The sequence below is a fragment of the Cavia porcellus genome, unplaced genomic scaffold (assembly GCF_034190915.1).
Source record: "Cavia porcellus strain 051 isolate PalLab524CR breed Dunkin Hartley unplaced genomic scaffold, mCavPor4.1 scaffold_28, whole genome shotgun sequence".
In the NCBI taxonomy this organism is placed as follows: domain Eukaryota; kingdom Metazoa; phylum Chordata; class Mammalia; order Rodentia; family Caviidae; genus Cavia; species Cavia porcellus.
Genome location: NW_026947511.1, coordinates 36,629,099 through 36,773,277, shown reverse-complemented (window position 1 = coordinate 36,773,277; position 144,179 = coordinate 36,629,099). Strand labels below are relative to the sequence as shown.

At 37.3% G+C, this 144,179-nt stretch overlaps 1 long non-coding RNA gene and 1 other non-coding gene across 3 annotated transcripts; one reads left to right on the top strand and one right to left on the bottom strand.

The window, feature by feature from the left end:
- Nucleotides 1–6,291: 6,291 nt before the first annotated feature.
- LOC111758039 (small nucleolar RNA SNORA2/SNORA34 family) lies at nt 6,292–6,428 on the top strand. The gene has a single exon (XR_002792280.1). It is a non-coding gene; the product is annotated as a small nucleolar RNA SNORA2/SNORA34 family (small nucleolar RNA).
- A 17,277-nt stretch (nt 6,429–23,705) lies between these two features.
- LOC134473670 (uncharacterized) lies at nt 23,706–138,160 on the bottom strand. Of its 2 annotated transcripts, XR_010044039.1 has the most exons (6): nt 137,955–138,160; nt 124,939–125,122; nt 82,967–83,106; nt 50,874–50,959; nt 27,963–28,051; nt 23,706–24,875 (listed from the first exon to the last, which is right to left on the bottom strand). It is a non-coding gene; the product is annotated as an uncharacterized LOC134473670 (long non-coding RNA). The 2 variants fall into 2 exon arrangements; XR_010044040.1 differs by lacking the exon at nt 27,963–28,051.
- Nucleotides 138,161–144,179: the final 6,019 nt, after the last annotated feature.

Here is a 144,179-nt window from a genome sequence, read left to right as displayed (position 1 = left end):
TCCCTGTCCTGTCGTCAACAGTCTTCATCCTGCTCTGTGACTGTTACAGCCCCTTTGACCATCTTGATGGTCATCTTAGCAGTGACCAAGAGGATGCAGGATTTCTACATTTCTAGCCCACAAGTCAGGGCACAGAGGCTTGGACAGATACTATGTCAATTTAGCATTAGTGGTCTCCAACAAAACTATCCTACTTAATCAGGCATGAAATTAATTACTTCTTTATATTCTAAATGAGGTACTCCTCTCAAGCCTTTTTGGTAATTCATCACAGTCAGAAAAATCACAGAGAAAAGGAAGAACACCTGGGGAAAGTGACTTAATACTTAGATGTTTGGGATGCCCACTTTTTGGCATGAAAGTAATCAAACCTCATGAGAAACCAGTCCTCTAACAGTGTCTAACAATCCTGGATGCAAGAAAATATAATAAATATTTTCTATGCACCAGAGGAAATAGTAAGTAATCCACAAGAACTGAAAGCAATCACACCAGCTTGGAATTCAATGCTGTAGTCTAAAAGTAATTATCATTTATAGAATGTTTTCAGGATAGAAAATTAATATCCAAAGTCAGCCACTTTTCTATTTATCAGCAATGAATGGTTGAAGTTTGATAGTAAATTCACAATGCTATTTATAATTCATCAAAAATGAAATACATATGAATGTAACAACTATGCATGACATCTGTATGAGACTGCCACAAAATTCTTAAAAGAAAATTTCAAAATAATAAAAATTAATCTATGTTCACATGCAGAAAACAGCATACTGTTGAGATATGAGTTCCTAGCAACTTTTATATTCAGTTCATTGTCAGTCAAAGTCCTAGAAATATATTGGGAGGATATACACAAAATGATTCTAAACTTCACATGGAAGGGTAAAAGATCCAGAACAGATAACATAAGATTGGAGAGATATCTTACAAAACTTGGTTCAAAACAGATCACAGACCTAAACACAAAATATAGAGCTCTAAAACTCCCAGTTGTTTGCTTAAGAGAAAAGTTTAGATTTCATCATGCCTTCTTGGACATAACACCAAAAGCACAGCTTGTCTCAAAAAAAGAAAAAGAGAAACCCTATTATCTCAAACTTCATTAAAATAAACTTTGTGTTCTGTGAAAAACATATCAGGAGAATGAAAAGACAAGTTGTAAGAAAATATCGGCAGGCACCCATTTGATAAGATCGTGTGTCCAAAATATTCAGGAGAAAAAGTTTTAAAATTCAGCAAGAAAACTAGAGAAATCTGAATACTCATTCATACATATGACAATAACATTCACATTATGTATAATATGGCAAATACATACATGAAAATGTCCTACATCATTAAAGTACTACAATTGAAACAAGAGTGAGATACAAGCACAGACTGCTTAGAATGACCAAAATACAGAGCACTGCCACAAACGCTGGTGAGAACACGGAGCCCCAGAAACTCTCTTCCACACTGGTGGGAATGCAACATAGTACAGCCACTTGAAAACAGCTTGGTAGAAATATTATCTTATCATACTGTCCTCATTATCTATTCAAGAGGAGTTGAAAACTTACGTTTACACAAATGTCTTCAGACAAATATTTATGGCAGCTTTGTTAATAATTGCTAAAATTTAGATGCAATCTTGATGTCCTTCAACAGGTGAACTGGTAAGCTATGCTCCATCCATACAGTGGAATATTAATCACTGATAAACAGAAATGTTATTGAGTTACAAAAGACATAGAAAAACATTGATAATGGGTATTGGGAAGTAAAAGAAGCCAGTCTGCAAAGACTGCATAGTGTATGGTTGCAACTTGAAATACAAAATTTTACAAAAGGCAAAACAGGAAGCAATAGAAATAGCAGTGGTTGCCAGGTAATCAAGAAAGAGAAAAATGACATGAACAGGTAGAGCGCAACGTGTTGCAAGGCTAATTAAACTACTGTGCAAGACCTTGGAGTGGTGGTTCTGTGGCATTATGCATTTCTCAAAACCTATGGAATTGTACAACTTAAAAAGCAAATTATAATGTAAACTGTGAACTTTTAAAATAATGCATCTATATTGGGTGACCTTTCATAACAATTGAACCTCACTATCGTATAAATGTAGTGGTATGAATACACCTATTCTCTTAAAAATTGGAAAAAGACAACATATAGATATATGCCTTACATATACAGACATGCACACGCAGATTTGAACTTTATTAGGAAAAGATAATAATTAGCTCAAAAAAGTGACACGCAAAACATAGTGTATATCATTTAATGTGAATGGACTTACAGCTTCAATGAAGCATTGCACCCAGAAAGTTCATTCTACAACAAAAACCTCACAATCTAAACAATATGATTCATGAAGATTGAAAAGTAAAAGAGGCAAGTGATTTCCAAGAAAATACATATTACGGTAGATATTGCAATCTAATATCAGAGCAAATGGAATAAATAATTTAGTTCTGAATTAGAATGACAATGTGGTAGGAAATCTCTATCATATAAGAAAATTTACAGCAGTTGGGATAAAGTGCTTTGGCACAAAGATAAACAACCAAAGTAATTTAATATAATATATAGCCTAGAAGCAGATGCATGCATATATTAAAGCTTAATTCATAACTGAGCTGCTGCAGAGGTTTATTGAGGACATGACTGCCTCTCCAATAAATTTTTCTGGGAAGTTCTACTACCTACTCAGAAAAAAAATAACAACTCTTTTGTAAGGCATAAATACCCAAATGTAAGATGTAAATTCACAAATCACATAAGAAAACATAAAAGAATATACTGATAAAATGCATCTAGAACATGTGTTCTTTCACTGAGCGGAAAGAGCTTAAACAATAAAAACAAATTCATAAATTTGATTGTATTAAAAATATAGAATTTCTATTAGCAAAAAGGAAATACGAAAGCATGCCAAAAACTATAATAAGATATTTGAAAAATAAAGATGTATCCAAAGAGTAGTATTCAGAATAAAAGTCAAATGCTTGCTATTCATGAGAACATAATTTCCATGTTTCTAAAGCAAGGGAAACATTTCACCAACACTTTCTAGAATAAAATATTAATTGATAATAAAACTGAAGAACAGTCGGTCTCTGTAGTGTAGTGAGGATTTTGTGTCTTACGTAGAGAGAAAGTAGGCAGCAGCAATTTCTACAAATACTTCACTGTACCACGCTAAATGTTTACATTTGTTTCCTATCTGCCAAAAGAGGACATTGGATGATCTTAAGGATGACGTAACTCCAAATAAAATACATTGCAAGGTGATGGCTTGGATATCTATGTCCCTAAACTCATAGAAATACTTATAAAATACTACATATAATATGTACTGTAGCGAATGTTCTACTGGCACCTACAAAGCCATACTTCTCTTTTCAGTAGTAATTTACCATAGCTGTAGGAAATGGAGAAATTGGTAATTTGAACAATCGTCAAAAAGAAAATCCTTACCAAATTTAACTTGTGGAAAAAAATCATCTTAAGCTAGTCTGATTATGGCAAAGAAATATCACTGAAACAGCATTGAAGCACACTAGAATGTGCTCCATGTTTGTGCAGAACCATTGATGTGTTGCCAGGGATACAAAGAAGCCCTAATGTACATGGAGGATGATGATATCTCACGCTCTGGAAGGTGTAATCTTTCAACATCACAGTGTGCATCGTGCCATTTGTTTACATGGCTTTATGTTTCCACCTTTCAAATATAAATGTTTAGCACCATTTTCAGACTATAATGAAGGAGTCACTGAAATATCTTCTGAAATAATTTCCTTAAGAAATGTGTTCTTAAGCTGCTCCATGAACCATTATGTTGGACTATTCTTCTCAAGCAAATCACCACATAGGTATTTGTCACTCTCAGAACATTTGGATAGGCAGAGCATGATTTTATCACACAGCATTTCACCTATCATGTTATTTTTATATCATATACTTGGAGTTTTTATTATTAAGAATGCTTTATGTGATATTTTCCTTCTTAATAAATGTTCAGGTAAAAATTAGGGTATTAACTATAGGCACTATGAAATACAGCAGATCTCAGGAACTCAGTCATGTCACATGATTGAAACTTTATACACTTACTGAACAATATCTGCCCTTTCCCCCTATCTCTGGTCTCTGATCACCCCCATTCTCCTCTCTACACCTGTGAGTCTATTTCAGACACTTTGTATAATCAGAACAATGCAGCATTTGTTCTATAAACGGCTTACTTCGTGTAGCATATCTTCAGGATCTATATCTGTTTTCTCACATTACAAAACAATGTTCACTTCATAGCTGAATAATATCTCATTGCATTATATATCACATTTTCTTTGTCCAGTGATCTGCCCATGAATTTTCAGGTGGTTTCCACACCTCCAAGATTATGGATTGTGCTGCAGCTAACACTGTGGTACCTTGACCTCTTCAGGCCTTTGCTTCCATGCTTCTGCATAAATACCAGGATGGACACTGCGGCATCACGTGGTCATTCCTCATCCCATTTTTTCAGGAGCCACCACACCAGTTCTCTTACAGAATACATTATTCTATATTCCCACTGCCAATGTACAAGAGTTACAGTTTCTCAATCTTCACCAATGGTTTTATTTGTTAGTTTGTATTTTTGTAATTACCATTTTACCAGACATACTGTAGTTTTCATTTGCATTTCCTGGTGGTTGGTGACATTGAACAGCTTTCCTTATGTCTGTTGGCCATTTCTATGTCATCTTGAAGAAATATGTATTCAACTCTGGCTCATTTTTCAATCAGGCAATAAATTATTTATGTATTTTTGAAATTTGCTTCTTACTTGATATATGGTTTGCTAAAGTTTCCACCATTCCATAAGCTGTCTTTCATTTGTTGTTTCATTTGTTCTGCTGATTCGTTTTGGCTTGATGTATCCCCACTTGTCTATCTTTTAGGGTTTTTAAAAATCTACTTCGATGTCATATCCATAAAATAATTTCTAAGTTATAGTGCAAGAAGGTTTTCCTCTATGTTTTCTTCCAAGAGTTTATAGTTTAAGATCTAGGGTGTCAGGGTTTAGTCCATTTTGAGTTGATTCTTCAAAGACATAGGGGTTAATGGAGCCTCTAGTGGAAGGGGCGTGGAGAGAGAAGGCTGGTGGTCCAGGCAGCAGGAGAAGTGGTGACCCGGAAGTGAAGCAAGAACCGCGGACAGGAAGTAATCAGCTGCAAAAGGGGCTGGAAGTGACAGTGGAGACAGAAGAGAGAGGAAAACTGTGACTCTGTGGTTTTTCCATACTGACAACATTGTTCAAAATATGAAGTATTTTTACAAGCATGTGCACACTGCCAGCTGGTGCCTGGTATGATTGGAATAAGTCCAGGGTGAGCAAAGCTGTTAGGATTGAAGATTAAGCTTGTGACCTCAGCATGAGCTAAGGCAGTAGCACATTTTACAGTCTAGAATACAAATAAAATCATGGCTAATGGACCATATAGCAGAGAAACCCAAAATATAAATAAAGAGTAAAATAAAAGGAAACGGGGAGATCTTTTTCAAATGGGATGATGGACAAGAGATGGGAGAGGGAAGAAGGAAAAGGATTTGGAAAGATTTTTTAAAAATGAAAGTACAGGGGCTGGGGATTTAGCTCAGCGGCATAAGCGCCTGCCTTGCAAGCAGGCAGTCTTGAGTTCGATCCCCAGTACCAATAAAAAAAAATTTTTTTAAAATGGAAGTACAGCATTTTCAAATGGGAATGGGATTAAGATTTGGAGGAAGCAGGAAGGGATGGGAGGGAAGAGGAACAAAGAAAGAATTAAAATGTGTTGTGTACATGTACACATTCCCCATGAGAAATATAATCATTATGTATTACAAACTTGTACAAATAAAAGTACATTAATTAAAAATAAAAAATTAAACACAAACAAGGAATGTCCCTATATTTTTTACTCATGCTGCCGTGCCTTGGAAGTTTTGTTGCATAATGTGTGAATTTCCCAATTAAACATGTTATTGTTTGTTTCTTGAATGTTTGTTCTTTGTCTTTACTTCTATAGGGAGAGTGTAATAATACCAAAAATATGAGAAAAATATATATATTGAGTACTTGTGACATGCATGCACCATTTCCAGTTACATATGAATACACTATCTTTATAAAACATTATCAAGTAAGTTGCTATTATCCATATTTCATTGATGAGGAAACAGATATGGAAATATTGCATAACTGATAAATTAGGTCACACATTTAATAAGTGACAGAAATATAATTCATAACCCTTTATGAAATTTGCTACTAGTCTAGCCCTAAATCAAGGCTGGCAACTTCCTGATGCTGTTGGTTTCAAGCAAGAGCTTAAAGAGATGTCTTTCTACGGTCTGTTGGCCATTTCAGAACTTGGGCAATGAAATGGTCAGTTCACTAGAAAGAAACAGCTTGAAGCAACCCCTCCCAACCATGGTGAGCGGCTGTGAGCATGGTAGGCTGTGTCAGCCCAGGACGCGAGCCAACGCATTTACTGGGACCCACGCCATGCTGGAATCTGGAGTGCCGGGAAACCAAGCAACCTCTCCACCCCCTTGGTGAGTGGCTGTGACAGTGGCAGGCTCCAGTGGCCCAGGAAGGGAGTCACCAGCGTTTACTGAGATCTGTGCCATGCTGGGACCTGAAGCACCAGGAAACCAAGCAACGACCCCCTGCCTGTTTTGTTTCGTTGAACTTCAATATACATGAAAGTATGGACAGCTATTTTACAGAGAACAAGAGACTCTATGACAGCCATTAGTGACTTCCCTATTGTCTGGTTTTAAAGACCTAAAACGCCTTCCTCATTATGTTCAGATCAGTTTTATACTATGTTATTTTGTATGAATTCTCTGTATGCAAAGACATGGACAACTATTTGGAAGAAAACAAGAGACAATATGATAGATAGTGAAGATCTCAGGTTGTCTAGCTTTGAAATTTATATCAATTACATTGCTTTTTTATGTCCTATTTTGTTCTGTTTTGTTGTGTTTAATTTTACCCCCTTTAAAATAAAAATAAAAATCTATTCAGCTATAAAGGATAATCTTGAGGCTCTTGTAGGTAAATGGATGCAACTTGTGATCATGCTTTTGGGTGAAGTGGTTTGGACTCATATGGGTGAACATTGTGTTGTCTCCTTAGTACAAAAACCTAAATTAGTGGGATCCAAAATGTACAACAGATAATGTGAAAGTGAAAGGGGAGGAAATGTATAAGAAGGGAAAGTGGTAGCCATTATTAACTTCCTCTTGTTTTGAAGTCCTGTGTTGTTTTTATTATTTGGGTTTTTTTTGTTTGATTTTATTATGTCTGATAGTGTGGGAAGCTATTTTGAAGAAAATGAGATCTATTACGGTACCATGTTTGATTTCCTATTGTCTTGTTTAATGTCCTGTATCACTTTGTTTTGTTTTCATTGGTTTTATTCTGTTGTTTTGATTTTAGAATATTTGATGATATGGACAGGTATTGTGAAGATAACAAAAGGCATTATGGTAGCCATTGTTGATTTTCAGTTATCTTGTTTTGAAGTCCTGTATTGCTTTCATTATTTTGTATTGATTGGCTTTATTGTGTTATTTTATTTGATTTTATTCTCTTTAAAATAAAAAAATTTTAAAAGGCTTCAATAAAAAAAGAACTTTGCTACTAGTGGAAAAAGAAAACCTGTATTATAGTCAGGGTGAAGCCATACAGAAAAATCTAAATATCACAGTGTTCTTGTTACTTGCTGAAAGTTCTCACCAAAGCCCATTGCAATATAGTGGCTTCCTGTGTGATGCAATGTTAGCGCACGTACTACAAATTAATGAGGTAAACATTTGGAAGTGCCAGAAATATGTTCTATATAGAAATAATGCAAAGTGGGTGCAGGTAATTTGATATGCCATGCATGTAAAAGGCATACACATGTATGTGACATGGCATGGCATGTCACATGAACTGAGATGGACATGAGGAAGCTTAGGATAGCAACAGGACCAGGCTGTTGCCAGAGAAAATCCACTTAAAACGTACATTTGGGCTTCCAGTTTCAGCCAGGTTGGTTAGTTGCTTTGCTCTGTAGCCTGTTGTGAGGCAGCATCGCAGCAGGAGTATGTGACAGAGAAAGCCATTCCTCTCATGGAGCAGGGAAGCAGCAGAGAGGAAGAGATCTACATCCCACATCCCCCGTAGTGGAAACACCCTCAAGGACTTACAGCCTCTACTGGCCTCGCCTTTTCAGGGTTTCTATTACCTTCCAAGAGAGCCTAGCTGAAGACCACACTTTCAGCTTGTGGGCTTTCGCGTGACATTCCAGATGCAATATATTAGCACCTTTTATCAGCTGAAAAATGTTTGCTGGTCACTTTCTTCCTGCCCTATGACACATACCTCAACCTGATAGCCATGACATTTTCCTCTGCTTGAATGACTTTTTCTTCTTTAGGCTTTTCCTGCCCTACTTATTTTTTTCATGTCTCAGCTTAACTGTCACTGGAGCTAATCCCAGATTATTAGGTTGAATATTTATAAGCAGATACAGTTTACCTGCCACAGTGTGGTTGCTATGTTAGAGTACAAACTATTTTACCTACAACTAAAAGTGGTCACTACTGGGTGATAGATGAAGGTGGTATCTGGATGAAAAGAGCTTCTAGAAATGAACATTACACAATCTTCACTTTGTTACTGTTCTGTACTGAGCTAAAATTCTGTGCTGGGATAAGTCAAACTGCAGTGCATTTTGATCATAGAACTGTCAACCTAAATTAAGCACAGGAAAGGCATAAAGCATAGAATGTTAAGTATGTTTATGATTATTTGTGAGGATGCATTTGCATGTGGAGAAGATCTGGGACATTTCTATTGAAATATCTGGACCATACCCAAAAAAATGAAGAATTAGGAATAGTACAAATGTTAAAGTAAAGGAAAACCCAGGAGTGAAAATCAGGTGGCATTATATATAGTAAAGCCAGTAGGAATGGCAATAGAATCAGGAGCAAAATTTGCTGAAAAACTATTCTATTCCAAACACTGAATGACCTATAAAACACTCTCAGAAATGAGGTATTTACATTAGGAGATTAAAAGTTATCAGAATCAGAAACAATTGCAAAGTTCAAGAAAACACATGCAGTTTAAGAAACACAAACAACTTCATTGTGTGTGACAGAGAGAAATCGATAAAAAAATAAGATATTCCAGAAAAAGCTGTTATAAACAAACAGAAAAAAGATGCTCCAGAGTCTACATTTTACCTCTATGTCTATGCCTAGATAAATAAGGAGCTATGTGATGTACACAATGTGTACCAGGAAGATGAACAATGTATTCCTGAGATAACATTATTCTAGGATAAAAATTAGTATATACTGAGCAAAAATCTAAATGTACTGTGCTATAAAAGATATCATATCTTACAAGAGGATTATTTGGAAGAATGGAATGTGAGAATATTGAAAATGGAATGGCTTATTAAGCCAGTACTAAATCATTATCTCTTATAGAGCTCTATAGTTTTTGTTCAGCTTTGACTGAAGATAAAACGTTTTAAAGACCTTGAATACATTTTTATATTCTGGATGAAAGCAGGAAAATAAATTATTCAAAGCAAATATTAATGTCAACCTCTAGCTGCCTTGAGGGTATCCTGTTTTCCCACTAGGTAATTTCTGCTTTATTTGCCTTGTCTTTATGAAATATTTAACAGATGTATGATAGCTATTCTCAGCTTCTCAGTAATGAGTTCACTATATTTGCAAGCAACTGGAGTATTCTCTCACTATTTTGGAAGGAGCTGGGATGTATCAGTGGCATATAGATCTTAATAATATATCTATCACTTGTCACACTTGACCAAACCTGAGAACATTTTTGAAAGACAAGATTCTTAATTCCTTGCCCTTCTTGACATGAAACTCAAGATATTTAGAATTGTAGAATAATGAGGATTTCAGGAGATACCAAGATTACCTGTCTACCAAACCAGGGAGGTATTAAGACAGTTTGGAATATTTGGGAAAAGTAAGTAATTACATGAAATTGAAAATTGCATATGCACACACGTGATGGTCATTTACACCTACAGTGAGCTGGGAGAGAGGGAGGTTTTTAGCTAATCTAGATTAATTTTTTTAAATACTTTTCGATAAACTCACCATTAACCTGTTCCTGTCCTCCTGTGATGACAGCACTCTGGGACTTGCTTTTGCTATGCTGGATAAAAATTAACAAGTAAAATCTTCTCTTATATTTTCGTTCAAATGTAGCAGAGATTTATTTAACTTTAGCTTATCAAAGCCTCCAGTGGGTCTCACTTGTGCAAAACAGAGGGAAGGTAAAATGTCTCACTGTAATTCTCACATTCTTCCTTTTCCCCGTAAAGCGGTCAATTTAGCTTTCAAAGTTTTAAAACAACACAGGGAAAATCCACCATTTGCTTTTTCTCTATCGTTCATTATATCAGCCGACCCTGAGGAGTGTGGCTGTCCCTCAGAGGAGTCTGTCCCTAAACAAACGAACTCCCCTATGTCTTCAGCTTCTTTTGTTAGTATTTTATGGTTGTTAGCATATCTTGCACTTCCTGGGTTAAGTTTATCCCTAAGTATTTTTTCCCACATACTATTCCAGTGCTGGAGTGTGTAGAACAACTACTGATTTCTCAAATGTAAATTTTGTATATGGAAATTTCTCTAAAATTTTTGTTGGTTTTAACAGCTTTTGATAAGTCATATTTCAGAAAATCAGGACATTCGCAAACAGAAACCATTTAACTAATGCTTTGCTGATTTAGATGTCAAATTCTTTCCTCCTTTCTTCTTCCTCCCTCTCTCTCCATCTCTGCCTCTGTCTCTGTTTCTGCCTGTCTGTCTGCCTCTCTCTCTCTCTCTCTCTCTCTCTCTCTCTCTCTCTCTCTCTCTCTCTCTCTGCCTAATTGCTGTAGCTAAACTTTTCAGGACTATCTTGAATAAAAGTGGGGAAAGTAAGCAGCCCTGTTTTTGCTCCTGGTCCGAAGGAAAAGCTTTCAGCTCTTCACTGTTAGGTGTAACATTCTCTGCAACATCTTTTATGCATTCACCACAGTATGGTCACTTTATCTATTCACAGAAGTAAGTCTGCTCTGAACACGGTTAAGAAGTAATGCAGTTATCAACATTGTTTGTAAATGTTTCCTTAAAAGCTTGACTATATGCATTGCTGCGTGGACATCCTACACTCAGAAAAATAAAAGCAAGAAAACTGAGCTCATCAAACAACAGTTTTTAAAACATAATAGATTTTGTGTTTTTGAGCAGCTTCACCCTATGAAATTTGTGTCTGAACTTAAGGAATTACATAACAGGTGAATTAGTAGAAATTCAGTCTGAGGAAAGTTGTGAAGTATATTTCAGAGCATCAGTTAACACTAGCTGTATCTTAATTAAGCTGAGTGGGGGATTTTAACAGAGCAATGTCTGTGTTTCTGGACCTTTCTTTTTACTGTCTGTGCATCCTGAAGCACCACCTCATTCATCACTTGACTAAGTCTTTGTAACTCACGCTCCAACCTCAAAAAGCTAGTTTACTCAAAGCAATTGGACCCCTTTTCTAAAGAATTACCTAGTATTTCTTTCTCCAGATTTCTCTGGTTTCCTGGTCAACATTCCAGACCTTTATATCATCACACTCTTACTAGTTTTAAGTTTTTACCATCTATTTTTTTTGCAATTATATATCTCAGTGGGTTTTTTTTTTTCCTCTCTCGATTTGAAAGACAAACAATTCAGCTCTGGATATCCAGCACCTGACACAGCAGCCAGTATGTAGGAAACACTTACTAAATTGTACGTGAATTAGTGTACTATGTGTGAGTGAAGCGTATACCCTGGCCAGTTTCAGGGCTCTCCTGCTGGTGTTTAGCATGGATTATCTTGCCTCATGCTTCATTGCAGTCTCTGAAATACACTGTATTATTTCAGATGAGAAATTATCTGAAAACTGAAAATGTTGAATTATTTTTAGTATACTTGTGTCTTTTTTTAGAGGATGAGCTGAAGAAGCACTTGCACAATGATTTCTGCTCTCTTTGGTCAGGCACTCTATGAAGAGTAAACTGGAGTTTAAATACAATAGGTACCATGTTCTATACATCACACATCAGTCTACAAACCTCCAAAATTAGCACATTTACTTATGAAAATAATGACACATGGTAGAAACTGCTCTTATAAAGAAGGCACCCAGGGACGAGGAGGCCAGTGGACTTGTTCTCAGCACGGGCTCCTCAGTGTTAAGCAGGCCAGGGAACCACACACTGACCCACAGCCCACACTCTGTCTGCTAGGCTGTGTTTGCACGAGCAGATGTGGTGCACATACGCATTGCAAAAAGCAAAGCACAGCCTAATGAAATAGGAGCGAAACAGAAGTGTAACAAATTCAGGAAAAGGTCACATGATGGCATGACCTATTTTGACTAAGGAATCAGACATGGTTTTACTGAGAAGGCTGCAGACTAACACCCTGAGCAGAATTCCCACTTCCACCCCTTAAAGCAGATATCACCTCACTATTCATTCTATGCTTATTTTCCTGGAATCTAACAGCTCCCTCTGCCTTCTGGTCTGCTGATTCACAGTATCTTAGCCCTCTTCCCACTCCTCTGGTGCAGCTTAGGGAAGACATAGACCCCTCAGCTTCAGAGCAAAATGTTATTTACCTTGCATTTCTGAACTCAGCACGTCACCAACAAGTCATTGAAGAATAAACCAGTATCCTAATCTTTTATGAAGTTACATAGCAACCCTGACTCTCACTCCCAAAAAAATGTTTTGTGTTTTGCTGCTCATGATTTTGTAAACAAATGTGAGCATTTACTACAATTGCTTAATTCTAAACCTTCTGAAACATTTTACTTTAACTCTGATACACAATAAGAAATGGCACTCAAACCACACACACACACACACACGCACACACACTTGCTTTTTCCTTTATTTTAACTACAATCTAAATAGGCTTCCTCTTCATTAATCATTTTTCCAAAAATTACTAACCCTTGCCTTCCTCTGACGACTGTTACACATTATTTGACAGTCCTTTAAGATTCTCAAGGGGAGGGAATGCTTAAATGAGTGCTAGCTTCTTAGACAAGGGAGACAGAAAGAAAAATACTACAAGAATTGACTCAGGTTTGAAGGGTTACCAAGGTGGAAGTTTATGAAAGTGTTTATGTATATATGGACATAGAGATTTGTGCATACTTTTAATGGTCAACACAATGTGTCAACCTGATTGGAACACAGGATAGCCAGGTAACTGGTTGAAGGTTATCACTAGGTGTATCAGTGAAGGTGCTGGAAAAAAAAAAAAAACTAGCATTTAAACTGATGGACTGAATGAAGCAAGTGGCATCCCTCGTGCAGGTGAGCTTCCTCCAGTACATGGAGAGCTCAAACAGAATGGAGGAGCACTGAATTAACTCTTACTGCTAGGGCTCGATGTGACCTCCTTTCTCAGTGCTCCTGATTCTGCTGAGCATAGTAGTACACCTCCGTAACTCCCAGTACTCAGAGGCTGAGACAAAAGGATCACTGCAAATTCAAGGCCAGCCTGAGTTACATAATGAGTTCAAGGCCAATCTGAACTACATAGCGAGATCCTGCCTCAAGACAACAAGATGGCTGTGGGATTCAATACCTTTATAGCTAGAATACAATCCATACTCCATCATCTCTCTAGCTATGAAGGTTTCAAATTACACCACTAGTTTCCTTGGGACTCTAGCTTACAGAATGTAGATTGTGAAAGTTCTCAGCTCCCATGATTATATAAGCTAAAACTTTAAAATCTCTTCCTAAATAACGTGAAAATCATATCATCATTATCATTCTCCTTCTCTCTCTCCAACACAATATTGGCATAACTGGACATTGGATATGTGTGTGCTTTGTTGCTCTGAAGAAGTCCGAATAATGAGATGTCTTTTAAAATTTTTTTGATGCAATAAAAATGTACAGTGCAGTGTTTCTTGTGTTTCCCTTTTCAGTACTTGGGAATATAATTAATGTCTGAACTGTAAGTCAAATGGTAAATCTTTTATATTTCTGCCTTTTCTGTGTGCTTAGTTGTATATAATTTTGTAAGGAGATATCTACTCAGGCTCCGTTCAAGCTCAGTAACAAAGGGAGCAAATACTCTGATAATACCTCTACTCCTTAGAATTATACATCAGGAGAGATTCTTAGAACTAAATGGACAGAACGCAAATGAAATCAATTCCAGCAACGTGGGCAAGACAAGCAGAGTAAAACATTTAAACCCCACTGACATGCCTAGCTTCATTTCAGGCCAAGACAAAACAAAACAAAAAAATCAAAGTTAATATGAATGCTGAAGTCTCAGGAAGAATAGAATCAGACATCAGAAGTAATCATGGTACTCAATCCAGAGAAAAGTGTTTCTATAGCATGCATCGATCTGCCTGCATACCCTTTTCAAAAGATAGCCAGTTACAAGCCACCTTTGCCACACTCTTTGTCAACTGCAAGGTCCAGTGCCAAGGTCCAGTGGGTAGAGGTTTTATGCAGCTTGGGAATGAGTGACATTCTAAAGCATAGGTTTCAAGGCTTTACAGTAATATGATTAAAGTCTTACATTTTCATGCTGTCTACATAATGGTTAATTTCTTTGTTAACTCTCTTCAGTATCTCTTTACATTCAGTAAAGCATCTATTGACATGAATTTAGGTATTATACTTTATTTTAAAATTCACTTTGACATATAAAACGTTACCAAACGTTGTAACAATCCTCTAAAATATCAAAATCAAGTATTTACCACCCTGCATTCAGCTGGATGATTGAAATTCAGACTGATAATAAGTTCATAACTTGGCTAATACTTGACATCTTCATTCTGACCTTGTGTTCTTTCCAAGCACTTTCTGTCCTCAGCATCACCCTAAGGAAATATTCTACCTGTCACAGCCACCTTCCTTCTCCATTCTTACTTGCTATACTTAAAATGTATAACTTTCACCAAACCTTAAAGATAGCTGCTTCTTCTACAGAACAATTAGTTCTCAAACATATTGGAACAAACATTACACTGTCCTCAATTTTCAGTGATATCGTGTATCCATTTGTGCATAGTGCTACCTCGAATCATGAAGAGAATTCATTCCATGACTCTAGAAAAAAAGGCCACGTTCATGTGCAAAAGATGGCCATGATGGTGTTTGTCATCTGACGCAGACATCACAAACAACACAAAATCTTGCAAAATGTTTCTGTTTGTGAACCACATTGTTTGTGAAACAAAGTATTTGTGAACCAAAGTGTTTGTGAATTGAGGTACCACTGTATTCGTATCTTTTACTTCCATTGTAATGAAGTACACATCCTTCTGATTAACCTATTATTTTGTCTGTGTTTTTAATTTTATACCTTTGTACCAATTTTGTTCCCTTGTACCAATTGCCATTCCTACACAAAAATCACCTAAAAGTGGAGCAGAGTGAAACGTAAAACCTGAAACTAAAGAACTCCTGACGTTAGGCTGAGTAATGTTTTTGGATGTGACACCATACACGCAACAATGGTAAAAATAAACAAGATTACATCAAATTCAAAAGCTCTTGTACTGTCCAAGGACATAACAACTGAGTGAAAGAGGCTACAGAATGAGAAGAAACATTTCTAACTCAATGACTATAAATTTTGATTACCTGAAATTTATAAAAATCTACAAAAACTCAGTAGCAAAAACTAAGGACCTGCACACAAGAGTGACAAGGAACAACATGAATTTCATAAGGTGCTCAACCGCACTAATCTTGAAGGAAATGCAAACCTGTGGCACAATGAGATGTTGCTAAGCCCTGCTAGGATACCTCTTGTCCTGAGGGACATGATAACCAGTGATGGTGAGAATGTGCACAAGTGGGAACACTTGTCTGCTGTTGGGAGGAATACACGTTGGTACAGCCATTATGGAAGCATGGAAATTACTCAAAATATTAAAATCATGCTAATAAATTTTTACTGCTGTTTGTTTTAGAATAGTCAGTTTTTTAAAAAATTGATCCCTGGTGATTGCTAAGATATTTGTTTTTATTATCCACTCTTTATATGTATGCCTGAAAGGACAATATTTATAACCGTAATCTATCATGAATATACTCCTCACAAAATCCATTCTCAGATATGTGGAAAAGGGACCCAGTGACCATAAGCTACACCATCACTGTTTCTGTGACCTTTGCTTTAAACAAAAATTAGAATGTATGTGAGACCAAGTCAGAAACTGACTTGTAAACAGGGCCTAAATTTATATGGATATTTTCACAACTAGACAGTGTAATTCCTAGATAACTTATCTCTTTAGTAATGTTAATCTCACATGTGTGAAGACTTTCCAGATGACTGGGCAGAAGTCCAATAAACCTCCATGTCAAGTAGGATTTGTTTTGCCTTTTGTCTCATAGCTTGGTCATAAATGCTTATAAATTCTGTTGCTTTTAGACAAAAAATTATTTATTGTAGCAGCTTCATGAATATTCAAATACATTTATGATCTCTGCAGATGTGGTCTCAATATGAAAATGTAACTCTCTTATGTTTTATTATTCATTAATGAACACTTACAGATCATATCAGTTTACACATTTTATGCATATGTATATATACCTATACATACTATTTTCCATGACTGAACATTAGTTTACAGAATAATGGGCTTCATTTTGGCATACACCTATATGCATAAACATACTTCCATCATCGTTATACATATTCTTAGTGTAATAACCTTTGGCCTTTATAGTAAGAAACTAGAAAGGCAAGTTTTGAGCAGTGAGTCTGCTGTCCAGTATTGTAGATCTAATAAACACTGAAAAACTGAATTGTATGCCAACTTGGGCTTCATTGTGCAAATATTGTCAGTTGAGATTATGAATAACAAATTTTAGTAACTATCAAAAATATAAATCTCAGTAAAATTAGTAACTTATTAACGTCATGTGCTCTTAAATTATTCCATTATGAAGAGCCATCTCTCACATCACCTTGACCGGGACTTTCTGCTGACACTGCAGTGGTTTGTGCCTGGAACCTCTGGAACTATTTCCTTGTTGTTCCAGTCCATTTTATGTTGATAATTTTATACTTGCATCTTAAAACACATGCACATTAAAACACATCATTTAGTATAATGTTCAAAATCACATCTTTCTCTTCAGATTCTCTTGGATTAATTCATCTCATGCAGTCTCTCTTTCTCCCTCTCTCTCTTTACCTCCCTCCTTCTTTCCCTCCTTCTTCTCTCCCTTGATCATATACTGGTTGCATTTTCACTGTGTATAACATCTTTTATGCTCCTGCCTATAATATATTGCCCTTCACAGTATTTTTTCCTGTGAATCATTTCTGAAGATTACATATTGAAATTTTTGTTTCATGTGGAGCACATGCAGCTCATTTAAAAACCTTAGTTGGCTATTATACAGTCTCTTTGCAACTTCTGAGAGCAAGTAATATTGATCGTGTCTTTTAATTTGTAAGAATATATTAACCGGCCTAGTAAAAATGTACAGACAAACAACATGTAGCAAATGCAAGATTGATTTCTTCCAAGATCTTCAAAGCATTTTTCAGTCTCATTGATTCTCATGTCACTCCTAAGGTTATCTCTACAGGCAAAATCAATTTAACTGCAATGATAATCAATCAGAAATGAAACTATTCATTAAGCAAATTTGAAAAAGAATCTGTTTTCCTGTTCTGATCTTTTATGTCTAATGCTAGACATAAAATTTAAGGCACATATACTGCCTTTAAACAACAGTTAAGAAACCCGGAAATCAGAGAATCAGTAAGCAGTTCAGTTCCCTATGTCATGCAGCAGTGAGTTATACAAGACTCTGCCTTCTTTTCTTGTTTGCTCTAACTCTCTATTTTGACATGCTACAGATGGATGGCAACCCTCCGTATCAGCACCAGGACTGGGTCTGGTATCCTTCTTCCAATCCTGCTTGGTCTCTGTTTGTGTCTTTGTTGCTCTTGTTTTTGAGGCACGATCTCACTAAATTGCCCAGGCTGGTCTCAAATGTGTGATCTTGCGTCTCGGTCTCCAGAGTAGCTAGGGTTTCAGGCATAGGTCATTGGCCCAGTTCTCTCTCCAGTTCTGAATAAAGATGCAGCTTTGGAGAATATTTAAATCCAACCAAGAAAAGGACAAGGTAGAAACCACTACTTACACTTTGCCTTTTTCTTAAGCTTTACTATTGACTTCTTCCTTATTCCAAAATATGTCATTCTGCCTGATTAGAAATATGATGATTTACTGCATTGAGAGTATCGAAATGCATTTTTCCTTCCCCAAAGTAAAATTTTCTTAACATTTTATTGCAATGAGTAATGATGTTTACCTCACAAAACAATTTTTACTATGAAAATATACTCATTATTTATCTACAGAAGCAGTGTTTTTTAGAAGCAAAAATATTAAGAAACATGAGAGAATACCAAGTTTAAATTCTACCTCCCCAAATTGCAAGATTTCTTTAGACATTTTATTTTTATTCTCATCATATTCCTCACTGCTTTATTTAAAATAACAGTAATTTCAAAAGGTATAGGGTTTAGGGGAAATACAATACATAATAAGTATATCAGTAGCACTGTGAATATTTTTTATAAATATTAATTATCATCCATTCCTTGTGCTCTTTATGGGCTATTGTCCTATCCACTCTACAAGTAGTGCTTACTGATTGTTTTTTATTTTTAATCAAATGCACCACATCTGAAAACACCACTGGGCCTTGCATACAACTTGCCTAAGAGAACTGGTACCACACATAGAAACTTTCAATCTCAGTTTATTAAAACAGGACAGCCTACTTCTGTCAACTCTGTGGGATGAGCCTTCTGCTGTGCCTCCAATTGTATAAACTCAGAGGAATCTTTAATGTATGCTTGATGTCTCCAGCTCTCTGAGGTTCTCTTCTGAGGAAGCCAGTGCAGGGCATTCATCCAGGCACAAAGGAGGGAGTATGGTTCCAGAGGAAGCCACTGTTACAGGCATCTGATTCATAATCGAGTCTTTTCTCAGATGCAGTCAAAAGTTCTGACGTTTTAATATTGTTACAGGTCGGTACTATCCTTTATGATCAAGGAAATTATCCCATTAATAATGAGGATCCCCATAAATTCCAAGGGTAATGGCACTTTAACATGCATACCATTTTCTCAGAATTTATTTTTTCTTGTCCTTAACTTAGGACCACAGTGATACAGGTATTTATCATTTCCTTATTTAATCACTTCCAACTTAATTGATGGGTGATGCAAAACTCGGTATGTGTATTTATTATAGTGAGAATGACTCAGAATATTTCACTGTCCTTTCCACTGGCATTAATTGATTGAAATAACCTTGAACAGGAATCAGTTTCATTACAGTCTGATGATTCAGTTTGCATGACATTTAATTCTCTACTTAAAAGAAGCCTTCAGAGCCATATGTTCTAGAAGGCACACTTAGCCATCCTTTAATATTACTGTGTCTTCTTCATTTTTAAAATATTTTTCTGCGACTTTTAGGTAGTATTTCACTTGCTTTTTCATTTCACACATCTTTCTCCACCGACAGAGGGGCTGGAGATCCAAACCATCTAAAGGAGTTCCTTGCAGCTCAGTGCTAATGAAACTTACTTCATTGGTTTGCCCTCTTATAGAATCTTGGAAATAAAATAGCCATGTTCCAAATTCACTGACTGCAGATATGACACAGGTAATCCTTGGCTATGGCAGCTGGTGATGCAGTGAAAACTCTCCACCTTCACCTGAAGACCACGGTGAAGATCCATGCTGGATCTAGGATCCATTTTGTACAGAGTAGACCCCTCAAAAGAGGAGTGATGCCCCCATTATAGGGTAAGATGCCTCCTCAAAATGATAGTTAAAATCTCTTTTGTAAGGCAGAAAGGCATTTGTTAGAGACTTAAAGATAAAATTAAGTGGTGTGTTTCTTCAGAAGTACAGTGATCAAGTCATCTCAAAGGTCCACCAATTTAGACATTTAAACAGTCGTAGGGCTCAGAGGCACAGATCCATCACAGGGAAGCAGTTCAAAGCATAGTTCAGGAGAATATTTTAATTAAAGTGGTGGTTAGCATTTTTATTGATACCCCTAAAAGCACAGTCCGTCTACTGAAAAGTAACTTGTCTTGGAAGTACAGTCTCATAAAGTGCTAATAAAAGTGTAAAAATCTGTTTGACGGGGGCTGGGGATTTAGCTCAGTGGCTTAAGCACCTGCTTGGCAAGCGCGAGGTCATGAGTTTAATCCCTGGCACCAAAAAAAAATCTATAAAGAAAAATCTGTTTGATGTTGTCAACTAATCATTAAGTTGATTTGCATACTTCTGTATTCCCAGGGATAAATCCACTGAAAATGTCTATGTATCCTCACTTGGAAAGAAAGAAGAATATTCCATGTTAACACAACAACATCGCAATCCCCAATACCTCATAACCACTAACAGGTCCTTTAGACATAGGAAGGCATATTTATAAAATGTGATCCTTTAAACAATGAAAACTACATGCAAGTAGTTTAAGAAACCGGCAAAATGTCCCATATGCTGACATTCCATCAAAGAAAGAACCAGACACAAGTTATGTTTGCATACAACTGTAAATATCTAAAACTGCCCTACATTATTGAATGCTGAATGCTTATTAGACAAAGCTCAGGAAAAATGCTGGTGAACACTTTTTGTTTAATTATACAAATACATAAAAGTCAGATCGGTGGTAATCTTTGTGAGAGGACAAGGCAGGGATGTAAAAGAGACAACGAAGGATTCTGAGATATAGATAATAGTCCATTTTCCTAAATTTGGTTGTGTCCATATAACACTCACTTGATGCTTTTTCACTAAGCTGGATTTTTTTAACTTGGAAATTTCATAGATGTGTGATATATTTCTGGTACCCAAAGTTGGATAGTCTATATTTTTTTTCAAAAATGACTCAAAACCGAAAACTGGCTTATGAATGGTTTACATGCAAATGGGGAATATAAAAGTAAGTAAACAAGCAGGACATGTTGGTGCATAGCTATCATCATTTTGCAAGTCTGAAGCAGGAGGTTCTAGTCCAAGCTGGTCAACTTAGTGACTTAGGATGACCCTGCCTCAAAATAAAATAAAGACAGAGGATGCAGCTCAGTCTTAAAACTTAGATTCAGTCCCCAATGCTGGCATAAAGCAAAAACATACTTCATAGAGGGAAAGGTTACTAATTAAAATTTGCTTTCTCTTTTATGCTATTTAATTGGCATTCCAGTATTTCAAATTAACCCTAAATGTATGTGTGTGTATATACATATGTGTGTGCATGTAAAGAGAACTAGGTACTCTGAAACCCAAATAATTTCTACTGCACTGCCAAACATGAAATTAGGAACTCTGTACTAACCCCACTATGTGACAACAATCCCTGTGACCTGCTTTGAAACAGTCAGATAAACATTTCACAAAAAACTTTCCCATGAAGTAATTTTCATGCATATGTTATTTAAACTGAGACGGAGTTGGGATGATTTGGTTTTGTCAGTGAAACCTGCTAAACTTTGCCGGTGTCCCCCATCTAGAGTTGATATGTATTGCGTTTCTTGGGTGTTTTTTTTTTTTTTTTACTTTTATTCATTGAAAAGTTTTTATAGCTCAAAATAGAAAAAGCAATACCTTAGAAACTTAGAGCTAGCCCGGCAGGATGTTTCCTAGGATAAGGGCAAGGTCTGAGGTACACCCTCCTGATAGCCACTGCACCCTCACCTCCCTCTGGCTATCAGCCACATCTGTCCATGTTTATGCTTTGGCTTTGCTTCCTCAGGGGCAGCTGGTCCATCTGTATGCCTGGCCTCTCTATCTCAGCATCTCTTATTGACTTTTCCTAATCTTATTATTTCTGTTGATATTTGCTCTGCATCTCATGCCTGCTTTCCCAGCAATATTCATTGACATTTGTCCCTGAGGAATCTTTACATCATCAGCTTAAACAAATGAAATTAGGGTATCTGGGTGGTCAGGTCTAGACTCTGATCCAACAAAAGAGCAAATGTCTCCTTGGAGGACGCAGGAAAAGTTTGAACTGAGATTGACATCAAAAGATAAGCCTCCTGGAAAAAATTCAAGACCCATTTGGGGGGCTGGGGATTCAGCTCAGTGACATAAGTGCTTGCCTGGCAAGGTTGAGAGTTCCATTCCTGGTACCAAAAAAAGAAAAAGACCCATTTTGTTGCTGTTGTTGTTTTGTTTTGTGTAAACGTTTCTAGCTTAAATTTTGAGAGAAATCATAAAACAAAAATTTATCTTGTAATACAATCAGAAATGTAAGTTTTATCTTTTGTTTTGTTTTTGTCTTGTTTCGTTTTGTTTTTAAAAAGACATGGAAGAAATACTGTAATCTCTGGGTTCAAACAGAATGGGAATGGGTTGCAAACTTCTCTATTTAATAGGAGTATTGTCTAGCATTCCAAGTCCTACTGCATTTATATATGAAGCAGAAGTAGTCATCTTTGTGGGTTTATCTTATGAGTTAAATAAGATTTTAGATGCAAAATATATCTTTTGACATAATTCACACTGATCACTTGTTTCTAAGAGACTACTTTTTGCCATCAACTGTTATTATTGCCTCTACAGCCTCAGTCTTTGACACATTCCCCCTCTGTTTCTGGTCTTACATCACCATGTCCCCACAAGAAAATAAATCATAGGAATTTCCAGTTTCTTTGCCCAGAGTTCAGAAAAGATGTTGGCTTCCCAAGAGTCTCCATAAATTAATAGGAGAGGGAGAGGAAAGAAGTCAGGGATGGAAGTAAGGTTGGGAGGATGAAGGGTGTTAAAACTGGAAGATAGGTAGATACACAGACAGCAAAAATGATGCAGTTCGAGTCCATATCAGGAGGCTGAAAGGTCTGCAGTGGAAGCCAGGGATGGACTTGAAGGCAAAGGCAAAGACTGCAGCTCCTCTAAGGAAACAGCAAGGAGACTTCCTCTCTCCCCTTTTTATACCATTCTATTCCAGCACTATCGGCTGGTGTCACCCATACCCAACGTGGGTCTTCTGTCTTCAATGATACATCCAGCCACCCCCAGAGCTATGCTACTACAAAAGGTTGGGTGTTTCTTACTCAAGTTAACACATCGGTAGGTTAGTTATCACAACTACGGTCCACATTCCAAGTAGTAGCTCGTGAAAGGACTTTGCCCTAAATGGGAGGCTGCAGCAGTGGGAGGCTAGAAGGCGGGACCAAGGGGCTCTATCTTGAGGTCATCTCCTCCCCTAGGCAATTTACCTGTGGCACGAAATGAATTCCAATGGGCTGCTTGTGCATCAGTAATGCCCCTTAGGCACTGCCCCAAACCTAAGCTATATATATATATATACTCCATACCATGTGTCTGGCAGAGAGAAAAGCCAGACCTCAGTGGTCATGAGTGTTATACTAAGATGCTAAAAATTAAAATAATTGATCAAAAGATAATTAACAAAAGTAGTTACTTAAAAAGATAGTTATTAATAATATTGTCATTCTGTACTGAGCTCATTACCCTAATAACCAAGCACCAACCACATAGTTAACTGACCACGTTGTTCTGCTGTTCTGTAATGTGTCACCTCCCCCCCTTAGTGCCCTGTGTGCTATATCAACTTTTGTTCCCCTTGTAAGAGACAAATGATGCTGTGTCAACCATTGTTCCCTTTATGAGAGACAAATGTTCTTGGAATTGGCAGACCAAAGGCTATGAATTGGCTAACCACCCACTGTGAAATGCCTCTTACCTCAAGCAAAGGGGAACAAGGCCCACCTTATTTCTGTTTCTCATCACTATGTACTTAATGATCAATGAGCTAATCATAAATGAACTATAAAAATCAGTCAAAACTCTAACTCAGTTGCACAGCTTTGCAATTCCATCTGTACTGTGTCGCTGGGCCAGCTAAAATAAAAGCGCTTCTTTTAAAAAAGACATCTTGCCCCGTTTGTCATCTTGGGGTCTTGCCCCATTTTTCAGCATGGGGCCCTGTTTTTTGAGTAGAGTACAACAATGGGATTCTCTCTCTGCATTCTTAAAATAAAGGCCACTTTTATTTCATATTTCTATCTTTTTAGCCATGCCAAAAATTCTATCAGCTCATAATGTTTGTGAATTCATAAAATGCTTCTAAGTGATTACACTATCTCTCCCCACCACACACACACAGCGTTATTGCTCTTATATTTCAAATGGATAAAGTCTTAGGAAACATATATGAACCCCACTTCCCCACTCCCCCAAATTCAAATAATTTGAATCAAGAGATCACCATCAAGGTATTCACTCTTCTGTATATTGACCAGCCAATAAATAACAAATTCATATAGATGCTTAGGTCTGCATGAGCCTGTGGAGCTATGTGGTGAGCCAGAAAGACAGATTTCACCTTCCTGGATTCTAACAAGAGCAACAGGCTGTGAGCACATAACTGAGAAGGTATAGAAAATCCATCATCGTCCTTGTATGAAAAACACTGATTCCTGTTCAGAGATGGAAGCACAGAGACATTTTTGTCCCAGCATAATTACAAACAGACCACACGCTGCCTTCAGTTGGTAAAGAGGGAGCGTCCCAGGGGTCTCAGAGCAGAGGGCACCCAAGTAAGGTAAAGCGATGCCCAACTTGTGCTGGGCCTGAAGGGGAAGCAGAGCTGGAATCCAGCTGGTGTATAAGTCATGGTCCTCAATTTTTCCATGACGGTGTACAATTTGCCTGGGAGTTGAGCTCCAATGGCTTTGGGCAGCACTCTCAAGCTCTCTGTTCCTCAGTTCCTTAATCTGTAAAATAGAAGTAGCAGTGTGTAAGCCATAAAATGCATATTTATATAATTATATTTCAAATTATACACAGGCACATGTGTTTTTGTTCACAGTTTTAATGAAATTGGCCGGTTTCCTAGACATATCCTGCCTCTCTTCCCTCATCAAAGATTATTCTCTATAAAGTATTTTTAGTAAAAATATCAACTGATAATTACATTTAGCAAAATATGTTCCACTCCAAATTTGTTAAAACAAATTCTATTTGAATTTTTTTGGTTAATTCTAGTGCTATAAATAAAGCATGGGCAAGGTAGCAAGAAAAAAAAAACAGACTGAATACTTAAAATTAAAATTTGAGAGGGTTCTAGCATGTCTCTTCTTTCCATTTGATTAAAAACCAATAACATAGTTTAGACATTTTGAAATGCAAATTGTAAAAATAAAGATTAACATACATTTCTTTCAATTCATTTCTCCCATAGCAAAATATATCTCTAATTGGGCACTGTTTTTGCACTTTGTACATGACAAAGACATAACTCATTGCTATTTTCATTATCCAGAAATAATCCACTAAAATGATAAAGATTGTAAGATGTTTATATCACATACCCTCTAGCAAAGCTCTTAAAATAGGCCTGCTTATCTCCAAAATTCTCTAGTCCCCAGAGGACTATCTAGAGGATTAATCTCCTTCTCTTTATCCTATGCAGCTCCTCCCCAACCACATCTCAGCCCCCATTTCTTTTCTCCTGTTCTCAGAACTTCAATCCTTTCCTCAGTTTATTATGCACAAGGAACAATACTCAGTGTTAAGAATCATTTCTCCCTAAATTACCACGTGATAATGGTAGTGAGACATGTGTGTGTGTGTGTGTGTGTGTGTGTGTGTGTGTGTGTGTGTGTACAGTGGAGGAGGTTACTCTCTGTTTTAATGGAACTTATAATGTGAACCAGACAATGGAAGGGCAAACATTCCCTTCTAAGAAATGTCTAAGAAAACATTTTGCATCTCTACTTCAGCTTAAGTTTTTGACTTCTATTCCATAACTAATATTTACAGAATTTTAGCTCCTTGTATCCACTACGTTGAAGAAATAGGAAAGTATACCACTTGGACACTGAAATTTTTTCAGCTCAGCAGAGACCGTTCTTCTCTATCTTGTGTCCGGGCTCCTGACTAAAAATAATCTGTTTTCCCTATATCTGCATTGTCTCAGCTGCTTATTGGCTGCATTATATTGCTTTGACAACACAAAGCTATAGCAGAAATTCTCGCAGGGTTCAGGATTATTGCTACAATACATATTTCAAATTATTGTTACTAATGGCCTCTAGGGAAGACCGTGAACTGACTGGCAGCTGAGCACCCTCCTGACTGCACTCTGATGATTAGAGGACCTCACACATCCTATAGGACTTCCCTTCCTAAACCAGAGAGGGGTTTGTCATGCTGATTTTCCAACCTCCTGCTCCCTCTTTCCCTAAGAAACAGATGCAAGCTGGGCACCTGTAACCCCAGCACTTAGGAGGCTGCGGCATAAGTATCACTGCAAGTTCAAGACCAGCCTGGGCTACAAAGTGAGCTCAAGGTCAGCCTGAACTGCAATAGTGAGACATTGTCTCAAAAAGTCAAAAAAGAAAAAAATGGAATAATCAATGTTTAATGTGTTTGAATTTTGGTTTTACCTCACATTTGGAATTCAGATATTTTGCCTTCTGAGGTCACTTCTGTCCCTCTGAGTCTTGCTCAGTGTGATAGTGGCAGAACAGAAATTTATTCTCATACAACAGGATTTCACCAAGAGGACATTATCAGCCTAATGGAAAAGTCCTATCTGGCATGGGTAATCCATCTTCATGAAGAATCACAGAAGCGTGTCATACTGCATAACATTTCACTTCTAAAACTTCTGACACCAGGAGAAGACACAGTTTATCAGAACATTAGTAGACTGAATCTGTAATATTGGATTTGACTAAATTCTCTAAATTGTCTTCTGAAAACAAAATAAAATAATGTGAGTTGGGATTCATATGTTTCAAAACTGGGAAGACCAACCCATTAGTCGGTTTTCATTTTAGCAAAAGTTATTCCTGGGGCACACTGTTTCTGTGTTATTCACAGTAAACATTTTAAGTCCTTTACAGGAAAGACATTCTGTGAGGCAGTTTTGGAGAAAAAATTGAAAAAGAAGAATTGAAAACAAAACATAGTCATTTCCAACCTAACAAGCAGAAAAAACCTGAATAATATATAATCTCATAAATTTTCTTGAAGTCTTAGGAGAGTTGAAGTCACAAAACTAAGAAAATTGAATTCTAAAAGAAATAAGCACCTCCAAGATAATGCTTGTTACTCATAGGCTGTTTTGTATTTCTTGGAGCATCAGGGAGGAATGAGACAGTTTATGTAGCAGGAAAGATACAGACACAATGGCATATTCCCATCAAACCAGTAACCAGGGATGCTAAGTCAGGAGAGACCTGGAGTCCGAGGAGAGCCTGGGCTCCATAGTAAGTGCAAAGACTATGTAGCAAAACCAGAAACAAACAAACACACACACACACACACATACACACAGTGAGAGAGAGACAGAGAGACAGAGAGAGACAGAGACAGAGAAACATAGAGAGCAACTAAAATTTCAGCAGACCACATGGGGCTACTGTGACCCTGGAGAAAAACTTAATCCAGAGTTTATATAAAGGATGAAAGAACTGCCATTTAGGGCAGGGCTGCTAAGGATGCTAGGAACCAGGACCAGGACAACAGAGCACAGCACCTTGTCCTGTTAGGAGTCAGGTACTGACTGGCAGGAAGAGGCAAAGCCTGGGACAGAGGAGCTCCTCCATGGCAGGGATGGTGGGAGACTGAAGGGAGATCACACACAGAGGAGGACCTCTCAGTCCCCAGCTTGAACATAAAGTACAGGGAATGTTGTCAGTGTGTCCTGTGTCACTGACAACCACAGAGCAGTTACAGAACAGCAACTGAGTCAAGCCAACTGCACAGTTCAAGACTCACAAAGAAGCCTAAGGAAAGAGGAGACTTTTCCATTCAAAATGTAAAGACTGAGCACTGCAATGTCCACTACTCACCAATGTCCACTACTCATCAAGGATTACATAAAAAGAAGAGTGTGGGTCCACACTCTGTGCTTCCTCCGTTGTCCTCGGGATGATGGTGCCTGCAAGCGGAACATAAGGACACATGCCTTTGGCAGGTGGACACTCCGGAAACCCAAGACCCAGGACAACAGCTGGCCAGAGCACACTGGTGCACACAAGCCTTTGGAGGGTAGAGTAAGCAAGACCAGCAATGTGGAAGTGTCTGAAGCAGCAGCGAGGAGCCAGCACTTGGACTCTGGAGAACTCCACCAACAGGAGGTCAGTCCCAGTCCCACATCCAGAGACCAAGATCAACTCCCACCCAGTACATTTCTGGGATCTAACATGTTCACTATCACAGAACTGTACATACCAGAGTATTTTACTACTTTTGTTCCCCCTTGTTTGTCTGATTGACTACTCTTTCCTGTCTGGTTGGATGTCATCTTGTTTTATTCCGTTTTGTATTATATGGTTATTTTTGTATTTGGGATTTTTTTTCTCCCTCTTCACTGTCTCTGATCTCTTTTTCCTTTCTTCTCTTTTCTTTTGGTTGTCTTTCTTCCTTTTTTTCTTGCTGTTTAGATTTCTTTCTTTTCTCTTTTAATTTCCTTCTACTGATCCTTTTTCTCTCTTTCCTCAACTACTTGCTGACTTTAAGCTTTCAAGTGAATAATCGTTGTCTCTGTCCTTTCTGAATATTCCTCCACATTCTGTTCGATTCTTTCCTTCCTGTGTCCTCCAGTTTCCCAAATCTGGGTGATCACCTTTTGACTGCCAGCCTTCACTCTCCTTTATTTGAACTCATTCATCATTTTAGCCTGTCCCATACACACCTTAACTCCCCTGGCCCCACAGAAGGGTAAAATCACTCCACTAAGGGGAAAATCGCTGCACGCAAGTGTATGGCATATGTCAAATTTTATTATATAAACAGAGTTTGCTCCTGTGATCACAGATAACAGGTCAATGGTTTGTCACTAGTTAAGCTATACTTGAAACTATTGCTATCACTAACTGTACTACTTTAGCCAAGATGTCATACATGTCACAAACGGTTTTTCTTCCCTGTATGATAATATTCTGATTGTATGGGGTCATAATCATCACCACACCCCAGTACCAAAGGACTGGGAGCTGAGTCAAATAGTAATTTTGCATCCTTTACAAATTGGGAAGATAGGTTCTTGAGATAGCTATTAAAAAAAAAAAAACCTACATCTAGAGGGCTTCTCACACAGCCAGGAGTGGTATCTCACACTTGTAATTCCAACACTCAGAAGGCTGAGACAAAAAGACTGCTGTTAGTTTGAGGCCAGCCAGTGACACAAAGTGAGCTGAAGGCCAGCCTGAACTGCATAATGGGACCCTGTCTCAAAAAGACAAAATATAAAATGAAATAAAGGATATCTCTGAAGAACAGACATCTAGGAAGACCCCAATGCCAGTGATAAAGCTATATATCACAAGAAATCAGCAAGTATCAACACAGAAACAAAATAAAATTAAAAAGAGAAAATATAAAATGACAAGACATAAAACACAATTCCAGATCCCCAGCCCACACAGAATCAGCCCAGAACTGAGTGAGATAGACGAAATTGAAGTCAAACACTGGAACTTTCTGAATTTATAGAAACAGAAGTAGAAAAAAAAGAAATTGAAAAGGCTATTCAGAAAATAATCTTTCAGTCTATGGCCATACCACCCTGAACGCACTCGATCTCATCTGTCAAAAAATAATCTTTCAGATACAAAAAGACATGATGCTTACAATCAAAGATATGAGCCAGGGATTTACCTCAGTGGTAATAAGCACCTGCCCGGCAAGCACAAGGTTGTGAATTCAGTCATTGGTACCAAAACAAACAAAAAAATCAATAATACTATAAACTAAAATCACAGATATTAGAGAAGACACAAATAAAAGAATAGATGAGTTTAGAAAAATGATGGAAACAAAAAATATTGAACAAAGGAAAGAAATAGAATCCATGAAACCGATTCAAACTGAAATCCAAGAGATTAAAACGTTCATACAATCAGAAACGTTCATTGAAAGTATATGCAACAGATTGAATGAAGGAGAGGATAAAATTTCAGGTCTTAAAGACAGAATTGCAACTAGTGATCATGAAAATAAATATGTCTTAAAAATAGGAAGAGCCCATGAAAATCAATCCAACAACTACAGGAAGAAGCAAAAAAGAACAAAATAGGATTATTAGAGATCAATGAAAAAGCTACACCAAGATATATAATAATCAAGATTCCAGAAATTCAGCACAAAAACAGAATATTAAAGTTGGTAGAGGAATGAAACAGGTTACTTATAAAGGAAAGCTGGTCAGAATCATGGCAGATTTCTCAACGCAAACCCTCAAGTCAAGAAAAGCTTGGAATGAAATATTTCATGCCCTAACAGGAAACAATTTCCAACTCAGATTGATGTACCCTGCAAAACTGTCTTTCAAAATTAATAGAAAATCAAGGTACTTCCATGTCAAACAACTGAAAATATTCATGAATACCAAATCTACCATACAAAGTATACTAAAAGATATTCTAGATAGAGATAAAGATGATCACAATTCTAAAAACAACTGAACGAAACCACCAGGCAGGGCAGCCAATTAAACAGGGAAAAAGCAGGGAACCAATAGCAGGAAAATAACATGATAAAGATAAGCCAATATATATCCGTTATAATCATCAATGTAAATGGCATCAACTCACCAATAAAATGAAACATATTGGCAGAATGAATCAATAAACAAGACCCAACAATATGCTATATACAAGAAAAACATTTAACTCAAAAAGAAATTCATAGACTGAAAATCAGAAGATGGAAAACAATACTCCAAAGAAACAGGAACTCAGAAAAAAAGCAGGAGCTATTCTGTTTGCAGTCAGTGTGGACAGGAAACCAAGAATAATCAAAAAAGATAAATCAGGTAATTACATACTTGTTAGAGGAAAACTTAAAGAGAAAGAGATAATATCATAAATATATATGCACCAAAAATGGGAGCATCCAACTATAGCTGACAATTATTAATAGACATGAAAAATCAAATAACAACATAATTGTAATGAGAGACCTTAATACCCCATTGTCACAAAGAGATAGATCAACTCGACAAAATAGCAGCAAGGAAGTATCAGAACTGAACCAAAACTGTGAATAAGTGGACTAAGTAGATGTTTTCAGAGTGTTCCACCCAACATCATCAGAATACAAATTCTTCTTGGCTGCACATGAGTATAGACCATATACTAGCCCATGAAACATGATTAAGTAAATGCAAAGGAATTGAAATTATCCTATGCATATTATCTAACCATAGTGCAATGAAAATGGAAATTAATGATGAAATAAAAACTCAGTATACACATGGAAATTAAATAACACCCTTCTAAATGAGCAGTAAGTCACAGATGAAATAAAGGAAAAAACTTAAACAATATCTATAACTAAATGAGAATGCAGATATAAGAACTTATGGGATTTGATCAAAGCAGTCCTAAGAGAAAAAAATTACAGTAGTGAATTGTCATATCAGAAAAACAGAACAAGCACAAATAAACTGCCCAATGTTCCATCAAAAGCTTCTGAAAAAGAAGAGCAAGCCAAACACAAAGCCTATATGAGGGAGGAAATTATAAAGATCAGATCAAACATTAACACAGTGGAGACGAAAAAAACATGAGAAACACTGAATTGAAGAGTTGGTTCTATGAAAGAATAAATAAAATTGATAAATCATTAGCTGATCCTTCCTAAAAAGTAAAGACTCAATTTACACATGGAGAAATGATAAGATCCTGTATAAATTCAGAAGATCATCAATATCTACTTTGAAAATATTTACTCTCCGCAAATAGAAAACACAAAAGGACAGCTTCCTATGTATGTATGAATTGCCAACACTAAATCAGGAAGATATAAAAATTCTGAACAACCCAATGTCAGTTAATGAGATCGAAAACATAATTAAAAATTTACCAACAAGAAAACATGGAAAGCAATAATTTCTAACTCATTCTTGGAGGCAAGCATTACCCTGATACCAAAACCAGAGAAAGACCCAATCAAAAAAGAGAACAATAGGCCAATCTCCATAATGAACATAAATGCAAAAATCCTCCATAAAATCCTACCAAGCAGAATACAACAAATCATTGAGAAGATTATAAACAGTGACCAAGTGGAATTCATCCTATGAATGCAGGAGTGGCTCGACATATGCAAATCAATAAATGTAATGCGTCGTATCAGTAGAACTAAAGACAAAAGTCACATGATCATCTCAGTAGACAGAAAAATCTTTTTATGAAGTCCAGCATTCAATAATAACTTAAAAAACTGGAATAGATGCTCTTTACCTCAATTTGAAAAAAACCATCTATGACAAACCAACAGCCAACATCATATTAAACATATAAAAACTGAAAGCTTTCACTCTGACACCAGAAACAAGACAAGGATGTCCACTATCACCACTCCTATTCAATATAGTTCTGGAACCACTAGCCAGAGTAATTAAACAAGAGAGACATAAAAGGAATAAAGATAAGAAAGGAAGAGGTTAAACTATCATTACTTGCAGATGAGATGATACTACACATAGAAGACCTCAAAAACTCCACCAAAAGATTCCTAGAGTTCGTAACCAAATTCAGTAGCATAGCTGTATACAAAAATCAATAGTACTCTTGTACACAAACAACAAACTCAAGAGAAATTAGGGAAACCACACCCTTCACAATAGTATCCCCTGAAATTGAAATACTTAAGAGTCAATCTAACAAAAGAAGTGAAGCATCTATACATTGATAATAACAGCAAAAGAGATCAAAGAAGACATCAGAAAATGGAAAGATATTCCTTGCGGATGGATAGAAAGAACCAACATAACGAAAATGGCCATTCTCCCAAAGTTGTTATATAGATTTAATGCAATTTTGATCAAAATATCATTAGCATACCCCACTCCCAAAATTCATCTGTAAGCAAAAGAGAGCTAGAATACAAAAGATAATGCCTGGTAACAAAAACAAAGCACAAAGCATTTTAATTCCTGACTTGAAATTACACTACAAAGTTACTGTAATAAAAACAACATGCTATTGGCAAAAACAGGCCTGAGGATCAGTAAGGCACAATGAAACATGCATACATATCCCAAAACATACTCAGCCACATTGTCTTTGACAAAGGAGCCAAATATGTTCACTGGCAGAAAGATGACCTCTTTAACAAATGGTGCTAAAAAAAAACTGGCTCTCTTTACATCGAAGACTAAAACTAGACCCATGTCTATCATCATACACTAAACTAAAGTCAAAGTGGTCAAAGATCTAAGTACTAAAACAGAAACATTAAATCTATTGAAAAAATAGTAGATAAAGATCTGGAAGACATAGGAATAGGCAGAGACTTCATGAACAAAACCCAAACAGCACAGGAATAATCATAGATAGATAGATCTAATCAACAGGATATTATCCCTCCCCCTTTCCATTAGAATATTCAATATTTCACTCTGATTCTTCTCCTTTCTCTCTAATGAGGTTTATGCAAAAAGTCTAAGATCTTTGAACTCTAGAAATATTCAGGTTATACATTATCTATGTCCACCATTTCCAATCTAAAGTGTTTTACATTAAATTAGAATTTAGTTGCTACTTCAGAATTAGGATATGCTTCATAATTTGGCTATTTGTTAATAAACAGCCAAACAAAATACATATGTATAAATGATAAAAGTCATTTGTATGCTATTTTTAGTCTACCTAATACATTGTTTACTCATTACATGTTTGTTCTGAACCTTGGAAAGTGTATGTAGTGATGGAGGAAAGCAAAGAGCTATACTTTAGGATGTCAAAAGTATCTGCCTGTCTCTGTAGGTCAGTTAAACTAATGTTTGGTACAATCAAAAAGAAAAGCAAGCTCAGCATGGTAGTGCCTTCTTATAACCTCAGCATGCCAGAAGCTAAGGCTAGAAGACTGCAAGCCTGGACCACATAGTGAGACCTTGTCTCAAGCAAACGAAAAATGAACAATGCAGAGTGAGCTGCAGATGTAGCTCAGTAGAAGAGAACCTGTCTACCATGTCCCATGCAGAAAGCTGTTGGCTCTATCTCCAGCAATGTACAAAAAAAGCATAAAAATTAAAACAGAAACGATACCATTTGGAAGAGTGACCAAGCACAATGGATAAGCTTAAATAAGGGCACCTAAAAAGGGTTAAATTAAAAGAAGAAAAAGCAGGAGGAAGAGGAGAAGGAGGAGGAAGAAGAAGAGGAAAAAGAAGAGGAAAAGGAGAAAGAGAAGAAGAGATGAATATATGAGAGGAAATGGAGGAATGACAAAGCATTAATTAAGAATTTTGGCCAGATGTGGTGGTGCACGCCTGTAATGCCAGCACTCAGAAGGCTGAGGCAGGAGGAGTATCAGGAGTTTGAGGTCAGCCTGGGCTACATAGTGAGTTCAAAGTCAGCCTGAACTGAGACCCTCAGCCATACTGAGACCCTGTCTCAAACCAACAAACAAATAAAAATTAAGAATTGCCAAGAACATGCCAAGAACATGATTAGTCTCCCTGAGACTCAGTTTCTCATTTTTTATTTTAAAAATAATAAAACCCAACAAAACAAAACAGAATAAAACCAATCAAAACAAAGCAGCAAAATTGGTACAGAACTTCAAAGCAGGATACTAGGAAAACAACAGTAGCTACCATAGTATACATCTTGTTATCATCACGTGAGTTGTCCATTCTGTCAGGCATAGCAAAATCAAACAAAACAAAACAGAATAAAACCAATCAAAGCAAAACATTGAATAAAAGAAAACAACTAATCAATACAAAACAAAACAGTGAGAACAATATTGGACTTCAAAGACAGACAGAAAAATATCCCCCATATTTGTCATCCTCCCAACAGATGTTCAGACTGCTGGCCCTAAGTCTGCAAAATCAACCAAACAATTCAAGTATTTAGTTGCTTTTTGTACCTCAGTTGCTATCAACTCAGCCTGGCCTCTGAGCCAGCCAGTTGCTTACGGCAGGTAAAGGAGTGGGGCTGGGAGTTGATTCTCAGCCTGCAAGCCAGCAGGCTCACAGAAAGTGCTATCTGACTTTTCTCTTCCTGAGCCCCACGTGGCTTGTGCGGCTTACCAGAAAGGCTGGCTAGTTGGCTTCTTGGTGGGCTCCTCCCAGTTCCTGCAAGTTTCTTGTTTTTTAAATCTTGAATTGAAGATAATTCATGTATAATAAGACACTAACCTAAAATTAAGTGGTAAAAATGTAAAGAAAGGAATGTCAATTAAGAAGTGTTGATGGGCTTTTTACTGTGTAAACTTCTGTCTAGGGAAACTAGTCTAGTTATCAAAGGTTCTTTCTCCCCCATGAGATTCACTATGCTCCTAAGAGTTCAGATGCAAGAGTGTACGGGAATAAAGGCTTGAGGTATTTTCTATATGCTATTATTATTAAAAGCACTATTTTAACTTTGGAGCGACTGAAGGTATTACAGTATAGATAGAAGAAGAGTTTAATAACCACTTATTGCATTATTTTAAAATAAACTATCACATCCTAGCTCCATGGATCACAGGGTCAACATTCAATGTCTCTAATCTATTTTAGAAGTGTTTTCTAAGGAAGAGTAAGTTTTATTAAAGTAAAAGTCTACCAGGAACTGTTTAAATACTTGACACATAAAAACTAGAAATGCAGTTTTGACTACTGCATTTCTGAATGCAGTTTTGGAAAATATATTAACCTACATTTGTTTCATAAAAAAACAGCATTTGAAATAGTTTTCCTGATATTACCTGTCATTATCCTGATGAGTATTAGTACTTCATTTCATAAACAAGGAGAATGAAGCTCTGATGATCCCTAGGACTGCCTACATGTCACTCACAAGTCACAGAAATGGCATTTGGACCTGCTAAATGTGAAGTGCAAATCCTCTATAGAGAACACTTTCCTGTCCTTCATGGTTCAAGAAGGTTTATTATGATATTTCAAAGAAGTTATTGGAATTCTAGTAAGTTAGTTCTAATCTACCACTACCAGTGCAACCCATGATGAGAAAAGGCACTGAGACATATATACAGTTGTGGGGTCCTAAGTCCAGTCAAGATGGTGGTTCACCAGAACAAGGGCCTCCACCCAGAGCCCTCTCAGGTTTTATTAATTCCCCATGAGGGAAGTGGCTCAGGGATGAATGACTGGGAGAGTGGCGGGAAATACATGACTGCAGTGAGCTGGGCTAAGTAGGAGGTCTGAGATTACCCCAGCAATAAGCAGAGAGCAAGAAATGCAGAGCAACATGGTCTCGAGTCACATCCATTTACCTATGAAAGCCTCAGTGTGATCCTTCTTTATAGATGAGCAAATACCATATTATTTCCCTAGTATAAGAAACTGAAACATTAAGTAAGCTACAAAATCTTTAATAAGTACTGTGAAAGGGTAAGAAACTGCTCAAAAGAGGAAAAATAACTCAGGGAAAAGGGAAAAAGAAAAAAGATAAATTTGTGTATACACACTTAAGATAGCTACTAATTCTATTAGTTCTTGGAACAAAACAGTTAACATTCATAGGATTAGATCACTTTTGAATGTTTATATCTAGTAATCTGTGTAACTTTTTTGAAGATAACTATGCAAAATAACAATCTTAGTTATGTTCCTACTACCTTGATTTGAAAACCTATATTGTCATTGTTTTGGGATCTTTTGTTATTGATATTTATTTGTTTCTTGTTTTTCTTGTAATTTGTTTTGTTTTTCCCTCTAAGACAGAAAGGATAGATATACCTTGAATTAGAACTTTTAGAACTTCTCCTAAAGAGATTAAAGGAACTGATTTTATTACATGTGATGATATTAACAGCTACTTTGAAGAAATGAGACATTATGGTAGCCATTGCTGATTTCCTATCATCTTTTGTGAAAACCAGTAATGCTTTTATTGCTTGTTTAAAGTGGTTTTAGTCTGTTTTGTATTACTTAATTTCAATATATGTGAAGGTATGGACAGCTATTTTGAGGAGAACAAGAGACATTATGGTAGCCATTGTTGATTTTCCTATTGTCTAGTTTTGAAGGCTTGTAATGCTTTCATTCTTTTGTTTTGAATGATTTTATACATTTTTGTCTTGTTTGAATTCATTTTGTGTGAAGATATAGACAACTATCTCAAAGAAAACAAGAAACATTATGGTAACCACTGTTTATTTCCTGTTGTCTTGTTTTGAAATATGTATTGATTGTTTTATTTTGATCTGCTTTGTTCTGTTTTGTTTTGTTCTCTTTAAAATAAAAAAATTAAAAAATTAAAAGACATGCAGAGTGAGCAATCTGCTTAACACAGCAGAAGCAGTATCTAATAATTTGTCATTGGTGCTTCAGTTCTGATGCACAATCCTGTTTGCCACAGGAAGTCATAGCATCTTTCTCAAGGCTCAGTCTCAGCTGATAGTGTGGAGCATGGCTCTCCATCCCACCTGGCTCAACCACGGATTTGGGGAGTCATTAGGTGGGGTAACACTGACCTATCACCTTGCTTTAGAGATTATACGTCAGCTCCTCAGCCAGCCCAATTTACATTGCTTAAAGCCAATGTAAGGGACAAAGAAATAACCCAGCCAGCTCTGTACATAACAATGCATGGAGATAGGGCCACGTTTATCCAAAATGGAGATAGGTGCTCCTCTTTTCAAGGAGAGTCTTCTCTATGGTCCCCCAGAGTCCACAGTCAGCAGGCTTCTGTGAGACCCAGATAAGAAGGAGCCAATATTCCCATGGAACCAATGCTCTCATAAGACATTTCTTACCAAGTCATCACACTGTCCCCTTTCAGAAGCATTTGTGCCCTGGGCACTCCAGGGCAGGTCTTGAAGCCACACATATTCTACTCCTTTTGAGCCTTGTAATTTAATCCCTTACTTTAAAATTTTTAATTAATACCTAAAAACATAAAAATTGTATATACCAATGGGATATCATGTTATGTTTTGGTAAATGTATATACTGCATAATGTTTACATCAGGTTACACATTTATCATTTCAAACATTTATCATTCCTTTAGGCTGGCAACTTTAAAAATCCTTTTTTCTAGCTATTTGCAATGTACAGTACTTTGTGTTCATTTATGCTTACTCTACTGTGTAATAGCACACCAGAACAAATCTTAATTTTAAATTTTTAGACTAGTACTTGCTTACTGTTTAAAATAGAGCAGTTATAGATTGGAATGTGAGCTTCAGTTATAGATTTATTCCATGTCAAGTTAAGACCTTGGGAGACAGAGTGTGAGGAGGGATTATACAAGAAAGAATGAGGCTGAGATTGCAGAAAAGTAGCATCTTCCAAGAAAAGTGCAAAATCTAGAGCACAGATGGTCAGCCTCTTGAAGATAAATATTATGCACAGGGAAATGCTACCAGTAATTCTATTTTCTCTGGCTCGTGGGTTAGAAAACAAAAAGTACAAATGACAGCAGAGGAAATCATACACAAGGATTTCACTGTGGTAAAATTTTACAGATCCAGAAGTTAGTCTTTAAAAATAGGCTTCAAAGATCCAGGTTCTGAGAATGGTAAAAGTAGCCAGATTATTTACTAAATACATGCTATAGAATAATACGCTTTAGGTAAAAAATCACAAGACATCATATTGACTTGTGAGCAAAGTCATTCAGTGAGACTGTTCTGTGAATGTGGAAACTTTAGCTCAGGTAAATAAAGTTTTGGTCTGTGGTCCTTAAACTGGTAGGTGGGAGGAGACTGGAGTTTAGCCCCCATGTCATGATTCCAGAATCCTTTTCTTTAATGAAGAACTAATTAAGTACTTGGAACTATCTGGAGTAAAAATTTGAACTGGAGAGGTAGAAAATAATAACAATAATACTGACAGTATATAGCACTATTAGAATAATAATTATTATGGCAATGAATTGAGGTCTTTCCATTATTTTACTGTTCTAACAGTAACATTTATGCAAAGTATATCATATAATTTTTCTACTAATGAAGAAAATGTGATACACTTACATTAATAACATTCACAAACTCAAACAGCTAGAGCTGGTACAACTTGGGTTCAAACTAATGAAGTTTGACTCGGGCATTGTAACACTGAGCCTCGTTCTCCCCAAACAGCTTGCTCAGTGCATCAGCCAGTATGCCTGAGATGGCCAAGAATTTCGCTTATGTCAAGAAAAAAATGCATAATCATCATGTGTGTGTGTGTAGCTTGTAAAATACTAAAAATTGTGACTACAGATTACTCTAGAAAGAGTGAGGCAACATCAGTGACATCAAGACAGATCTATCATCTATAAATCCATTTCCGTTTTTCTTCACTCATGAAGGCAGAGTTAGTTTTTATTGTAAGAAACAGAATCTTGAAGCTGTTGATTATGTTGTAATTTTGCAGCTGGAAGTCCCTTGGTCCCTTGGGTACTTCCCATCTTTCATATTTACTTACATGGCTTTCATTCCAGAGCTGAAACCTTCAGGAGCATACAGCATTGCTCTAGCAGAGACCTTCGTAAGACTGGATTCCTACCAAGCTCTCCTCCGTGCCAGCACATTTTCCTCTGTTACAGATTCGGATGACAGGATGACAGCCAGGCTCTGCCAGGCTGCCCATCCCATGAATCACCCTGATGTTGGGGTTTCCCTGTCTTCACTTCTCTTGATCATTTTGTTAGTTATGCTACAATTTTCCAAGGAGAGAGACATTCTGGAATGTTGCAAGTTACTGAAAAGTTTTTGTGTGTGCTCTGAATAAGAAGAATCCATCTACAAAATTAGTCCAAGATTAAAGCGTCAAATTCTCTTCAAATTGGAGGTTGTATTTGTAGAAATGGGAGAGAAAGTTGACCACAGGAGACTGGTCACAGGACTCATGGCAGCAAGATGCCCATCAAGTCCATGCTGATCTGAAGTAACTGCACCTGACAATCAGATGCTTTGAAATGAACCCAGCACTTCCCATCTTCCATATTTACTTACTATTAAATGCATCCTTCTTCTAATTAATTATATTACAAAGCAAAAAGAGTTCTTAATTATTCTTTCCTTGCATATAATGATTTTAAGCATTTTGACTCTGCTGTATGAAAACTGAGCTTTTATTATGTAAATACATAAGAACTCCAAGGTGGGATTCTGGCAAAGTCACTCATATGAGTCAGCTCAGATACCTTTACCTCCTTCTTTTGCCAGAGACCTAATTGCTTCATAATGAATAAACAAGAGAAGGAGTCAGCAATTCTAAGTGAACTATGACAAATTAAATGCATTGATTTAATCTGCATTTGGAGAGGCATTTTCTGACTGTTTGCCAGAATATGCTCAAGTTTCAAATGGAGCTCCTCATGATTGAGTGAAACTAAATAGCTGTTATCAGAGAGTGGGAAGTGTATGGACCTTAGACAAAGACAGACACACTGTGATTTATTTAATCAACCCTCATTGCCATTTTGTCATCTTTAAATCTGGAATTTTAAACCTCCCTTGGAATTGTGTTAGAATTAATTATAGGATATGTAATTTATCCCTTACATTGGCTGACAGGTAACAGATGGTCAACAAATATTGTTATTAAAACTGAAAACGTTGAAAAATGAGCTAAATGTAATACCTATTTAGGGCTTTTATGTATCCACAAGCAGATTAAACAGGGGCCAAGAGAGACTTTGCTCTCTCAGTTGTTTCTATATCTCTAATTTTTATACAAATGTGTGCTACAAGGGTGATGAACTTAAACATCGAGTTGAATCTAATAAAAGTATTACTATAAGAGATAAAGCCTAATTCTAATGATTCATACAACACTTCTGAATTTTTTTCTGCAACCCTAAGTTTTAGTTTCATTTCTGCTGGGATCTTGGTGATCTATCTGTAAGTAAGTTCTTGCCCCACACAGAGTTTTCTGGACTGTTGCTATTTATGAATCCTCCTGCTTTTCAACAATCCCTGGAGTTTTACAATACTTCAGCCATTGAATTTTCGCTCACTGGGTACTAGGGGGAAAAGAATGATATCTAAAGTGATAGCACTAAACAACAATACCAAGAAACCAGAAGAAACCAGAGATTTTACTGAGAAGTGAACATTAAAGCCCAACAAAGGGGATATTAAAAGGGCAGCTCACATTATCTGATGCGATGTCAGCGCTTCATGGAGGAGCCTTAAAGACTAAATTAATCTGAAAGCTAAAAGCCAAATTAATCAACTAAGACAGACCCTTTTTTAAAAGTATGTGAAGATGCAGTGTTTCATTCTTCAGTTTCATTTGAATTCACTTCAGAAAGTCATACAGTTCATTGATGGATTTGGGAAAATCACCGTCATTTATGTGAAGTCCCTATGTGCAAACACCTAGAAAGCAAGTTAACATTTGAGCATTCTGAACTCTGAGAGCCAGGCAAACTGCTAGCAACACTAAGCGTGAGATCTACAGGATCAGTTTCCCAGTGCCAGTGTCTGGTGGATCCTTCTCCCCGTGGGTAAACTTGGGCACAAGAAAGAATCCTTCACTGAGATTCCCTATTATATACCATACATAAATATTAATTCCTCATACCATTATTATTAAATAATGTTTAATAACTATATAATGTTATATATGTTGCTTTGTATGTATTATATATAAAGAATAATCAATATACACAGAATGCTTAAATTTTTAAAAATTTATTATGGTAAAAGACATATTGCCATTAATCTCCCTCAAAAAATGTATCACTTCAAATACATTTATCCCAGCATTCTTGATACTTTATCAAGTAGTTCTGGAAGCCCTGTTTTGTGAATGTCCTCGTGAGGTGTGGCCCACGCCACCCAATGGGAAGGCAGGCTGGAAAAACATCACACTCATTCACTTATTCACTGGATCTGACACTATCTGACTTCTGGCTCTTTGTCAAGATCAAAACAACTAAGAATTGTGAGCCTTGACTCACTTGAGGACAGAAAGCAGAACGAGAACACAGCTAAAGGTGCTCATGAAAGAGTACTTCAGAACTGCTCCAGAAAATGGCGGGAATGATGGGATAAGTATGTTCAAAGGAAAGAGGAATATTTTAAGGAGGGTGAATGGCAATATGTCTTTTTTACTGTAATAAATTTTTAACACCGCATTTTTGATCCCACCTCATGTATACATTATGAAGTCTTTGAAAATCAACTCCAATAGCAGGAATTATAAAATTTACTAGAACTTTAACTTCAAATCTCTTTAAGTTTTTAAAATTCTCCTTCATTTTTCTTGACATATCATCCAATTAATATTCAAAATTACTGAGCACTGTTGCTGGATGTAGAAATAATTTATCTTGGTTGTTGCTGTCTTTTTTCCATCTCCAAATGTGTGCCGTCTTTTTTGCTAGTTCTGATGTTATTACTAACAAATTCTCTAGTGCTTTCTGCGATGGCTCATTTATCTGCTAGTACAGCTAGTTATTTATCAAGGATGAAATAGTTACTATTTCCAAACTTCTGATGATATTCTCTTTGAATTCAGGGGCACTTTCTCTTGACATAGCATCCCTCATCAGATACTTTGTTTGTGGAATATTTTTATTTTACAACCACAATCCCCTCCCTTGAGAGTTGAATCCATTCATATATTTTCTGCTCCTACAAAAACATTCTGAAAAAAAGTTTTCAAAATGATTTATGGGGGCTGGGGATTTAGCTCAGTGGCATAAGCATCAATTAAAAAAATGATTTCTGTGCATTCAGTATTTGCAGGAAGGAATACTGAAAAGCATGACATGGAACTAGAGACTTATAAAAAATAACACAAGCATTTGAGATCATACAAGATGTGTAACTGTCAACCATAAAGCTGATTATGAAGCTGAAATTGTCTTGAATGGAAACAATAGACCAAAAGAAACAGATTCAGGAGTTTAAATTTTTCCTCAAATGTATAGGAAAATATTTTTAAATGTTTAATCTTTGTTAATATATATTATATATATACATATATCTTTATATTAAAGAAAAGTTTCAGCTGAGAAAAATTATGAAAGCAGGCAAAATTACCAAAGCTTTTCTTTTAGTTTTGTTTTTTCAGTTTAAATTAAATGCCCTCATTTTGATACCTTCTTAGAGTACAGTTAGAAATTTAATGAAAGAGATAGGAAAAACATATTCTTTCTTTATGTTACTCTGAAATATGATAATAAAGCAATGAGATTGAATATATAAAATTCAAAATTAGGTATATTGTATATGTACTCAACACTTTCCTTACCAGGATGTGATACCAGAGCCCCTCTGTTCCACATCCTCCAAAATTATTCAAATTAACAACTTAACTAAGATTCCTCAAAGTCCACGTTATCACACTCTGACCCCTCTATAACCTTTCCTGCAGTATTAATTTGTCCAATTGGACAATTGTGAGTGCAATACCTGTGGGACACCCCAAGCTCCTGCAGGCATCCTGGGAACCTGAGCGCCATCCAGGGAAACCACAAGGCATCCAAGGCCCTTGTGGTCATCCAGAGGGAAATGTCCAATGCACAGCTATATTACCAGTTCTATATGTTAAGGAGCAGCTACCAGAAAGAAAATATGGTTCTCATACAGCAATTTGAAACACGGGAGTAGGCACAAGTATTTAGGAAATAAAGGTACAGTGGAAAGAAGATAGACCTGAATCTTGCAAGGGAATATTAAAAACTGGCAATATGCTAGGTAAATACCATGTTCACAGAAACTTACACAGCTCTTATCAGGAACAAACAAGGAAAAGACTGGGAGCTCTTATCACAATGTGTGTGTGTGTGTACCTTTGTATCAATATGAAGGATTTAGAAAAACAGCGAGAGATCACACATCTATTCCAACTTGCAGAAGTTTCACTAAAATGTACAGTTAGCATATAGTAAGATGGGTGCAGTATGGAATTTGTCAGCCTCCAGAATTGAACAAGCCAATTTCCTTTAAAGATTTATTTCATATATCTTTTCATGGGTGTATCCCATAAGGTCTGTCTCATTGGAGAAGCCTGACTAATATATAGTCTATTCTCTAATCTATGTTTTAACACTGAGAAAGGTGACCTGGGTACCTCTCCCTGAATGCAGAACAATTGCTGCAACAATAGTTAAATCAAGTCTTATTTCCATACACTGATATATACAGAGTGGGTTATGCTATTCTCTTCTTTGTTTAATTGGCTCTAAGCGATGCAAATAAGGCTAGCTAAAGTACTGATATGTAATCCTTGAAGCCAACCTGACAATTTCCTGTTTCCTCACATAGTGCTCTCTTGAGCACTCTTGAAAAGGATTGAGCAGAGCAGAAAGGCAGAGTAAATCAGCTCCAGGAATGTCAGTTGGGCACAAGCCTCAAAATAAGAGGCTATGACTCCCCAAGACACAAAACTTTGCATATCAAAAACTGAAGCAACAGCTTCCTAAAATCATTCAAATGTTACCCTAAGTGAGTTGTGCAGACTGATTGCTCTGTGTATCATTCTCCCTGCATATTACAAAGATGCTTTTCTCTCCACCTGGCTAGCCAGCTCAAGTTACTCAGATAGATCCTGCCATCCTCTGTCACTCATCCTTAAACCAAGCCCTTCTGGCCTTTGTCCATATATCCTCACTTGGACAGGACTTAGGGCCCCTTGGCTTGTCCATAACTTTGAATATGTCTTAGTGTCTTTACTCTCAACATGGGTTACATTGGAGGTGATAGATTGAACTTAACTCTTTGGAATTCCAATAACATTTCTATGAGATTACAAATATAACTTTCCAAATTACAAGGTGAACTGGAAAAAAGATTACAATATTTGAATTACAATATATGATATTGGGACTTCAATATAACACTATTATGTGAGATCTGGTGAGAAAAAGAGAAAACAGGTCTTTATCCACCCATATATTTTCCCCATACTGCTTGTTAAGTATCTTCTAATCATGTTAATTCCAAATTTCTATGGTCAAAAGAAACTGCCAGCCACTACCCTGGATCCATCTATGCGTGGATCCAGCACTACTGCAGCGTGGGAGGTGGTGGTGGCCAGGGTGAGGAGCACCATCCTTTATTCTGGCCACAAGAACACTACTCTGCTGCTTCCTTGCTGTGCATAAAAAAAAGCAGCAAAAGAGAAATGAGCGTTTGCAAGAAAGTGCAATTTTTAAAAGTATGCAATGTAAATGGTGCATGAAAGGATTTATGTAATCTTTATATTGCACCTGTCCAAATATGAGGACTAAAAACTGGACTGGTGGGCAGAGTGGAAGTATAAGGGTTTTCCCCCCTTTTACTATTTCTAAACAGGAACACAAGTATAACTGATGTCAGGCACAGTCCAAAACCCAGCTGTTTGTACTGTGTAGTTTGATAAATTCTTACCATGAATATCGGTCACAGTACATTTCACAGTGCGTAATGAAGCATTTTGAGATTTCTTGTTTTATAACTAAACACTTCAGAATAATCTCCAGATTGGTAAAAGAAGAGAATCACAGAGGCAAAGACCATTTTCCAAAAGGAATTGTCATGAAGTGAAAGCAATGGATGAAGGACTAGGGAATTTGGTTCCTTCTGATCCTGAAATCCTCTCATTCTAATGCATGAAAACACAGAATATATAAAGTTTGCATGCTAAATGTTGTTACACTACAGTTTCAGAATGCATTTAATGCCTTCTGTCTGGCATAGCCTACTTTTTCTTATCTTACTCCGACAATAATAATCTAAATTAGCATTTTAAAACCTGATGTGCACTGTGGTGTGTTGAATTTTCAGAATTTACTCTTTCAAATGCTTCTGAAACACATATAGCATTATTTTCAATACACAATTGTAGAAAAAAAAAAACTAAACTAGAGAATTTGATCCCTTTGTCCAAGATAACAGAATGCTAGAATAAACATGGCACTGGGATGTGACCCCTGGTTTATTCCTCTCACATGCTGCCAACCCTGAGAGCAAGTGGATCAAAGGACATTTATCTGACATGGATTTGGTGAGACATTGTAGTCTTGTGAAATCAAGCATTGTCAGTTTCAATCATGGCCCCGCCATCAACTACTTATAAAAAAAAAACACAATATGACCAGTTGCTACAATTCCTCAATTTTAAAATATCACTGGAAAAGGTGTGACATTAAAGGACCTGGCCTAGATCCCCAAAGTCCCAAATGAGTATGTAGAAAAGGTTTAAATAAGTGAGACACGTAGCATTATATTAGGGCTCCAAGATCAAAACTCTCTGCAGTTTGAGACTCTGGGGGCTAAGGCAAGGAATGTCTCTAGGTGGCCTGTATTTACTTAGTTTTCAAACAAGGAAGAGGTTACTCCGGAAACTGAACAGACGTTGGGAGTGGTTCAAGTGGTTCAAGTTACTCTCCCAAGTAACAGCTTATGTTTAATTTAGGAGAACTATCTTATATTGATTTAGGAGAAGTATCTTAGGAGAAGCTCTGCATATTGCATTTCACTGCAAGAGTGAAATGCCTGAAGCTACAGGCTTTATTTAGTTAACTGGAGTTGGGACCAGGTGTCCTCAGCTGTGACCTTATCTTGCCCTTTGAGGCATCTCTTCCTTCCCAGGTCAGCCATGCCCCCTGGCCATGCCACAGCCCTGCACGTGTATTCAGTTTCCAGTTTCAATGGCTCCCAATACTGTGAGAATTCAGAGACAGCAACTATGTATTGACACTAATGCTATATGTGTTTCACAAAGCTATTTGCTCCCTTACCAGCTTACCTTACCATCACTTATGCTTTTCTAGCCACTTTCTAAACTTCCTGTGCATTTTTACCCCACTTTTATATCTGTGTGTAGAAGGGCAGCTATGGGGAATACTATATGACAGTAATAAGTGGATGAGTAATAAATATTAAATCAAAGTACATATGAGTTTATTTGAAAATTGCCTCTGTGAGATTCCAACCTATTTGTTCCAATAGCTAAATATAATCCTTTATGTTTAGCTCTTTTTGAGCATAGATTGGACTTTAAGCATCAATATCTCTATCAATGTTTGACTGGCTTGAAGCCATATACCTTCATTCGGCTGTCTCCGGCCACAGCTTGCAGGGAGAGTAGGCATTGGGTAAACCTAGGTCAGGTAAAGCTGTACTGCCCTTGAACAGAAGTGCTAGTTCAGCACATATCCTTTAGTGGAGAGGGGGAATTCAGGACAATGGAGATCAGCTCATTGCATAATATTTTGTTGTTTTCCCTGCAAGCAAATCTGATTGGTGTCCTGACCTTATTTGAGTCACTAATACTCATATAATACAAATTTAAGAGTCTTCATTATACAAAGTAATTGTTAGATGATTCTCTGTATTTTCCATGAGTCAAAGAAAACTAACTTAATAAGAGCAACATCTATCAGCCCACTCAATCACACATCAGCAAATATACAAATTATCACCATCAATTCTTACTGGTGCTAAATTATACATATCACAATTCATTCATCATAATCTGTGTTTCCTGGAACTAATAAAATTATGTCACAAGCAGAATCACATTTGTTACTATAAAATAATCATAGAGAATTTCTTTCTTTGCAGTGACCCATCTACAGGTCCCATTTTACACTATAAAACTGACAATTTAATATCAAGTTCCTAGACTCATTGTGTTGAATTCAAAGACTTTTTAGAGCTCCCAAAATATCCATAAGTTTTCTGTATTGGTGCTAGCATATTTACATAAATAAGGTGTATACTTTCCATAAGATTTCTAGAACATCCTGTGATTATGCAAAATTCACAAACATAGATGCATTCCTACACTAGTGCCTTGCAAACAAACTATGGTATTATAACTAAGATTCAGATCTTGACCTCATTCCCCTCTCAATACACTTATTTTACCTATTCCTATTGTTCTTGCTAACCTGTTAACACTTACAGACTTCTTGTTTTATAATATCTCTATGGTCATGGATCTCATGGCTTTCTTATTCGAAATTTAAAAACACCTTCTAAATGCTAATCAATGAATTCAACAAGTATTTATTGAATACATAGAATATAGCACTATGCTAAGCCCTGTCAATGCAAATGGAAATGTGGAAACAGAAACACACGTTCTTAGGATGAGTTAGCAATCACTTGTGAAGTCTGGAGTCTCACCTAATTTTACAAGAGAGGATTCAGAATTTAAATTTTTGAAGAGCCAGAAGAGGCAACATATTAAGCCATCAACACTCTTACTTTAACTTGTATCATCTAGTAAAATATTTTTTCTTTACATAGCACATCAAGAACCAAGTTTTATGAATAAACTGAAAGAATAACAAATCAGATGAGGCATGTGATAGGAGTAAAATAGGAAATTTTAAGCAGAATATCAGCTAGGAGTGTAACAGGTATGATATTGCTAACCCACATACTATAGAAAATCTCTTAGGTACTGAAACAGGAGGAGTAGGAAGAGAAGAAATATTATAGAAAGTGAAATCTAGACCTTGAGAGTTTTGCAAAGACCATCAGAATATGAATGGGAGAAGTGCATCTTTAGCAATGGGCTTTCGTATTTTAGAGGTGATTCTACTAAAGGATTGTACAACCTCCCACAGTGTCATCATCCCAAGGGGTGTGTATCTTTACCATTGATAAATCTGCATTGGCTAATTGCAATCACCCATTGTTCATGGCTTATATGAGAATTCACTTGAGATTGTACATTTTATGGGTTTGGATGAGTACGTGAGTCTATAAGGACAGACTAGCAAGTTTTATAAGCTTAATGAAGCTCAACTTGTCAGTTATTGCTTCTATGAATTTTGTCTGTAGTATTGTTTCAAAGAAATCATCATGATGCTTGTGGTCACCTACAATGCCTGTATTTCTTTGCAAAGATCAGCTTACTATATTTATGGAGTCTGATAGAACTGTGGGGGACCGGCGGCGGCTGAAAAGATAAGAAGTATGAAATATAAATGACCTTTATTTGAGAGCTACCTCCAATCCCCTGGGGTGCGGCATCTCCCCCTGGGGTCGGCGATCTCTCTGTGGAACAGGTGGAGTGGAGGCATACATGTAGCTTAGGTTGGGGGTGGTGCCTGAGGGGCATTAAGGATGCACAGGTAGCCCATTGGCACTCATTTGGCGCCAGGGACAAATTCCTAGGGGTGGGGGAGATGGAGCTCCTTGGTTCTGCCTGAGGCTTTACCAGCTACAGTGTCCTGTCTGGGCCAAAACTCTTTCAGAGTCTATTTCTGGGATATTTATTCTGTGACACTCATCTGTTAGCCTATCCTTTTGCTAGTGATCACTGCCCCAATACTGCAGCTTTATGTTGTATCTTGAAGTTAGGAACATCAGTCCTTTAACCCTTGTCTCTTTTAATATAGCACTGGCTCCTTCTTATCTTTTACTATACCATGTAAAAATTTACAGTCAGCTTTCAAGAAATAATTTTCTGGTTTTTTTAATGGAGCTTGCAGTAAATCCACTGGTAAGTTGAAAAGAAGAGACACTTTGACAACATTAAGTAACCCTATCATGAATATGGAATCTCTTTCCACTTCGTCAGATCTCTGATTCTGTTTGTAAGAGTCTGTAGTTTTCCTAGTATAGATTTTGTACACATTTTTTCATTTATCCCTTTCATCTGTAAGCTGCTGATATAAAGCAGTATTATATTTTTAGTTTCAAATTCTACTTGTTCATTTCTCAGTAAGCCATGACTTCTCTTATTCCTCTGTCTCTCCACTCGGTTGAGTGATTTATTCTCTGATTTTATCTTTCTCAGATCTAAAATGTACTCATTTCTTTCTATATTTCAAAATCTTACTTGTTAAAATGGAGTAGTGATATCAAAAGTCTTCATACACAGAAACGGGACAGAAACTGGAAGTCTGAGCAATAGTTTCAAGCTAAGCACTGTGAATTTCTCTGTGGTCTTACTCAAAAGAAAGCATGCCAGAGAAGCATTACATACAGTTAAAGCCAAGCACAGGATCCTGAGGTTGTAAGTTTGACAGGAAAGTGATTCTATTTTGATATGTTTTATGTACTGTTCCCTAACTTTAAAAAACTGAGCCCCTATATAAAGAAAGAGAATGAAAAGGAGGAGGGAGAGGTGAAGAGGAAGCACATGACCAGCAGGAGGAAGGAAAAGAGAAAGAGGAGGAGGAGAAGTAGAAAGTATAAGTGAATAACAGGAAGCAGGAGAAGGAGACAGAGAAGAAAAGGAGGAAAGGCTCACAGAAAGAGGTCATTTCTGGGTAGATAGTAAAGGGATGTGTGGATGGAAATAGGGATGATGTTCAAGTACGAAGAGCATGCCTGATTTCTGTATATAAAGAAGGCAAAAAATTCTAATCTCGGTGGTATGAACCAGTACGGTTTCATTTCTATCTTTACCTGGTTAAGGTTGTACAATCTTTGCTTTCAACAGTAAAGTATTATTCAAGAGCAACCTCTCAGTATTGTGTTAGCACACTAGATATAGGATCTTGTTTCTAGCCCTTTACTGTCTTGTTTCTTGCCTCTTTACCCTGGCAAATTCAGCCATATGACTGTCCTTTAATTCTCTTTCTAAGCTCAGCATTTCTACTTAGTATAAACAAAAAAATCTTAAAAATGAGTAAGTTATAATAGAAGCAATTGTTCCACATTCATGTTACTAGTGGTAAAATACGGAGTGAGAAAATGCACAGGATAAGGGCACCATGAAGGTTAATAAGCAAAGTTTCTCATCAAAAGAAAAAAACTTTTAATTTTACCTCTAGCATTACTGAGTAATCTATGTGGACACAAGTTGCAAAAAAAAAAATCCAAGATCCAATAATATCTATGGACTTGTGCTTTTCTTCACTCAAACTGCATATGTCTTTCAGAATTCAAGGATGAATTTCGTACCTGCTCTGTGAAAATCTGTCATCTGACTTCCTGTTGGTGAAATTTCCAAATTTTCTTGGTATTTGTCTTACTCTGTAAGGAAATTCCTAGAATAGAGCACAAAAGAAAATATTCAGAGACAAGAGTGGTTATTTGACTTATCACTTTGTCAAGAAAGGATATTCACATAATCTAATTCTCTCCTGTCCTGTCTCTGTGTTTTCTCTGCTGTCTGCCACAGAAGGGCAATGAGGATGCATATTAATGAGACTGGCCAGGCAGCCACCCACTGCATTTTATCAAATGGAAAAATTATCTCAAAGATATTTGCAAAAGCCTGAAAGGACAGTTGCTTGATCAATTGTCACCTTTAAAAGTGTTTAAGATACAAACAAACAGACAAAGAGGAGAGGAGGGGGCAAGGTGAGATCTACAAGGTAGTACCAAAACCCCAAACCCATAGGAAATAGTACTTATCCTGTTTGTTGCTCTAAAATCACATGATGCAAAATAGGTTTTGCTCAGATGTCCTCAGTTTAGATAGCATTTTGTTTCAGTAATGTTGAATCTCAACCACAGAGAAAAAAATAAATGAGCACATTCATTGAGAATTAGATAATTTTTTAAAAATCTGTGAATCACTTTGTACTCAAGATTGTTAAGAGATTTAGTTACTACTGAGTGAGGTAAGTGTGAACTGATTTGTATTTCACAAACTCAGAAAGAATTATACTCTCCCACAAAATACCTATAGATAGAAGATTGTACATTGGAATTATGATGTTGATTTAAAATAGTTTCCTAAAAATTTTAAAAGCCCATAAACAAGTAGAAATAAATGTGAGGATTAATAAATGGTTTTAATAAGTGACTATAGGATATGCTTTGATTTTTCATCTTTAGTGATGTCATCATTTCTTGGATAAAAATAAAGATGAGAAATTGTCAAATTTATATGAGCAAATAATAGAGATTCAAAATTATGTCAGGGAAAATGCATCCAAAATCCTTGAAATTATTTGTAAGTATTGTTCTGAAGTCTAAGGTGGTCTGTTCATAATGAAAAACTTTAAGAATTCAGCAAGAGAAAAAGATGGTTATAATCAATTGTGAACTCTTAGATTTTATAAGTAAGATACCTTTGTAAAAACCATAAATAATATTTGCCCCTGTCACACACACATAGAACATTGTTTTGAATTCAAGTACCTCATTTTAAGAAGGAATTTGTCATTCTACAGAAAATCACTATAGAGGCAGAGGATGTAGCTCAGCAAGCATAAGCACTGACCTGGTAAGTGCAAGGTCCTGAGTGCAATTCCCAGTACCAAACAAACAACAAAAACAAAATAAGAAAACGTGCTATAGAATGATTATGTACAATAACAAAGATTATGAGAATTAGCATTATAACTGGAATCCATATTACATAAACAAGAATCCAAGACGTTGATGTTCAGCTTTAAAGAAAGAAAATGACAAAGAAAATCAGGTTCTCTTTATAAACAGGACAGAGTCACATGGGCTGAAAGAGAACCCAAAAGCCAAGCCATATCCTCCCATGAGCCAGCAGCAGCCATGTGGGCCAGAAAGAGAATCTGGAAGCCAAGTCATGCCCTCCCATGAGCCAGCTGGCTCAATAGATTTAGTATTTCTGTTTTACCATTTAGATCTTTGATCCGTTTTGACTTTAGTGCATAGTGATAGACATCGGTCTAGTTTTAGCCTTTAGCTTATGGAAAGGCAGTTTTTCCAGCACCATTTATTGAAGAGGCTTTCTTTCTGCCATTGAACATGTTTGGCCCTTTTGCCAAAGATAAAGTGGTTGAGTATATTTGTGTCTGCATCTTGTAATCTGCTCCATTAGTTCTTAGTTCAGTCTTTTTGCCAGTACTATGCTGATTTTATCACAATAGCTTTGTGGCATAATTTGAAGTTAGGGATTGTGATGCCTTCTGCCTTGTCTTTGTTGCCCAGGATTGCCTTTGCTATTCCAGGTCTCTTCTATTTCCAAATGAATTTTATATATGTTTTCTCTAGATTTGTGAGGTTAGCTAATAGTACTTTGACTTGGATTGCATTAAATCTATGTAACAGTTTTGGGAGTATGGCCTTTTTCACTATGTTAGTTCTTCCTATCCATGTGCTAAAGGTACCTTTCCATTTTCTGATATCCTCTTTGATCTCCTTTTTCAGAGTATTTTAATTTTCAGCATATAGATGCTTTACTTCTTTTGTTAGATTGACTCCTAAGTATTCTTTTCTTTTCTTCTTTGTTTTTTGCATGCTATTATGAAGGATGTGGTTTCTCTAATTTCTCTCCAGTAAGAAATTACAGGAATTTCTCACTGTGTATACAGAATGCTATTGACTTTGAGTATTGACTTTGTATCCAGCTATGCTATGAATTTACTTATTAAATCTAAAAGTCTTTTGGTAGAGTCTTTGGGATCCTTTATGTAGAGTTTCATGTCATCTTTGAATCATGATAATTTAACTTCTTCCTTTCTTATCCTTATTCCTTTTATTTCTCTCTCTTGCTTAATTGCTCTGGCTAATGTTTCCAGAACTAAATTAAATAAGAGTGGTGATAGTGGACATTCTTGTCTTCCTCCTGATTTTAGAGTGAAAGCTCTCAGTTTCTGTTCATTTAACATGATATTGGCCATTGGTTTGTCATAGAGGGCTTTTATCAGATTGAGGTAAAGACCATCTATTTCAATTTTTCATGATAGTTTCTATCATGAATGATTGTTGGACTTTATCAAAAGCTTGTCTGCATCTAGTGAAATGATCATGTGATTTTTGTCTTTGGCTCTGTTGATGTAATGTATCATGTTTACTGACTTGCATATGTCAAACCATCCCTGCATTCCTGGGAGGAATCCCACCTGGTCATGGTATATAATCTTCTTCATGAGTTGCCGCATTCTGTTTGCTAATATTTTATCAAGGATTTTTGAAACTAGGCTTACTAGGGATACTGGTCTATAATTCTCTTTTTTGGTTTGGTCTTTCTCTGGTTTGAGTATCAGAGTGATACTCACCTTCAGGTATGCATTAGGGAATATTTCCCTTCCAATTTAATTAAAAAATTTGAGTAGTATTGGCATTAAATCTTCTCTAAAGTTCTTGTAAAATTCAGCAGGAACTTGGGATCTTTTGTTGTTGTTGTTGGTAAGTTTTTATTTACCTTTTTAATTTCATAAACTGATATTGGGTTATTTAGAATATTTATATCTTCTTCACTGAGCTTTGGTAATTCATAGATTTATAGGAATCTATCCATTTTTCCGTTTTCTATCCTATGTCACTAAAAATTTTCTAAGTAGGTATTTATGATCCTCTGAATTTCCATAAGATCTGTAGCTATTTCACTCTTTTTGGTCTTTATTGCGTGAATGTGAATTTTTTATTTCCCTTTTTTAAAATAAGACTGGCTATGGAGTTTATCAATTTTATTTATTCTTTCAAACAACCAGCTGTTCAATTCACTAATTCTTTGTATTGTTTTCTTAAAGTCAATTGCATTAATTTCCATTAAGATCTTTATAATTTCCTCCCTTGCATGAACTTTGGGCTTAACTTGCTCTTCTAGAAGCTTGAAGTGCAGCATGAGGTTGTTTATTTGTGTTCATTCTGTTTTCCTGATGTGAGAATTTACTGCTACAAGTTTCTCTCTCAGTACTCCTTTCATTATTTCCCACATTGCATCCCCAAATGGTAAGTTGTATCTGCACTTTTGTTTGACTGTAGATATTGTTTAATTTTTTCCTTAATTTCATCTGTGACCTAGTTATTGTTCAGGAGGACGCTATTTAATTTCCACGTGTTTATGTAGATTTTGTGGTTGCTTTTGTCATTAATTTCTAACTTTATTGCATGATGGTCAGATAACATACATGGGATAATTTCAGTTTTTGCATTTATTGAAGTATGTTTCATGGGCTAGCATATGGTCTGTTTTAGAAAACATACCATGTGCAGCTGAGAAGAATGTGTATTCTGATATTGCTGGGTGGAACACTCTGTTAACATCTACTAAGCCCATTTGTTTATAAGTTTGGCTCAGTTCTGTTATTTCTTGGCTGAATTTTTGTCTAGTTGATCTGTCTCTGTGATGGTATTGAAGTCCCCCATTACAATTGTGTTTTTTGATTTCTCATGTCTATTAATAATGTCTTATATAGTTGGGTGTTCCTATATTTGGTGCATTTATATATATATATATATTTGTCTTTTTCATTTTTATTGGTACCGGGGATCAAGCTCACGACTGCCTGCTTGCAAGGCAGGCGTTTATGCTGCTGAGCTAAATCCCCAGCCCTGGTGCATATATATTTATGATTATTATCTCTTCCAATTGAATTTTTTCCCTAACAAGTATGTAGTGACCTTCTTTGTATCTTTTGATCATTTTTTGGTTTGAATTCATATTGTATACAAATAAAATAGTTACTCCTGCTTTTTTCTCGGTTCCTGTTGCATGGAGTATTGTTTTCTATCCTTTGACATTTAGCCCATGATTTCTTTTTGAGTTAAATGTGTTTCTTGTACACAGAATATTATTGGATCATTTTCTTGATCCATTTTGCTAATGTGTTTCTTTTGATTGGTGAATTGAGGCCACTTACATTGATGGTTATAACTGATATGTATTGGCTTATTTTTGTTATGCTATTTTCCTGTTAATCATCCCCTATTTTTCCCTTGCTTGGTGGTTTCTTTCTCTTGTTGTCATTGGAGTTGTGGTCATTTTTGTCTCTGTCCAGAATATCTTTCATTACTCTTTGTACTGTTGGTTTGGTGGTCATGAATTTCTTCAGCTGTTCTTTGTCATGGATGTATCTTATTTCTCCATTAATTTTGAAGGACAGTTTTGCAGGGTACATCAATCTGTGTTGGAAGCTGTTTACTTTCAGGATGTGAAACATTTCAAGTTCTTCTTTACTTGAGAGTTTTTGTTGAGAATTCTGCTGTGATTCTGATACACTTTCCTTTATAGGTCATCTGTTTCTTTTCTCTAGCAGCTATTAATATTCTGTTCTTGTGCTGAATTTCTAGGATCTTTATTATTATATGTCTGAGTGTAGATTTATTTTGGTTAAGGCTAAATGGAGCTTTCTATGTCTCACTTATCTGTACATCAAATTCTTTTCTGCTATTACTTCTGCAAATAGTATTTTTATGTCATTTGTGTTGACTCTTGCTTTGTCATTGACATCTGCTATTCTTATATTGGTTTTTTTTTCTTGTATCATCTTGCAGCTGTTGAATTGTTGTTTTCTGATTTTTTGTTCTTTTCAAGACATCTTTCCTTTCACAATTGCTAGTCATGGTCCTTTTTTCAAAATCTGAAAGTCTATCTTCACTTTCATTTGAGTGGTTTTGCCAGCTTACAATATAATGTTTTAATTTCTTGTATATCTGTTTGAATTCACTCAAGGCATTTGATTTGTTTCCTATAGAGATCTTTCATGGATTCCATCCTCTTCCTATCATCACCAATTTCCGTATCTATATCTACTCCAGATTTGATGAACATTCCTTTTATAAGTGTTGCATTTCCTTTTTACCTGAGAGAATATTTCTGATCTGATTTTCTTTGTAGCATCGTGGATTTGTTTCTTTATTTCAGTTGCTATCATTGCAGAAATTCCAAGTGTGTGTCTTCCAATTTATTCTATGTCAGTGTTTCTGGACTTCTTCTGGGTGAGCTAGAGGTCTGATATTGCATTTTGATTTTTTGTCTTATTTTACATTCAAAAGCATTTTTTATTTTGTTTTGGTTTTTTTGTGTGTGATGACTAGTTTAATAGTATCAAGGCTTCTCTAAGAAAAGTCTGTTCTTCAGGGATGTCTTCTGTGTGTAAGAGATTCTTGGTTTGTAACTATGCCAAGATCCTATCTGCCCAATTTATTTAGTGTGGGTTGATGGTATCTCTTTGGTTCAATCTCCAGTCCTTTTATGTAGGGCTGTGGTAAGATTATTACCTCCATAGCTCCCCAGTTTTGTTGCAATGATAGAATATCTGACTACAACCAATATGACATCCTAGCTGAAGTAGTAAAATTAGCAATAATTATAGCATTAAGCACAACTTAGAAACTGACAAACTTCCATAGAACCATAGAAACAAAGTCTGTAGTTATACAACAGAACCAATCATAAATTAGGGGTTTTATGCAAAGTGTTTCCTTAAATACATTTACCATGTGGTGCAAAAAAATAGAGAGGATGGTGTATAAAACAGAGATAACTGGAAAAGAAGTAGAAGTAAGGCTAGAGGGTAAATGATAATCACACAATGTTTATGAATCTAGAGAAAAGGGTAAAAAAGAAAGAATGAAGGAGTGCTGGGGGGATTTATCTGAACTTGTTCTCTGGCTTTAGGGGAAGTGATTAGCTTTCTGTGGCTGGAGTTCTCCCCAGCTGTTTAGAAAAGAGAAAGAGAAAAGAGTAAGAAGGAGAAGAAAGAAAAAGAAAAAGAAGACCAAAAGAATGACCGTAATGAGTGTAAGGGGCCAGTTATAGAGTCCTGGGCTTTCTCCACACTGGCTGCTGGTCTCACGGTGTGATGGGAAGAGAGCTTGCTTTTCTTTCACAAGTCACTTTTCAGTCCCTTTCTTCCTGAGTTATAACCTAATCTCTGGGAAGCACGTTAGAGATGTATTGACCAAAGTCATAAATAATTACCTGCTGGATGCTGAATGAAACAGACAGCTCCTATGAATTCTGTATGTTTGCAGATGATGTCTTCTTGGGATCAGCCCAGATCAGTGCTAGAGAACTGGCCCTGAGCTGTAGCCAGACCAAAGAAAAAGGCAGACAGATCCAGGATTGCAGAATGTAACTCCTTGAGAACTTACTCAAATGTGATCCTGCATAACAGTGCAATCAGGTGGAGCCCTCCAAAGGGAGCTTATAAAATGATCAGGACAAAAGTGATTTCATCCAAAGAGTGGATGCACCTTGTTTATCTCAAGCTAGTATCAAAATCATGTATATTCCTAACATCAAAGCCTGGTCCTAAAATTTTACACACTGCTATGTTTTTACTTATTTATAGTGTGCTGGGGAACTATGTGGGGGAAACCAGGGTGACTTAGGGACAATCACAGCAGCTATGAATCAAGATGGCTGCTACACAGGACATAGTTGTCATGTCAAGCCGAATCCACATAGTGTCTCAGTTTGTAGCTAAGGTACTAATGCTCTAACTTGAAATTTATATCAAGAACAATCTTCACTTTTGTCTATGGAAAGACCTTCCAAGAGGACCCAACAATGTTATAGGATAAGCCAGTGAAGTCATGAGGTAAATGAACTTTAAAGCTGAGGTACAATGGACCCCATCCAGAAAGTCTAAAGGCAAACTCACCAATTCATTCTACAGCGTTAAGTATATCTAATTTAGAATGAATTAAAAAGAGTTAAACAGAATTTCCCTAGTGTGAAAGAGTAAATAAGATCCTGGAAGAGTAAATAAGATCCAGGGCCAGGGGTTTAGCTCAGGGGCACAAGCATTTGCCTGGCAAATGCAAGGTTGTGAGTTCAATCCCTTGTAGCAAAAAACAAAACAATAGTAGACAAGATCCAAAGTGTATAACAGATGCTATGAAATGGGAAGAAACTATTTAAAAGGAAAGAGAAACTGGGATGAGGGAAAGAGAAAAGAAGAAAGGAAAAAGAAAAAATATATATAAATATGTATATATATATATGAATGATATAGTTAAGATAGTAATACTACTAATTTCTCAGTTTATTGAAAAGAAAAGTTTATGCTAATATTGTATGGCCAATTTTTCATGCCTATATATTGCACTCTGAACAACTACTTTGAAGATAACAATATGCAATGTATTAACCATTGTTACTCTCCTGCTATCTTGTTTTGAAATTTTATTTCATTATTTTTTGTTTTTCTTTTTAAAATAAAATAAAGTGATAAAATAAAATAAAAAGACATAAATATTCTTGAGGTTTTTGCTTAATGATCTTCACCATTTAATTATCCTGTAGCTGACCTTTAAATTTTAAATTCTTCAAACATCTCTCCAAATTCCAGAATCCTCTGTTTTCACCCTGCCCTCATCCATATTTTCAACTATCTTATGTATGCAAGTATTTTGCCAAACTTATGCCTCTTTTTTTCTGCACCTACATTCATATACAATGACTTTGCTAATATGTCCACTTAAGGTGTCTTAAATTCTACTATTCCTAATCCAGAGGCTAGATCTCAAAGTGTGACATGATAAGTTAAAAAATTGTAGAAACCAGAACAAATCTAACATTTATCCCTGATATTGCTTAGCTCCTTACCCTCATATTCAACATGTCTCATTTGTTATTAATATTACCTTCTTAATATATCTCTAAACTGGCCTTTTATTCATCCTAATTATTGCACCCACACAGTTTACCTACTTTCTCCCTTTGGACTCTTACAATAATTAGCTAGTAGCTTTCACCTCTTTGATTCCTGCCTTCTTTTAATTCATGTCATGTATGGCAAACAGCATGACCTTAAAAACAAAGATCTCTGTAGGAGTCCAGAGTTGTCTCTCAGCCCCAGGGGCCCTGCTCATTCTCACCTGCCCTCCTCCCTGTCATTTCCTCCCTGGCTCACTGTCTGGTTTGACCCTAGAATTTCTTCACTGTTAAGCACCATGCTCCCTGCCTCAGGACGCCCTGCCCTTCATTCTTCATAAAAAGAAAACCAGTGCTCAGCCTTAGATGTCTGGCTGCTCTGTCTCAGTGTCCATGCCACACACGAACAAATCCTATCTAGGGTGGAGAAGCACTGCAACTCCTCTCTTGGTGGCTGATGCTATTTTTAAGAACTCCAGTGATAAAAGACAGACAGACATTCCCCTGAGAGCTGGCAGTGGGAGGAACCGTGGTGAACCTTAGCTTCCAGATTGGATCTGAGTCTGCAATTCCCACACAATTACAGCCAGGAAGAAAATCACCTATCAGTCTTGTTTTGATTCATTGTATTTTATCAGGTTCTTCATTCACATTTAGTAGCTTGACTCTGCGTCATCATAGTGATAATTTGCATATATTTATGAACGGCTTATGTCTTTCCCATTACATGTATTTATCTCATTAGTTTTAACATTTAAAATTAAATGTCATGGTGAATATGAGTGTGTGTGCCCACACACATCTGAACAATTTAGAGTAGTGTTCGTCTTCTGAATGAATACAGTCCTCCTAATATTTGTTACAATGAGACATGCATATGACTTTATCTCCCCCTAATCATTTTCTAGCTTGGTTATATCACTTTTTAATCAGAATATGAAGAATTTAATGGTTAAAAACAAGGCACTCATTCAATTCTGAACCAAAGATTTCACTGTTTTCTTCCCAGTCATGCAGATTTTTCTCCAACTTTCCAGTAACGTTCTTAGAATATTTCATTTTCCTTTCTCTCTTCCTCTGCCCTACTCCTATTTATTCCTTTCTTTCTCACTCATATCCCTTAAGTTCCTAGATTTTCTGGGATAATTTATTAGTTACTTGAATTTTCTTTTCTCCATAAGAGGCCTTAGCTAGGAATATATTCAGTGGCACAGTTCCTGCCTGGCAAAGACCAAGGTTGTGAGTTCATTTCTCAGTACAAAAAAATCACCCTTAACTGGTGTTCTTATTACGTATCCCAGGATAATTTGTGTTCACATGTAAGTCACTGATGTTATGAGGCCATTTCAGAAGTTGTTTGCTGTTTTCTTCAAAGGTACCGCTTTCTACCTGTTTGTATAATCAAGCAGTCTTTCCACATTTGTTTTCTCAGCAAGAAAAAGTGTCGATAATACCGCCTTGAGTTTCTTGCACACCATTAACATCTTATTCTTACAGAACAGATGACCACCAACTTGGCCGATGATTGAACTCCTAGGTCACAGTCTTTTCCGCAGCCGTCATTCAGCACCCTTCCACCACCTATTTATTATACTTGAACCTCTCACATTGACTATCTCCTATAGTTAACTTTTAAAAACACATATAATTATTTGACTCCCAAAGGGCCTTATTTTGTATTGCAACTGGTTCTTCTGCAGTAGAAAAACAAGCAATGGAGGATGCATTTGACAGGGTATGACCAGGGGATGGACCAGGGTCAATGCCATTGCCTCCAAAGTCCCCAAATCTTATTGACCAATGATCAACAATAAGATCAATTCTGAAATGTGCTGAAAGCTGCAGCCGCAGCTTCAGCCCAACTGTGTTTGTGGAAACGGCAAGAGCTGTCAATCAGCATCTGCTTTGTCACAGTCTGGTGAAGCTCACACGTGCTACACTTGGCTTCAAGCAGCTCTAAGAGATACATACCTTGGCTGCCACCAGATTCAGGGTTGGCCTATCATCTTTAGGCTCTTCAGCATGACTTTGCCTAGGAACTTCTCTAGGTGACCCTGGTCACTACTGTAAAAAAGACCCAAAATAGGTCTGTGAGATGCAGAAGACTGCATATGCTGGTGACCCTTCTGTCCAAAAGCAGCACTCCCTCAGGTCAATCCAGGAGGGCTCTGTCTTGTGCTCTGCCCCTGTGCTGCAGAACAAGCCCTAATACAAACTTGCTTGAGTGAGTTAATCTCCTACATTTAATTTTACTCTTGGGTAGAATGGGATGAACTAGTGCACTAAGAAATGCTACATGGTATTATCCCTAAATGGGTTGGGCAGCCACCGTGAGGATGCTGAAGAAGTCCAGACAGCAGTGGGACAAAGGATGGCAGAGTCTGGAAGAGAGCCAGAGAGACCCTGGGAAAGTATAGAAAAGCTCCTGAAAGTCTCCCATGGGCTCCAAGGTCCTGCTGCTGAGCAGCCCACAGGGGTGGCCTGAAGCAGCCAGGACCTGCCAACATTTGAAACTCAGAGCTGAGCACCAAAACTGTAACATTATGATGTACTAAGAGACACTGACACTCAAAGCTCAGGGCTGAAACACCAAGGCTCAGTGCAAGGGCGGCTCAAAGCCTGCAGCTGCTAACGTCAAAAGAGCTGAACTTTGTAATCTTAGGAATTCTACCCAAACTGAGCAAAGAAACAGAGCCAATTGGTGATGCTATCTACATAGTCTAATGTTTCTTTTTATCTTCATGTCCATCTCATTGCTCTGTGCCTTTTGACTGTTCGGGTAATCTAATTGTTTAATTTGAACTTCTTCTCTTTGTTCTAATTTGACTTAGGAATGGTAACTGGGATACCCTTAATCATTAACACAGTGTCTCCAATTTACCATTCTATATTGCCAAGTAAACATTCTGTTATGTATAGACATCATATTTTCTTCATCCATGCATCTGTTGGTGGACATACATAGGCTGCGTCCAGGATTTAGCCATTACATTTGTACTGCTATAAACACAAGTATGCATGTATTATTGTAATGTGATGCTTTTAGCTCTTTGGGGATGATAATAAAGAATAACTAGGTCAAATTAAACTTCTAATTTTAGTTCTTTCAGAAATGTCCATACTGATTTCTTTATGTTTGCACTAGTTTTCATCATTCCCTCGAAAAATGTAGAAATCATTACTGCAGCATTCATTAATATATAATTATTTGATGCTTGACATTCTTTTTTGGGGTCAGATGAAATTTTACAACTGTTTTCATTTGCTTCTCTCTAATGGCCAAATATATTGACCATTTTTTCATGTGCCTGTAGGTCATGTATACTTGCTCTTCTGAGACAGATCTGGAAAGAAATAGATACACCTGGAAAAAAATAAAGTGAAATAAGCCAAACACATAAGTTTAAGTATAAAGTGGTCTCTCTTGAGTAAAGCAAAGTACAGATAATGAGAAAAATAAAGGATTTATAGAAAGAGAGATCTGTTGTAAATGGAAAAGTGTCTAGGCAAAGGAAATGGGGGAGGAATGGTAAGTAAAAAGATTTAAGGTGCATTATGTACACATACCAAAAGCCAACAATGAATGTAAACATTGTATGCCACAAACGTGAGCTAAATAATAATAAAACAACAACAACAACAACAAAAATGGGAACAATTGCTTTAGAGATAAAGGGAGGGAGGTATGTGGAGACGGGAAGGAGATTAGGTAAGATTCCAGATGTGTTATGTATGTGTATCTCCTCCCTAAGATGAATGTGCACTTCATCTACTAACCACGTGTACTAACAAATTTTTTTTCTTTAAAGAGAAAAAAAGAAAGGACATAAAAAACAAAGCAGTAAAAGGGTACAAGTAATACAGAATTTCAAGAAAAAAATACAGTAAAAAATCACCAGTTAATAGGTTACATATTATCTTCCCAGAAACAGTTGTCCAAATTACAAAATTAAAGCATATAAAGTGGACATTCATATAGTGATAATGGAGACAGTTCCGTTCAGTAATCCAACAAAAGCTCAGTAATATGGTTTTCCATCCTACACACTCGAACATACCTGCGGTTATATCCCTTAGTCCACCTTCCTTTCCTCTCTTTTTTACAATAACAGCTAGACTTTTTGGGTTTTATTATTCCCACAGTTCTTATTACTTTTTTTGAAGAGAATAAAACCAAACATGACTAAGCAAAACAGTGTCAGTTAGAACAGAAGGATGGACATAGTACATGATGCAAAAATAGAATACCAGGTGATCAAAAGTGGTTACTATTGTGCCTCTTGGTATTTGTAAATTGAGTTGCCTATATCATCAGGTGTAACAGAATTGATCGAAAGAGTACAGAACAAGACCAATAAAACCTACACAGGAGACCTTACAGGATTTCAAAAGAAGGTAATAGTCAAACCATAATGGGCATCATAGTGAATCTTATTGCCTTCAAAGTGGTTGCCTATACCCTCAAACTTGATACTATCAAACAAAATAGAATATAGAAGAATCAGACAGAACAGATGGGGAGAGCAATACTAGGGCTCAAATTAGGTTAATAGGAAAACAAAAAAGTTACCATAATATGTCCTGCTATTTTTTTAATTTAGTTTTCCCTTAATTAAAAAAATGAGAGAAAATAGATTAATTTTAAAAAGGGGGGGAGATTCAGATAAGAGAGGACATTATAACAGAACAACACAGGTCAGAACCAAACAATTTAAGCATTATTGTGTTTCACCCCCAGATGATCTAACATAATAGTAGTCGCCATACTGCCTCTTTCCTTGAATTATTTGAGCATAACTTGTGCCTGATTTTAAAGTAAAGGCCTTCAATTTTTGGCCATTTAGTATGATATTGGCTGTTGGTTTTTCATAGATGGCCTTAATTATATTGAGGTAAAGACCATCCATTCCAATTTTCTGTAAGGTTCTTATCATGAATAGGTCTTTCACTCCTTTCGTGAGACTAATTCCTAGATATTTCATTTTTTTGGTTGCTAATGTGAAGGGTGTGGCTTCTCATTTATCTCTCTGTGGCTTTGTTGTTAGTGTATGGGAATGCTATTGATTTTTGAGTATTGATTCTGTATCCAGCTACATTACCGTATTTATTTATTATATCTAGCAGTCTTTCAATGCAGTTTTGGGGATCTTCTATATAGAGTATCATGTCATCTACAAATAATGATAGCTTAACTACTTCTTTTCCTATCTTTATGCCTTTTTATTGCTCTCTCTTGTCTAATTGCTCTGGCCAGTATTTCCAGTACTATATTAAATAGAAGCAGTGATAAGGGACATCCTTGTCTTGTGCCTGATTTTAAAGTAAAGGCCTTCAATTTTTGGCCATTTAGTATGATATTGGCTGTTGGTTTGTCATAGATGGCCTTTATTATGTTGAGGTAAAGACCATCTATTCCAACTTTCTGCAAGGTTCTTATCATAAATGAATGTTGAACCTTATCAAAAGCTTTTTCTGCATCTATAGAAATGATCATGTGGTTCTTACTTTTGGCTCTATTGATATGGTGTATTATATTTATTGATTTACGTATATTGAACCATCCCTGCATGCCTGGAATGAATCCCTCTTGGTCATGGTGTATGATCTTCTTGATGATTTGCTGCATCCTATTTGCCAATATTTTATTGAGGATTTTTGCATCTGTGTTCATTAGGGAGATTGGTCTGCAGTTCTCTTTTTCAGTTGGGTCCTTTTCAGGTTTTGGTACTAGAGTAATATTTGCTTATAGGAATGATTTAGGAAGGATTGCTTCCCTTTCAATTTCATTGAAGAGTTTGAGGAGTGTTGGCATTAGGTCTTCTTTGTATTTTTGTAGAATTCTGCAGTGAATCCATCTGGGCCTGGGCTCTTCTTTGTAGGTAAGGATTTAACTATATTTTTGATTTCATTCATAGAAATTGGGTTATTCAGTAGTTTTACATCTTCATGACCTAGCTTTGGTACTTCGTATGCTTCTAGGAATCTGTCCATTTCCTCTGTGTTATCAAACCTTTGAGAGTAGAGGTTTTCAAAATAGGTGTTGATGATTTTCTATATTTCTATAGGGTCTGTAGTGATTTCTCCTCTTTCATTCCTTATGGCATGAATTTGAGCTTTTTCTCCCCCCTTTTTAAATAAGGTTGGCTAGGGACTTGTCAATTTTATTTACTCTTTCAAATAACCAACTCTTTGATTCATTGATTTTTTGGATTTTTTTTAGTCTCTATTGCATTGATTTCTGCTCTGATTTTTATAATTTCTTCTCTTCTTTTGGCTTTGGGCTTGACTTGATCTTCTTTTTCTAGATGTTTGAGGTGTAACATCAGGTTATCTATTTGTATTCATCTGTTTTCCTGGTGTCTGAACTCAGTGTAATAAATTTTCCTCTGAGGACAGCTTTTATTGTGTCCCACTGATTCTGGTAAGTTGTATTTGTGTTTTTATTTTCTTGTAGGTATTGTTTAATTTCTTCTTTAATTTTCTCTGTGACCCACTGATTACTCAAGAGTGTGTTATTCAGTTTCCATGTGTTTGTGGGAATTTTGCAGTTATTTTTCATCATTAAATTCTAATTTCATAGCGCTATGGTCTGATATGCAAGGGGTAATTTCAATCCTTTTGCATTTATTTAGATATGTTTTGAATTTAGAATTAACATATGGTCTATTTTAGAGAATGACCCATGCACTGCTGAGAAGAATGTGTATTCTGTTGTTGTTGGGTGAAATATTCTGTATATGTCTATTAAGTCCATTTGTTCACAGGTGCGATTCAGTTCTTTTATTTCTTTGCTGATTTTCTGTCTGGTTGATCTGTCCATTGGTGTCAATGGTGTGTTAAGGTCTCCTGTTAGAATTGTGTTACTGTTAATTTGATTTTTCATTTCTGTTAGTACTTGTTTTATATAACTGGGTGCTCTGGTATTTGGTGCATATATATATTTAAGATAGTTATCTCTTCCTCTTGGAATTTTCCCCTAACCAGTATAGAGTGATCTTCTTTATCCCTTCTGATCATTATTGGCTTGAAGTTCACATTGTCTGCAAACAGAATAGACACCCTCACTTTGGGGGGGGGGTGGTTCCTGTTGCATGAAGTTTTGTTTTCCATCCTTTGACTTTCAGTCTGTGTGTACCCATTTGGGTTAGACAGGTTTCTTGTAGACAACATATGGTTGGATTTTGTTTCTTTATCCATTCTGTGTTTTTAAGAGTCTCATATTCTCCCAGCATATAATTCAAGGAAGACTCCTCCTACCTGTTGTTATTTGTGCATAAGGGAGAATTTTTACTCACATCTAAATCATTATCAATAAAACTCTCTTGACACATTCGTACACATGAACACAGGCACACACACACATACACTCCAATGATGAAAACTTGTTGTCCAACTTGTGTTCCATCATTTAGGTCCTGCATCATATGTCCAGTCAGTTCTACATGCAGAATGATCCCTGAACCAGTTCAACAGAGAAAAATAAATCTATGTAAACACAGCAATTTATCAATCTCTTTAGATTCTAAACTGAGGGGAGTCAGGTTGCTTGATACAGAAGATGGTGACAAGGATGTTCTGATCAGGTTAATCCTCTAGTTATTAGTCACTGTGGAAAATTAAAACTTAAAGTCCAAGATGATATAATTCTTTTTAAAACATCTTAGGTCTCCTGTGAATTGAATTATGATTCACTCCATTAGACAACTTTAGATCAATATATTTTTCCAAGATAAGCCCTTCTATAATCTTGAATTGTATATATATGTGATATGAGAAAATATTGCTAAGACTCTCAGAAGCACAATAAAACATCCATTAATATATTTATTCTTATTATTTACTGGAGACTCATAGCCTTAAATTTTTCTGAAGTCCTATAAAGGGCATTAAATCTATCCTTGTATTTTATCTTTACCCTGAGGCACTTCTATTGGAGATTTTTTCTCTGGTTGGGAAGTTGTTCTGAGTCCTTGGTATTTCCTCTCAATTCTGTTTGAAAACTCAACATTTTATTTTTAGACCATCTGGCTTTTCTTGACTTTTGTTATAAGAAGTTGGAAAGTTTTACATTCTACTTGAAAATACATTTAGCAAGAGCTTGAGATTACTGGATATTAGTATCTCTTTCCTCTGTTATTATCAGCAAGAGTTGCAAAGTTTTGTCATACCATAACTTTTCTCAGCCTAAAATAATAATTTTCTCATTGCCCTACAAATATTTGCCCTCCAAATATTTCCTCCTCCAAGCTCTTTTGGATTTCTCTAATTACTGTCTCCATACTTCCTTGATCTTGTCCTCATGTCAATGTCATGGTATAGTTTATTGTTTCAGTAGCACCCCATATTTTGGCAATAACCAGATTCACTTCTGGTTATCAGTTGCTATATAGCATGTTGTGTAACAAATGACTCCAAACACCTATTGGCTTCCATGAAAAGCAATCTTTCTTCCTTTTTTTAATCTCAAAGCTTCAATGTGGGAAAGTTCTATTCATGAGATACAGGTAAGACAGATCATGCGACTAAGACGTAGAACAATGGTGGACTTTTTGGAGTTTTTATTTCTCTGTTTAAACCTTACAATTTGGTGGTCATTTTGTCCATCTACCCCTGTGAAGGAATCTCTCTCTCTCTCTCCCTCTCTCTCTCTCTCTCTCTCTCTCTCTCTCTCTCTTCTGTGGGAAACTCTTCCTTTTTGTGTGATTTCAGGGCCTCTCATGGAGTCAACTGCTCCTCTAAGCCTGTAAACTTAGAGTAGTTTCCTTCCTCCCATGACTTCCCAGCCTCTGGAAATAACTAATTTAAGAAACAAGCAGTTAACAGGATGGGCTTAAGTGAAATAAATGAGACACACATATACATATCACATTGTCTCTCTTGTATAAAAAACTGCAAGTGTAAATAAGAACCAAAATGTATAATAGATATTGTATAATAGGAAGAAATTTTTCAAAAAGAAAAGGGAACTACGGAGGGGGAAAGGGGAAGGGAAGGAAGGGAAAGAAAAAATGATGAGAAGTCTAAAATGGAAACAAATCTTTGTAAATAAGGAGGAATAGGGATTGAAGGGACGGGAAGAAAATGGGAAAAAAAAGAGGAACCAAAATGTATCATGTACAGGCACAAATTCCCTATGATGAATGATCATTATGTATATCTAAAATGCACCAATAAACTGTATAATAATAAAAGCAAGCAGAACATTCTATGTCCTTTTACCACATGTCTTTTGTTATGCCACACTATTCCCAGTTCAGTGAAAACATCGACTCCACACGGGCATAAACATCAGAAGGAAGCATTGCTGGAGATGAGACATGACTTCAATGCTAAAACAATAATTACTTTTTTCACATCATATCCTATCCACAAGTCTGTATTTTAGCAATTATTAGACAGCGCTATATACATTCACCGTATGTCAAAGGCCCTTCAAGAAACAATTTGTACTCAGGAGACTATGTCCTCAGTTTACATTTATTACCTAAAACCACAATTACTTTTTTCACAAAACTATCATTTGATAAATAAGAACTTGGCCATTGAAACAGAATTGCTGTGATCTATTTTAATAGCATTTACCTTTTCTTACACACCTTTTTATTAATTTTATTGATACAATTTAGATATATATAATGATCAAATTCATATAGGGAATTTGTACCTATATATGATACATTTTGACTCCTTTTATCCCATCCCTTTGTCTCCCTTCAGTCCCTCTTCCTCCTTATTTATAAAGATTTGTTTCCATTTTATGTTTTTGGGATCCTTTTTTTTTCTTTTCCCTTCTTCCTTCCTTTCCCCCTTCTCCCTCTCTGGTTCCTCTTTCCTTTATATTTCTTGAAAATATAAGAAGATAAGTTTCAGAAAGAATGAATGAGATACATAAATTCATTGAGATTCTATATTATCAGTAGCAGGAATTCTCAGTTTACATTTGTCTTCTAAGTGGGCATAAGCATGTTAAGGTTAAGGTATTACCTGTTATATCTTTTATCATGATAGCTTGCGTGTACTTGATAATCAATTAATATATGTTGAATAATTAATTAACTTCTGTGGTCACACCACCAAGGTTCCAATTGAATTTTTTCCACCATATTTTCCCCATGTCTGATTTCTAACTGTCCATCAATACTAGAATGATATTCACTTGTTTTAGGCTTTGATATTCCTACAGTGTTATTAACACAGACAGAAACCTAAATATCTAAGACTTATGATGCAAACAATAAAACAACATTTCCTTAACTAACTAATGTTTAATGTGATTTAAGAACAGTTCAATAAATGAAAACCACTCTCTAGCACAAAACAATGCCTTTTCACATACACCGTCTCTGCCATAGCAAAATGGTATGTAAGTCCTCACTAATGATATTACTATTCTAATTATAAAATTGTATATAGAATAAAATAACCAAAATTTTATCAAACCCAGTTTTGGATGAAAGAATTATTATTCCAATTCCAGTTATAATATAGAATGTTGCCCAATGCTTTAAATGAAAATCTTCATGAAAATCATTGAAAAGAATACACAGAAAACTAACATTTTCTCTACAGTTAACTTCATAGTCTGGTCATTGGCAAATAGAGATTTCACTTAAGAAAAACTAGCTGAATATTTGAATAGTTTAGATTTGCATGATAAGTTGAAATTGACAGAATATTCAAACACAAGATGCTTCTCCTCCATCAACAGCTAGTTCCCATAAGACTTTTGCTGAGAAAGCAATTAACATGGAAATCTAAGGGCTAGACTGGAAAATTAAAAAAAATATTTTAATCTTATGATGCCAAGAAGCCAAAGCATTGCTAGAGAAAAGATTCTGACCCTATCCTCAAAACTTATATCTGAGATGAGGCAAACTATATATGACTCACTCCATGTCAGTCCTAATTTTATCTAAGACATCTCTCCTACATCCTCAGTTGTCTGACAATAGAAACAGCAAGCAGGTTCTGAGGAATATATTACTGATTTTCAACTCTAGGAATACTTTACTCACCATGTTTGACATAAAACTTCAGGATAAGGAGAAATATGAGGCAGCAATATGAGGTGCATAATCAGGTAACAGAACAAACTATAGAAAAAGAACAATAAATAATCCAAATGTCCAAAGTAGCAGAAAGCCCGTTAAAGTACTGTTGCAAATATAAGAAAGTTTTTGGAGCAACAAAGGGAAAAAGGTAAAATGAAAATTCTGAAAGAAGTACTTGGTAGAAACTATGTAAATAAAAATATGGAATACTTAAATATAAGAATCATTCAGATGGACTTTGGAGCAGACTAGTCAGAGCATATAGCATTGGTGAATTAGATACCTGTTGGAAAATATCAATAGTCTAGAAAATATGCAATTTCAATTCCAGAGAGAATGAGTCAAGAAACAAATACAAGGCATTATGACATTTGGTTTTTCTGCAAAATGTATGCAATGCTTCAAGTGCACATTCAAGAACCTCAGGGAAGCCAAAAATTAACCACAGGCATTAACACTGCAATCGCACTGCTGAAAACCTCAAAAATAGTAAGCAAAAGAAGGCAGAGTACCTGTGTGGCAAACATTTAAAAGCAAACATTTCTCATTAGCAACAGCTGAAGCAAAACCACAAAGCACTGACATTTAAAAGAGTAGAAAGAAAAGCTTTAGCCTGTAATTGTATACCCAACACAGCTATGCTTCAGAAATGACTTAAAAATTTATTGTCAAACAAAGAATTCCTCAGCAGCACATGTGCATTACAAAAAAAGTGAGTGCAAATCTCCAAGATAAATTGCGTGTATATAAATTTCATATATATATAGTATATATAATTCAATATGTATATGAGATAAGTTATACGGCAACATTAGAATAAAAGCTACTTTGTCAATAAATATGCTTTGGGTATTCTTACTCTGTACATGAAGTAACATAATGTTAATTAAATTAGTCTTTCATGTGATGAGCACACAAAATCTGTGGGCTACCCAGTATTTTTAAATAACTTTAGCTAAATATCCACTGGAAAAAATGAAAAGGAATGCTAACAAAGTCATCTTTTTTAAAAGTAAGAAGAAACAAACAATGTATTAAGTGAATTAGAAGACAATAAAAAAATAAATCAGGTTTAAAATAAAAATTTTAATAGTTAAAAAGAAATGAAAGAGTTTTTTTATTATTTATCCAGAGAGGATAAATAGATGAACAGATAATGACAATGATGATGATGATAAACAGATGATAGATGATAGATAGAATTATATTTGTTTTTTTAAGTATTAAAGCATTCAAAAAGGATAGAATTTCCACCACCAGGAGTATTTTAACTACCTTTCCGACCTTAATAATAGGATGGCATAATCTTAACGAAAAATCACAAATATTCTGGACAATAAAATATATGTTGGGATGGACACAAAGGATCCTAAAACTTTAAAATGTACCAGCACCCATAATTTCTGCCGCGTTTATAAAACTGGCCCCATTCAAGGTCCGGTGAGAGATATTTTAAGTAAACACGGGTACATTTTGAAAGATGTAACTCAGCGGTGCCAGTCTGAAAGCACTTGACAGGCGTGTCAAATAGGACTTGCCCTGCCGTGACTACTATGACCATGACATGAATCAGTAGGATGGTTGTAGTCAGGGTTTGTACAGAAAACAATTGGAATCAGGACATGGAATTTATAGTATTATTTTTATGATGGTCACTGGGAGTAAACACAAAGAAATGCAGGAAATCTATCTGTAACACCAAAGACATACATTATTTAGTCAAGGGCCTGAATTCCACAGCAATGCCCCACATGAATCCAGATGAAGACCCAGAGCTCATGACAGTGCCTCCCACGAGTCCAACTGGAGGTCTAGAGCCCACAAGAAGGACTCACGCCAGTCTCCGTATGGATCCGTGCTGGGAAGGCCCAAAAGTCAGCGGTGGAAGCCAGAAAGTTCATGCCAGTAGGGTAAAGGAGCTGTGCTGGTGGGATGAGGGTTCTACACTGGAGCTGAGAAGTCACACTCACAACAAAGACCAGGGCTATCCTACAGCCATCCTCAGCTACATGGAGGTCCCGAGCTTCTCTGACAATAAGCACAGTCGGTACATGCCAGGAAGCCAGCGTGATGAGTTCATCCTGGAGACCAAGCAGCACACATCTTCCCCTCAGAGCCAGGAAGCAATGCTCGATGCGAGGACCAGAATCTAATGGTTCAAACAGCAACTCATAGGAGAACCCACAGTGCCTCAATGCCTCAACACTATAGCTTCTCCTCCTCCACATCTCTATTTATGCTGGCAACTTTCCGCAGGTGGAAATTTACATTCAGCACCAGGCTGATCTAATCCAGCTGGCATTAAATTGACCACCGGTTCTTAATCCTTAACAATGACCAAAAATATTTTACTTGAGTTAGTTACATTTGAATGAACAGAGGAGTTATGGATAAAAGCAGTGATTCTGAATGCCCTTATGAAAATCAACATTATTGCTTTCTTTACTCAATAAAATGAGGATGACTAGCTTTTGCCTATCAATGAGTGCACAAAAGGATTTTGAGGATATTAAGAATTAGCTGGTAAAAGGCTTTTTCACTTCATGGCATAACAATGTTTAATTTTAAAAGAATAATCATGTTTTATGTTATGTTTTATGTCACTTTTCAGCATTAATTTTTCCCTTTTGCCCCATCAGTCTCAGTAATTTTTATGTAAAAATCTACTTGAAAGGCCCTTAAAGGCTTAGTTTTGTGAAATGCCAATTTAGAATTATTTATATTCTAGAGAACCTAAGCATAAGTATTAATTAGCTGAATTAATTGTATTAATCCAACATAAGTGCATATTAAGAAACCATAACCACTGTTTTTCTTTCCTTTTGCATTAAAGTTGTTCTTTATGAAGTTTGCAATAATTACATTATTCCAAATAGAAAAAGCATGATATATACTTTTATTCACATTATATTTACTTTGTGCACTATGGTATAAAAAATAAATCCCATGTGTTTTAAAACAACCAGAAATGGTAAAATCCTACACTGTTTGAAATAATACTAAGTTAAAAATACATGATGTCATATACCATTATTTTACTTAAAATTTCAACTCTATCCTAGACATAAAAGAAAAATCTGCTAATAATGTCTCAATGTTCAACATGAAATACATGATTAATTGTAAAAATAATATTAATATTAGTAATAATAAAATAATAACAATATTTTGTGCATTTCAGTGTTTTATGGTTCAGAAAGACTATTATCCTGACTGACATTACCCAGATAAGAAGGCTAAATACTAGAAAAATAACTTTTATCCACAGATACACAAATTTAAAGTAAAAAACAATAAAATCTAAATACATGTCTCCTAATTTCTGTGTTTTATTTTCTTAAACATACTAGAGACTGCTAACTTTACACAGCAATTCAAGAACTCTATCAACTTATTCTAAAGAAAAAACGCAGACAAAAGATAATTTAGCTAAAGAAACCATTTTTCCAATTATTTTTCTAAAGGAAATAAACAGTCCATTGTGAGTATATCCAACTTACTGGTTTTATATTCAGGTAGATACATGTAGATAAGAATCATTATAAACTAGAGATCAGCCCTGACTTAAGTCTTTTGCCTGAAACTGAAGGCTCATATCCTTCTATGGCTCCCTAAGCCTGCATCACAGGCTTGGGAGATTATATAAGAGAACTGTGCTCTGAGAAGGTAGAAGGCGGAAGGTAGGCCTGGTAAAGAATCGGTGTAGTAAATGCCATGTTCAGTAGGGCTGTCCCTCTCATCCCATCCACCAATAAGTACACTGACGGACTTTAATAGTGCACAGACTTCTAATGTATGGAGGGAAGCTCGATTTCATTCTGTTTTTTGTCCAGTGTCCAATTTGAAACTGGAATTGTTTTAAGCCATTTTCTTCTGGCTTTATATTTTTGGTTTTATGTTTTCTTTCCATTTAAGTCACCTATCAATTTTTTTATTGATCCCTTAAATACAATAATGTCTTTTTCCTTTATATTTAATGTATTATCTTTATCTTGGTTTTCAGTGGTTTGAATGTAGTGTTCCAGGCATAATTTGCTTTACCTGAGGACTTGAATCTGTGGATTGGTAACTTTCATTCAATTTGAAAAACTGTTATGACTTCAAATATTTTTCTCTTCCATTGTCCCTTTGTTTCTCTCTTCTCCTTATGTTTCCAGTTGCATATATGTTAAGATATTTTGAAATTTATCTAAAACTTGAGAATCAATATTTTCCACTTTACATTAATTTCTGTATCCCTGACTTCAGGTTCACTTCCATTGCTTTCTATTGTGTCTATATTTAAATTGCTCAAATAAGTTCCTTCTTTCAGTTGTTACACTTTTAATTTATATAATTTTCAATATTTATTTTAGCAAAGTGTAATTATTTGCTAAGTACTATATCCTTTGATTTCTCTTGGTCATATTTCCCCATTTTTTCTTTTTTTTTATTTTTAAGGTAGTAGAAATGTAATAGAACAAGACAGAACAAAGCCAAATGAGACAATGCAGTGAAATTGATACAGAACTTCAGAGCAGGCTACTGGGGTAACAGTAATAGGGACCATAGTATATCTCCTTACCTTCACAATAGTTGTCTAGCCAATCAAAGACAGAACATTATAAAAACCAATCAAAACAGAATATTGAATAGAGTAAAACAGCTAATCATACTGAGACAAAATAGTGAAAACAAGATTGGCTTTCAAACAGAAGATAGAAGCAGATCCCCCATATTTGCTATATTGCATACAGTCATCCTCCCAAGAGATGCTCAGATATATGTCCCCAGTTTCTAACAGGGGATGGTGGGAGGTAGGATGTTTGATTCCCAGCCTGGGCGCCGGTAGGCTCACAGGAGATGCTGACTGGGTCTCCTCCTGGCTCACAGTGGAGGAACCCCATTTTTTTTTTAAACCCTTCTCTAATAACTCCAATATCTGATCATCTTTGAGCTCATTCTTTAACTTGTTCATCTATTGATTATTGGTAACTTTTCCTGATTCTTAAAACTCCTGTAGACTTGTAGATGAAATACATTTATTTTACTGTCTTCAAAAATTATTTAGTCCATCAAATTTCTGGTAGGTTCCTGTAATCCTCTCAAGACTTTAGTTTTAGATTGCTGTACAGTGAGTTTAGTTCATGTAAGGTTTGGCCTTCATTGGTGCCATCTTCAACTCTAAAATGTGTCCTTTTCTCCTAACTTGTGACATTTCCAAGACGTCACCTGCAGCCCTTGATCTTCATCATGCTGTCTCCTGAGTAGGTGAGGAGGAACTCCAGGTCTCCCAAATACTACTCTGTCACTGAGCTTCTATTGAAATCTCCATTCACAGTCCAGCTTCCAATTCTTCTCTGACAGGCGTCTCCTAATCTCACTCTGACAATGTACAGCACCAGCACTTTCCAAAGATACTAAGAAGAGTTTCTGCACAGGATTTCATTGTTTTTTCTTTGTAACTTTCTGCCCTCTGGTAACCAAACTCCCAAATCCAAGCTGCTTTAACTGCAAACCTCTCGTCTCCCTTTTCTTTCCATACAAGATTTCTGCATTCGGAGTTCTGCTCTCCTGGAGAAATGCTAGGTGGTGGTGAAATTCACCTCATGTCCTTCCCTTTCCTTCTAGGACTGCAGCTCAGTGTGGGTCACTCCCTAACACCTAAAAGCCATTATTTCCTTCATTCAACCAGGTTTATGTTTGTTTATAGTAGTATGTAAGGGGATCGACTTTAGTTCATTATTCTCATGATTAAAAGCAAGTTCATAGCAATAATTTAAGGAAGGTGCTTTTATATGTTTTGAAGATATTTAAAATTCAAAGATTCTTGGCTTTCTCATCATGTCTGCAGCAGAACTGGGATTTTATCCTTAAAGACCTCTGCTGTCTACATCATCAGCACTGTTCACTGCTGATCAGGCTACTTTCCCCAGTTGCTGATATCTGCCCACCTGTGCACACTCCCTCTTGATACTTTTATTCTTTTGAATGTTTTTTTCTCTTTCCCTGCCTAAATCTTACCCTAAATTCTGGACTTCTGATCATTCATATTTTCATATGAAACAGTCTAACAGTTTCTTTCATGATAATTGCTCCTTTCTATGAATCACTAATAGAGCTTTGAACAGTATTAATCTGCTTTATTGCTCACCAATTTTAGAATTGTTAATTGATTTATTTCTTTCAGCAGACAGCAAGTGCTGTGAGCATAGTGTCCATACTGGCCATCGTGTAGAACAATTACTCTATTTTATCTTACGATAGCATAACTTTATAACAATAAAATAAAAGTTGCCGATTGTTTGATTTACACATTTGTTTGTTCATTCAGAGTAATATGCCACATATTTACACTTCGAGAAAATTAGTCAAATAGTTGTGACACATTCCCTCTAGAAGCAGAAGGGATTGCCTATTTTGGTCACACTTAGAAGTGACTTGTAGCAAAGCTACAAATATACAATTAGTTAAGAATGCAATGCCTAGGAAAAATGCCAAGCCAACCTGAAAACTATGATTCCCTAAGGACAAAGCAAAGAAGTAAGGAATTTTTCAGGCTGTCTTTGGACACTAGAAAAGAGAACCTAACAGAATAATCCACATACACGAGAGGTTTGCTCCAGGCCCCTATCAGATAACAGAGTCCACTCAAGTCCCTTCTATAAAATGACCTAACACCTTTTTATTAACCTATCCATATCCTCCCATGTACCCTAAATAATCCGTAGATTGTTCATAGTAACTAAGACAAAGTAAATGCTATGTAAATAGTCATTATACTCTAATGGTTAGCAAACAGTGACAAGAAAAGGTCTATGCAGGTTTGGTACAAATGCAAATTTTAAAATTAGTTATGATCTTCAGTTGATTAAATGTGTAGCTGAAGAAATCAAGGATGTACGTGGCCAGCTGTGTATGTGTCTGCCAAGACTTCTAGAGCATACTGACAGGGGCTCCAGCAAAAAGAGACACAGAGTGTGGTGAGGGGAGCGAGCACACGCAGCTCAAGCATGAAGATGAACAACATGAATAGAAGGTGGGATTACTCCGGAAAATCCAGCTGCCAAAGGAAATTCAAAGTAGTATGGTGCTATCTTAAAGAAAAAGAAGTGGGTATAGCTCTGAAATGATTTTGCAGAATCCACAAAATTATTAGCATCTTAGGGCTGGGGTCTAGCTCAGTGGCGAGTATGAGGTTGTGAGTTCAATGCCCAGTACCAAAACAAAAACAAAAACACCAAGAATTATTAGCACCTCTGAAAAGGTGAGAACTCACAGTGAGTAATAGTAAGATAAATGAAAATGCAAATGAATCCTGAAAAGTGTTGCTTATCTCAGTGCTGCACTGTTACACATAATATATACACACACATATATCTCTAGGCCAGTGCTGTGACTTTGGTTGTTAAACAGTGCACAATTTATTAAAAAGTTGTGGGGAGAAGGCTTAAATTTTTCCTTTTAATTTACACAGATATTCGTTGTTTCTGAGATAATTTGTACTTTCTGAAAACACAGGTTTTACCCTCTGTCACTTTCACCCTGAGAATCTTGGCTTAGTATTTCCAGTCTACTGATAGAATTCTTAACTTTCTTTGATCTGAAATTCCTTCATTGTTGCATCCTGTTTAAGGAAGCACAGAATCCTGTATTGATATTCACATTTTCTTTCAGCCCCCTAAAGCTGATGTTGCCTGCTTTTCTGAGATCCATGGTTTCTGGTGAGGAAAAAGGTCATCATTTTGCTTTTATCTAATATGCCCTTCCTCTTACTGCTGTCAAGATGCATTCTTTAGGAACGGTGGTTAATAGCCTGACTATAATACTCCTTGACTTAGGTTTCATGATGACTGTTCTGTGCAGGGCTGCTCACGAGCTTGACGGCACACAAGATCAAAGCAACGTCTCATCAAAGTTGGTAATTTTTCAGTCATTAGTTCTTCAAATACTTTTCTGTCATATGATTTCTCTTTCCCTTCAAAGGAATATCCTTGTCACACATATATTTGACTCATATCTTTATTTAACAATTTACGCACCTCTATTCGTTTTTTTCATCTGCAAGGTCACTTAGACATTCTGTGTTGAAGCCTATCCAGTAATATTTCATTTCAAAAAACTTATTGCTTATTCTGTTCCTTTTTAGTTTCTGTTCCTTTTCAGAGACTATTCATTAATTTGCTTAGTTTCCTTGCATCAAGAACAGGTTTTATGTTTCATCTTTCAGAATAGTTATAATACCCAAATAAGAGTCCTACTGCTTCCAATATCCAGTTCATCCCATGGCCATCGCTAAGTGTCTTTTTTATTTTAAGACTATGCTTCATTTATTTTATTCCTTATCTATCAAGTGATTTTCAATACTATTCTAATGTTGTCAGATTTATGTTGTGAGAGATCTGGATTCTTTTCTTTTTCTCCAGTGAGTATTATTTCCTTTGTTTTGCCAGTGCTGAGTCTGTTCCTCACAGGTGTCGTCAGAAGACCCAAGTCTGAGAAGATAGTTCAGCACTCACTCTGAGGCTTGCTCTCCTACAGGATTACCTCATGTGCTCAAGTGGCATTGATTTTGTGGCAATGCTTTTTGATTTCCAGGGCAGGAAGTAGATCTGCTACCACATGGTTTGGGCTTTGTCAAGGCTAGAAGGTGAGACATGTACTTCAGTGGGTCCCCAGTTTTTTCCCTAGAGACGCACGAGCTCCCACCAGCCATCTGACCATTTCCACTTATTCACAAGAACTTTAAGTAGTTGCTTTTATGTTCAAATTCAATCTCTGTATAAAAGAACAAGCAGAGTTCAGTCCTTGTCTGGAGATTTCAAAGTCTCTTGAAGAAAACAGACATGAGTATAAATAGTTCTAATATTAAAATATAAATTTCCAATGGAAAACAATAAAAACCAAGGTTTTCTTTTTCCATACTCTTATTTCATTTGTTTCAATATTTATTATTTTTATGGTACCAAATTTAATTTTCATTTTTATTGTCCTTGGATATTTTAGCATTGAAAATTAGTTATGATAAAATTGCCATACATGAAAAGTGATATTTAAAATATTTTACTTTTTATTACAGTACAATAGTCTCCATCAGAGACAGAGACAGAGAAAGAAATGTAGAAGACTCACCAAATAGACATCACTCTCAAACTCCAAGAATAACTCTAATTAAAGAATTGTTATCTCTCAAGCACAGCCATTAGAACTCCACTCACATATCTTGGGTTTTTTTTTTTTACTTAATAAATGTAGTTCCTAAAATACATGCTGGTTAATTGAGTGAATTTAGTCCATACATGTGTTGCTGTAATAGGATTTCGGTGTGATAAATATAATTAACAAGGGAACATCAGTAAGGCAGATAGAACCTTATAATTTCTACCTACGTGTTATTATTCCCCATAAATACCACCTCATAGTTCTTTATCTCAAGTTCCCATGAAGCTGAGTGATTAGAATTAAGACCTCCACTTCTCCTTCATTGTCTGCCAAACAAGGTCTCATGAGCCTCACTGAAGAAAGAGAGATTTTAGAATAGCTTCTTTGGGAAAAATGTCAGGCTAAGCAGACTTTTATAACAAAAAATTCAAAGACACTGCCACACTATACACAAAAGATAGTTTAAAAATCAGAAAAGAAAAAGATAATATTTCTCTCATGTTAACTTTATTAAATAAAATGAAAGTTAGATTTAACTACTATGAGTATCTAGTAGGATGGCCTATTTGATAAATGAGTACTATTCTCAAAAGAGTCTCAAGTCAGAAAAACTAGTGTGCTGAGTAACATCTGAATTAATGTCCGATGTTTATAGTGTTTACGAAATTTGCTAAATAAAATTCAGGGAGAAAATCAGCTAAAGTGTGGTGGTGGTGGTGGTGGTGGTGGTGGTGGGATGTGTGTGTGTGTGTGTGTGTGTGTGTGGTGGGGATTGAACCCACACATCCCAAGCAAGTGTTCTACACTGAGCCATACTCCTAGACCTAGAACACATGTCTCATTGAAGACACTTTGAAATGCATGGTCCTCTCTCATCTTAGTTTTCAAATGCCTTGTATGCCTGGTGCTGCTCCTAGACTGCCCCACACTCAAAGGATGCCGACGTTATCAAACTGTGAATGTGATTTAGCCAACCTAGGGAAATCCATAGCTAGACATCATGGAGTAAACATTACCTTTTCACGAGCATACACATACACAAACGTGCGTACAATCAATAAATTGAAAAACTGAGAGACTCCAAAGATGCCAGGTAGAGGTGCTCAACATTTCATCTTTTCTTCACAAAGAACCACAGAAATATGTGGATAGCTATCATTTGTGATGAATGACGATGGGAGAACATGAAACTCAGCAAGGGAGATACTGAAAGTTTCTAAGACTCAAAGACCTGAGATGGCAGCATAGAAAGAACAGAGCATCCAGGCAGGTACAAGCCTGGCCTCAGCCAGATGGGAACTGCTGTTCAGGGTAAAGATTGAACAGGAGAGCTCTAGAAACTTCACTGGGACATTAGTAATCCTATCTATGAGGACAGCCTTGCAGTCCAGTTTTGGGAGAAAACTGAATCCTGCACACTAGTCTTACTTTAGAGGAGGATCTTAGAGGACCTCCCTGCCACACCTCAGAGCCCAGCTGCTGTGCTTGAGTACTGCCTGAGAAAGGGAGTTATTGTCTGAGTTCATATTTCACTAAGGGTCAGAAACCTCTGTACATCCCCAGGCCTGGGATTCTACACACATCCACTCCATTAGCACAGGGGCTACAGCCATAGGAACTCAAACAGACCCAACAGAACAACTGTGAGCCCAGAACTCAAGCCCAGGTAGTAGTGTTCTGTGTTACAAGACACCAGCATTTCAGCACTAATGGACATGGAGGGCACTACCACCCAAAACTGAGAGGCAAGTGTACGTCTCCAGGGCTGGGATGTGGCCAGCTGTTATGTGTTCATGCCACTCCTGAGATTTAGAGTGGGCATTCACATGGTTTCCACTGGTGTTTCATCCCACCCCATAGACAAGGGCAGGTGGGCTGTACTACTATTGAGGCTGAGAGTGGGTGCTGCATAAGGGACACCACTATGCCTGCACTCTTTCCACAGTGAGGGACCGCACTATTGCTGGTATTGGTAGTGGCCTGTACCCACAGGCTCAAGGAACCACCAGGGCTGAGAGTGGACACTGCAAACAGGTGCAACAACTTCCCATGGCCACCACCCTCACATCGTGTGTAGCCATCAAGACAGAAAATGAACACTGAAGAAGCACAGAGCTTGTCCTCTGTCTCAGCCCCACACAGCCATCCTGTATGAGATCATAATAATTAGATATGTTCATCTTTTGGGAGGGCATGATGCTGCTTAATGTCCAGCCTGTCACCTAGAGTGTTGTTCAGAGCGAATGACTCTATTGTCTGATGACAGAGAAATGCAAGATAACCATGCTGTCACAATCCAAAATAAATCCTACTCTTCTCTGGAAAATGATAATGATCGTGTAAATGTTTGCTTCACCGAGGAAATGTGGGTGAATCTCGCAGAAGAGACACCAAGTGAGAATTTCATGTTGAATTGGGGTAAAGGGCCATCACTGGTCAGGGAGTTGCTAGCTGCAGCTGAGTGGTGTTGAGGAAGATGCTTCCTGGGCTGGGGGGCTGGGATAGGGACATCAGGAGTCTCAAAGTAAGACTATGGAAGTGGGAGAGTTAAAAACAGTTTATCAAAGAGGGCCAAGTTCATATTTAGATTGATAGAAAGAGCCTATTTATATCTCATTCTATTTGACTTGAAGAAAGTGAAAACTTGTCTCTGAACTGTGAAACTCCATTAGTGTACCACTAGGGACTAATGCCACCATGAAGAGCACTTTGGGGCAGATATGGCTTGTTAAAATGTTCTTTCATTTTTTTCCATTTAAAGTTTTTATTATTCTATGGAAATTTTATCCTGCATATTTGAAGTACAGCATAATATTTTGGATATAACATAGCAAAATAGCATGGTGAAGCCAATTAACATACCCATTAATCGCAGTTAATTTTCTGAGGGGCAGGAATTGCTAAAATGTATTTGTGTAGCTTCAGGAGGCCTGCAAATTGACCTAGGAAGAATGAGGAACAAGAGAAGAGACAAATTTCCAAGCAAGGGAGTTCAGAGGCCTTCTTTCTCAAGGGTACAAGAGAACTGGGAGTCCAAAAGAATCCATTTTTATTAGTAAAATACATCATATCTTATCAAGTTCTCAGTACTGTCAGTACTGAGAACACCAGTATGTACTAGAAGAGACTACAGGGAAATCAACAGTCCTGGGGCACTTATGAGGTGTGTTTTATTCATGACCTCGTTTAACATTTATAGTCACTTTAACAAGTGTTTTTAAAGTATCAGCATTTTGAAATTGAAAACAAATGGGATTAAGAAAAGCCAACAAACTTTCCTATCTTAACACATAAAAGGCAGATCTAGTATTCAGAAGATTTAAGTAGAAAAATACTTTCTTCATCTAACACCACTTTACCTTCCTTGTAATTGGCCAAGATTTCAGATGTTGAGTGACACTTATATGAATAGAATTAAAGTCAATGTATGGTGTGCTTCTTGATAAATTGAGTAAGAAACATGTAGCTTCTTTATATCAATTCATTTGGGTACACTACCTGAAAACATTTCTTGGTAGTTTAAGAATATTTCTATACCAACTTACCCACAGGTGAGGTGTCCTTCATGAGTTGGAGGTGATGAATGTAGATGAAAGGTGAGCAGGTTAAAGTTATCAAACAGCACATTTGGCTACCATGAACAGTGTATCAGGCACTTCCTTCCACTGGTTTCAATTCCCATCACCTGCAGTTTAAGGGAAGAGAAGTTTGTTTTAGCTCATGTTTCAGTCCACAGGCAGATAGATGGCTGCCAGGCAGGATGGCACGGCAAAGGGCATGGGACGGAAAATCCTGTTCATCTCATGATGCCCAGGAGGTGCACAGTGAGGGATAGAGCCATGACAGGAGATACACTACTCCAGGTCTACTCCCAAGGACACACCTCCAACCAGGCCCCACCTTCCAACATCAAGCCGGCTGTAGCGCTCCCCAAATCCAATCCCTTCTACAAGACCCTGCCTCTGTCTTGTAGACCCTGCCACCCTCAGCCATCCATAACACAAGGATGAATTACAGCATCTGAAGTCTTGGGGGGACATCCAGATATAAATCATAGCGTGCAATTACCATAAATCAGGATTTAGTTCCTGAAAGTTAATCTAGAATTTTGATAAGAAACTAATAAAATATTCAGAGGAAAATAATGGTTCAATTTATTTAGGACAGCTGTTTCTTGAGCGAGGTAATTTATGATACACAGAGTAAGAATGGAAGGACTGATTATGAGTCTTTATTTTAATGTTCTGGTGTAATCTCTTGTGTCATTTGGCCATATTAGTTTGACCCTGAAGCACTGACAGCCACAGAGTGCATGCACAAATGAGTTTCTGAACTTTGTTTCTTTCCTCATTTATTTCCAAGTCAGATGTGCCTGCATTGATTACAAAAGATGAAAGATACCACCAATAGAGGAGAATTCACATAAGTGTTTAATAATGATAGTAAAGAGCAGTGTCAATACCAGAGCTGGAAGAGCTTCACTGATCGCAGATTGAATGTGGATGTCAAGGATGACTACAAGTAAGATATGTCTCATGCTTAAATTTTTAAATTAGAATTGCAACGAAGAGTAAAAAGTGGGCTGAAGCTAAGGCTGTAGAAGGTCATGATTTAGGCAACACATCTTCTTAGTAGTGGAGTTGAGTATTTACATTTATACCTAAGGATGATGGGAACTCTATACAAGACAATTTGTTGCCCACCATTTTTCTTATCTCACAACTCTTGGTAGGAACAATCCTAGGTTATTTTGAAAGAACGATCCCCACCTTCAACTCAGAACCTCAGATTTGTAGTGTTAGGAATGGATTTTATTTGTCTTAAATCAAATATGGTAGTTCCTGAATTAAAAGCTTTCACAAACAGACCTCGCATTGCTAATATTTATTCATGTGAATAAATTGCAGAACTGGCTCACGTATCTGCTGAACTTGTCACAATTGTGCTACTGGGTGTTGACTGAACAGTGTTACAGTGTTATAGTGAATGGTGTGTAGTGCAGTGCTCAGTCAGAGGCTGGGATGTCCAGAATCAAGTGAAAAGCAGTGGTGATACAGAAGGGATCTAGGAAGCACAAAGCAGTACATGTTGTATATTTGTGTCAAAACAGTATAAGACTCACTTCGTTAGACTTGTGAACCAATCTGACTTGAAAACATTCCCCTGGGATGGAACTTGTTCTTGTCAGGACTCAACTGTAAGAATAATCATTTCCATGACTACACAGCTTGGCTATGAATTAGTACTTTTTAAAAGTCCAATCGGAACAACAACAACAAAAAAAAAAAACCCAAAGAATTATATTTGAAATAAAGGGAATGAGATTCTTCTGTTACTGGGAAAACCAGTTTAAAACTGCCACAGCCACAAAAGAGTCTAGAATTCCTAGGAAGGGGCACACCTAGGAATCCAGGAGTGGAGCCAAGAGAACAAAACGGTGGGATTCTAGAAGATTGTTTAAATTCTATTCAAGTATCTTTAAGAAATCAAGTGTCAGATATGAACAAACAAACAACTTTTTAAATTGCTTTCTGAAAGGTTTCATATTTATCATTCTTACCTGAAATATTATTAAATAATATGAACCTCAAAGTCATCCATAACACAAGGATGAATTATGGGGAGCATGAGAAAAAAATCTCTTTAAAATCCATTTCATTGGGGTGAAACACTATTTTGCTTAAATGGTTATGCGTTGACCTGCACTGTTTTGTTGTTATGCCCTCTTTTATCTCAGTTTCCTTTTTTTAATTATTTAATTATTTAATTTTTTCTTAATTAAGGGAAAAATTTAAAAAGCAGGATATATTATTATAGTAACCTACTTTGATTTCCTATTAACTTGATCTGAAACCCTGTATAGCCCTCACCATCTTGCTTTGACTGATTTTCCTCTATTCTGCTTTGCTTAATAGTACCAAGTTCGAAAGTATGAGCAACAACTGTAAAGACAATAAGATTCATTATGACACCCATTCCGGTTGACTATTATCTTCTTTTAAAGCCCTGTAATGTCTCCAATGTTTTGGTTTTATTCTTTACTGTTTTGTTCAATTTTATTATAACTGATGATATAGGCAATTCTTTTTAAGATAGCAAGAGGCAGTATGGTAACCATTGTTGATCACCTAGTATTTTGTTTTTACATTATCTATTATGTCCATGCTTTTGATTTGACTGACTCTGTTCTGTTATGTCACATTTTGTTTTACTCTTTTCAAAAAAAAGTAATAAGAACTGTGGGAGTAATAAAACCCAAAATGTATAATTGTCATTGTACAAAAGAAAGGAAAAGAAAGTTCTCTAAAAGATATAACCGCATATATATGTAAGTGTATAAGATAGATAACCATATTACTGACTTTTGTTGGATCATTGAACAAAACTGTTTCCAGTCTCACTGTTTGAAAGTCCACTTTATATGCTTTAATTTTGTAACTTGAACAACTATTTCTAAGATAACAATATGTAATCTATTAACTAGTGATTTCCTATTGTTTATTTTTTCTGAAATTCTGTATAACTTGTACCCTATTTCTGCTTTTTTTTCTTTTTCTCCTTAATAAAAAAATAAAATAAAATAAAATCCATTTCAGTGGGAAAGGATTCCTATGCTGCTGTTGGGAGAAAAAAGAACAATACACCTGTTGTGCTTTGTGTGTCCCCTCCCAGGGCCTATGAAGAGAAAGAGGTGAGATAAAGCAGATTTACTAAGGGCTCACCAAGCTCTGCTATGAAGTTCTTGATAGCCAGGAGAGAGACTGAGGCAACGGAGAGAAAGATGTATGGACATCTAAAGATCATTGCCATGGAGACGACCAGCCCCCAAGAAGGTCAGCAAGCATATCATCAGCCCTGAGATCACACCAAAGCAACCAGGTCTTGGCAGACGGAAGACAGCTTGGAGAGTGAGACACACTTAGGAGTTCTTGGAGGGAAGTTACCACAGCTACAGCCAAAGTGGCTGGGGCAAGTGTTCCTTGGGTTGCACATGAATGCATCCCAAAGAGACTGGAGGTACTTTGCAAATGAAAACCTAAGATATGCGAGCATTTATATCTGTTGGCAGGCTGGGCACGGGTATTTCCCAGTGAAGAACCTGAGACAGTGCAGTGCTGGGTGCCATCATTCGGGTTCTCCCAACAGTTCACGGTAAATGGTTTTCAGACTTTGGGGTATCTGGTTGGTAGGAAACAAAGTACAACCTCAGTTGTCAGTAAATGCCACAAATGCTCTTTGAAGACTTCATCAAGCAGGGGGTATTCCTCCACATTTACTGGTGTTGCCTGCAGTGGTGGCACCGAACTGCCAGTCAAGAACTTGAGTTTTATGCTTGGACCTGTCTTGATTTGCCCCATCATCTGACTCCCTGGGTTTTCTTTGACATTAGTTAGTTACAGATACTTGGAAAATTTTCTAAGCCTCCTTAGTTTATTCTTCTTCAAATTGTAACTAACAGCAACTAGATCAGACCACAGGGATTTTGTGAAGACTAAATGTAGTAGTATATGCAGACCCCTCAGGACACTATCTATAATACAGGAAAAGCAAGTCCACTAGTGAATTCATACACATCTGTCCAAATTTCTGGTTGGGGTAGGCAAATCATATGCGACCATTGCTTATTACTAGACTTCTTAGTGGTGAAAGATTCAAATCCATAAACCTAATAATCTTCTGCCTGTTCACTGACTTGCACCCCCTGGTTCAACCAAGTGTCACTGCGAAGTTAACTTTAGTAAGATTTAGTATAACAGTCAGAATTTACAGTGCTGGACTAAAGAGAAAGGAAAGTTTGGTTGGTGCATCTGTGGAAAAACCCATTTCATCATATGTGATCCAGATCCAAGCATACCCCACAGATCCAGAGTAGTAGCTCTGGATTTAGCTTTCTCCTCTGAGTGGAGGTACTAAGATGGACTGGAGCAATTCTAGGGTTATAATCATTTTGATAATAAAGATCCAGAGAATTAGTGCAACATAAATTATGGATCTTCTTGTTTGAGAGACTTTAGATTTCAATAATACTGTAGCTTCTCCTCTTTATGAACAGAATATCACTCATCAGATCTTTCTGATGATGAGAAAAATACTTAGATATTAAACAAAATTAAACAAGTATCAATTTTTGTGTACCATAGACATTAGCGAGTGTGCTTTTTTCATAGGACTTACAGAACGGAATGTTTTGTCATCTCAAGGTTTTAAAAAATATTAAGACTTGCAGGGAACAGCTAGTTTCAAGAAAATCAATCATAATTAAACAAGAACAAGCTGTTCTTTCTAATGCTGTCCTCAAGGGGGAAACTGATAGTCCCTTTTGTCACAAGACTTACAGACAACACCTCAAGCTTTAATATAGGAAGTGACTGCACAGATGTTCTGGGCATGCATAAAGACCCAGGATGCACAGCGCACGTTTGCACTGACTTTGATGAGTATATTTCTCTAAGGACGAAGAGTTGCAAATTCAGACCCTTAGGATGGAGAGATTTTGTGTTGCTGGGAAGAGACTAAAGATCTTCTAGTTGCTTTTTGAACTTGTTAACAAAAAATGTATTGGAAAAAATAAAAAAACAAAAAATGTATTGTGCTGGATTAATATTTCCTCCTTTAGTGGCAAACAGCACAAAGTAACTTGTCTTTTGAAATCAGATAACCCTTCTTACTGGAGTCGCTTCTTCATTAAGAAGTTGAGGCCTTACGGCTCTTTCTATTTAACTTAACCCTTTCTTCCCCACTGATCATATGAATATATGGCCCATTAACCCCATTTCTGGCTACTTGCTTGCTCTTCCAATTCTTCTACCTTTCAAGATTCCATCTTCCCACTACAGCCCTGGGACGCTGCCACTGTACACAGCACTTTCTTTTTCCTGTCTTTAGCTTTTCCCTCTCAGCGGTTGCTTCCCCTGCCCTCTGTCCATGCCTTTGCTAAGTGATCCATTTTCTGTCACCCAGTAGCCCTCCCTCTTCTTACACAAGAATTTGAAATGTTCCCTCTGTCAGCAGCTTTTCCTCATCCCTCATTTCCTCCATAAACTGTGACACTCATTTCTGCCTTACTGCTCCAAGCAGACAGCTCTTTTTAGAGGCTTCATTGATTTCCTAATTTGAGTTCTGATTGGACAGCTATCAGAAGTTGCATTCTTGAATTGCTTTTTCATTTGCTACTGTTGAATTTTTTTTGACAATCATAATACCCACACAATCTAACGCTTGGCTTGATACATCTGTACCTATTCCCTTTGACTGTTCCTATAAGTTCTGATTTTTCCCATTAGAAAGTCCAGTTTACCAAGTTTCCCCTTAATCTGGAGCATTTAGCCTATGCATAATTCTCCAAATAACACCCAAAGTGATACATTTAACATTTAGGTTTGCGTAAACAGGAGGGAAAGAAAAATTCAATACAAGAGGACCAAAAACAACACAGATGAATGGAAGAAACATTCATGATTCTTCTTTAGCATAGTAAGGTAACTATTGGACAAAACTCTCCCCTCCTCTCCCTCTCCCTCTCTCTCTTTCTCTCCCTCTCTTTCTCTCTTTCTCTTTCTCTCTGGATTGGACCAAGGGCTTCATATGAAGCATGCAGTCTACTCCTGAGCAGGTCTTTTTATTTTGTTTCAATACAGTCTCACTAAACTAGCCAACCAGCCTTGAATTTGGGACTCTCCTGCCTCAGCTTCCCAAGAAGCTCAGATTACAGGTGTATGCCACCACACCTGGCTCCTTTTCACTCCCTACATTATAACTTACAGTATGGCAGTGTAGCACTTTCCAAAGCTCCTACCGCACTTTCTCAGCATGTGACTTTTGTTCATCCTACCCCTTCTGCCTGGCAAGTCCCTTCCTCCTCTATCCACTTTCACATTTTTCTGCAGTTAAGCATATATATTTTTTTAATCTTCATTTGAGTGGAAATTCAGGAAACCCTCCCATTAATTACTCCAATATTATGAGTTAGGAGTCACTCCTTGCTTCATATATAACATCAGTATACCTACTTCATAATATTAAACTTATCTATTTCAGAGTCTGTATTTCCCACAGATGCATTCCTCACAACTGAGAACTATTTTTGTACCTCTGCATACCTTAAGCATGGTGTCTGGAATATCAATTTAGTTAATCCTTTATCACCATCTCCCAAAGCATGACTCAGGTGAAAATTGCTTTTCTTTGTCTCATTCTGGCAGAGCATTTTTAACTTGACAATGAAAAAACCTACAAGAAATATTCATTTTCTTGTGTTTGTAAGGCTCAAAAGCTATGAGGTTCAAGTGCCTGCCAGGCAAGTGTGAGGTCGTGAGTTCAATCAACACTATGAAAAAAACAAAAAGCTATGAGGTTCAAAATTTGGACAAAGTAAAATATGAAATAGGTTTTTAAAAGATTCTATTTTGTACAAGTTCATATTCTGACAGTCCAAGACATTTGATTAATGCTGGAATGTCAAAACTTACTAACAGTCTGGGCTGGGAAGGGTAGCTCCGTGGTAGACCCCTTGCCTAGCACGTGTGAGGTTCTGGGTGTCATCTGCACGTCAACATCAACAATGACAGTCATTGCAATGGTACATTTGCTGACTGGATGCTAAGTGTGGTATTCCCATTAGTAGTATGTGTATGATCTAGGAAAAGAAAATCAAGTTCCAACCTGTAAATGAGGTAGTTTTGTTTAGTCATGGCCCAAGAAACATTCAAAGAATATACAACACTAATTTTCCATTTTTCATGCCAAACTGTATTCATCAAGTCTTAGGCTCATTACAGTGAAGTTAGAGCTGTGTACTTAGACAGTAAGTATCTCTCAACCCAGTGATTGTGAGGTCTCTGCAATATATATCTGCATTCTGCAGTTACTTGTTAACTGGTGTGATCAAATTTATCCTACCATGAGCTGCAGAGAGAAAAGCAGCTACTTCATCTGCACTGTAAATATCCGAGTCTGTCTTGCGTTCTTAGCACACCTCTAGCATTTTTCTAAGGGACCACCTTCTTTAATTAAAAAATATCATAATAGTCTTGCACAATGCCCCAGAGATATAATTAATGGCTCAACTTTTAATTATTAAAAACCCTTCCACAAAGCCTGTGGGACCACATTTATACCCATGATTTCTGCTAATGCATCACAGTAAAGGGGATCTCCCTTGTGGTTTATTCTTCTTTCACCATTGCTAAACCTCCTCTGATTGCCATTTTGTTCACGTACTCCTGGGAGGCACTGCTGCCAGATGAAAGACAATGTCACGAGAAAGAAATAAGATTCTGTTCCTAAAATATCACCTGGAGCCTTCATTAAAAATCATAACATTGAGGCCAATAAAATATTGTGACATCCAAGTTGGGCAGGCCCTAATATCACCTTAAAAGTATCTCCCCTGACACAGAAATAGCTTCTAAAACTTTCTTAATTGATCGTAACTCAACTGTCACCTGAATATGTCAGTAAGAGAGAAACTATCTGCTCAAGGTGTATATATTTTGTAACTTTAGTTATGTATATTTTATTTTATATTTATTTGCTTACATTTTAGCTTTAAGCATTTTCTAGTCTACAAGTTTTTCCTCCCTCATTTTTCTTTGATCTAACAGATCTCAACATTTAACATTATCATCAGTGGGAGGATAAACACTTGATTTTTGGCTCTATTATTTCTTACATGGTTAATTTAATATTTCTAAGCTTCAATTTCTCTTCTATAAAGTGGGTATAATAATAATTACAGGGTTTCTACATCCAGTGATAATATACATACATATTAATTTCAACCTCTTTCCATTCTTAGCGATCAAGAGTACAAAAAAATTTTTAAAGAAAAATAAATAAAATAAAATGAAACAAAATATGATAAGAGATTGAGTGTCCAGAGGGACCCACTCATGGTGTCAAGAAGCTGAGTGTTTACCAAAAAAGATAGATAGTGAACACTGATTCAAGCATTTCACTAGAGTGCTACACATGGTATAAGCCCATATGAGTGTTCATGTGGGTCTATGCTGGTTATTCAGACTTTTCCTAACTATCCAAACATAACACTTCGAAAGTTCTATCTGTATGTATGTATGTATGTATGTATGTATAATAAATCTCCAAAACTACAAATGACCAAAAAATCATGTTCCTCTCTAAGCACCATTGACATATTGTGGTATTTAATTTTAGATTTTTTGGAATGTGTTACATTTACATAGGTGCATGACATAATCTTTATAGATTATCTACATTCGTAAGTAAAAGGGATCACAGTAAATGCTGTACTTTATGACCTTTTATTTTCCTTCTATAATGGACTGAATTGTTTTCCTTCAGTAACTCCATTCAATATTTATTTATGCATTAAGCTTCACCATATGCCATGTCCTATTGCAAGCAGAAAAATTTAAAACACCACTTCTGATTTTTATGTTAATTCTATAAAGAGTCAAGCATGTGGGGACATCCAGGTGGTCACAATCTTAAATACTGTTCTCAGGGATTTGACACTGTAGGATTAAACTACCACTTTTTAATGTGGAATTAGTGCTGAAATTTCTCTAAGGATGCTTTTTCACACTCATGTACAGAAAATTCAATCAAATGAAAAATATAGAATGTTCTTCCATAAAATAAAATTTGGCAATGAAATTGCCACAAATATATAACTTTAAAGTGATTCTAGCAACAATTTAATAGACAACTTTTCTCTGCTGCCAGAGATGTTAATTCCTGTCTTACTCTATTTTCTTTTACTACAACTAAATATGACAGATTGGAGAACTGTAACAACTAAAGATTTGCTGAGTCCAGTGTTCTGGAAGTCCAACATCAAGAAGCCCCAGTGAGCAAAGGTCTTCTTGCTAATGGGGACACTGCAGAGTTCTGAGGTGCAGCAGAGGAGAGAGAGATGCCTGCAAAGACTGAGCCAAACTGGGTTTTTAAGAGACCAACTCTTCTCATGAGCCATTAAACCATTCATGACCTAACCAACTCCCAAAGTTTCCCCTACCACTACTACTTAATATTTCACAAAGGGGATTAAATCTCTACATTACTTTGGATGTGGAAATTAAAACCATAGCAGTTCATTTATTAAAATAAAACATTTATAAAATATATTTTATATATAAACATACATACAATATACATTTAATAAAGTAAAATATATATCTAATATGCATTGATAAAATAAACATTTATAAATGTAACTAGTGAAATGCTCAAAATAAATGCTCTGACCACCTCTAAAAGACATTAGCATATAATACACCTTTAATAATTAAAATTGTGAGAGTGTTGATGGTGCACAATTAGATAAAGCAAAATAAAAGAAAACCTTAGAAATTAACCCATGTGCAAAAATAAATGAAATACAGTGTATTGTGTATTTTACTAAACTGTATTTAAGATATGAGTAAAATCATAGACTGTTTTTAGAGAAACTGATTTCGAAAATTGACATAAACTCAGAAAAAAGTTAAAATTAGATTTATATTGCTGTTATAAACTGGATACAAAGTACTGAGAGATCTAAATGTTAGAAATAAAAGCACACAATCTCTAGGAAAAAAAGAAAGTACTGAGGAAACACTTTCCCAACTATGACTCAAAATGAAGAATTCTTAAATCAGATTCATAAAACTAAAAATTAAATTTTATATAAGAAAAACAGTAAGAGCACAGTCCAAAGGCACACTAAGAAAACTACCTATGTCACAGACATAGCAAATCTTCCTAATGTATGCATAAACTTCTAAAAAGGAAGAAACTATGGTCCCTTCTGGACCAAAGGATTTCAGATCCCCCCAGTAGATCTGGGAGAGGACTGGTCATAAACACCCAGGTGGACGGACACCTGTGTTCAGGTCCCGATTCGTGGATCCACGGACCCTCCAGAGGATTCTGTCTTTCTGGTCCAGTAAAAGGCAGAGAACTCTGCCTCTCACAGCCCTGGCTCAGGGAACACGGTGACATCGCGGGGACCAAAGTCCTTGCTCTTGACTTGGGATACGAGTTTTTAAAGATGCTACTATGAATATAATCTTCGGGGCAGTTACACCAGAGATTCTGGGTAATGTAGTCCTTGGTAACGGGAACATAGCTGGGACTCTAGGCATCTAGGAATCATGCCACAGGGATTTGTATTTATCAGTGAGGAATGCTGAGGATTCTGGTTATGGTAGTCACTACTCAGGCAATGTGCAAAGGATTCTGGGTATTGCAGTCCGTGGCCAAGTTGAGGGTTCTGTATATTGTAGCTTTTGAGAAGACTGTAGCACAATCTTCAGTGTACCATAGCCTTTGTTGGAACATCCCTAATGCTCAAAGTAGCATAGTCAATAGAGCAGCACACTGTACATTCCAAGTATTGTAGTCTTTCCAGGGGCCACGCCAAGGATTCTGGGTAAAGTCCTTGTTGGTAAAAACATGAAGACAATTTTAGATATTGCATACCTACATCTGAGCGGTGGATTCTGGGTATGGTAGTCCATAGAAGTGTTACTTGATGAATTCTAGCCTGTGGTTGCGGAAGAATTCAAGTTATGGTAGCCTATGGAAAAATTATGCAAGACTCTTGAGTACGTAGTCCTATGGCCTCACGAAGGATTCTGGGTATAGTAGTCCAGGAGGAAAAAAAAATCCACACTCAGAATTCTGGATATTGTAGTCCTACACCCTCTTACCCCACCCCGCCCAAGAGGATTCCGGGTATCGTAGTCCATGGGAAAAATCACTCTTAAGAAATCTGGATCCGTAGCCCTGAGGGCTGGTGGTGAATTCTGGGTGTTGTAATCCGTTAGAAAATTGGTGATTCTGTAGTCTTGCGTCCAGTTGGAGGATTCAGGCTACGCCAGGCCAAGGGGAATTCACGCCGAGGATTTTGATTACCACTAGTTCTGTGGCCGCGGTAGAACTGTTTATGATATCAATGGGGTAATTACTTTGCGGTACCGCGCAGGATTCTAGGTATGGTAGTCTAAAGGGAAATCGCGCCAAGGATTCTGGGTATGTAGTACTGCGTCCTGGCAAGAGGATATTGGGTATGGTAGTCCATGGGAAAATCATGGGCAGGATTCAGAGTATGGTAGTCCGGGGAGATAGCATGCCAAGGATTCTGGGTATCGTAGTCCTGCAGCCAGGATGCAGCCTGTAAGGCAGCGCTGAGCGAATTCTTCTGATGTCACCAACCACCTAGCCTGTCACCTGATGAACTGGGCACCCGGAGTTCTTGCTGTCTGCTCTTCCAGCCCTGGACGGAGCACTGGAGTACTTGCTGCAGAAGCAGCCAAATCGTTCGCGGAACAGGGTCCAGTACAAGCACTGAGCAATGCATTGTTAAGATGTTCTGAACGGTGTGACAGGCAGTGGCTCCGGGCTGCTTTACTCTGTGTGTGAGCAAAGCTGGAGTTGTACAGGTTGAGTCAGAGCACTTTGCGTCCTTAGCGTGAGGGCCAGGGCGCGCGCTTATCTCTGAGGGCAGAGTAGATGCTGCTGCATCTGCAGGAAACAGGATAGGCGCCGCAACCCTACAACTTTTCGTTGTTTTGAATCAAAAAAATATATATATATTAAGACGCTATGAAACATCATGAGTTGTAGACTATTTCTTACAGACACACAAGTGTAACTGTCGCACTGAGTTGGGCTGGGAGCAGGGGATTGGGCTGGGATGTAGCTCGGTGGTGCAGCACTTGAATAATATATGCAAAGTCCTGGGTTCAATTCTGAAAAATAAGTCAACGGAAAACAATGAAAAAGAAAGCATGGATCAGTGGGGAGGAGGATCAAGAGATGGAGTGGGGTGGAGGGAGAAAAAAGAGGGAGGCAAGCTTGGGGACACTTTCTTGTTTTCTGCACAGTAATAAACACTGCTCCTAGGAGCATTTAGGATTTTCTAGGCTCCACTAACAGAAAACAACTTGAAGCTTGCCCTCCAAATTCTTACCATATACCTCTTTCTTGAAGTGATATTAATTTCTATGTTCATGAATATAATTTTTTAAAAAGGATGTTCAGCCTAAACATTGAAGGGAATTTACATTTTATGAGCAGTATGCTTTATGGTTCTCTCAATATAAGATCTGCTTGGGGCAAGCTGAGAGACTAGATGTCTGAGGAGCACAGCCCCCAGAAAGAGGGTGACCTATGCCTGGCCTCTCACACTCTCATTGTGACTTATTTCCTTTTTCTTTATGCAATATCTCTTAAGAATTTACATTTATTTTACCCTTAATTATTAAATACTGATTGTGTATATTTTGGGATGCAATGTTATGTGATTATATACATTTACATTGTACATTGATTAAGTCAAGCAAATTAACACACTGTATTCTTCACCTCTTGACAGCTCCACACGGATGAATGTGGACAGAGATTTTGTTGCACTTACCTAGAACTGAAGAAATAACTTTCTCCTATCTAAAATTCAACCCTAAATGGATGCTTTTTAGTATCAAATGCTGTGTACCCTTTAATAAACACAATCATTTCTTTTTCTTGAAGAAATGTGAGGCTATTTTCTAAAACTATTAAATGTTGTAGCGACTTGCTTAGGATATTCTTTGCTCAAATTGTTTTGAGTATTTACAGCAAGTTTGTGTAAACAGCTTTGAAAGCATGCTTTTTGTTTTCTATATTCTGATTTATTTAAGATATTCTTAGTGGTTTTATTTTTGTTTTGTTTTTTAAGTACCAACTCAGGGGCTTCACAATGAGCTACGGCCCCAGAAGATGTTTTCAAATGTGTGTGTGTGTGTGTGTGTGTGTGTGTGTGTGTGTGTGTGTGTGTGTGACAGGCACTTGTTGAATCATTAGATTGCCTGGCAAGGCTTGAATTTGCAGTCCTTTTCCTTCAGTCTCCTAAGGGCTGGCATTACAGGTGTTCACCATCCTGCATGCTTTCTTTCACTCACACAGCATTGATAAGACAGAAACATGAACTTGCCTTTTGAGGGAGAATCAACACATAATAATACAAGGCCATGGTATATTGTATTGATGCTTAAGTTTTAGGTTTCAGGAAATAGAAATGCAAGAAATTGTTATGTGTGGACATTTCTAAGTAAATGGATACACCTTGAAGACGTACTCTTAAGGGAAATAAATTGGTCACACATATAAATATCTCACTGTCTCTCTGGTGTGAGAAACCGAAAGTATAAATAAGAACCAAAATGTATAATTGATACTGTGAAATGGGAAGAAATTGTTCCCATTGGAGGGAGAAATAGGGAGGGGGGGGATAGGCAAGGAAGGAAGGGGAAAAGAAAGAAAAGAAAAGCAGGATAAAATGGAAACAAAGCTTTTTAAATAATAAATGAAAGAGAGGTTGAATGGAGTGAAGGAGAATAAGAAAAAAAGGAATCAATATATCATGCACAGGTACAAATCCTCTATCATCAATATATTTATCATGTATATCTAAATTGTACAAGTAGACTTAATTTTTAAAAAAAGGTGTGTAGCTCAGTAAAAATGCCCAAATGAGTTGTATCCACAGTACTGAAAAAAAATAAAATAAAATAAAAGGGGAAAGAAAAACAGAGGAGGACAAAATACAGATTAATAAGTTCAATGAGCTTCTTGTTGAGATTCGGTGAATATGAGGGGAATAATAAACTTAAACTAGTAACAATTTGAATTATGATAGATACAGGAAAATGTGCAATGTGGCCAATTCATTATATGCCCACACTCAGCAAAACCACTACCTCCAGAAATCTGTAACCCTTCTGGCTAATGAAGACACCTCGGGGATGACACTGATTGGCACAGCACTGAGTCTCACTATTCGTACAGCTGCTCTTCTTGGGCTCTTCATGAATCATCAAGATACTTCTGTTGTCGAGGCCAAGACCCAGACAGTCACTTACCCCCTGCTTCTCTCCCTTGCCTTATGGTTCCTCCACTCCTTCCTCTTTGGGCTTTGGCCAGCCCAAAAGAACCACCTGCGTTCTCAGGCGGTCTACTTGGGAGCTGCACTGACTACGACTGTTTCTACTGTGTTGGCCAAAAAACTATGACTGTGGTTCTGACTTTTAAATATGACTGCAACAGACTAAAGGATGAGGCAGTTGTTAGTATTAGGCGGACCCAACTCCCTCATTTCCATTTGCTCCTTGATCCAATTCACCGTCTTTAGAATCTGGATGAGAACAAAACCATCCCTACTGACATAGATGTATGCTCTGATCATGTGTACAAGAAAGGAGGAAACACACTCTGGAAGCAGTTCAAAGCCTACCTATCTTGGAATGACTACAAGTCCTAAAAGAGGTAAAACTGGGCATTAGTAAGGGGATTCTCTTGCTCATCCTGTCCCAGAAAAAGAAATCAAAATAGTGACTACACTAGAAAGTCAATAGGCAGATATCTCTTCCTAAGTGATTTTTTTTTTCTAAAAACTGGCTGTGTTTATTTCCTATGTTTGTCAGGATCATTTTATTTCCTTTGGGTCTTGGGGGTAGAACCCAATGCCACACACAGGCTGACCTACTCTGTCTTCTGCAGAGATGCCCGCTCCTCCCTCCTGTGGATCTTTAACATGTAAATGTCCTCCCTTCTTGCCAGAAGAAATGCTTTTTCTTAAGTGAAAGTGAGATTCTCATGAAAACAGAAGTTAAAATCTAAACATTCATTCTTTATCTCCTGACACTGACTGGCATTAGACTGGTGCCCTGCAGAGTGTGAGGCCCTGGGAAAGACACTGCATTTGGAGAGGAGCTGTATGTGTGCTCTAAAAGGAACAGTGAGAGGGGCCCAAAGAACTATTCAGCTCCTGTGCACCTTTGTACAGAAGGAGCAAGACCATTGCCAGGATGAAGCACTTCTGAATCCCTTCTCACCCTGGGAATCAAGGCTTCGTCTTCCCCACTCTAGCTCTCAGCCTAAAACCTCAGCTGCTCCTGCCTTGCTGTAGGAATTACTTCCTTGGAAAGACTCCTCTGAAGAATATTATAGGCAGCTGAAATAGAAAGTAATACAATGTTAGAAAAAATCTGGGTCCTCTGTGAAGCCAGCAAAAAAATAAGACATCAGAATTGTGATTGGAGATGCCTCTGAAGAAGGCTGGACCTCAAGATGAAGATGCAGTGGCCAGGCCTGCATAACTCCCTGAGGGATAAATGGTACCTTGAAATTAATCACCTAGTTCAGTAAGTCTAGTTAGGTACTGGATGCCCAGGTGGTAACCATCCCATTTGGACCCATCCTTCCCCCAGAATACCTGCATTCTTTCCATATACCATTGCATTGTGACTCATTTCCCTTTTAATTAGCTAATTTAATATTAGCTATGCTTGTAAGTATTTAGGTTGATTGTAGTTTGACCCATGTTGTTGTCCCCACATTGTAGCCCTGCTATACCAATTATATCTGACAAAGGGCTTTGGTCCCACTCCCTCAGGCCCACTCCTGGAAATCCAGGAGCTATCCTTCTTCCCCTTATTTCCAATAAAACTCTCCTAATTTGCTCCCTTTATTTGCGGCTTCATCTGTCAATGTTGTGGGACCATAAACTTGACACATTTGTCACCAAACAGTTCCGGAGTGAGATTTCTCATTTGTCTTCTTGAAGCTCCCAGGGAGATAATTGAAAGGAAGCTATAGTTTGCTTTCCTTTATGACATCTCTAAATATTTCAGCTGTGTTCTGGTCTGTGACTTGTTGAGGTAGTCAAAAATTGTTATCCATTATTTGCTCATTGCATATGTCTTTTGTTTCTTGCCTATGCAGTTTAAAAGTTGAGAGCGGTGAAGTTTGTGTCACCTTTCTACATTTGAGATTTCTCTCATAGAAGAAATTATTTTGCAAACAGAGCTTTGTATTCCTTCCTTGACTTGTTTGACTTTTATAGCTTTTTGAAATGGTTTTCTGGCTGTCAGCTCCAGTTTTGTATATGTCTAAGAATGCTACACCACAGGGCAGACCGAGCTGATTTTTTTGGAAAGTAAGTTCATTGATACAACAACAACAAACATATCTAGGGATACTTGTAAGTTTAATCGCATCAGGTATTAAAAGTGAGGCCACAGGGCCTAACTCCCAGAGGACTGACCCTCCCTTGCCAAGACTTCTCTCTAAAACATGTCACCAGTCCAGCCTCTGTTAAAAAACCTGTAGCTAAATATGATCCAAAGAATCACAAGATCACAAAGAACATAATAAATGCAGATCAAACTGGTTCTGGCCACATTCTTGAAAACCCCCCCCCCTTTTTCTGTCACTGGCACAGGATGAGGCTAAAGCTTAGGACACTGAATAAGATTAAACAGGGATACCTTCTGTCGCTCTTCTCTCTTTCAAAATAGAAAGAAACTATCACAGATAGACATCTGCAACTGGGCAGATGAGAGCTTGTGGCAGGTCTTCTTTCCCCCGGCTTTTAGAATACATACTTACTTCAAAACATGTCACCTAGGCTCTTTCTATACCTAAATCTGGTTTGAGTAATCCCTGAAAATACAACAGTTGAAGTTATCTTTAATAATCTCTCTAGAGTAAATAGTTACATGTGGCTATCAAAATTGGAGTAAGTAAGTTGCTATCAAATAACCATGGTTATCAAAACTTCAAGGGGTTCTGAGAAGTTTGTATAGCTATTCCAAAACAAAAGAAACTATCAGCCTAGGTCTCTGCTGTAAAACAATATTTGCTTCCACAGGTATGATATGATTTTTTTCTTCTAATTCTTAACTTATTGTTACAGGTAACTGAGTTAGATAGAAATGTTATAGGCAGTCAGTGAGGTCCAGGTTCTTGAAGGAGCCATGCAGAAGCCCAGATACTTTGCAACCTTGGAGCAGACAGACCCCTCCCATTGTGGGCCAAGACTCAAGACAAAAGATCAAGCAAATCCACCCACATCCTAAGATTGATATTCTAAATAGGTCTCTATCACCCTGAGGAAGCCAGGAGACACCAATGCAACCCCCTAAGGGCAGAGTCACTGCTCTGTATGCATGCCTGCCTGCTATGTGGCTCACTTCCCCATTTGCCCCCTATTTAATCAATTTTACCTGAGCAGTTAATCTCACTAGTTGCCCATAGTTCTGTCCCACCTCATGCCCACCTCCCATGTTTTACTCACTTTAGATCTGTCTCACTTTGTGGTTTTGCTCTACAAAAGTCCCAAGAAAAGACAGTCTTTAGCAACCCACTAGGGCGGGACCTCTTCTGTCTCTCTCCCAGATAGAAACTTTCTTTCTCTCAATAAATGTGTTCTGCTCTTAATCTCCATTGTTCCTAAAATTCATTCTTCAATTTTAAAGAACATGAACTCATACTAGACATCTAGTAGGTTGGGAGTTTCATTCCCCTATATCATTACCACAGGAGATCCCTGCTAATTAATGAAAAGTTGCTATTAGTTTAGTTATAGTTACAAATCTGAAAATTGTAAAAGGTATGTTATCATTCACTTTGTCCGACATATCTGAGCATGCACTCTGATTTAAGTGTAACTGCCTTGTATATGCTTGTCTTCTAATCTGTGTTAATAACCAGTTAAAGCACCAGCAGCTGCTTCACTTTAAAAAGTTGGTTTGCAGCTCAACAATGTCTTTTTTGTTGTTTATATAATTTTTCAGAGTAGCTAATCTTATTTAAAACATTACGAAACAAGGACTGCTAGGCTCAAGGTTTACATAGGATTTACAAATAAAAGTCCTAAAGTTTCATAACATAAAGATTACATACTATTTAGGTTAATATGAGTGTTTCTGTGTGTTAACTTTCAGAGATATATTATGCGCCAAAACTACTTTAGTTAACTTATAAGCAATCACTCAGACTTTAGCTCAAATGCTTGTGGTTCCGCCTTAGACTAATTTAAATTGGCTGGTAAGAGTAAGGATGTCTTTAAAGCAGGTAACATATTTCCACCCAGGACGTTAGAAAACCAACATACTATCTGATAGATTCTTCTAGCCTGGGCCTCAGGTATCTCTAACACGACATCCGCCCAACTTGATACACAGCCCAGAGAAGACACTTATCTAAGGGTAACTTCTATGTTCTCCTTCCACTTCCAGAAATAAACCTCCTACCTGCTTTTTGCGCCTGCGCCAAGCCCTGTCCAATCCAAAGACTCTACAACCACCCAAGTGCTCCACCCCAGCCCCCAGTAAATCCTTCTGCTGCCTGTTTTGCAAAGGCAGATGCTGCTTCAAATCAGCTGTTGATATGTCACTCTTCCCACCCCCCAAACTCCTCCTCAGCCAGACCTGATAAAAGTACTTCCACTTTTTTGTTCTCACTGAAGGTGCTTGCATGTCTTCTGCAGCCCTCCCGTGCGCACAATAAAGACTTTTCTCTTTTGTCTCTCTTACCCTGCCAAAATCTTATCAAGTACAGTTTTATAAGTACAATGTCTAACATTGTCTGTGTGCCACAATTTAAGTTTTCCTTGGTGAAAGATAATATATGGACATAAAATGTATTAACTGTTATAGTCATCTAAAGCAATTGCTGTGGCTATAATTAAATAGTTGTTTTCTAAAGATATTCAGATCCTCTTTGTTAAACTTACAAAACTAAATTTAAAAACAAAGGCTGTATATTTTATGAAGTAGATTCTTGTGTTTTGCATCATGAGACTTTAACTTAATAAAATGTGAGCTTTAAAAGTTAATGAATATTTAAATATCAATATCAATAATCAGTTTATGATTGGTTAAACACACAACTATTATCTTAGTTTATGATACAACATATGTTTAGAGATATATGTATGTATACATCTAAGAAAAAGCTATGCTGTTAATCTCAGCATTAAATTTACATTTATAGACTTAAGACTACCTAAATTTAATACATGCAAAGTAACTAATAGTCTCTTTTACATAATGCATATATAGATGTTAGACATATCCAAGGATAAAAATTTGCCATATAATTAAATTTGGTCCTGACATTAAAACTTTACCTATATCTATTGATTTTGATTAAGCAAGCATTTTGTTATTTTATAAATAAGAAACACTTATAAGTCTGTTCATGATCATTAAAACTGTTTCCTAAATTTGTAAGAATGCTAAAGACGTCTTTAATTTTTTTCAATAACATTACACCCCATAAACTCTGTCTAAAATTTGTCTTAAGAGTATAAACTAAATAAAGTCAAGATTTCTATTAGCTATGATACTATTATTGCTGAATTCATAATGTATCAAATGTTGTATTTGTGTTTCACAAGTATACAGGCCTTTGAATATGCAAACCTAAAAATCATCCTATTATACTGGTGACTTCCAGCTAAAGTTGATTATGTGGTAAATTATTTTAGGCTCAAATATCTATTGTCCCCTTACTTGTGTTCCAGATACTTGTAATGAAATGTGTGTCCTATCCTAGTGTGAAAGGAAGTATCCAGACAGGTGATGTGAATACTACTTTGAGGTTTATGAATATACAGCTGTTACGTGTGTGTTATACATGTGTTACAACACTTAGAGATACTTAAATACTATGCAATCCAGCCAATATCACTCTAGAAATTAAAGGTTAGACAGCATGTAAGGTGCATCTATGGACAAGCCCATTCTTCTTAAATGGCACTCAATTAAAAGATCATAAGTTTAGGTAAATTTCCTTTATGTTACTTAATACTTTTTAATTACATAAATACAACTAGTGAAAAAGAAAGTTACCATACACTGAGATGAAAATTTAAATTAATCAAACCTCATAGTTCTAGTATAATAATGCCAACATGGTTGTTATGCTAAAATGTTATATTGTTCTTCACCTAAAATTTTCTCTATAAAACTATAATGTTATCTGATGACATTTGGCAGGAGTTCAAATTCTAAGACAATCATGATTAATAGAAATAATACTTCTCTGGTCATGCTATACAATTCAAGGTGCTTGATAACCAGAGAGAGAGATGTGTGATAGATAAACTTACTGCTCCCATTACAATACTGGTGTAACTGATCTCCTAGGTGTTCAACAAATGAGATTTGGACACCAAAGCTAAAAAATACAACTTGGCTAAAAGGACAACCAGTGATTTGGCCCTGGCCCTCCAAGGTCAACAAGGATCCAGGTCGTGACAGATGTTTTCTACAGGATCCTATAACTTTGGTGAGTCCCCCAATCTCCTGAGCAGGAAGGTTGTTGAACTACAGAGCACAAGAATCAACCAATGTACAGTATGCTAATAGTAGAATCACTAGAGACAGAAATATCTTTCATGCTTTCACAGGAATCTACATGGTCAGGTAACTCCATGACCAATTCTGATGACTGACAGAATAGCTTAGAGGCTCTGTATATGGTTCAAAATAACACCTGAACAGCCTTAGCTGACCTTGATATATAGCAAGAGGTTAATTTTTATTAGCACAGATCTCAATTTAATTATTCTTAAACATCCAGCACAAAAATATAATCAAACCATATATAAAAGTAGCAATTTATTAGTAAAGGGTAGATAGAGAAATGAGTTCTGATCATTACACTGGTCCCTGCTAGCAGTCCCCAGCTACACTTGAGGCTGGCCACTGTTAAGGCTCAGTGTGGCTAGAAAGCTACATTGGAATCTATACAGGCTCAGCAAGAATCTTTAAATCCCTCAGTTCTCCAAAACCATAGAGTTTTCCATCTTCCTAAGGGAAAAACTAAAGTGACTTAAGCAATATGTGGTGAGTTAACTGATGATCAACTTGTAATGCCCAGCCAAATTGAATCAGCATGATTCTAGGTGTAGTTAGCCCACCTGAGTATTGTTGCCAATAGCATAAAAGCAAAATTGGAGGGGAAGATGGTGTGCTATTGATTTTTCTGGAGAAGCTTGTTGCACTGGTTTTTCTAATATGAACTCAGTTGTTCTCGTCAGAGAAGCTCAGATCCTTGCTGTCACTGAGGATGGCTACTTTTCTTTTCAAGAAAGTTCTGGTCTTTACCTTAAGCATCACTTCCTGGCTCCAGTGCAGATCCCTCAGACTGCTGGGACAGATATTTCATCCCACTGGTGCAGATTTTATAGTTTCCGCCACTGACCTTTGGGCCTTCCCAGTACAGATTCATTATACAGATTTGCATGAGACATTGTTGTGGGCTCGAAGTCTCAAGTTGGACTCATGAAGGACATTCCCATAAGCTCTGAGTCTTCAGATAGACATGTAATTGAGTTCAGGCCCTCAGATGGTTTCTTTGGGTCTCTATTGCATGGACAGATCTCTTGCACTCTTCTGCATTGGATTTTTTGATGGATATTATAAAAATAATCCTATAATGTGCCCTCTATTAAATCCATTCCTTTGTAAACCCTTACTATAAGGCACTAATAAATGAAATGTTGTCTTTTGATAAATAACTCACATCAGAGAAAAAAAGATCTTAAAACAATAAAAATATGACTCACAGATAACCTCCATGACAGGCAGGTCTAGGATCCAACATTCCTATCACTTAAAAACAAGAATCTGGAATTGGCTGCTTTACTCAATCTGTCTTTCCATGGTAGTATTCATGCACTATTTAATCTCTTTGTAAAATGTTTTTATTCTTGCCAAGAGGCTGCTTCAATGGATAATGCAGATGGAACTGATGACAAATATATCACGTTCACTTTACCAGATTCAGTTAGATCAATCTTTTGAAGACATTTCTTAATTCCAATATGACTTCTATCTAATGCCTCTTAGATAATCTCTCTGGAGAAGGCTCCTGACTGTGGTCTACCCTACACTAAACCTTCTCAGCTTGAAGTGGCTAGACTGAAATTTAATCCATTCTCCCCTTATCACAGTTAGAGATACCTCTTCAGAGGAGGGAGTATTAAATGCAGCTAAGGTAGATAGAAATTAATGTACATGCACAGAAGGACTGGGCCCTCAAAGAAGTCAGCACAAAAATAAAGACATCAGAATTGGGGCTGAGAGATGCATCTGAGGAAGGCCAAGCCTCAAGACAAAGATCCAATGGCCAGAACTACTTGCCTTCCTAAGTCATAAACAGTAACTTGAAATTATACTGTAATTAGTACCGCCTGGCCCACTAAGTCCACATAGGCATCAGGCTTCTGATGGGTGACCAGCCAGTGACCAGAGTATCCGGACCTATCCCTTCCCAAAAATGCATTTGTTCTTTCCATATAAACCCTGAAACATGATTCGTTTCTTTATTGGATCAATATTAGTTAAGCAGCTGTACTTTTAAGCTGGTAGGCTGATTATAGTTTGATTCATGTTGTACCCACATTGTAACTGACTTCGTAGAATACATTACTCCTGATAAAGGGCTTGGTGGCCACCCACCCAGAATCCATCCTGAAATTGTAAGACGTATGCTTCTACCCCTTATTTCCAATAAAACTCTCCTAATTTCCTTGTTTGATTTATTTCATTTGTCACATTTTACATCTAATTTCCTCGTTTGATTTATTTCATTTGTCACATTTACAGGTTGGGGCTTACATTTCTCTTACACCATTAGCAATTCAATGGTAGTACCAAAGCAAGGGAAGTTTGCGTGTCTGGTTCCCTAGTGCTCCCACTGCTGTGCAGCCGGTCTCAGCCTCCCCCTCCTAGCATATCAGGCCTTCGTTAAGCCTCCTCCATCCCTGCAGCTATTGCCTCCCCATTCCAAACTCCGTCCCTCAACCCTGTCCAGCTCCACAGCATCCCAACTCACTGCTCTGCTACCTAACGCATCTCAGAGCTCTTGCTTCTCTGCACAGACTATCTGGTCCTTCAGACCAGAGTCTCTTTGAAGCCCAGAAACGCCTTTCCTCTCCTTGTGTGAGGCAGCCCTTTAGAAACAAGGGCTGCCTTCCTGCTCAGCTAAAACTTGTTAAGGCCTCTGGCTTCTTCTCCAGAGTCAGATTGTAGGCTTACAGAGAGGTTCTCTAGTCTCCAACTCTTGCTGCAGACCTTCATTCAGACCTCTATCCACATGGGGTCTGGAGGCTATAAAAGAAAAGATCAGCAAGGAAAAGCTGGGGAGGGAGAAATGAAAAGGATCGTACTCTGCTAGCAAAGAAAAGAAATGTGTGAAGCCAGCCCAAAAAGACTGAAATTCAGAAAGGTGCCCAGTAGGTTTCTGATAGGGAATGAAAGCAAGATCCAGCTCCTAAGGCACTGTCCATACTAACAATTTCTTCAGCCACAGTGACTTAGTGTGTCCCAGATTTCGTGCTCTCCAGGTACCACCAAGGGCATTGTGGGAATTTAATTTATTCAGGAATTATTAAGTGTTGGTCTTGCATACAGTGTCTCACTCTAGGAGAGGATTTATAGGTTATTCTTGCAACAGTTCTGGAAAGAAATATGCTACTACTCACAATTTCTGGCAAAAGTATATCAACCCACATACTAACACAAGCTCCTCCAACTCTTGGTCTCCGGAAGCCACCTAAGAGCCTCTGTGGACATGATCACTCAGAGAGCAACTGTTGGTGACCTAGGTCTGGTCAGATTAATGCACAGAACTTTCACCACCCTTCTTTCATTAACTTGGATAGACTTGCACATAACCACAGTGAGAGGAGGCGGGAATTGGCCTACAGAGGCAGCTACACATTTCCTAAAGGTCTTCACCTAGAGATTTTAATCATTGGACCTTAGTATTTTTCACCGAAATTTTCACCAGAGACATTTCCTCTCCAGAAAGCCCCTTGTCTCATCATACAAATTGCTGCAACTCTCTCGTCTGGTCTCCTTTCACTGTCCTCTCGGCCATATTACTGTCCCATCTGCTCTTTAACCACATTGCCATTCCTAGCCAAAAGCAGCCACTAAAGACTCCATCCTTTCAGTCCTTTTAAATCCTCTTAGAAGAGCAGAGAGAGCAGGCAGCTCTGTGGCCTGCCTGTCCCTCTCTCTTCAGGGCACTTGCAGAGCCCCACAGCGCCACAGACAGCCATTGCATTCCTGTATACTCACAACAGCCAGTGGAAATAATAATAATGTCTTTGGTTATAGGACAAACATTAAAATACATAAAAATCAACCTAACAAACCACAGCAATTCTGAACTGCTCACATGGAGTATAGACAAGCTTGGCTATGATGAACACAATGGTGGAGGTGGTCTGCCAGACCGATGACTTACTATAAAGCAGAGAACATTAAGTATGTGAAGTAAAGTCATAAAGAGAGAGAGAGAGAGAAAAAAGACATCTCATGTGGGCATGGTGAGGTAATCCTATAACCCCAGTTACTTGGGAGCCTGAGAGAAGAGGAGCACAAGTTCCAGGCCAAGCCGAGCTACCAAGCATGACTATGTCTCAAATTCTAAAAAAAATAATAAAATGGAGAGCTGAGGTTGTAACTTAGAAGCAGAGGAATTACTCAGCATGCACTGGGCCCTGACTCAATATCCTATGTTATCAAAATGAAGAAAAGAAAATACCAAAACATAGAGAGTCCAGCCCCACACACACGGAAATGTGGTCAGTGAGAGGGCCATGCGGCCTGGGTCATGACAGGAGGGGGATTTGCAAATCAGTGGAAAATTACAGCCTAGTGAAAGGAGTGCTGGGGTCATTGTTATCCACACCAGTAGACGTAGAATTAGATCTCGTTCTATGCCATGTAGTATGCAAAAAATAAAAGCCAGTTGATCTAAAAACTTTAAATTTTTAAAACTTAAACTTCTAGAAGAAAATAAAGGTGAAAATGTTGATCCTCTCAAGGTAGTAAGGAGTTTTCTTAAGCAAGGAGAAAAGTAACAGAAGCCAGAAAGGTAAACCTTCCTACATTTAAATATAATATGTATGTTCATCAAGAGATCCCATTTTTAAAAAAGGCTAAATACTACAGAACATATCTGTAGCAGATATAACTGATAAAGACATAATCAGGGAACACGGATTTATAATCCCAACTGCTCAGAAGGCTAAGGTGGGAGAATCAAAAATTGAAGGAAACTATCCTGCACTGTTCGTGGGAGTGTAGATTGGTGCAACCACGGTGGAGGTCAGTTTGGAGATTCCTCAAAAAGCTGGGATTGGAAGTCCCATTTGATCCAGCTATTTCACTTCTAGGCATATTCCCAGAAGAACTGAAAACATCATACCACAGTGATATATGTGCACCCATGTTTTTAGCAGCACATTTTGTAATAGATCTTGGAAACAACCTAAGTGTCCATCAACTGAGGAATGGATAAAAAAAGTTGTGGTATTTTTATACAATAGAGTACTACAATAAAGTACTACTACTCAGCTATAAAGAATGATCACATTGAGATATTTATAAATAAATGGGTGCAACTTGAGACCATACTCATAAGTGAAGTAAATGAAACTCACATGTATAAAGAGCGTATAGTCTCCTTAGTGTAAGAAATGGTAAGAGTACATAAGATTTTATGGTAATCATGATTCCCCAATACATTGCTTTGAAGCCTTATAATGTTTTCTTTTATTATTTGGAAAGGCTTTATCCTGGGTTGTCTGATTTTATTATCTGTGATGGTATGAACAGCTATTTGGAAGAAAACAAGACATTATGACAGCCAATGCTGATTTAATATCATCTTGCTTTGAAGTTCTACCATGCTTATCTTCTTCTGTTTCCATTGGTTCTATCATGTTGTATCTTATTGGATTTCAATATGTGTGATTGTATAAATAAATTTTTATGGAAAATGAGATAATATAGTAGCCATTGTTTGTTTTTGGTTATTTGGTTCTGAATGCCCTGTAATGGTTTTATACTATTTTGTTATGTTTGATGCTATTGTATGTGAAGGTACGCTCAACTATTTCAAAGAAAGAGATGTTATGATAACTACTGTTAATATCAGGTTGTCTTGTGGTGCAGTACTGTGTTGCTTAAATTGTTCTGTTCTGATCTGCTTTGTTGTGTCCTCTTTTGTCTTAATCTCTTTAAAATAAAATAATTTTAAAACAGAGGAAGAAAAAATTAGTTTTAGTCAGCTCTAGGTTTCTCATAATGTCTACAATGCTGAAAAAATTTTTAGGTTGATTTAGTCTTAACATGGTTACTAATGAGCTTTCTGACCTTGAGAAGTTGGGCCTAATGAATGCCACACCTCCTTTGGTTCCATATATTGTCATACAGAGCTTGAAGTGTGTACAATTTTAAACACTCAGTTGCATCCACAGGTTTTCTGACTGTGCAATCCCAGGTTTTCAAAATCTTCCTGCATCTCTCTGCAGCTTTCTTATTACTCTTAGCTTTCAGATCGAATGAACTCTCTGAAACTCATTGCCACCATTTCTTTTCCTGCAGCTATTGTAACTGTAAAATTTTGAAAACAGTCATGTCGTACATTCCACCACAAAAAAATACTGCTTCATGCCACAAAAGTTTTAAAGTATTATTATTGGTGTGAGCTGCTATCTGTCACACAAGATCAGCTCAACTCCTTTTTGCACTGTAAACTGGTATGCCTGATCTGTCACTTTTGGAGAGATTGCATATGAAATCTACCATGTGCAATGAAAAATGCCCAATCTCTGAGGTATGGAACTGTCCCTCTTCCAATTCTTTCTGTTAGCACTTTTTGGCACAATGAAAGAACAAAATATGAAAGTAAAAGTGGCATTTATTCTAAGGACGTGGAGAGGAGCCCACAACCAACGGAGGTCTGGCTTTCTCTGACTAGAACATGAGGAATGGGATATATATAACCTTTGACCAGGGGTGGTGCTTCGGGCAGGCACTGATGACATGGGAGGAGCTGATTGGAACTTCCTTTGTGTGCACTGGGAAAGGAAAAAGGAAGTTGTAATAGGAGAAGGAGGAAATGACCTCAGGGTAAACATCCCCAATTCAGCCTTCTACCACCATAATGTCCTGTAACTTATTTTAGGGCAAAACTCTTTCAGTTTCTATATATTAACCACACAAAAATCAAATCTTTCATTGGCTTAAGTAAAAGATTTTTAGCTATTCTTTTTGATTATTCTCTCACTATCTACCCAGTTATACAGCAAAATGTTAGCTCTACCTTCAAAATATTGAGCCTTCCAGCACTGGGTAGCTCCATAGCTAGAACCTTGTCTGAAACATCATAGTCCTTATCCTGGATAATTATTCATGCTTTTAATGTTTTGTTATTGAAATGTTTTGTTAATGAAGTGTATATATAATATATATACTACCCCACTAAGATAAATAAAAATGATTTTCTGAATGTCATATTCTATTGAAAGCCACAAAACTTCCATGATTTTTTTTTCATTTTTCCTCAGATCTAGAAGTAGAGTAGGGAAAATTGTGGTTACCATGTATAATATTTTTGGTTAGGTTATAACTTCCAGAAATGTTTGTGCTTTTATTGGTCCAGAAATATTGTTCACCTCTTCTGCTACTTAACTTTAATGATTTAGACTCTGTCACTGTGTTATGAGGAATTACTACTGACTGTAAAAGTGGCAACAGACCTGACCATACATCACTTACATCAGTTCAACCTCATGTGTACACCTTCACCATCTGTCTACAACTTTCACAGCCTCCACTACTGTATTTTATTATTAGTAGTTAGTCTTCAGTATGAAAGGAAAAGGGGGAGGATAGATGTAGTGGTGGGTGAAGGAGAAGCGTAAGTCATTACGAGGAGAGGTAGACAGAAGAAACAATAATAGGTTAAAAAACAGATTAAGGTCAAATTCTATTAGTGGTCTTTTATGCTTGTGGTAAAGGGTTAAATTGAAGATTTTAAAAATGACATTTGTGGGAGCAGATACAGGGTATAGGAGTAAGGAAGCACACTTTGAGATTAAGGAGAGCTGTGAGGTTGTCAGAACTTGTTGGTTTATTTGTGCATCTCAAAGTGGAGACGAGGTAAAGCAAGACAAAATGCTGAGTAAGATAAGAAAGAGCAAACAGTAGCACAGAGAGGTGACAAGGTTAATGCAAGAGAAAATTGTAGACATATTGTAGAGTAGATTACAGTGAAAAAGCAAAATTGAAAAGAAGCATATAAAAAGTAGAAGATACAAGTAAAAATATAGAAATAGTGTAGCTACAAATGCTAGAATTGAAAGGAATAGGGAGATGAAAAAATAAGGAATAAATAAATCAAACCAATAGAAGTAATGACAAAAAGTAAATAAAATAAAATCCAGTGGGGTAATCAAATCTAGCTATTCAAAACAGCATGTGTACGCAATTTCTTCAAGACTGCTATGTCTAAAACTTGTGTATGCACATAGTGCCTCTGTATCCACATAGTTGCAATCTGAATCTGAATGCAGGCAGCCAAACTTGAACCTGCAGGTGGGTGGGTGTTGTGGACTCAGTGGACTCACCAGGTGGATGAGTATATGCAATGGAAACTCAATGGGCAGGTGGGGAGGTGGGCACCTGAGCCAGGCTGATTCCAAGCAAAATTGAATAGGGCATGTTAGGTTGTTTATCCTCTCTATGTCCTGGGAGCTGGTCACTTTCCCAATTGTGTGGATGAGTGTACAGCAAAGGAGCAAAGACAATAGACAAAGTACTATGGTGTTTGGAAGTCCTGGAAGGCCAGAGCTCTTGTGGCTACGACAAAAATTTATCCAAATTGCCATTTATTTGACCACACAACATCAGGGATGCATGCAGAGAAAGGCATAGGGTGGCTGAGGTAAAAGGGCTTGAAAGAGAGCCAGGCCTTGTGAAGATGGAACAAAGACATCCCAAGAAGTAAGTCTTTGCTTGATGAGATAGCTGTTTGACCTCTAAGCTTGGCAGCTTTTGCCCTTGAAAATCTGAAGGAAAGTCAGTGCCCAAAACTACAGTGTTATATTGACTTCAGAGACATCACAGTGTCCCAGGGTCTACAGGCTTCTACCATTACCAGTGGCATGGAGAGTTCTGTTTGTGCATGCTGGCTGCTGGCTTATCAGAGAAGTCATTTAGGCCTGGGGCAGACTCATACTATTACAAATTGTGCTGCTATAAACATGGGTGCACATATATCACTGTGGTATGATGTTTTCAGTTCTTCTGGGAATATGTCTAGAAGTAGAATAGCTGGATTAAATGGGACTTCCAATCTCAGCTTTTTGAGAAATCTCCAGACTGACCTTCACAATGGTGGCACCAGTCTACACTCCCACCAACAGTGTAAGAGAGTTCCCTTTTCCCCATAGCCTCTCCAGCATTTGTTGTTTGTAGTTTTCTTGATCCTGGTCATTATTTCTTGAGTGAGATGGAACCTCAGTGTGACTTTAATTTGCATTTCTCTAATGACTAATGATGCTGAACATTTTTTATGTATTTATTTGCCATTTGTATTTCTTCATCTCAGATGCCCATTTTTGAATTGGGTCTTTGAATTTCGGAAGTCGATTATTTTTGATTCTTTATATGTTTTAGACAGAAGTCCTTTGTCTGAGGGATAGTTCATTAAGATTTTTTTCCCAGGTTGTGGGTTTTCTTTTCACTATGCTGGAGATTTCTTTGACATGTAGAAACTTTTTAATAAGGTGTGATTCCTAAATCAACCTATAAATCTATTGATTCTGGGAAGTATTTCCCATGTGGTTTAATTCCTGTTCATGAATCCTCTACCTACCCCTATATCTTCAAGATTTTTACCTAAATTGTCTTCCAACAGATTTAGTGTTTCTGTTTTAATATTCAGATCACTGATCCATTTAGATTTGAGGTTAGTACATGGTGATAGGCATGGGTCTAGTTTTAGTTTTCGGCATATGGAGAGCTAGTTTTTCCAGCACCATTTATTAAAGAGACTGTCCTTCTTCCAGTGAACATGTTTGGCCCTTTTATCAAAGATATAGTGTGTTTGCAGTTGTAGTTATATCTTCTAATCTATTTCATTGATCTTCAGATCTGTTTTTATTCCAGTACCATGTTGATTTTATTATAGTGGCTTTGTAGTATAACTTCAAGTCAGGGATTGTGATGCCTCCTGCCTTGTCTTTGCTGCTTAGAATTGTCTTTGCTATTCTAGGTCTCTTCTGCCTCCAGATGAATTTTAGGAGTGATTTCTCTAGATCTGCGAGGTATGTTGATGGTATTTTCATTGTGATTGTATTGAATCTGTATAGCAGGTTTGGGATAATGGCTATTTTGACAATATTTATTCTTCCTATCCATGAGTAAGAAATGTCTTTCCATTTTCTGAGATCCTCTTGGATTTCTTTTTTAGGGTATTGTAAGTTTTCCTGTATAGATCTTTTACTTCTTTCATAAGACTAATTCTTAAGTATTTCATTTTATTAGGATGCAAATGTGAAGAGTGTGCCTTCTCTTATTTCTCTCTCAATGACTTTGTTATTAGTGTATAAGAATGCTATTGATTTTTGAGTATTGACTTTGTATCCAGCTACATTGCAGAATTTATTTATTATGTCAAGGAGTCTTTCAATAGAGTTTTGGGGGTGTTCTATGTAGAGTATCAGGTCATCTGCAAATAATAATAATTTAACTTCCTCTTTTCCTATCTTTACCCCTTTTCTTTATCTCTCTTGTCTATTCGCTCTGGCTAGTATTTCCAGTATTATGTTGAATAGGAGCAGTGATAAGGGACATCTTTGTCTTGTGCCTGATTTTAAGGTAAAGGCCTGCGGTTTTTGGCCATTTAATATGATGCTGCTTGTTAGTTTGTCATAGATGGCCTTTATCATATTGAGGTAAAGATCATCTATTCCAGTTTTCTGTAAGGTTCTTATCATGAATGAATGTTGGACTTCATCGAAAGCTTTTTCTGTATCTATAGAAATGATCATGTGCTTCTCACTTTTGGATTTATTGATATGGTAGATTACATTTATTGATTTATGCATGTTGAATCATCCTTGCATGCTTAGGATGAATCCCACTTGGTTGTAGTATATAATCTTCTTTGCTGCATCCTGTTTGCCAATATTTTATTGAGGATTTTTGCATCTGTGTTCATTAGGAAGATTGGTCTGTAGTTTTCTTTTCTAGTTGGGTCTTTCTCAAGTTTTGGTACTACAGTAATGCTTGCTTCCAAGAATGACTTATGGAAAATAGCTTCCCTTTCAATTTCATGGAAGAATTTCTTTGAAGAGTCGACATTAATTTTTCTTTGTATTTCTTGTAGAATTCCACAGTGAATCCTTGTGAGCCTGGGCTCTTCTTTGTAGGTAAGGACTTAATTACATTTTCAATTTCATTAAAAGAAATTGGGTTATTCAGCAGTTTTATGTCTTCTTGACCCAGCTTTGGTACTTTATATGTTTCTAGGATTCTGTCCATTTCTTCTGTGTTATTGAACCTATGAGAGTAGTGGTTTTCAAAATAAGTGTTGATGATCTTCTGTATTTCCACAGAGTCTGTAGTGATTTCACCTTTTTCATTTCTTATTGCATGAATTTGAGCTTTTTGTTTCCTTTTATTAATAAGGTTATCTATGGGCTCATCAATTTTATTTATTCTTTCAAAGAACCAACTCTTTGATTCATTGATTCTTTGGATTGTTTTCTTAGGCTCTATTGCATTAATTTCTGCTCTGATTTTATAATTTTCTCCCTTATTTTGGCTTTGGGCTTGACTTGCTCTTCTTTTTCTAGGTGTTTGAGGTGTAGCCTCAGGTCGTTTACTTGCATTTGTTCTGTTTTCCTCACGTGCAATAAATTTTCCTCTGATGACAGCTTTCATTGCATCCCACAGATTCCAGTAAGTTATATTTGTATTTTCATTCACTTGTAGGTATTGTTTAATTTCTTCTGTAATCTCCCCTGTGATCCACTGATTACTCAAGAGTGTATTATTCAATTTCCATATGTTTGTATGGTTTTTGCAGTTTCTTTTGTCATTAATTTCCAATTCATTGACACTATGATCTGATAACATGCATTGGATAATTTCAGTTCTTTCGCATTTATTTAAATATGTTCTGTGGGCTAGTATATGTTCTATTTTAGTGAATGTCCCATGTACTCTGAGAAGAATGTAAATTCTGATATTGCTGGATGGAATACTCTGTATACATCTATCAAGCCCATTTGTTTACAGGTGTGATTCAGTTCTGTAATTTCTTTGCTGATTTTCTATCTGGTTGATCTGTCCCTTGGTGTTAACAGTGTGTTAAGGTCTCCTGTCATAACTGTATTACTGATAATTTGGTTTTTCATTTCTATTAATACTTTCTCTGTATAACTGGATGCTCTAGAATTTGGTGCTTATATAGTTAAGATTGTTATCTCTTCCTCTTGTAGTTTTCCCCTAACAAGTATGTAGTGACCTTCTTTATCTCTTAGGATCATTCTTGGTTTGAAGTCCACATTCTGCAAATAAAATAGCTACCCTGATATTTTTTTTTTGCTTCCTGTTGCATGAAGTACTGTTTTCCATCATTTGACTTTCAGTCTGTGAGTTTCTTCTTCGGTTAGATGTGTTTCTTGTAGAGAGCATATGTTTAGATATTGTTTCTTGATCCATTCTGCCAGTCTGTTCCTTTTAATTGGTGAATTGAGACCATTTACATTAATGGTTATAACTGCTATATATTGGTTTATTGTTGACATGTTATGTTTCTGCTGTTGCATCTTTATCTTTTCATTCTGCTTAATTGTTTGCCTAGCTTAGTGGCTTTTTCCTACGTGTATCTGAAATTTTAGTATTCACTGCAGGGTTGGGATGGTGATCATGAATCTCTTCAGCTGTTTTTTTTTTTTTTTTTTTGTAGAAGTATCTTATATCTCCATCCATTTTGAAGGACAGTTTTTCAGGGTACATCAGTCAAGATTGGAAATCATTTTCCTTTAGGATCTGAAATACTTCACTCCATGCTCTTCTTGACTTCATTGTTTGTGTTGAGAAGTCTGCTATGATTCTGATAGGTTTTCCTTTATAGGTGATCTTTCCTTTGTCTCTAACAGGTCTTAATGTTCTATTCTTATGTTGGTTTTCTGGGATGGTGATTATTATACGTCTGGGTGTAATTTTATTTTGGTTATGGCTATTTGGAGTACTATATGCTTCACTAATCCTAATGTCAGTGTCCATCCTCATGTTTGGGAAATTTTCAGCTATTACTTCCATAAATAACCCCTTGATATCATTTGTGTTGTCCCCTTCTTTTTCATTTATCCCTATCAATGTTATGTTATTTTTCTTTGCATCATCTTGCAGCTGTTGAATTGTTATTTCCTGATTCCTTGTTATTTTTAAAAGGTCTTTCCTTGCCTGTCCAATAGCTACAATCTTGTCTTCGAGGTCTGAGACTCTATTTTCACTTTTGTTGAGGTGGTTTTGACAACTTTCAATGGAATTTTTGATTTCCTGTATATCTCTTTGAATCTGCTTCATGTAGTCTGTTTGTTTCTTATATTGTTCATCCATGGATCCTATCTTTTGGTTTTGTTCCTCTAACTTTTAAACTGTGTCTTCTTTAGATGTGTTCAGCATCTCTTTCATTACTTTTATCATTTCTTGTTTTACCTGGGAGATTATTTCTAGCTTTAATTCCTTTAAGCTTTCCTGGAGTTGCTTCTTTATTTCAGTTGCTATTATTTCAGATATTTCAGGTGTATGGCATATATTTTCTTCTATGTACATGGCTCATAGGCTTTCTTGGGATGGCCTGGAGGTTTCAGACTGCATTGTGATGTTTGGTTTTTTTATGTTCCTTTATTTCCGTGTTTCAAGTCTTGTTCCAAGGCTTCCCCTAGACGTGTTGGAAATCATCTCCTATGCCCTCAGCTCATGGGACTGAATGGAGGTTGCTGAGCATGGTCCAGGCAGGCCCAGAGCCACCTGTGCCACCTCCAGTGTTCCAGAAACCTGGGGGGAGCACCTAACCACTGTGGATGATGGTCTAAAACTCTCTCTGGGTAAGGACCAATGAGCTGGAATGCACTTCATGTGCCCCCAGCTCCCCTGATTGAAGTAGATTGCTGGGCGTAATCTAGTCAGGCCACAAAACCTTCCAAGCCTACTCTAGTGTGACTGGAAGCTGGGTGGGTCCTTGACCACTGGGAGCAATGATTTTAAACTCTCCCAGGAACTTACTTCTTCTGGCAGCCCTGTTCCCTGAATTGAAAGAAGCTCACTGGCCCTGGCCAAGGCAGGCCAGAGATCTGCGGAGCCCAGTCTAGTGTGGCTGGAAGCTGGGCAGGTTCTTGACCACTGGGAGCAATGATTTTAAACTCTCCCAGGACACTGCTGGTGTGCAAGATTCACTTCCTCTGGCAGCCAGTTCCCCGGATTGAAAGAAGGTCACTGGGCGTGGCCCAGGCTGGCCAGAAACCTACAGAGCCCAGTCTAGTGTGTCTGGAAGCTGAATGGGTCCTTGACCACTGGGAGTGATGATCTTCTGGACAGGTATTTTGAATATAACATGATATATTATGGTAGCCATTGTTGGTTTCCTACTGTCTTGTTTTGAAATTCTATATTACTTTCATTGCTTTGTTTTGATTGACTTTATACTCTTTTGTTTTGCTTCATTCAATTTTATGTCTTATGGTACAGGCAGCTTCTTTGAAGATAAGAAGAGGCACTCTGGCAGCCATTGTTACTTTCCTATTGCCTTGTTTTGAAGTCCTGTATTATGTTCTTTGTTTTTTTTTATTGGCTTTGTTCTGTTTCATTTTGTTTGGTTTTGTTCTCTTTAAAACAAACAAACAAATGAAAACCATCATGGTACTGGCAAAAAAACAGTCTAAGGATCAATGGAGCATACTAGAAGATGCATAAACAACTCCAAGTACACTGTGTCCCCTTATGTTTGAGAAAAGTGAAAATACCTTCTCTGGGATAAAGATAAAAACTGTGCAGGAAGCACTGGCTTTTCACATGCTAAATCTTAAAACTAGCCCCATATCTTTCATCATGCCCTAAATTCAGCTTGAAATGGATCAATGATCCAAATATTAAATCATAGATTCTAAATTTCATGGAAGATAAATATGTAGAACTCTTGGAGACACTGCTATAGGCAAAGACTTTATGAACATGACACTGATCACACAGCAAGTAACACCAAAAAACAACATCCAGGAATTGATCTCATTAAAAAACTTTTGTGCAGAAACAGAAGAAAACCCACAGAGCGGGAAAAAACTTTGCCAGCTGTTCCTCAGTCAAGGGACTACTATCAAGAGAATATTCAAAGGACTCAATTAAATAAGACCTCCCAAATTCAAAGACCCAATCCCAAAATGGACAACTTAAATGAACAGGTCCTTCTCAGGTGAAAATGTAGAAATGGAAAACACCACTGAAACACCACTGGTCTTCCAAAAGATATAAATTAAAAGAAAGCTGAAATTTTAATGCTGAGAGAGAATGGCTGCTACCAAGAAATCAACCAATAAAAAATACTGGAAGGGTTTTGGGGACAAAGGAACTCTACCGTTAGTGGGAGTGTAGAGTGGTGTAACTGCTGTGGAAATCAGTGTGGGGATTCCTCAAAAACTAAAACTAGAGGTTCTATTGAGCTAAGATATTCCCTTTTCTGGTTTTCTTCCAAAAAATTAAAAGCATCAAACCACAGTCATGTATTCACACCCATTTTTGTCGCAGGTGAAATAACTAATAGTTAATAGCTAAATCTTGTGATAGCTAATATTGAGAACAACCCGAGTGACCATCAACAAATGAATAAGCAAAGAAGATGTGGGTTTTTACAACATACAATAATAGATTGTTAACCTGCCATAAAGAAGGATAAGCATGTGACATTTGTAGGTCAATGTATGCACCTTGAGAGTATCAGACACACATATTCAAGTATTGCATGGTTTCTAGTGTGAGAAAACAAAAGTGTAAGTAATTAACAAATGATAATGGATACTGGGAAATCAGAAGAAAATGTTCGAGTGAGAAGGCGAACTGGGAGGAGGGAAAAAGGAAAGAAAGAAGGGATAAGGGCTAGAGATTTAGCTCAGCAGCATAAGCACCTGCCTTGCAGGTGCACGGTCATGAGTTTGATCCCTGGTACCAATAGAAAAGAAAGAGAGAGGGAGGGAGGGAGGGAGGGAGGGAGGGAGAGAGAGAGAGAGAGAGAGAGAGAGAGAGAGAGAGAGAGAGAGAGAAAAGAAAGAAAGAAAGAATAAGCAAAAAGAGTAGAGAAAAATACAAGCAAAGTGTGTGTAAATAAAGAAGGGATGCGACACTGAAGAGATGGGATGGGAATGGGGAAAAAAGAGTCCATGAGTAAACTAAGAGAGTGCCTCAAAGAGAGAGAAAAAGAGCGCCTCAGAGAAACCACCTTCTCCTCCATCTGGGGGGGGGGTCTCTTCCCTTACATTGCCCCCCTCTTGGGACCCTAGCCACCTTGCTGTTACTGCTTACTGTAGGACCATGACACTCATTAATAATGTTAATAACAGGATTGACACATTTATGGCAAAGCCCATTCAGGTACATTACCACCGGTTGGAAATGGCAGAACAACAAACTTATAGGGAAAGAACACCCACCGACGGCCCACATGATACTGTGTCCCTACTGCCCTGAGGCACTGGACAGGCAGCCAGAGACGGGCAACTAGGACACATATGTAGTGCCAAACGGCCACCTAAGACAGGTCCAGGACCAACAGCTGTCCTGCAGGCCCATGATGGGTAAGGCTCGATTGGGTTCATATGAGGAGTCTTTGACCCAAGACAGGTGCTGTCCTCCCAGGGCCTGCCATGTTCCTAAAATATATATATATAATAATGGAGGAGATGTAGGGAGTGGCTCAGAATGGCTGCTGCTGCCCTGCCCCTCCCATCTGACTATTTGGTTTCCTGTCAATACCTGTGAACGCAGAGTCACCTGAGACAACAGGTGCATTGGGAATAGTGCATGTTTCCACTGAAGAGGAGCCAGCTCTGTGTAGCACAAAAACAGAACACTAAAAGCTATTAGAGAAAATCAACAGATTGCTAATCAAGCAAAGTCCATTAGAATCATATCCAAATTCTCAACACAAACCCTCAAGTGAAGAAGAGCTTGGAGTGAAGTATTTCATATTCTCGAGGAAAACAATTTCCAACCGATCCAAGATTGATTTACCTTGCAAAAATATCATTCAAAATTAATGGAGAAATGAGATATTTCTATGACAAACAACAATTGAAGAGATTCATGTTCAGCAAGCCAACACTAGAAAGATTACTGAAAGATGTTCTAGATAGAGAAAAAATAACACAACTTCCAGAACAACAACAGAAAGAAATCACCAGGCAGGGCAAGCAAGTAAACAGAGTACAAAAGCCGAGAACTAAAACCAGGAAAATAAAATGACAAAGATAAACCAATACAGATTAGTTAGAACCATCAATGTAAATGGCCTAAATTCATCAATCAAAAGAAACAGATTTGTAGAATGGATCAAGAAGCAAGAACCAATAGTATGCTATATAAAAAATGCATTTAACTAAAGAAGAGATTCACAGACTGAAAGTCAAAGGATGGACAACAATCATCCATGCAATAAAAACCCAGAGAAAAAGCAGGGTACCTGCTTCTGTTCATAGACAATGTGAACTTCAAACCAAAAATGTTCAAAAGGGATAAAGAAGGTCACTACATACTTTTTGGAGTAAAAATTCAAGAAGAGACAAAAATCATATATATATATTCACCAAATATGGGAGCATTCAACTACATAAGACAAATATTAATGGACATGAAAAATTAAATATGCAATAATACGATTATTAACAGGGGACCTTAATGCTTTATTGCACAAAGAGATAGATCAACTAGATAAAAGGCAGCAAAAATCAGCAGGACTGAATCAAATATGTGAATAAACAGATTAATAGACATTTACAGAGCATTCCACTCAACATCAGAATATACATTCTTCTAAGATTCACATGGGACATTCTCTAAAATAGACAATGTACTAGCTCATAGAATGTGCCTAAATAACTGCAAGGAAACCAAAATTATCCCATGCATATTATCCAACCATAGTGCAATAAAATTGGAGGTTAATGGCAAAAGAAATTGCCAAAACTGCATAAACACAAGGAAATTAAATAATACCCCCTGAACAATCAATGTGTCACAGATGAAATTAAAGAAGAAATTAAACAGTATCTATAATCAAATGAAAATGCAGATACAACATACCAGAACCTGCGGGGTGCAGTGAAAGCAGTACTAAGAGGGAAATACATAGCAGTGAATTTTCACATCAGGAAAACAGAATGAGCACATATAAACAACCTAATGCTGCACCTCAATTTTCTAGGAAAAGAAGAACAAGTCAAGACCAAAACTCGCAGAAGGGAGGAGATCATACAGATTAGAGCAGAAATTAACACAATTGAGACTAAGAAAATAATACAAAAAAGTGAATGAATTGAGGAGTTGGTTCTTTGAAAGAATAAATAAAATGCATAAGCCTCTAGTCAATCTTATCGAGAAAAGGAAAGAAAAAACAAGTTCATGCAATGGGAATTCAAAGAGTAAAATCACTACAGATCCTGTACAAGTACAGTTTCAAAGTACTTACTTTGAAAATCTTTATCTGTTTAGGCTGGAAAACACAGAAGAAATGGACAGATGCCTAGAAACATAGTAATTACCAAAGCTGAATCAAGTTGACATAAAATTTTGAATAACTTGTTATCAATTGCTGAAATTGAAAACATAATTAAAAACTTAACAACAAAGAAAAGCCCAAATCCTGATAGATTCCCTACTGAATTCTACAGGAAATTCAGAGATTTAATGCCAATACTCCTCAAATTCTTTAATTAAATTTGAAAGGGAAGAAATTTTCCCTAGCTTATTCCTGGAGCAAGTATTACTTAGATACCAAAACCAGAGAATGTCCAACCAAAAAGGAGAACTATACATCAATCTCCCTAATGAACATAGGTGCAAAAATTATCAATAAAATACTAGCAAACAGAATGCAGCAAGCCATCAAGAAGATTATACACAATGACCAAGTGGGATTCATTTCAACAATGCAGGGATGGTTCAACATATGCAAATCGATAAATGTAATACACCGTATCAACAGAGCCAAAGATAGAAATCATATGATCATCTCAATAGGTGCAGAAAAAACTTTTGATAAAGTCCAACACTCATTCATGTTAAAAACTCAACAGAAAATCAGAAAACATGGCCTCTGCCTCAATCTGACAAAAGTCATCTATGATAAGCTAATAGCTAACATCATATTAAGTAGATGAAAACTGAAGCTTTTATTCTAAAATCAGAAACAAGACAAGAATTTTAACTATAACCCCTGCTGTTCAATATAGTTCTGGAAATGTTAGAACAATGTTAGAACAATGTTAGAGAAGGGAGAGAAATAAAAGGAATAAAGATAGGAAAGGAAGAAATTACATTATCTTTATTTGCAGGTGACATGATATTCTACATAGAAGATTCCAAAGACTCCACCAAAGGACTACTAAAATTAATAAGCAAATTTAGCAGCATGGTTGGATACAAAGTGAATACTCAAAATTAATAGCGTTTCTGTACACAAATAACAACCTGAGAGAGACATTATGGAAAAAACCTTTTGCAATAGCACACAGAAAATGAAATACACAGGAATCAATCTAACAAAGGAAACAAAGCATCTGTATATTGAAAATTAGAGTACTCTGAAAAAGGAGATTGAAAAGATGCCAGAAAATGAAAAGATATGGATTTGGTCCTGGATAGAAAGAACCAATATAATGAAAATGGCCATTGTACCAAAACTGTTATACAGATTTAATTCAATCCTAATTAAAATACCATTAGCATACCTCACAGATCTAGAGTAAATATTCTGAAAATTCATATAGAACCAGAAGGGACCTAGAATAGCAAATGTTTTCCTGGGCAACAAAAGCAAGGCAAGAGGAATCACAATCTCTGACTTGAAATTATACTATGAAACTACTGTGACAAATTCAGCATGGCACTGGCAACAAGCCAGACCTGAGGACCAGTGGAACAGATTAGAAGATGCAGACACAATGACAAACACACCCAGCCATCTTATCTTTGACAAGGAGCCAAACATTTTCACAGGAAGAAATCCTCTTTAATAATGGTGTTGGAAAAATTGTATTTCTACATATCAAAGACTAAAACCATGCACTAAGGTCAAAATGGATCAAGATCCAATAGAAACAATAAATCTACTGGAAGATAAGATAGGTAGAGAGCTTGAAGACAGGGGTGGGTAGAGATTTCATGAACAAAATTCAAACTGCATGGCAAGCACGTCAAAGAAACAATCCGGTTTTCATTTTATTAAAAAGATTTATATATAAAAAGAAATCACTAACTGAGTGAAAAGAAAACCCACAGAATGGGAAAAAGTTTTATCCAACTGTCCCTCTGACAAACTACTTCTGTCTAGAACATATAAAGAATTTTAAAAGTCAGTTTCCCCAGATTAAAAATATGGGCATCTGAGATGAACTTACATTTCTTTGATGAAGAAATGCAAATGGAAAATAAATATATGGAAAAATGTTAAACATCACTGATCATTTCAGGAATATACATTAAAAGAACAATGAAAGTCCATCTTACTCTAGGAAGAATGGCTGTAATCAAGAAAACAAATAACAAATGCTAGCAGGGTTGTGGGGGAAAAAGAAATCATTCTCCACTGTTGGTGGGAGAGCAGACTGGTACAATCACCATGAAAATCAGTGTGTAGATTCCTCAAAAAACTAGGATTGGAGGTTATATGTGCACCCATGATTATTGCAGCACAATTTGTAATAACTAAATTTTGGAAACAACCCAAATGCACATCAACTGTGGTATGGATAAAAAGATGTGGTATTTTTATACAATGGGGTACTACTCAGCTACACAGAAGAATACACTTGAGGCTTTTATAGGTAAATGGATGCAGCTTCAGATCATAGTCATGAGTGACATAAATAGACTCGCATATGTAAATATCATATTGTCTCCCTTGTGCAACAAACTGCAAGAGTAAATGAGATCCAAAATGTAGAATAGATATTGTTAATGTGAAAGGGGAAAAAACTTCTCAAAAGGAAAGAGCAACTGGGATAGAGGAAAGGGAAAAAGGAAAGAGGGGAAAGGATTATATACATACACACACACATGATAGATAATTACATGACTAATCTCTGTTAATTTATCAAAAAGAACATTTTACACCTTCATTTTTTGATCATGTTTTCATGCCAATATTCTATAATCTGAATAACTACTTTGAAGACAGCAATACACAATATCTTAAAAATCGTTAGTATCTTATGATTTTGTTTTGACATTCTGTATCATCATTTTTATTCTTTTTTGTTGTATAATAAAAAAAGGAATAACAAGCTGCCCCTGTCTCCCATCCAAAACAGGAGTGTTGTAGGCAAAACTTGCAGTATCTTGCCCAAATTGTAAGTATGCTCCCAAGGGGAAGGGGTCAACAAGCAAGTTGTTTCTGCGAAGGGCAGAAGGAAGGAAAAGAGATTCTGTGCATAATCAGAGAAGGATGCAGGGACTGAGTGACTCCGGGAGCCTGGAGAACGGAAAAGCGCTCTTCTGCTGTTTCTCTGGGCAAAACTGAAACAGAGGCGGCTTCGGAAATCAGCACCAAGGACAGAGACTTTGAGGCACTATATGTGTACATTTATAAGTAAAAGAAATCTGTGGAGCAAAGACACAGAGAAGTCCACGGTACTTACCTCCTCAAGCAATCGGGACAATCGGATCCATGGAGGTCTGCAGAGGTGGATGGTGAAATTCGAAACCAGGACACAAGTTAGGAGGGTACCCCAGCTTTAAGGCTTTGAACAAGAAATTGCCTGCCCACAGTGTGATGATGTGCAGTTCATCAAAACTCCAACAAAGACCCCTTTGAAAAGGGAGCTGTGTGGAAGATCAGGACAAAGAAAATGTATTTAAACACAACAAAATAGCAACCTACTATAAAAAGAATGAATCTGAAACATTTGTATGAAAATGGACACACCTTGAAAATATAATGTTAAGTCAAATAAACCAGAGGCACAAGCTTAAATACTGCAGAGTTTCTTTCATTTGAGAAATCCAAAGTGTAAATAAAAATGAGGCAATAGAAGGGGCTGTAAAAAAACCTTAGTGTCATGTACCAAATTTCCACTATGAAAGTACTCATTATGTATCACAAACTTGTACTAATAAATAAAAAATCACATTCACAGCAGCTCCTACACTGGTGATTGATTGATAACCTAAGGAGTTTATGCTGGCCAACTTGACATAGAACTGCAGCAACATGAATGGAACACATGTTCAAGGATAAGCTCCAGAAAATGTGAGTGTAGCATAAGCAGAGTCTCTCCTTACGTTAACCAAGCTTTTGACTATTAGGAAATAGGACAACTTGAATATCATAGAGTAGAAAATGATGCATATGGACAAACCAGGAGCTCAAAAGCAAAGGCATATCTGGTCAGGTGCCATACATTAAAGATTCCCTGATACAATCTACATGCAAACTTTTGTTAGTTGAATTCCTTCAAAGTCATTTTTTTCCTGATTTGTTTAGACCAGGTATCATTCTAACTCAGGCTGGCTTGAACTCACTGTGGGTCCCAGACTTGCCTCTAATTTGTAGTGATCCTTCTGCTTCAGTTTCCCAAGTGCTGAGATTACATACCTGCACCATCCTACCCAGACCCCAATGCCTTTTCGGTGGTGACAAGTATTGCTGAAGTGATTAAATCAACATGTATTTAAGAAACCAGTCACTATGCATTTTGGGAGGTTCCTATCTCTGGGATCACTCGGTTGGCCTGCACAGGTTCCTCAGGATGAATTTAAGCAGCACTTTAAGTGTAAGATTCTGCCTGTGTATTTGCAATCTGTGCTAATAACAAAGGTTTATTTCCCACAGTTTGTGGTGGTTTTCAGGACCACATGACTGATGAGAGCTTAATTTTCAGTGATAAACTGAGTCCATGGTTGGCAGTCCAGGATCCTTTACATGAATCTTCTGGCCAAAGAGTTAAAGTTGACACTTGAGATGCGGAAGAGTTAAACTGTTATTTACATTGACTTGTGTGTGTGTGTGTGTGTGTGTGTGTGTGTGTATCTAGGCATTATACCCACGGATGTTCTGCCCCTCATCTACATCCCACTCTTTTCTATTTTTTTTCAATTATCAAAGAGAAGTTTGCTTAATTTCTCTCCAGCCTTCAGGCTTTCAGTTCTTCTGCTTCAACTTCTCAAGTAGCTGGGATTACAGGTCTATACATTGGTTTATATAGTAAATATGTCATCTCTAAAAGAGAATTTCCTGACTTTCATAAAACCTTTTAGTGAGAAAAAAAGGTTTGAACTTTTCAATTAGAATTTGAATCTTTCATATGGGTTAAAATGTACACAGAAATGAATAAACTTTTATACAAAGCATGATGATTCTTCCCTCTATTTTTTGCAATATATATTCTTGGTATTGTAAACTCGGTTTGATTTTTTTCCAGCTGTCTGATGGACAAATTGGAAGACCTTCTGCGAGCTTGAATCTAACATACATACCTCAGGTAGGTGGTGCTGGCCTCTCCCAGCTGTGAGGATATCGGTGCATGCTATGGCTACTTTTCAACCACTGCAGGGTTGAGGTACCAAGGACATGATGGGAAGGAAGACCCAAAATCCAGATGTGGCAATAAAAACTGATAGAAACATCTGTGACCATTCATGTGGGGATTTGTTCTGAATACATCTTCCATGAGCCAAGTGATGACACACTTTGCAAAAAACTAAATTTGTTATTCACTTGAAAACTCTACAGAGGGCTTGCTGGACAACAGCTGGACAGGTCAGAGAGGAAGAGACCTTGCTGTGCACAGAGGTTTTTAAGGAGTGGCGATAAAGTTACAAGGACCTTCAAGTTCTTCAGGAGCCACAGCCTCCTCCTGCAGATTCTCCAGCCCCTGGCACTCTTTAGCCCCTGGCTCCTTTATTTTGGCTGTAGAGTAATGAGATTGCTCTGTGAGCACCCAGGAATCCTGCACAGGCTGCAAATCTTTGGAACTACACATAAGTGTTAGATTCAAAACCTGTAAGAAGTTTTAAGCAATCATAGCTGGGAATGAGTCATAACCCCTCCTCTAGAATGGTGCTCCCACCCTGCTCTGCAGTGCTGGTAATTTGATCTGAGTGCTGAATAGTAAATCCTAATTACCCTTTCTGGAGCTGAAGCATTCTTTGGGTATGAATGACCATCCTGCAAAGGTCTCTTCCTGCTAAGGCTCACATTTCCCTCTCACTGGTACCCCTAAGTGGGTGCCTGACATTAAAAGAGGTCAAAACCAAAATGCAAAAACTTGGAACTTTTCCTCAACATTCCAACTCCCAAGTGTGGGAAGTTACAATAGGGAATCGCTGTAGAGTCCTAGGGTCTTTCCAGGTGGTACTGAAATATTTACAAAAGAATCTGCTTCACCCCAGCTCTGGTCTTGCTGTGGTTACTCCTCCTCCACCAGCTTCACTTGGGCCAGGCTGAGTTCTAGAGCAGAAACTAAAGAGTAAATCTCAGGCTGGAGAACTGTAGGAGCCTGGCCAGCTTGCACCAGACTCTGACCACCATGCTTAACTGGGAAGAAACTTTTAGCAATATCACATCAGGAAACATATGGAAAACAGAACAATACAGTAGTAAGTACGGCAGGTGGGCTAAGGATGAGAGGAATAGGGATATCTGGAATGACTTCTTGGGAGAAAACTTGAAAACTTTGTTGAAATTAGCATATTCTTGGAAAATACTAACTTCCAAAAATGACTCGGTAAGAAACAATTGTCTTACAATCATTTAAAATATGGAAAGTATAGAAATCCTTCCATAAAGGAGAGATCAGACACAGACACTGAAAATTTAAACTTTAATGAAGAAATACCATTTTGTAAAAATCTAAGAGTATCGTAATAAACGCACATTTTCCATACTAACTAAACAGATCCCCAAACCATACTGGTAATCCCAATGGGAAAATAAAAATGAGTACAATTTATTCATGAACATACCATGGAAAAGTTTGAATCAACACGTTAGGAAAAGTGATCCAGCAATGCTTAAGTATACATGCTTGGATTAGCTGAGTTACTGTGGAACAGAATGTTCCTTAGGATGGCACAGAGGTGTAGCTGTAGGTCCTGGTACTGCACAGCTGAGTGAGGCAAAACAGTGACAAGAAGAAAACCGCCCTGGGAAAACTATGCACACACAAATTATTCATTAAAACAAGGGCCTGGTGACATGTCACAGAGGTGGAGCTCCCTACAGTAATGACCAGTTAACCAAAATTAGTTACTGTAAGCAAAATCTATTTAAATGACTACAAGAACTTTAAAGAAAAACAAAATCACATTTTTGCCATAGACTAAAGCATTTTAAAACTCAAAATTTGTACAGGCAGATGATATTAAGATCCTGAAAAACAAACCAAAAGAGTACTTGGCAGAAACTGATAATGCATGACCAAGTTGAAGTTGAAGCTAGGCAGGGCAGACAGTCCCCTGGCCTCTCACTGTTGTGATTCCATATACCATGGCAGTTTTAACTAATGCAATAAATAAAAATGAATATGATTGCTAGAACTAAAGGTGCCATTTTTCAGAAATGTGGTAACTGTGTATATATGTAATTCAGTGACTCAAAATAGTACTATTTCATACACATTCACAAAATTCTTGTCTTAATCATCCTGGTGGAGTTAATTTAAATAACAGTGAATTTCTGCAAATGACAAGACATTTCCCTTCCTTCCCTCTGTGCAGACAGGGTGATCTATCTTTCTCAGTCCTTCTATCACTTGCTACCACACTTACAGTTTAACCAGTGGACAGCCATTCTCAAGGTGCTGCTGGACTTCAGATATTGAAATCTCATCAGGAACCTGCTGCTTTCCTTACCCAACAGGTGATTGAGACCTGTCTGCTATTTGCACGGGCGCCTGCTGCAGCAGAGAGCTCAGGGAACCCCCAGGACTTTGCTGTTCTGATGCAAGGTTGGGCTGCTGTTGTCCTAAGTCACTTGGATTCTGGTTTGCCGAAAATTGGTCATGGGGAGTTCAGAGACTGTAGCAGCTGTGGCTGGGAGCTCCGCCCGGGAGCTCCACCCAGCCTGCAGGAACTTTCTCCCTGACTTGGGGGACCAGACCGGCTCCTCACCAGACCAGAGACCAGGCCGGAAGGGTGAGAGGAACAGCGGCAGCTGGGAGCTCCTCCCAGCCTGCGGTAACTTTCGCCCTGACCTGGGGACCCAGGCCAGATCAGAGACTGTGGCAGCGGTGGCTGGGAGCTCCGCCCAGCCTGAGGAGACACTCTTGCTGGCCTGAGGAGCAGGCCATAGTTCCCTGCTGGGTCGAGTGAGTGGGGCCATCACAGGGCACCCCATCCCAGGCTGGTGGATCTCTCTCCCACACCTGGAACAACACTTGAAGCTTCCAAATACAGGAAAATGACAAAACGAAAGTCTAAAATGCAATCTCAAACATCCAGCCCATCCCAAGTAAGCCCAGGAGCCATGTGCATAGAAGAAAACACATGCCATGTGACTGAAATATCTGAAATAATGGTAACTGAAATAAAGAAGCAAATATGGGAAGCTTTAAAGGAATTCAAACGAGAAACATTCTCTCAGATGAAAGAAGAATTGATAAAAGAAATGAAGCAGATGCTAAACATAGCTAAAGAAGAGGCAGTTAAAAAATTAGAGGAACTAAACAAAAAGATAGAATCCCTGGATGAACAATATAAGAAACAAACAGAATACATAAAACAGATGCAAAGAGATATACAGGAAATCAAAAACTCCATTGAAAGTTGTAAAAACTGCCTCAATGAATGTGAAGATAGAATCTCAGACCTCGAAGACAAGATTGCAACAAGTGAACAGGAAAGAAAAGATCTTTTAAAAATAAGAAGAAATCAGGAAATAACAATTTGACTTCCGGGAGAACATGGCGGACAAATAACAGCAGCCACGGAGGCTCTCTGAGATTACCAGCTTAGAATCCAGGAGCGGTGCTGTGTGAGGATTCCCATGCGAGGGGAGATGTATCTTGCCAACCCAGGAACAAAGTAAGCTGAGAGAAACCAACTGGAAATGCAATCCTGATGCTATAACAGGAACAGATAAAATCTCAGTGCGGAAGCTGGATCCCGCGCCATTGGAAGCCACGATTTGAATGTCCTGCTGCCAATACTGCGTCCCAATCCGCACGGCAGGGAGAGAGACACGCAAAAGCTCTGAGAGCGGGAATCGCCCAAAATGGCGTTGAGAGTGGGACTGGCTCGACCTGCAGTGAGTGAAATGGGGACCCTTTCATAGACTAGGAGGCTCCAACAGAGGACATTCTGAGAACGGGCAGACTAGTGGGAACACAGCCCTGCAGTGACTTTAGTCACATTTCCCCTCTCAAGTGGGAATGGTGGGAAGCGCTTGGCCTGGTGATGCCTCGGACTAAGATCCTGTAGGCTAGCCCAAACCAGGTCCCTGCGCCTGGCGGTGCACCCTAGCAGTGAAGCCTTCACTAAGTTGATCTGGAGGGACAGGCCCAGCAGAGGCTGCCCAGGTCTGTGTCTCCCTACACTGCAGTGGGCGGGAACACTTAGCTGGCAGATTCAAACAAACTGCCACAGACAAAGAGAAAAAAAAAAAAAAACTGAGCCTCCTACCTACGCTTGTATGGAAGGAACAAAAAGTATGGGAAAAGGGAGCGACAAGAAATGCTCCTCAGTCCCCAATCCTGAGAACACTGATCCAGGAAAGGTAAAAGCAAAAGAGAATGAAGACAGAAAACATGCAATATCAGACACGGCACCTATAGATATAGAACGGTATTTCCGGAGCCTCATAGACGAGTTCAAAAATGAAGTATTTAATGAAATAAAGCAAGAAATAAGTAGAATAGTTAGAGAAATGCTAAGCACCGCCCAAGAAAAAACAGATGGTGGAATGGAAGAACAGAAAAAAAGGGGAGAATTGTTTGATGGAGAAAATAGAGAAAACATAGAATACGTGAAGCAGGTTCACAGAGGTTACCAGGAAACTAAAAACTCTATTGAAAGCTGGCATAACAGCTTGAAAGAAACTAAGGATAGATTATCATAACAGGAGGACAGATTTGTAAGGTGGGAGCATGAAATGAAAAACTTCTTTAAAATAACAAGAAGACAAACAGCAATAATACAAAGACTAGAAGATGACAAGAGGATCTTAAGATAATCTCGACATAATAGTAGTTACCATAGTGTCTCTTCCATTAAAATCTTTGGGTATAACGTCGTATACTGTAACATCAAACATATCAAGACAATGTAAAACCACTCAAGAGAATGACAGTATTACAGGGTATTTAGAATCAACTAACAGAAAATGAACAATGGTTTCTGTATAATCTCCTTGTTTAAGAAAAAGAATTAAGAACATAAAAGAAGAAGTAGGGACTCAAACAAATGAACTACAAAAGCAATTCACAGAAATAATCCAGGAGAATTTCCCTAATTTAGCAAAAGGTAAAGATACTCAGATGTATGAGGCATACAGGACCCCAGCCACCTACAACCCAAACAGAGCTACACCCGGACATATAATAATCAAAATTACAGAAATCCAATATAAGAACAGAATATTAAAAGCCATCAGAGACAAGAAACAGATCACTTACAAGGGAACACCCATCAGAATTATAGCAGACTTCTCGGCACAAACCATCAAATCATGAAGAGCATGGGGGGAAATAATTCAAGCTTTGAAAGATAATAACCTCCAGCCAAGATTGATATATCCTGCACAACTGTCCCTAGAAATTGATGGAAAAACAAGGTACTTCCAGGATAAAGAGGAACTACGGGAATTTGCAACCACCAATTCAACTCTACAGAGATTACTGCAGGATATTCTAAAAATGAAAAATACCAAGATTCCAGAAACAGTGGCAGAGGGGCCACAATGAATGGAGCAGAACGTGAAATGAAGAGGACAAACTGACCACTAGTGACAGAAAAAAAAGCTCAACAGAAATGAGGCAGAGAAGGTTGGATGGTAGGAACAGCCATTTTAGAGAAAACAAGACATCATAATAGGTAGTGCTGATTTAATATCCTCTTGTTTTGAAGTCCCATCAAGCTTTTGTTCTTCTGTCTCCATCGGTTTTAACGTGTTGTATCTTATTGGATTTTATTATATGTGATAATGTAAACAAAAACTTTTATAGACAAGGAAATTATACAGAAACCATTGTTCATTTTCTGTTAGTTGATTCTAAATACCCTGTAATACTGTCATTCTCTTGAATGGTTTTACATTGTCTTGATATGTTTGATGCTACAGTATACGTAGTTATACCCAAAGATTTTAATGGAAGAGACACTATGGTAACTACTATTATGTCGAGATTATCTTGTAGTGAAACACTAATTTGCTTAAATGGCTATGTTTTGACCTGCACTGCTTTGTTGTTATGCCCTCTTTTTTATCTCAATCTCCTTTTTATTATCTACTTTTTCATTTTTATTCTTTTAATTAAGGGAAAAATAAGTAAAAAATAGCAGGATATATTATGGTAACCCACTTTGATTTCCTATTAACTTGATTTGAAATTCTGTATTGCTTGCACCATCTTGTTTTGACTGATTTTCCTCTATTCTGTTATACTAGATAGTACCAAGTTTGAAAGTCTAGGCAACAACTATGAAGACAATAAGATCCATTGTGATGCCCATTCTGGTTGACTATTATCTTCTTTTGAAGTCCTCTAATGTCTCCAATGTTTTGGTTTTATCAGTCTTATTCTTTACTGTTTTGTTCAATTTTATTATAACTGATGATATAGGCAATTCTTTTTAAGATAGCAAGAGGCATTATGGTAACCATTGTTGATCACCTTGTTCTATGTTTTTACATTATATATTATGTCCATCATTTTGATTTGACTGACTCTGTCCTGGTATGTCACATTTGGTTTTACTGTCTTCAAAAAAACAAGTAATAAAAACTGTGGGAGTAATAAAACCCAAAATATGTAATTGTCATTGTACAAATAGAGGAAAAGAAAGTGCTCTAAATGATAGAACTGCATGTATATTTAAGTGTATAAGATAGAAAACCATATTACTGAGTTTTGTTGGATCATTGAACAGAACTGTTTGCAGTCTCACTGTTTGAATGTCCACTTTATATGCTTTAATTTTGTAACTTGAACAAATATTTCTAAGATGACAATATGTAATCTATTAACTAGTGATTTCCTACTGTTTGTTTCTGAAATTCTGTATAACTTGTACCCTTTTTCTGCTTTTTTTCTTTTTCTCCTTAAATAAAATTTTAAAAAAACAATTCATAATTTAAAATTTATAAGTCTGTAGCCTCATACCTATTAATAATGGAATTACTAAACAAGGAATCTATACTATGGTAATAAAGATGAAGTGAAATTTAAAAGTTTCACTTATTTATTTAGAGACAGAGTCTTGCTTGTAGTGTAGGCTGGCCATGAACTCACTAGATATCCCATGGTGGCCTCGAACTCACAGGAATCATTTTTCCTAAGCCTCCCAAATGCTAGATTAGAGGTGCTTACCAGTGCACTTGTCTAAAATGAGATTTCTGGTTTTGAAATGAGATTACTAATGCAGGTGTGGCAGCATAGGCCTGTTCCTCTAAAACCTTCATTCTGAGGCAGGAGGCTCCCTTGATCACAGGAGAAGAACATCCAGGTAAACTTTGTAAGACCTATTCACAACTAAGAATATTAGCTGAATGACAGGACATTCTTTAAGACTGTCAGAGAATTGAAATATTCTTAGGCATATCAAAATTTTCTGGAATATAAAAGTGGAGAACAGTGACATACAATGGTTCACTGGCAAGACCTTCCTTGCACCCAGGGCAGGCCTGCTCTACACAGCAAGACCCTGCCTCTAAATAAATGAATAAGACGCAGACATGGAAAGATGTGTAACATCACCAATCACTAAGGAAACAAAAATCAAATCTACTGCCATATATCACCATATATCATTTACAATTGCTGTTATTTAAAAGACTGGAACAGTGCAATTGAGGATGCATGGAACTTGGAAACATTGTATGTTATCAGTGTAAATGCAGGGTGGTATAGCTTCTATGATAGTTTTCCAGAAAAATCAAACTACTATATCACCCACCAGGTCTGTGCCTATGAGGTACCTAATACATAATTCCCGGGTATAACCTAAAAAAATGGTAGTTTCCAGGGCCCAAGCAGATGGAGCCCTAATGAAGTCAACATTTTATGTGCACAAAGTGCCAGGTTTTAAACTACTCAACGGAGAAAAGGAATTGGGATAGAGGAAAAGGAAAATGACATAATTCTATTTGTTCTTGGAAAACCAGTTAATATTCATATGATTAGATCAATTTTGCCTGTGTATATTTAGCAATCTAAGCAACCCTTCTGTAGATAACAATATGCCATATTACAACTATTGTTAAATTTCTATCATCTTGTTTTGACAGTTTGTATTACTATTGCTTTGGGTTTGTTGTTGTTGTTTGTCTCTTTGCTTTTTGTGTTTCTTTTCTGTGACTTTTTTTCTCTTAAATTAAAAAAAAACTAACAAAGAGAAACAAATGTGCCAGGATCATCAAATGGAATGGGAAGGACAGAGTTGTAAGGGGAGGTGGAACTGTACACAGTGCCTCTGAGAGTAAACTAAAGATGCTCAAGTTTATGTTCTATGTTATCAGGATTAAAAGAGAAAACTCTACTTCAAGAAACAGCCCGAGATTATAAAACATGCATCTACATATGAAAATTTCAGGCACAGAGATTTTGCCTTAATCTCAAAGCCTCTATCAGCTAACTAAAGCAAATAAAATCTAAAGCATCCTTTCTGAGGTTGGATCCCATGATCTGATTGCTTCTGAGAGGACACAGCTGCTAATACCATTGCAGTGGGGATTAAGTTCCTACCACAACATCCTGAGTGTGATTTTCCAACTACAATATGGAGCTTCTCTCAACTGAGAAATACATGGAAAACTACTTAGTGAATCAGAGAGAGCATTTCATACATTTTACTGAAGAGCTAAAATTGAAGAACTGATTCTGTTAGGGTTTTTTCTCTTTGAGACTGGGTCTCACTTTGTGTTACCAGCTGACCTTGAGCTTACCATGTAGCCAGAACTGGCCTTCAGCTACAGCAATTCACCTGCCTCGGCCCCCGAAGTGATGGGATTACAGGCTGTGCCCCCATGCCTGGAGTAACAATCATGGTTTTTAAACAAAATGGAAACATGACTCAAAGGCCTGCTTTTATTACTAAAATAAATAAACCAGGAGTTAATATAATGAAAAAAACCAGAGTGCTTGGCTGTCACGATCTTGGCCCAGAGTTAAATGCCCAGTATACTAAAAGGAAGAAAAGCAAAGGGAAATGATACTGCTCATCTCCGCGGTGATGCAAGTTTTAAGATGATAAATTTCATATTGTTGAACCACAATTTCAAAATATATTCATTTAGAAAATAACAAAAGGAAAGAGGGACTGAACTACTAATATGAAAGTAAGCACGGATTCTTCGAATAAGGGAAAACAGTGCTGCCTGCACCAACCCTGGGCCTCTGCTGAAGGGATCAGTGACATAGTATCGCCAGGTGGGCACAGGACTGGGTCCCAGCACTCAGAACTCAAAGAGGCTCGAGTTTGAGGCCAGCCGAGACTTCAGAGAGACCTAGCTCAAAAACAAAAACATAAAAACCAAAAAACAGAAACAGAAAAACAAATTCTGTAATATGAAGTTCTGAAGAGGATGAAAATTTAAAACTAATTGAAATTTGCACAAAATACAGTAAGTCGTAGATCTCAACCCTTTCCTTGCAGAAATGCATAAAGTATCAGACAACACAAATTACAAAAGAGCACAGTGTTATTTGGTTTTCCTTTGTTTGTAGCAGGGAAGGGGCGCTGGGAGCAGGGAAGTGCTGGGCAGCTGTGTGCCAGCCCTGCTGCGTCTCCATCCACAGCTGTTCTAGCTCACAGAAAAACCCAGGTTTCCCTGATGTGCTCACAAATAATCCCGATGGGAATCACCCAAGGCCAGAAGTCCCTAAGGACAAACGGCTGTAAGTGCCTTCTTATGTCTAGATTTCCTGGTTCAGAGAGGGTCCTGAGGCATATTGGGAGACTGAGCCTGCAGTGCTGAGGCCCAGCAGGACAGCTCCCACCCCTTGGCCAGGTGCTTCACCTGCTGTCTGGGAGGGGACTCAAGTGGGGGCAGGGCCTGCCTGGAAAGTACAAATGGTGGAGGCTTCTTTTTCTATTTCTCCATCAGTGTTTCCTCAGGGAGATTAAAAGGTGAAGATTAGACTCCGGGATGTGATCCCAAGGCAAAATTAGTGTTCCATGGGTGGAATTAATTTCATTTGTGCTGAGCCCAATCCTGCAATCTACAGAAAAGGTCTGAAGGCCTTTACAGGGAGGAGCCTCAGTGATGTCCATAGAGGCTGCCTTTTCTGGGAATGGCATCCCCAGAGCTATGACGGACTCAGGGTAGGGGACCCTGGGAGTTGCTTCAGAGCCTGACAGTCCTGTCAGGTATGGTAGGGCATTTCTCTAATCCTATCAGTCTTGAGGCTGGGGCAGGAGGATGGCTGAAAATTTGAGGCCTGCATAGGCTACAAAGTGGTTTGAGAGCAGTTTCAACTGCATAGCAAGTTCGTCTCTCTTTAAAAATAAAAGAAGATGAAACTGGCAAGGAACATGAGCTAAGTGAATTTAAAGCATGAAGGAGTAGTTAGTCTAATGGCACTGCACTTTTTCTGGAATAAACTTTTGATTCAAGATTGCACCACGTATTTTGATGATACCACGTATCTACAGATATAAACAATTTTTTCCTATAATCACAGGTCCATTTTTAATACTTCACCATCTCAGACAAGGCTACTCAGGGCCAGGGCTTTAGCTCAGTAGTACAAGTGCCTGCACGTCATCAGTTTGATTTTGGTACAAAAAAAAAAAAAAAAGAGGAAAAAAGAAAAAGAGAAGAAAACAATAACAAAAAAGCACTACTCCACAACTGCAGTGTTCAGCCACCACAGACAGTCACCTTGGTGACATGGGTTGTCCCCAGCCTATTAGATAACTTTTTGCATTTTTCATAGGACTCAAAACTGAACTCACAGTGTTTGCACTGAAGAATATCCTCAGGTCTTTTAAAATTTCTTGTCTTCTCATTAGTTTAATAAGTTTCCCAAACCTGACTCCAATTTGAGATCCTCCTACGTGTACTTTTTTTGTTCTTTTGAGATGGGTCTCACTCCATAGTTCAGGCTTGCTTGAACTCACTAGGTATCCTTGGCTGGTTTCAAACTCACAGCAATGCTCTTCCTTTAGCCTCCTGAGTGCTGGGATTATATGCCAATGCAGGGATTATAGGCTCATGCTGGGATTACAGCCCTAGAATACCACACCTGGCTCCTACCTGTAATATTTATTCTTTTTTCCGACAGGCTCTTGCTATATCGTTCAGACTGGCCTGAAACTCACTATGTAGCCCAGACTGGCCTCAAATCCAAGATACTCCTGCCTCCACCTCCTCAGTGCTGGGAGCACAGGCGCCACTTACACTTTCAAGAGCTAAAATTTCCAACCCCTACAAGACATTAACGCGGTGCATAGCCTGCCCCACACTTAACACACCCCAACTTCCCACCAAACAACTTACCTTTGGGAGCCATGTCAAATATTCTATGCACCTTCTCCAAGTAACACTACTGTGTAAGGTCACTCTGAAATCTGCTGTCCAAAGTGAGTGTAGTGTGGAAATGAGGGCTCTGAAGCAGAGCTCTTTGAACATCCCCCTGAGGCCACCCAGCCCACAGGATGGGATCCTCCATTCAGGCTACCACCCACCCACTCCAGGGCGGGGCTATCTCTGTCCTCCCACTCCCAGCCCCAGCCAGTCACCGCCCTCCCAATCTCTGCCTCACTGCAGAGAAGGCAGAGCTCCCAAATAGCTGCCTTTACCCAATGGACCTTCATGTGTCCTGCCTTCCATGCATTCAGCACCCTCCCAGCTTACAGTTTTGTTGAATCCTCTCCTAGACTTAATGTCAGTGGAGTTTTATGCCCAGTCTGAGTGCAGACACGGAGACATTTAGACAACAGGCTGAGGCTCCCACCCCAAACCTCAAGCTGGGGGCCTTGAAATCCTATACTACCAGCTGCTGACAATGTGATGAAGGAGCTCAGCTGGTCACCATCCCCACCTAACTCAAGTTTATGCTTGATTAAGGTGGAGTCAGATTGGAGTCAGGAGATTCCAGGTTGCCATTAAGGCTGTTGTAAGACGGGTAGCTTTTGGATAGTAGGTTGTCTAATTTTGGGAGGAAGGGTTGGGGACTAAACATAGAACATTCACACTGCAGTATATCTCATCCCTTATTTATTTTTATTGTCAGGCAGAGTCTCTAAGTCACCACTTTTCCCAGTGAGGCTCAAGAATGGTGACTCTGCTAACCCATCCTCATGCAATGCTGGGGTTATGAGGTGCAAACAAAGAATTAAGCAGGACACTGAGAATGAGTAATCAGAGCAAAATTTATTAAAAGTGAAAGACCGAGGCCATGTTCAGACCCATGTGTAGTGCAGGAAAACACCCTGAAAATAAACAGCTGCTGCCTTGCAAGCTGCCTTCTCCGGCTGGTGTCTAAGTCTTCACTACTGTGGTTCCTCTCAGATGGCAGAGATGCAGCCACCCACAGCAATGCATTATACCAGGTAATACCTGACTCATCTGAACTGTCAAGAGGGAGAATTGTGCCCATACAAGAATTTTAGAAGAAGTGTCTTGGTAAACAAAACTGGGCGTAAGGGTGCCAAAATAGCTATGTAAATAGTATTGACCACAGGCCAGGGCCCTACCTTTTTTTCCTTGCACAGAGCCATCCTTGTTCTGTCAGGTTGCTCAGTTCTTCACTGACATTATCTCTGTTCTCCCTTGTCCCACCTCCTACCTCACTTGGATGCAGTTCTGTGCCATCTTTCCAAGACACCTTATTCTCCAACTGTCTCATGACAGAGACAAACCATCTGCTTTACAGCTGAGGAAACTGCAGGCTTTGGAATTGTTTTTACTGCTTCAAGCCTGTGTATTTTCACAAATATGTGGGAGAAGGTGATCACAATTTATAAGGGCTTTTTAAAAATCATGCAGGTTCAGAACGCACAGCACATGCTTGACAATTGTTTCATGTTACTTTTCCTAAATACAGAGAGCCCCAGGTTTCTATTTATCATTTTTTCCTGTCTTATTTTTTAAATAAATTGCTACAACTATATGAAGACTGACACTTGGAGAAGCATCCCAGGGATGTAGATGGTTATACGGATGAGTCCTGGTATGTGGAGAGATTGAAGAAACTGAGGTCAAACTGAGAAGAGATGACTCTTTAGAAGAATGTGAAGCAAGTGAAAATGGGGTGTTTTTGCTTTTTTGTTTGTTGGCTTCTTTTATTATACTTGAGTCCGATCTCAGCATTCACAGTGAACCTCATCCCTACCAAAATGTTTTTAACATTTTGACAATATTAAGATAACAAATTTATAAGTTGGAAGACTATGAGTCACATAGTTTAAAAGGCCAATTCTATGGAAAAAAATGAAGTCACCCCAGAAAAGTAAGAAGATATGTGTCATTATAATGAATGCAAAATTTTTAACAGCCTCATTCTGCCCAGTGAATGCGTTATAGGAATCATCCTTCAAAATTAACATGATAAAATGATGTTTCCTTCAGATAAAAAATAATTATTTCCTCCTAATAAGTTTAGAAAATCTTATTTACAAGGAACTATCCAGGATTTCACCAGTATTATGACCTCCTGTAATTCTGCCATTACAAGAATTGGAAATTTTAAAGTTATTGTATTTATGAACACACATCATTTTTAAGTTTGCTCTTCATTGAGAATAACTGAATACATATTCTGTCAAATCACAATAAAAATGCAATGTGTTGTACTAAAATACTAAAAAAACAAATAGTTCGTTAAAAAGTTATTAGAAAAAATAGTTTAAAAGATAGTTATTAGCAGAATTGTCATTCTGTACTATGCTTATTAGCCTAGCAACCACGTAACTGAAGCACAAACCACATAGTTATAGATTAACTGACTGCATTGTCATGCTGTTCTGTATGCGTCCTCCCCCAAGTAACCTGTTTGCTGTGTCAACCTTTGTTCCTTTTGTGAGAAATAAATATTCCTGGAATTAGCAGACCAAGGGCTGTGAATTCCTTTAAAGAAGAAAAGGGCTAACCAGCAACTGTGAAACATCTCTGACCTCAAGCAAAGGGAAACAAAGGCCTTCCTAATTCCTGCTCTGTCACATCACGTGGGTAATGTGCTGTAAAATTCTGTCAAAATTCTAACCCAGTTACACAGCTTTGCAAACTCCATCTTCACTGTGCCACTAGTACCAGCTTAAATAAAAGGGCTTCTCTTTAAAAGGAGTCGTGCCCCCTTCTTGACAACAGACAACATCACGGGGCTTGTTTTTGGGGTACAACACAATGTACATTTTGGAAACAAACAGAAAGCATGCAAAGATCAAAATTACTATCACGGTATAACAAAAGACCAGAATTATGCTTGCTGTTCTGTTTTGAAAAGAATCAATGTATTACATAGGTTGAGAAATATGCTGCACTAAAGTCTTGTTACTTATACATCTACAGGAGTTCTGGAGCAATCTGGCTTTATGCATATGGGTATATTTGAAGCTTTTTGTTTGATTTTTTTGCAGTTATAGTTTGTTATAGTTTATATCTGGATGTTCCCCAAATCTTCATGTACTCATAGGTAGGGCTTTAGGGAGGTAATTGGAACATGGGGGTGAAATACTCATTGGATTTGGCCTCTAATGAGATGATAGCAAAATATGATTCTGGGAGGTGAAATCTGATAGGAAGAGGTGGATCACTGTGGGTATGGCCCGGAAGGGTGCATCTCCCTTTCTCTTCCTCATCCCTGATTCTTGCCTATCATATTCTGGGCTGCTTCTCCTTGCCATGTCCCTATGCCATATTGTCCTGCTTGGAGCCAGGCACGTGGATGGAAACCTCTACAAATTGTAAGCCAAAATAAACCTCTCTTCCTTTACCGTGTGAGTGTTGCGTATTTTTTCCCAAGAACAAGAAAGTAAAGAAGGCAGTCACTAGTTTTGCTCCCCTGGACCCCAACTCAAAACAATATTGTATACTTTGGCATCAACATGGTTAATTGTATAAGATGTATATTTTTCATGGAATTTGGCATTAATAACACGGACATTTTTGCATGGCCTTTATCTGTAATCTAGTTATCTGGAAAGTTATTTCTGATTTGATTTTTTTCCTAGAAGCTCATTCCTTTGTTTGGTTATTCTGTTGTAACCAGTTGAGAGATTCCAGGTGGGATGCTTTTGGGTTGTTCTACTACAACTTCCGCTGGGTTTGCTTTGGTGAGCTGGACATTTGCGATTTCCTCTTAATGTCTTCTCATTTTCTATTTGTTTTAGTTTAATTCATCATTCTTGATGATTATAAATTACCTATAGTAAATAGGTTTATTGCTTGTAATAAATACTAGCAATAGGAAATGACTGCTTCTCAGAGGTGTCTTTCAGGTATAACTGGATTTTGGGTCTTGAAGCTACCACACAGACTAATCCAGGTCAAATAAACAAAATAAAACAAACAAACAACAACAAAAAGAAATTCATTCCATAATTAAATCCTATGAATGTAATGAATGTGAAAAATTCTATAACTAGATTTCACATCCTATGAATGTAATAAATGTGAAAAATTCAATAACTAGATTCTATAATTAGTTGACCTCATTGTTATGCATGAAAGGACTCATACTAACTTGAAACATAATAGTTAAACTGAGGACTAAATATATGAATTCCTTTAAAATCATAACTTTATAACATCAGATGCAAAATGGTTTTTTGGATTCAAACAATGCTAAGGAAATAAAATCAAATCTTTAATACATCAAAAGTGAAATCATTGGGCTGGGGATGTAGCTCAGTGTTAGAATGTGTGCTTAGCATTCACAAAATCTGGAGTTCAACACCCAGTTTGTGCTCGCAGGCAAACACACATGCAAAAATACCCATACTCATGAATCTCCACACACAAAGATCAAATTTATGTGTGTAGGGTTTTCCCTTAATGATGCATATTGATCTATCTAGAAATAGATGAGTGCACTTGTTAAAAGTTGCTTCATTTTCTACAGTGATATTCCTTGGGTATGAATTCCAAGTGTCCTCCAAGGAAGCTTAGATTTCTAGTCTACTGTTATCTGATATTGAATGAGGGCTACAAAAGTCCTGTGAAATTTTAAATATTCCTTTCATTCACAACTCATACTGGAACAAACATTATTAATTCAGTAAATGTTGTAAGTTTGCCAGCTGAAGCTGTCAAATTTGTTGCTCTGGAGAATGCATAATGGAGAGAAGTCGTACAAACGTAATCAATATGAAAGATCCTTTCTCTGTAGCTCTCTCATTATTGCACAGCAGAGAATTCATACTGGAGAGAAGTCATAAATCATGAATGAGGGAAGTGTCTACCAAGATTTCTTCCCTTATTGTGCATGTGAGAAAAAATACTGGAGGAAAACTACAAATGCAATCATTATAGAAATTATAAGAATTTGTCTCATTATTCATCAGATAATGTAAACTGAAGAAATTGGTAATCAATGAATGTGGAAGAGCTTTCATGGTTATTTTGCTTTGCTTTGGCATCAGAAGAGTCACAATGAAGGGAAACTACCATTGAACTAATCAGAGTATTTTATTGCACATTTGATAGCATTTTGAAGATATAAACATATATACTCAAGACAGATATATTTACTAAGGGTTCAGTGACACATTCTTCTTTATGATTCCATAAGAAACATTTTCATAGAAGGAATTTATATATTTAGTCCTTAGTTTAACTATTATGTTTCAAGTTAGTTTTTATGTGGTTTTTTTTTTTGGTAAGGATGTGACTTCATTTTGTAATAACTGATTATATATATTTTCAGCACTGTGTTTTGAAGACATTATTCTTCCTTGTAGTAAGGTTTGGGAGGCTTACTCGAGATAGCTTCATCAAGTACATGTGAGTTTACATTTGATATCTCTATTCTGCTTTATTTGTCAATATGTCTGTCTTTACCAGTGTCATATCATTTTGGCCATTGTCATTTTGTTATTATGTATTGAAATAAAAAATTGTGAGATCTCTGATTTTGCTCTTCCTTATTAGGATTGTTTTAACTATTCTTAATCTCCTGAGAGTCCACATGAATTTTCATTTCCTTTTCCATTGTGTACAAAACCACCACTGAGGTGTAGATTACAAGATTTGATATTGCTAATGTTTCAGTATTACTAGAACAGACACTGAAATTCTTTACAGAATAGTTGTTGGAGTCATTTGTAATTTAGTAGTCAAGAAAGTTGTGTTTTTTCCAGGAAGTTCCCGGTTGACTGCATTTATCCTAGAAGACCTGAATATTACAGTGATGTGGAGTTCATTAAAGTGGATGAGATTGATTTCAGCTGGTTGGACTGTCGACTTCCATGAACATAGCATTCCCTAGAAATAGTGTCCTTTCCTCTGGTTTCCATTCACCAGTAGCTGAATGAAACCGTGAATTCCAGAATGGCAGAAAGAAATGTATGTCTTTTAGGCTCAGGTCCTGCCATAATTAATCATCAGGAAAACGTTAAATGTTCCTTGGCCTGGGGATACAAAAGAATATGAATATGGAAGAACTCCATTCTCAGAGTAACATGTGATAACAGATAAGTAGTACATTGATAACTGGTGATCAATTTAAACATCAGCTGAATTGAATCAGTGTGAATGTGGATGACCCACCTAAAGACTGTTGCC